Consider the following 144,179-nt stretch of genomic DNA (forward strand, 5'->3'; position numbering starts at 1 on the left):
CGTTGCAACATCTAGCTAAATACAGGACACTAGTTTCCTGGTCCGCAGGTAACTCAGGCACAAACACTGCTTTCAAGTCCTTGGCTGAGGCTCAAGTACCCATCCCTGGGCCACGTGCCCTAGAAAAACACAGCAACAGTTCTAGGACGGAGAGCCGTCTCACTCACACCCCACACCCTTTCCGAGGACAACCTGCAAGCCGCCCCAGCCCAGCTCAGCCGGGCGAGCCCACAACAGAACACTCCAGGCTTTGCTCCCGGAACTTCCCCCGCCCACTGCCCACGTGACACATCACCTTCCCGCTCCACCAATCAGCAGGCACCGCCGCCTAACCCGGGGCCTCCGACCCTCCTCTTTTGAAAACGGAGATACGCCTACTGCCACAGGCACCGCCCCCTTCCCGCCCTCAGGGCGCAGACCACGCCCACCCCGGCGCCCTCCCTTCCCGGCCTTCGCCCCGCCCCGCCTCCGGCCGCGCGCCCGCCCTGATCTCGCGAGATCTGACGTCCCCGCCGCGGCCTCCCGCCTCCCCTCCCGTCCTCCCGCCCCCTCCCCCATCTCTCCACTCTCCGCTCTCCTCCCTCCCTCCTCCCCCCTCCACCCTCTGGGCCGGATCTCGTCTCGCTGAGGCGGAGGAGGAGAAGGAGGAGGAGGAGGACGTTCGGCCTGCGCAGTGAGATGTTTGTCCGTCGCCGCCGCCGCCGCCATCGCGGAGGAGCGCGATAAAGAGAGCTGAGCCCCGCGCGAGGGGAAGCCCGCGGTGCCGCCTCGCCAGCGCAGCCCCCGGTCGAGCCCGAGCCGCCTCCCCCGCTGCCGCGGCCGCCTAGGGGCCGGCCCGCCGCCCAGCCCAGCCCGGGGGCCGCGCCGCCGCCCCCCGCCGAGCCCCGCGGCGGCCCTCCCGCCTTCAATGTGACACCGGCGCCTCGGAGTGCGAGCCGCAGCCGCCTTCGCCGCCGCCGCCGCCGGGGAGGGGCCGAGCACCATGTCGAATCTGAGCAAAGGCACGGGCAGCCGGAAGGACACCAAGATGCGGATCCGGGCCTTTCCGGTGAGTCGGTCTTCGGCGCCCGGGACCCGGGAGCCGCGGCCCGGAGCCGCACGCGAGGCCGGGGCTGAACTCCTCCAACAGGCCGCAGCCGGCCTCCCCTCCCCCACGGCCGCCGGTGGCGGGGCGCGAGCCTTCCCGGCAACGGGGCGGCGCGGGCCGGCGGGGCCACCTCCCGGGCCGTTCCCCGCGCCCGGGCCGCCCCGGGCCTCCTTCGCGCCCGCCTCTGTGTCGCGGCCCTGAGGGGATGCGCGCTGCCGCCGCCGCCGCACCCCTCGCGTGGGGCGTGTGTGTAACTTTTAGCGTGTGGTTTCCAGAAGGACCCAGCTTGGCTTTTTACGGTGGTGGGGAGGACAGCCTGCCTCAGCCCCCTCCTCAGTCAGGAGCGGTCTTGCCATCCGCCTGCCGCACTCACTGACAGAAATGCCCCGAGATGCCCAGCGGCAAAACACTACTAGCACGGGGCATAGTATTTATAGCATCTTTGATCCTGCAAGCCTCCCCAGCACTTTGCCCACTCGTGTTCGGAATCGTCCCTCCGCTTCTTGGAGGGTCAGCCAAAGAGCGAACTGGACTCTTACTTTTCCATTTCTTAGCCAAGGAGGTCCCCCAAGAATAGTCGCCGCTCAGACTAGTTCTACCTTGTACGTTTTTTAAGCGACAGCGAAGGTTTTCTCATCAGAAACTTTTTCTCTTGGCGTTAACGTTGAGTCATAGGCTTACGGTGTTTTGTGGATGGTGTTTTGGATGTCATGCCTCGATCAGATAGCCAATGTCAGGCAATTAAAATGTCCTGTTGAAACAGAGGAACAGGACATACTTGCTCATGTCGCTACAGAAACAGGTAGAAGTCAAATAGACAAACCTGCAGTGGAGCAGATTTTTAAAAGTAAAAGCCGGGAACGGTGTTGTTTTCCCCTTCTAATGCTCGGGAGCATTCTGTCGTGTGGGAGGGAAAGGGGGCTTTGTCATCACTTTTTAAACAGGCTTTTCCTGAAGTACCCTTTGTAGTGAGGAAAGGAAAGACCACAGTATTACTGTCCCGAGTTGAGTAACTTTGCCCTGGTGAACTTGAGGGCCTCTGAATTCTTCGTGTCAGAAAAGTATACAGCTGATGCAGACAGAGTTGTGAGTTTCTGAGGAACATATTGTCAGTGTCTAGGTACTTGCACTTACATATTTACTTATGTAAATAAACAGGCTCTATGTAAACGTACAGTATAGTCAAGAGACTGAAGTATTTTTTATATTAATTGCGTCATGAATGGTTTTTCTAAATAAATAAGACATTACACCAGAAAGTGAGAAATGCTGGGAAAACAGCACCAATAAAGTTAAATATTATGTTTTCCTTTGTAATTGGACAGTTAATGAGGTTTATGAATTTGAGTAATTTAATTTCCCTACTGAATCAACCATCCAAGTGATTGTCAAATCGGATCCCCTCCCCCCTTCTTAAGCAGAATTCAGAATTAGTTGATTTTTTTCTTCTTTTTTTTTTTTTAAATCAGTGACACTGGTATTCTAGGAAATGTTTGCTCTTGGTGCTGCTGTTTCCTGACGTGTTTGTTGTTTGGTAAAATGTGAAAGAGATTATATTTGGCCAGTAAATATTTTTCAGGTAACTTGTTCCTCTATCTGTCTTTGCAACTCTCTTGACCTCTAGATTTCTCTACTTGATGTGTTTTCCTCTCCCATCACTTCATTGGTCCAAGATACACTGAGTACTGTCTGCAGACACTATTCATTTCTACAGCTTTAGGGTCTTTCAGTAGATGTGGAAAGGCAAAGATCTGTGTTTTTTGGATTTTAGGGATTAGAAGCAGGAGAAAATTTTATCCCATTACCTGAGTAGTGTGTGACAGGCAAATGCATAGTACTGGAACTGAATTTTTTTTCTAGTTCATAAGTAAATAATTTTAGGTGGTTCCATTGAAAATAACCAGCCATTGTTGAGGATGGGTAATGCTCCCAAGATCTTTCATTGAGTTCTGGGAAGGGAGTCCTTAGACTGTCAGAATTCATTTCATTCAGATTAGTGGTCTTGTTTATAACTACAGCCCACATGGACTGCTAGTCAAAAGTTGTAAATAAGCCCTGTGTGGTGGTGTATACCTGTAATCCCAGCACTTGGGAGGCAGAGGCATACGAATCTCCCAGTTCTAAGGCCAGTCTGCTCTACAAATGGAATCTAGGACAGCCAAGGCTCATGGAGAAACCCTGTCTTGAAAAAAGCAAAACTAAAACAAGTTGTATATAAAAAGTATTTTACACACAAAAAATGCCATTTATGCCTGCACAGATGTGTATTCCTATAACTGGTGTATATTACACCATGTGGATGTGTAATTAGCTATAACTCAGGGTTAACCAAAAGTTTCAGTTGCTCATTTCAGGTTCTTTTACAAAATTGATGTGTAAAAGGAATGAAATAAGTGGTCTCACTGTACAGTAGTGGAAAGTTAACTTACAGAATATTTCATATGTAAGCAATAGTACTTTTGATATGGTTTTACCAAATAAATCAGGTTCTCTTATATTTTTAGTGGGTATTTTAAGTTTATTTTCACATTATTCAGCAGAGTAAAAGTTGTATTATACTAGCTTAATGCACAATTTAAGTTTTTTTCTGCTCACCCAGTTTAAGTAAACCCACGTTTATTTAAGATAATTCTGTATTTTTAGCTGTTGACAGAAAAAAAGTTTCAATTTTTACACTTTCATTTTTTATATAGACTACATTTTATTTTACATCTTTTTGTTGGTAAAATTTTTTTTTAAAGATTTTAAAATAAATACTGTGTGTGTCAATTTGTGCATGTCCCTGCAGAGAGAGGACAGAGGAGTCAGATACCCTGGAGCTGGAATTACAGGCCATGTGGGGTTTCCATTCCAATGCTGGGAACCAGAGTTTTGGTCCTTTGCAAGAGCTCTGAGCATGTTTAACCACTGAGCCCCTGTAGATAATATTTTTGTAAAAAATTGTTGACAAAATATCAGCTGGGGCTACAGAACTATTATTATTAAGAAGGAAGATTATGTATGGATTTGGGCTAATTAATTCCTCTGGAAGAGATTCTTTGTTACCATGTGTCTTAACTCCTGTGTTGTCAGTTGGGTTAGCTTTTCTCTGAAAACCATTCCTCTCTGTATTGTCTAGAATTTTGTTCACATGGGCTTTAACAGGCGTGGTTGGAATTGGAGGTGTGATTCTTGAATGAAAATGCTGTCCTTAGAAGATTTAGGGCACACTGTGAAAGTTACTTCTACAAAGTGACCTGTCTCGTAAAACTGCTACCATGGGTCCTGGATATAATTTGAGTTAATAGTTTACGAAGCTTGCTAAATCGTAACAGGGACAGCTCTGGATGTTACCTACTCCATGATTGTAGGTGAATTTCACCTATGTAACATGGTCAGAAACTGATGCCCACAGTGCGACTGCCAGTAATGTTAAGCTCATTTATGACATACATTAGAGTGTAAAGAGATAAGGACTTGGGTGTAGTTAATGTCTTTTTCTTTTCTTTTAGCTCAGTAGCATTTGCCAGATTTAAGGGACATCTTTGATCTTCACAATAGGTTTATTACCTAGAGCAGGCACTTTCTACAGAGAACTGAGCTAAATAACAGTTTTAATCACACAAAGGCAGGAGTTAACTGTAAATCATTCTTTGTTATTTTTTAAAGAGAAATTATGAAGGAATGCGTTTCAAAATGGCTGCTTAACTTAGTCTTACGCTTCCTACTTACTAGTTTTGGAACAGTGTTTATAGTTAGCAAGTAGTGCCTCCTTGTTTCAGATTTTTAGAGAAAATAAAAAGCGTAATATATTAATTTTCATCTTTAAAAAATAATTGTGTGCATATGAATGTTTGGCCTGCTTGTATGTTTGCATCCTGTGTGCGTGCGTGCGTGCGTGCGTGTGTGTGTGTGTGTGTGTGTGTGTGTGTACCTGTTGGCCTTGGAGGTCAGTAGAGAGCGTCATAGCCAATGGCACTGGAGTTGGAGACAGTTGCTAGCCACCATATGGCTTCAGGGAACTGAACCCTGAGTCCCCTGCAGTAGTAGCAAGTGCTCTTTACCATTGAGCCATCTCTCCAGCTTCTTTGTTTTTTAATTATATATGTGTATGCTTGTGCCCATAAGTACAGGTGCCCATCGAGGCGGGAAGAGGGTGTTGGATCCCCTGGAGTTGGAGTTATGGGAAGTTGAGAACTGATGACTTGGTTATTGGGAACCAAACTGGGATCTTCTGCAAGAGCCATACACCCTTGGTTTAGTCAGCTCTCCTGCTCTAGGTTACAGTGATGTTTTAGGTATAGCAGTTCAGAAGTCTCTGGAAAATTAGTACCCTTGCTGAATTTATGTATGTTTGTATGTGAGAAAGAAGATGGTGCTCTTATTTACTTGTGGAATATGTGTGTGGTGTAGGCATGTGTGGCTTTTTTGGTTTTGTTTTGTTTTTTGGTTTTGTTTTGGTATGTTTGAGGAGGCAGAGGACTTTGGATGTCTTTATCTGTCACTACCATATTCCCTTGTGATGTGTTCTCTCACTGAACTTGAAGATGGGCTGGCAGCCAGCAAGTCCCAGGGATCCTACTGTCTCCACCCTTCCATAGAGCTGAGGTTACAGGTATTCATTCACATAAGTATGCTCAGCTTTGCACTTGGGTGCTGGGATCTGAAATCAGATCCTTATGCAAGCATTCTTCTTCACTGAGCCACTGTCCAGCCACATGAATTTTAAAGCCTATTTGCACAGTATATGCTATAATGTGGAAATTTGGCCTTTCACGTATAGTACATTAATTACGAAGTTGAATCATTCATATACAATAGTCATTTGTTTGAAGATCATCCATTCATTAAATGTAGCTTAGTGGTAGTAGCTGGACAGAGTTATTGTGCCCAGTTCAGGAAGAGTATAGAATTATGACTAGAAATAATGTCACTTTTCTTTGTATTATAAGTATGGGGAACAATGTATTTTTTGTTACTCTCAGGCTTCTCAGAAACATCTTTGGTATTAAAATAAGTTAATAAAGTAATAAGTTATTGTTTGCCTGTTACAAAATAAGCCCAAAGTATTATTACTAAGAATCAGAGATAAAATATGATTTGTAATACTAGATGTATTATTTTTTGACAATTTAGTAGATTTTCTAATCATGAAAGTGATATATGCTAGTGATAGAAAACATGATAAATATCCAAGCTTACAACTTCAATAATTCTACCACTTGGAAATAAAAAAATACTAACATTTTGATATTTCTTTTTAATGTTTCATATCATGGTGTGTTTATATAGTTTAGTTGAGTTTTATTTTGTAAATTGCCTTTTTGTGGTTTGGTTTCTTTTTGTGGTAGTAGGGAGTTTGATCCCAGAGCCACACATATGGTAGGCAGGCACTGTTAACACTGGACTCTTACATCTACAAGTCTGTAGTCCTTTTCCTTAAAAAAAAAAAGTTTACTTTTATTATTATTTTATTATTTCATGTATATGTGTTTTGCTTGCATGTACACTTTTTAAAAATTTATGTGTGCTTGTTGCCCGAGGAAGTGGGTGCTGGGAATCGAATCCTGGGTCTTTCACAAGTGCCCTTAACCACTAAGGGTCCAGACTCCTGTATTCCTTTTTAATGATGGCTTCTACAGTACATATAGTTAGATTTTTGAAAATATTTTTAGTCACTGGTACCTTATAATTTCCCACATTAGCTTAATCATTTGCCTCCTGTAAGGTATTTTGATTTCTTCTAGGAAGTCTGTTTTCTCTGTTGTACAGAATGTAGCTTGGACTCTGAGTAATACTTGTATGATTCTAGATTTACTGAGCTAAATAGAGTTTAAATATCTTATATAATGGTTGTCCAACAATATAGAAATATAGCTGAGACTTGTTGAATGCTTTCCATGTACTGGGCAGTCTAAACTTATTTTTGAAGCTCTCTACCAGTGGTTCTCAACCTGTCTGTGGTGGTCACAGTGCCTTGGGGGGCGGTCACCTAAGACCATCTGCAAATCGGATAAGATTCGTAACAGCAAAACTACAGTTACAAAGTAGTAATTAAAATAATTTTATAGTTGGGGGTCACCACAACAAGAGGAACTGTTTAAAAGGATAGCAGCATTAGGAAGGCTGGGAACCACTGGTCTATACTACCTTACTGTTACCTGTTTTGTAGATGGGGACTTGGGAATTTAATTTGCTTGAGGTTTGTCTGTAAACATCAGAACCACGTTATTTATAATTGGTTCTGGGGGAATGTGACTAAGAAGTATATACCTCAAGGTTGTTTGACTTTGAGTCTTGGTCAGACACTTACATGGTTTTGTTTTTGTCTTTTGTTTTCCACTATTAGTAAGGATAACTGGGTAGATCCTGGGGAACTTTTAGCTTTTCAGTATTCATATGTGTTAGGTATGTGGCTAAAAAATAGACTGAGAAAATAGCAGTTACAAGTGTGGGCTTTTTACGGCCAGAGTTTGAACAGCAGGTCCACTTCTTTGTAATTTCACTGCCTCCTAAATTAGCTTCAATTTTCTCTAGAAAATGAGAATATTAAAAGGATATGCTTTACCAGCTTGTGAGAAAGTAAAACTCAGAATACACCTAGCACACTGTTAACTATAATTATGTCAGAGTCATGATTTTGCCAAAATTTATTAATACTGTGATTTGTTTTGGGTAGATTGAAATTAGTGATGTAACCTCCCTCCCTATTTTATTCAAGTTCTAGCTTAGCATTTTTGAAAGCCTGCAGAACCAATTTTTGAGCCACCTAATAGAGCAGTCTAAAAAAATACAGGGTTGGTACCTCTGGGGTTCTGTCCAGGAATGGCGCTTGTTCTTGGGCTGTGGCTTCAAGAGAGAATTTCCAGTCATTCTCACACAAGTATATAAACACTCATTTGCCATGTGTATACACCCTAACACATACATTAAAATAATCATCTAAAGCATTAAAGCTGTTAACTTGTGGGCCCTGATCCCTTGGGGGAATAGGAGTCGCATATCAGATATTTACATGACTACTTTCTGTTGTTTGTTTTAATTATTATTTCCCATCTCCCCCCCCCCCCTTTTTTTTTTGGTATCATTCCTCATTTAGATTGTGGGTTCTGCCCAGTGCTTATACCAGACAGCCTTTTGAATTACAGAGTACTTAGCACTCAGTATGCATGATTGATTAAATGAAAAACAGTAGGAATTGATTTCTTTAGGGCAAATGGTGGCTTGAAATGATTTGAGTCTGTAAGTGAAGTAGTAGATCATTGATGGTCTTGGGTCACTTTTCTTAGAAGGGTAATCTCCTTAGTGTCTAGAACAGAAATTACTTGAAAGTAAATAGTATGATGGGTTACCATGTTCAGCATTAGCTTAGATTCATCATTAGGAGTCGTAATCTTGAACCTGGTATTTTCTGTATCTTAGCTGAACTCCACACTACACCAGAGCAACTCTGCTGGGACACACTTGAATTTCCTCTCCCTTAGCCCGCTTCACTATGCAGTCTGATCCACTGCTTTTGTTGTATGTTAACAGACTATGCTCTCCTCAGGATTTTCTTGTTTTCTCACCATCTGAAACATGGCTTTGCTCTGAGGATATAGGCTTATCTTAAATTCAAGTTCCTATTTTTCTAACACTCTCGGGTCTAGAATGCTGTTTACTGCTACAGCCATCATCTTTTTTGTCTCAGACTTTTAAGAACTATTTTCTTTTCTGACCAACTTTTTACTCATGCACACTCAACTTTTGAGACTCTTTCACAGACATAAATTATCTCTAGTTCAAGTCTTTTATCCATTGCACATCAGAATATTTATTTGTTTAATTTAAAATGCTTTTGTACTCCTGAAGTATTAGTAAACCATCTTGGATGATGCCACCTATTTGCTTTCATTGCTCAAGTTTTCTAGGCTGTGTTGTACTAAAGAAAATTAAAAGATAGTGGACGCTAATTTAGCTAGACATTCGGTGACTTGAAGCCTGTGTGTGTACCATGCTGGTAAGCTCTTCACCTTTCCTGCTCAATATTCAAAACAAGTTTTAAATAATTTATTTATTTTTGGTTAATGTGCATTGGAGTTTGGTCTATTAAGAATTCTTTTACCTCCCCTCAAGAATCTAACAGTTGTTTCTCCACACACACACTAGAAAAACCTGTGTCAGGAGATGAAAGTTCTTCAGCAATCTCTGAATTTATGTTCTTGAACATGTCTGAGAAGAAATTGTTGTTGTTGTTTGGGTTTTTTGTTTCTTAAGACAGGATTTCTCTATGTAACAGCCCCAGCTGTCCTAGGCTCACTTTGTAGACCAGGCTGGCCTTGAACGCAGAGATCCGCTTGTGCCTGCCTCCCAAGGGCTGGGATTAAAGGCGTGTGTCACCATGGCCTGACAGAAACTTTATTTTTTTATTCTTCATTACCAATTTCATCTTGTTATCATAACCAAGATTCCTGATAGAATGGTCTATATGTCTTTATTTAGGAGGTTTTAGAGGAAACATCAAGTCTTTTTGTAGTGATTTTCATCAGTCTAGTTATAATAGTACACAACACAGAGGAGATACCATTCAGTACATGAAGTAATACAATCAATATCTTTAGTCATTTCTTCATATTTAATATGGCACAGCTAAGGACAGTTTTTTTCACAGAAAATTATTAGTAAATGAGATAGTATAGTATAAAAGTTAGTTTCTAATAAATAGTAGTGTAACTGGGAGATTTAAAAGAATTGCTAAAGCTAAAATTTTCATTTTAAAATGCTTACGTCTTTTCTGTAGGGTAGTCACATTCAGACACATTGCAGAGAACTAGAGGGGTTTGAAATAGAAGGGGCATTTTCAGAATTGTCCTCTGGTCATTTAGAGCTGGTTCCATATTGCCATTGATACAGGATTCTGTAATAGATTTCACTTAAAAAGGTTAGCCGTTGCCTTAATATCACTAATTACCAGCTTACTTGACAGTGCCCTAATTGCCTAACTGAGTAATAATAGGAAATTGAGAACTAGCCCTATAGTCTAAACTAGTGCATGGCTTATGTTTCTAAAGCCAACCAAAACTGAAGTAATTAAGTAAAACTTGTTGATTTGACTTGTCTACATTTAAGACTTGGACCTAGTTTGCTCTTTAACTGGGAAATGCTATGGCTGAGCAAGTAAACAAAAAATTCAAAGGGAGAATCGACCTTCTTTGGAAAACACAAGATTAACTTTTAATGAACCTTTAGCTTCTGATACTGATACATTCTCTCCAAGTAATAATAAACACTGTTTTCCTCTTTATGTTCAGTTACTTTTCCATCTCCAATAAAGATGAGTCACTTCATAAGATTAGTAAACAGCTAAATGTTGAACGCCTGCTTTATTCTGGATTTTGTTTTAAAATTTTTTTGACTGATCTCAAATCCTGAAAACAAGTTTTAGTTGAGATATTTTACTCCTGTTTTAAATCTAGTTGGAGTTCTGAGAGACCGACTAAAATATATGTAGTATTACCTGCACACATAGGAAAGAGTCGAGACAGGATTCATATCCAAGTGTTGGACTCAAAAAAACAGTGGTATTGTGATTTGTAGAAGTGTTGAGTCACGTTCATAGGTAGGTACCCTAGCATGGTGCATGCAGCCCATGGAGCACAGGTTGATCCTATGTGTGCTGTGTATACTAGATTACATACTTATGTTGTTACGGTTTTGTTTTTTTTTTCTTTAGAATCTGGAATAATGTACTTTTTTTTTTTTTTCATTAGAAACATATTGGAAAACTAATTCTAAGGTTGTTGAATTTATTGGCTGGTGAGAGATTCAGGAGCCCTGGAGCTTATACAGTATATATGGCACAGTACAGTGTATCTGAAGTATATACTTAGGAAAACTGGATTCCTTGAAGTTAATATGTCTAAGTACTTCTAAAAAAGATTTAGCGTATACTTAAGTAGTAATAAACAGTAAAATGAGCATAAAGCACAGGGATTGGAGTCAGTCAGTATTTCCCTTGGTATATGTAAGTGAAGCATGAAGTGTAGTTTTTAAATGAATTGAATTAGCCAGATGTAACTATATTCTCATTCTCTTCCCCCACCCTACTCACTTGTGTTTGTGGGTTCAAGCAAACAAGTGCATGTTTGTGTGCTTTCTTCTGCAGTCCTGAGGTCCAAGTTGGCTTCAGTCTTTTTTCCACTTAATATTTCTGAGACAGGCTGTCTTGGTTAGAGTTACTATTGCTGTGATGAAACACCATCACCAGAGCAATTTGTGGAGGAAAGGGTTTATTTGGTTTCCACTTTCATGTCACTGTTATCATCAACGGAAGTCAGGACAAGAGCTCAAACAGCAGAGCAGGAACCTGGAAGCCGGAGCTGATGTAGAAGCCATGGAAAGGTTGTTCCTCATGGCTTATTCACCCTGCTTTCTTACAGAACCCCAAACCAGTAGCCCAGGGATAGCACTACCCACAATGGGCTAGGCCTCCTCCATCAGTCACTAATTAATAAAATCCTCCACAGGATTGCCTACAGCCCAATCATACCTCTATCTTTGTCTTCCTAGCACTGGGGTTATAGGTATGCACCACCATGCACAGCCTTTTACATGGGTGCTGGGGATCCAGACTCATGGCCTCATGCATTTTCTGGACTGAGTTGTCTCCCCAGCTCCTAATTTTAAGAATCTAGGTAGGATTGTCTCAGTAACTAAAACAACATACCATAGACTGGACAACTTATAAAGAGCATATATTTATTTTTTCATACTTCTGGATGCTGGGAAGTCCATGATCACGGTTTTCATAAGTTTAGATGTTGCAGGCTGTTCATTGTTCCCAAGATGACACTTTGATGCCACATACTCCAGAGGAGAGGAATACTGTTTCCTCTTTTGGCAGAAGCAGAGGGCCAAGGTGGGTTACCTCTCTTCATTAAGCCTTTTTGGAAGGTTACCTAATTCTACTCATGAGGGGAACCACCCCTATAACTTACATCCTCTAAGCCTGGGTTCTTAGTATTGGTATATTCATAGAATTCAAAGCTTTGGAGCAGACACAGATACTCAAACCATAACAAGGACTTTAGGGAACATTGGTTATCAATTTTACAGATGAGAAAATTGAGGACTAGATAAGGTGATTTCACCCAGGAACTTGCACCTTAAACAACTACTAACACCTGGTTTTTAGTTCAAAGCTTGTTTCTGTGGGCCAGACTAAAATAAATGTGTAGCCATAGTAATTCATTGTTAACACTGACTGGACTTCTTAATTGAAAAATTCTCATTATGACGAGGCTTGATAATTTGAGCTGACATGATATAGTTGGAGGATACCTGGGGTTCCTTCATTGCTCTTAATAGTTTTGTGGTCTTTAAAGCTACCTAGTCTGTTTTCTCTTTTGTAAAATAAAGAGGTTTTTACTTTAGGGTTTACCTTAGGCACATTCTAGCTCTTTAAGAAATTACAGTGAAAGGGGTTTGCTTTATATGTAAATCTGGGAAGTAATGCCTGTGTGCTTTGGAATTTCTGAAACATTTTGTCTTACACTGCAGACATTATTTAACTTTTCAGAATTCAGTTTTTCTTAAAAATGGGATGCTGTATTCCACTGATGATGGCTCAGTTCTCATGAAACTGTGGAAGTTAGCTAAGTTCTGGCATGCTTTGTTTGTGAACTGACCATTTTAGGTAAGGTTAAGAAGATTCCACAGTGTATCTTTGTAATAAATGTATGTGTGGGGTCTTTAACCGTCATAACTTATTGGAATTAGTGCAGTCAAAGACCAAGCATTACATCACCATATTTGTATTTCCTCTCTCCCTTTGGCTTATGTATACTTGACTCTCCAATGTAGCTACAATTCGGTAATATCTTAGAGTTAGTAGAGGTTTTATTTGGAAAAGCTGTTTTATTTGTTTTTTAAAAAGTGATTTCAGCTAAAGGAAAAATGATAATGTCATTGTTATTAAAACAACTAATTTTAGATTATGGAAATAATAGATTTTAGTCATGCATTCAATGCATTTTTCTCTAAAAACTACTTTGAGATTGGTTTTTGCATCAACAATGAAAGCAGCACCATTGGTAAGATACTGACCAGCTTTGTGCTTCGGTAGGAAGAGAGTCTAGTCACATCTTACATCTCTACTTAGTTTACTTGTAGTCCCTAAACTATGAATAGCAGCAGCTATTTGTATAACATCTATATTGCATTAATATTATAAATAATACAGAAATGACTTAAAAGTATCTGGGAAGATAATGTACTTTTTCAAATTTTGGTATCCCCAGGGTTCTTGGAACCAGTTTTCAACAGATTCTAGGCATGAATATACTTGGCTCTTACTATGGACATACTGGATTATGAAATGTTTCTCATATATAAAATTCATTCAGGATATAATTGAAATAAATTATTAATATTTGTAAGTCAGATCTGTTAACCAAATGGGCTTCAATAGACTAATATGGAAACTTAATCTTCTGTTTTTGAAAAGTAAGTTCCAAATTTTCAACATGTCCAATGTAATGATACCTGAGCATCCTCATGTGTTGAAGATTGAAATACTGGGCATAATTGAACCTCCTGTGGATTTGAAATTTTTTATTACAGATGTAGCCGTCCTGTAAGATATTAGAGGCAAGTTGGGTATAAATAGGCTTATTATGTGCTTTGATGGAATTGTTTCATGCTGCTGTGCTTTATTGATAATCCTTTTTTCCCCCTTTCAGTCTTTTTTCTTCCTCATGTCATAGTTATTAAGGTGTTTTTGTTGTTTTAGTTTTTGCATGCCAGCACATTTTTATTTCTAAATGGACTCCGCTTAAAAGAATAAAGTATTTAAGCCAACGTCAGTCATTTTATACTCAAAGTCACTAAGCAACACTCTCTTGTTCAGTAAAGGAAGAATCAAATTTACATTTATTAAGCAAATGCTATATGTTCTGGGTGCTTTCATCAGTGTTCTCAATTGTTATTCTGTACACTATCTCCCATTTCTTCACCAAAAACAGATAAAGGAAAGCAGAGTTTGTAAATTTAGTAACTTATTTATTCAGTGTCTTTACTCTGTAGTTTGACTCAAAACTTGGATCTTTGGCTATGTTTTTGATTGTTAACATTATTTAAGTGGTCAATGCGGGGGGGGCGCTTGGGAGGGGTGCAAAGTGGTTATTGCTGATACCATGTCATTGGATCCTGTCATCAAGTAACATCCTTTATAAATATTAGCTAATGTCACCTACTTATGCCATGTGCATATATGCATGTATGTCATAGGACATACAATAACAGTGGAAGAGAGACTGCCCTATTAGTCTGAGGTGTTTAAAATCCGAGAGCTGCCTTAGTAATCAGTACATCTGTTGGAGCTGGTAACAATATAGATTCCTAAGAAAAATATACCAAGGAAGTCTCATTGAGAGTGAAGGTTATGATTAAACTCAAACATTTTTCTGTGATGTCTGTCTGTCTGTCTGCCTGCCTGCCTGCCTGCCTGCCTGCCTATCTATCTATCTATGTTAGTTGTGTCAATTATGAATTGCTTGGAATTTCAAACTTTCACCGTTTTTGCCCACCGACCTTATTCCAAAGTCTGGTAGAAGATTATTCACAAGAGATTGAAATGTTGTTCTCTATACATAGTGGATGCAAAGAATACAGTTCTTTTCATCTTAATTTTAACTTGTTTAATGATGTAGTTCTACCCAAGCTTTTAATAACTGCAGCACCTTCAAGATATTTAAGTATGTAATAGACATCCTTTCAAACTTAGGTCTTTGGAGGTTATGCCATTTGAAATAGTGTAGATGAACAGTTACAGCTTTCTAAAAGACAGTAGTTAGTTTTATTGATACTGCCTAATGAGGGAATTATAAACTAAAAATAATTATGTATCTTTTCTTTAAAGATTGTGATAGTTTTTTTCTTGTTGAAAAAATTTTTTATAGCTTGACCTCCTTGAGGCAAGACACTGAATGTATTTTTAATTGCATAGCAGACATTAAATTAAAGTGTGTGTATGTGTGTGATACATGTACTTCCCCCCCCCCACCCCCCAAAACACCTTGGTTCTCAAAACTCCTGAGTTATATGTAGTTACAACAAATTTAAGCATATAAGTGTTTTCAATGAGACTGCTAAAATTCTGCTAGGATAATTTAGATAGTTACAGTTTTGATTTTTGTTTTTTTTTTTTTTAAATGTGTATAGAATAGAACCTTGGGATTTTTTTTCCCTCATCCTATGTAAAGTTTAGCCTAAAAACCTATGATTAAAGTTGATGAAGTGAGTATTGAGTGAGAGATCAAAGCTTATTGGTAAAAAATATTTTGTCAGTATTGATGTGCTTAATGCCAGGAATAAATCGTGGAGGAATGTATATTGATAGCCTTTTGTATTTGTTTTGTTCTTAGACCTCTTTGCTTAGGGAAAGAAAGTTATAGCTTGTTGATCCTTTCCCAGATGGCTCAGTCAGTCCACTAGTTCATCCCAACTAACACTTAATAGTGAAAGCAGTGAGTAAGCAGATTTCTGGAGTCTTTTCTAGTGGGTAAGATCAATGAGTAAGCATGAAGATACTTCCTGACAAGAGATTTTAGAACCCATTGTTTTGTCCCTTACTATTCTTTATTTCCATTTGAAAAAGACACTTGAATATTTTAAAAATTTGATTGATTCCTGCAGAAAAAACATTTAATTTTTTCTGCTATCCTTCTGCCTAGGACTGGTTCACATTTTCAAAATGCAAAAGGTAAAATGACAGTCATTGGTTTACTACCACTGAAGTGACATTGGGGAAACACAAGTCCTTTAGGATTCCTGTGGTCAGATGGAAGAAGTGGAACAGAATAATAGTTGATTTTAGAGGTTGGTAGACCCTAAGTGTTAGGGAAGAGGTGTAGGCAAATGTTGAATTTTGGTGTGGCCAAGGGGGGGGGGGCGGAATCAGAAGAGTGTAGTACCGGCCTGGGTTCAGAATCATGTAAAGAGTCAGATTAAGAAAAGAGAGGATATAAAATAAAACAACAGGCTAGTCAATAGGTGGAAGAGGGTCTGTGACTGGATCTTGAAAGGATGCGTCTGTCCCCTTTGTGGTACTCCTTCTATCCCACCCTACCCTGTAGAAGAATAGGAAAGAATGCAAGATACAGTTTTTGCTCCTAGTTTATAAAGTGAAGTGGCTTATAATGCCGTGATTTAATAAAAGAATAATAGAGGAAGATATGGGCATGTGTATGCAATTGTCAGTTTACTTGGAATGTGCACATGGTTGGTTAGATCTGTTTCTGGAGCTGGCTGAGGATATTCAGCAGGTAGTTGAGTACAGAGGCTTAGGCTTTGGGGCAAAATCTGAGCTGGCACTCTGGATTTGGGAGCCACATAAGCCAATTATGTATTTTCTTTATGATTTTACTAAGGTAAAAAATACTCACAATCAAATGAGACAAAAATAAACCCAGATTGAAAATTCTGATTAAAAACTAGTTGCTTGCCTTCCAGAAAAGAAGTGCACGCAAGTTATATTTGCAAAATATATGCAGTTTAGGGAAACTTTAGACTTTTTTGCAACCAACCTAGAATCTGAACCGTATGTGTGGATAGTAGTTGTAGCCTTAATAAAGAATAAAGGTGCATAAGGGACCCATTGTAGAGAGTGAAAAGAGAGAGCCAAAGAGTAATGTGGATGAAAATTACTTAAATGACTAATGAGAGCTAAAAGTGCAAGTTGAGAAATAATGCTTTGGAAATAAAGCTGCTTAACACGGAGAGGCATTTTTAATAGTTATGCTCTTAAGGACTTTTGTTTCAGCGTTTACCTGTTTATATACAGAGAGTTTGAAAACTACTTTGTAATTTTTGTTTGAATACATGAGAATTCAGGAGATTCTACCAGTGAAGATTCCTTTGTTGTTCTGCGTGTGAGGGTTATACTGTGCCCAAGAATGAATCATGCTGAATTTTCTGACACTGTCAATTTACTTTTAATAACAGTCTTTGAGATAGATAATGCTATTTTAACCTATTTGAAAATGAAGAAATCAAGATCTAAAGGATTTAAATGATTTATCTAAGATCCTGTGGCTTAACAGGGAGAAAGCCATGGTAGAAATCAAGGCAACTCTGACAACAAAACCATTTTCTTTACTATTACAGCATATTGTGTTTGTTGATATAGTCAGTCAGTGACTCACAGTCTGATTTACTCTACCATGTGAAATGTAAGGTGAATCCAGTGCTTTGGATTTTGTAGTATTTGGTGATTTGGGGTAAACTTTGTAATTTCTTTGTGTTTATTTTTATTTGATTGTTAAATTTTTCTTAATCAATAAAAATAACATGTTTGTCCTCTGCCCCCAATCACTACTTTATTTATAAGGCATGGGCATAGAAAATTCTACTTATGATATTGGCTTATAAAACAACTCTTAAATATATAAATTTAAAAAATAGTTTGCTGTAATAGTGTGAGAGTGCTTCGGTGATATTAGAAATCTTTTTAGTACTTTGTGCTGTGTAGTGATGCCTTTGTGCTTTGTCTAGCTTATGTTGGATAGTAAAGAGCCTGAAAAGATCTTTTGACAGACATTTTGTGATATAGCTATTTTTGGAGTTAATAAGTTAAATATTTTTCTTTTTTTGAAATTGTTCTTTATATTCTCTTTGCTTACTATTTAATGTCATGAGATCTCTGTGTTATTACAGTGTTGACAGGCAGCAATAGACTAAAACCTAATTGTATATGACTAAAGTATTTGAAGCCATCATCTTCTGTATCTTTTTTTATTTGTATCTTTTTGTGTATGTGCTACACCTTTACATTTTACAGACATGATACTTTGTCAGTAAGGATATCTGATTTAAAAAGTAATCTAGGTACAGAGGTAGATTCCCTTAAAGTGTCTAGTAGCTCTCAGATGTGAGAGGGATTTGGCGGATGGAAGGAAGGCACTGTATTAGTGACTCTCATTTTGTAGTTTACTCTTACATGCTAGAATTGTTATACTGAGCTTGAGTTAACTGTTTAAGGATCCTTTGATTCAGTTGAGCTGCTATTTTACAGCTAGGGTAAGCAAAATAATTGGTTTCTATACATACTTTCTCACACTTTTTTGCATAAACATGACTTGGAAGGAATTCCAATAATTCAGTAACTCTTACCCAGTTATGCCAGAATGATGTTGACTGACTAGAAGGACCTCCTTGCTCAAGTATTAGCAGAAAGACCACTCAGTCAGCAGCTACAAATACCTAGTCTGTACCAAGTATTACTTAGGTGGCTAGTAACTTTTTTTTTCTACCTTCGTGAAGCTAACATTTAACTTAGAGACCCCAGAAAAGAAAAATAATAGGGGTAGATTTGGGGGTCAGTAGTGAGTGGAGCCTGCTATTGTAAATAGGATGGCCACTTAACATTTCTTTGTCAGTTGACAGATTTGAGAGATTCAGATATGTCTGAGGGAGAAACATTCCAGACAGAAAGGGTAGGAAGCACAAAACCTAAAATAAGTTTATTAATGTATTCCAAAGAATTCCACATTGGGAAGTGGGTGTGGACAAAGGGAGAAGATGAAGTGGAGTAAGATCAGATAAATCTCTGTGGAAGAACTTTGCAAGCATTTGACTGTAACTCCAGGGAAAAGAAAAAGTCATCTGAGGGTTGTGAATAGATAATGACATGATTTGATTTATGTTTTCAGGAGCTCACTTTCTGGAGGCAGGCCAAGAATTGTGTGTGATGTAGCTGTTAGAACTATTTGAGAGATGATAGTTTTACCATGACTGCATTAATAGAACTAATGTGAAGGGGATGTGCTCTGCTTGTGCTTTGAAGGTAGAGAACAAGATTTGTATTTTGGATTGGAATTGATGTTAGGGAATAGCTAAGGATGATGATAAGATGTTTGCCCTTAGCACCTGGAAGGAAGTAGTAGACATTTGTTCAGCTGGAAAAGACTGCAGGACAAGTGGAAAGTGGGGGAAAAGATGAGAACGAGAAGTGTCAGATGCTTAGGCATTCAGGTGGGGAATTTGAGTAGGCAGCTAGGAATATCATTAGTGTGCCAAAGACAGGGGCAGATGGGACATAGAACATTGGGGAGTAGCTTAAAGTTATAGAAATACATGAGGTCTCTAAAATGTGAACTAAGGATTAGAGATGGTGATTTAGAGCCAGAAGCAAACTGACAATATGAACCAGTGAAATGGGAAGAAAAATAGATGGCTATATAGCACTTAGAAAGCAAGTGAAGTTTTTGTTGTAAACAATAGATTTAGTAAGCTTTCAAAATACTGCTGAATTGGAGCTTTGACCATTATATTTATGAATGTAGAAGTTATTTGTGACTTTTTAGGAATTAGTTCAAGTGAAATAGGTGGATTAAAGATAAAATGGCAAAGTGAAACTTGGAGACAGTCAATGTAAAGGACTATTCCAACCCCCTGCACTTTAATTATTTAACTGTAAATGGAAAAAAGTTGTAATAAAAGGATTGTGAAGACTTGTTTTTAGGATGGAAAGCTATTAATTTTGGATGTAAATAGTAATGATTTGATAGAGAGGGAAAATCACTGATGGTGACAAAGGTGATTATCAAAAAAGATATTCTTCAGTAGGTGACTTGGCATGAAAGACTTCATTCTGCTTACATTTTATCTAGAATTGCAGGCTTTTTTTCTGTAGACCTGGGGTATGGGGCCTGACATCCTGTGTTTTTCTGATTCCTGTACTGTACTGTACTTGGAGTGTAAGAATTAACAGATAATATTGGCATATAGCCAAAAATGTTGGTGGATATGGTTAGTCAGGACAGTGTCTTCACAGTTTTTATTTCTCAAGTACCTTGATAGAAGGGTTAAGTGACTTGTAGATATATGAATCATTGTGAGTTTAGAGAGTTTTAGTATGCTTGTAGAGGAGGAGGTTTTAAAGAATTGAATAAGAATGTTTCTGTTAGCTCAAGCAACTTCTGATGTATCCCTGATTTTGCTAAAATAAAACAGTTAATATCCCTATAAATGATGCACGTTTGTAGTCATAGTCAAATTTTTATGATATGAACAAATATAGAAATATTTTCAACCTTTTTTCCCTTCTCTCTCTTGAATATTGCAGATGACCATGGATGAAAAATATGTAAACAGCATTTGGGACCTTCTGAAAAATGCAATTCAAGAAATCCAGCGTAAGAATAACAGTGGTCTTAGTTTTGAGGAGCTCTATAGAAATGCATATACAATGGTTTTGCATAAACATGGAGAAAAGCTCTACACTGGACTAAGAGAAGTTGTTACTGAACATCTCATAAATAAGGTATCCAATTTAAAGGACTGTTGCTAATACAATTTTAACTATGGAGAATTCTTACATTGTTGTATTTTTACCAGAACATTCTATTGAAGGCTACAGGAAGCCTCTATTTAACATGTCACTGTAGTGTAAGCCTGTAATTGGCTAAATCACAATTTATGATAGTTGAGATGAAGTTTGTGGTCTATGATGAATTGCTTCATAATTAATGAAGCAAACATTTAAGTGACTTACAAATGCTTATTTATTAAATGCTAATTATGGATAAATATTTTTCTTTAACCAGCCTTTTAAGCTTTCTCTTCTGTGTATTTGAAAACTATATTATTATTTTAAAGTATTCTCTTAAGATTTTTTACTAGTTAAAATAGACTACTCAGTTTAGTTAAGTTTTGTGGCAAATAAGAAATCTTTAAAGAATTTCATTTATGAAATATCCTTACTATAATGTCTTGCTTGTCAAAATGATTGCCAAATATAATATGACATACCATACATTCATTGATACTTTTTAGGTAATATTCATTTCCTGAATATTTTTTGGGGAAAAGTCAGAAATGTTTTACGAATAGTAAAATGATCTTATATTTTTAACCTATATATTTTGCTACATTTTTTTTGCAAATCATTCTATCACTAATTTTTATTTATTGTAATTGTTATTGAACAATTAGAGAAGATGGTTTACATTTCATTTACCTTAAATTATTTGGTTTCATTTCTCTTATGAATATGGAAGTTCTCTTATATATACAAAGAGGTACGAAGAAAATTGGACACTTTGATAATGATAGTGTAGTCCTATGCTACCATTGCATTCAGATTCACTGGTTGTTCTATATAGCAGTGATGTCTCTGGTGTAATTTTTTTTCTGATCTATGGTCCAATCCAGGATCACATACTAAGTTCCTCAGACTTCGTCTGTCTGCGCATTGGCAATTTTGAAGGTTGTAGGTCAGTTGATTTATAGATTGTCCCTCAGTTTTTGGTTTGTCTGATTGTTTCCTCATGACTAGTTTCAGGTTGTGCATTTTTGGCAGGAATAATACATAAGTGATGTTGTGTCCTCAGTGCATCACATCAGGAGGCACATGCTGTCAGTTTATTCCATTATTGGTGATGTTAACTTTGATCACTTGGTGTCCGCCAGATTTCTTCACTGTAAAGGTACCATTTTTCCCTTTGTAATTCCTAAGTAATCTGTTCAGTGATATTTTGATACTGTATGAATGTCCTATTCCTGTAGAAACTTCCATGTGGTGGTTTCAGCATTCATTGATGGTTCTTTGATGAGTCATCACTGTAGGGCTGCAAAATAGCAGCTTTCTGTTCCTGTCTGTCTTCTGGAATGTCTTTCTCTGGAAGGTGGAGTGGAGAGATTACATGAGCTAGGTAGTTTAGTATTTCATGACATTAAGAAAATTACATTCATTGTGCAGTCAACTTTTTGTTAAATACCCCTACTTGCTTGCTTTCCAATAAACGAAAAATGCAACAGATGCACAGATGTAGAGTATACTATCCCTTCCTGGGGTTGTTTTTACTGTCATGTGAGAGATGATACACTTTTAGTAATAATGTGAAACCCTGTGCATTAAGTGGCAAATGTAGGTGATAGTAGTTTACGGATTATATGGGGGGAAAATTACCCTGAGCTTTAAGATTTCATGAGAAAGGAAGAACTTAGTAACCAAATTTTTAAAGAAAAGATTAGGAGATGTATCTGAACACTGTGGGAGGCACTCGAGTATAGTAAATAGTATATAGTTTTTAAGAGAACAACTCTTAGGGGAAACGGGGATGTTGGAAAGTGTGATAATTATAGGATTATTTACTATTATATGGCAAAGAACATGGGAAAAAATTAAGGAAATCTGAATGCATCTCTAAGGAATTGAATCCAAAAGTGGAAGGATTTAAGAGGTACAAGTAGGTGACAGTATAGCAGTATTTGGAGATTACTAATATAAGAAAGAGATATTAGATGTAGAATTGGGAGAGTCTTTATTAGAACCCGAAGAAAGCCTTGAAAAACCTGAATAAAAATACTAGAAATGAGTGAATGGAAATAAGACAGGCAAAATTAGTTTGCTAGGAAAATTGTGGTACACCCAGTAGGAGTACAGTGAAACAGAAGAGAAAATAATTTGTAGCAAGTAAAGAGGGGCGGTTAGTTTTATTTTAGTTTTGTTTTCTGTTTGTTTTTGACAGTTTTTATCGTTGAAAAATACCTTAGGAGTCGTTTTACTTGTGAGTCATAAGATCTTAAATACAAGTACATATTTGTAGATACACTTGCAAACTCAGAAGTAGATGTGGATATTTGTATTTGGTAGTGTGTACTGAGCAGTAAGCATTATATTCAGAGAGTGAAATGACCAGAGTCAAGGGATGAGTGTTGAGCAGGAAATTTACAGGTAGTTGCTGTAAACAAGGAAGTTTCAAGAGGTTAGACTTTAAAGGAAAGAGAAGAGTGGAGTGTTTGCCTAAAGCTACTGAATAGTGGACGATTGGAATACTGGAGTCTTTGTATGTGGGATCAAGAATCATGGAGAGATCTAAGAAAGTTGTGTTCACATTTGTCAGGGAATAATGATGATAATACTGATCATAACTTTCTTTTGTTTTCACTATGTGTCAGACCTTCCCCTAGTGGGTGGGGCTTTCATGGTAGTTGAATATAAGAAGTCAATAATGTCTTTTGAAAACAAGAGAAGAGGGCTTGGAGAGATGGCTCAGGGGTTAAGAGCATTGGCTGTTTTTCCGAAGGACCTAGGTTCAGTTCCCAGCATTCACATGGCAACTTATAACTGTTTTTAACTCTAGTTCCAGGGGATCTCGTACCCCTCACACATATAAGCAGGAAGAATACCAATGTGCATAAAATTTAAAAATAAATAGATCACCTTTGCCAGACACACTGGCGTGTGCCTGTAATCCCAACACCTGGGGAGGCAGAGGCAAGTGCCTCTCTGTGAGTTCAAGGCCAGCCTGGTCTAAAAAGCAAGTCCAGGACAGCCAAGGCTACACAGAGAAACCCTGTCTCCAGAGGGAGAGTGGTTAGGGGAAGAGAAGAAAACATAAGAAAATACTTGATGTGGTACTTGTGGAGACTACACTAAAGAATTGGTGAAGGATTTTACAAGGAGTTGGTTAGAAGGTGTAATTTGGTAGTATTACTATTATTTTAAACAATGCCTTGTAACTTGAGCGTAGGTTCAGAAAAAAAATCTACAGTCATGTGTTGGTGAAAATTGGCTCACGGAAAAAGTAAGGAGATGAGAAGTGAGGTTAGTGTTTAAGTGAATAATATTTGGAATCTGAAATGTGATTTAAGTACATAATAAAATCATAAGAATAATTGTGCCATGAGAAGTGTTAAGAGATTTAGGTCTATGTGGTCCCATAACTGTGGTCTCAGCTTGGGTTGCCATCACAAATGTTAGAGCCCAGATGGCTTGAACAACAGTTCTTCACAGCTCTAGATGCTATAGAGTCCAAGACCAAGATGTGCATAGATTGGATTCTTGAGGAGAGCTGTTGGCCTGGTTTGAGCATAGCTTCTTCCTTGCTCTATCTTCATATGGCAGGGACAGACTATGAATCATGTACATGAGAGCCCTACCCTCAGTATGTTCTTAAAGAACACTCATTCAAGTTGATTATTCTAAAACTTAAAGTATACACAATGAATTCTGATTTTCTTGTGCATAATCTCTAATATGTCTCTAGCATCTGAAATGCCGTTTTTATTTCCCCCAACACATGTAACAAGCTGTTTTAAATGAGGAGGTGTACTGCTCTGCACATCTGTTTCAGATGAATTAGATTTGAATCTCTGCTAGTATCTGTGCTTTCTTTCAATTTTGTCTTTTCTATTTATATTCATTTTTATTCTTACGGGGAAAAAAGGTAATAGCTGCAAACAGTGTTACTATATGAACAGGCCACTACCAAGGAGAACTAAGAAACAAGTATACAGTAGCTCAGAACGCTTGTATCTGGATATAGGAAGTATCAGCTGCCTCAGTGGATAAGTTTTTCAGCAATGTTAAGTATGATATAATAGTGTATACAAGTATATTCTGCATGGAAACCAGAATCACCTACCATTGCATTGCATTTTCTTACTGCTTATAGTTACCTGAACTATCTATATAAGATAAATAGGAAGGTAGACAGACAGACAGAGCCATTGTCTAACCAAGAGCTATCTTTTTAGATTGAATATTTAAAAGGAAATTGAATTTGTACGTGGATGTACCTTTTAGTGCTTCAATTTTGAGATGAAAGTAATGAACACTTTGATATGTCTTTTGCTAGAGCAGTACAGATAATGAAGGTAGATGAAGAGTTGTTGTAGAGAAGACATAGGATAAAGTAGCTGATTTATTAATTTAAGTAATTTCCCAAAATTGAAAAAAGGTTCAAAAATCCAAGTGCTATTTCCTTTTAGGAAACCAAGGACCCCCTCCCCCCCCCAATTAGTGAAATACTTGAGAACACAAAGCAGAACATGGGTATGAGGTCTTTGTGTCTTCCCATAGGAAAAATACTGTCTGATTTTAGTAAGCATGTAAACTTCAGTTTTTCCACAGATTTGTTTTTTCACCTTTCAAAGAGAAGAAAGTATGGCTAAAAATATTCTTGATACTTTCTATATTTAAGGAGTTTTACATACTCGTTTGTGAGTGCCTTAGAAGTATCCTTATAGCTTATTGTTACAGAATTCAGTATACTGGGTATTTCTTCATTGCTAGGCTCTGAGTTGAGTGTTAGGAATATGTTAGTAAACAGAACATACCTGATCACTACTCATGGAGTAAGCATGGTTGGTTTAAAAAATACAGTAAAAGCACTATAGAGGAAAAATAATTAGAGGTAGGGCTAATTAGAAGAAGTGGTAATGTTTAACCTAGGACTTAAGATGAGCCGACCCTCAAAAGAAGAGAGGGTTGAAGAGCACTCTGGGCAAAGAGAATGCTTCACCATGTTTTTCTGTATAGAATCAGATGTGTTTTTATTTTTCTGCGCCTGTCTCTGTCACACTCCTTAGCTTTTCAGAAGCACAGAGCAGCAGTATACCATATATAGGTGAATGTTTATGGTGGGAGTCCGGTGAAACTTGATTTTAAATAGGCAGTAAGACATCTTTTACCAGTTTCCAGAGTAAAGATACTGTTGAAATCTGCTGTGAATGGAGACGTGTAAGAGGAATGGAAACAGTATAAGATGAAGTATAAGATGAAGAGTCAGTCAGAAGCCATCATGCCAGACTTGAAGCTGTGGCAGAATGGCTTGGTTCTTAATTATATGTATGGTAGAAAGCCAGTTGTGTGTGGTCTCAACAAGATGGTGACACGCTGTCGTATAGGTTATTAAAATCTTTCTTGTACTACTTTTTGGAGAATTAAGAGGGCTTAAGAGTAAAGACTAGGCAGAAGTAATACATAAGTTAATGATTTATACCAGTGATGGTAATAATATACAGCAGTATAATAAGAATTACAGAGTACAAAAGTTGTCCGATACATGGCATCTCACATGTATGGTGTGATCTGCTGATGGTTGGATGTAAGGAATTTAGAAATGTTGAAAGGTAACTTTGCTTTCTGTTTAGAAATAGTGACTATTTGCCTGGCCAGTTATTGATAGGGTAATTAAGGATGAAGCCAGCCTCCTATTTGGGATGCTAAATGTAACTGACACCTCTTTGGAAGCTGTCCTTCTGCTGAGCATCTGTTTAATAAGTAACTTGGATGTATCTGCAGTGGGAAAAGTACTAAGTAGAAATCAGAACTGCACTTATAAGCCTAATTCTGCTACTAGTAATCTTGAAAAAATTATGAGACTTTTTCTAAACTTTTATTGATTTCTAAAATGAAACTGAGGTTAGAATATATCCTTTTTAAATCTGAACTGTTTAGTTAAATAAGAATTGTATGATAAATCTAGGCTTCTGTTGTTGGTTTCTTTGGTTTGTTTTACTGACTTTTTCTTTAAAATTTTTGCCCTTTTAATATTTATGTATTTATTTATTGAGACAGTTTGACTATATAACTCTGGCTGTCTTGAAATTTGATGTGTAGAACAGACTGGCCTTATACTGGCAGAAATCACCTGCCTCAGCTTGACTTTTGCCTTTTCCTCTGAGTCCTGAGTTCTGGGATTAAAGGTATGCGTCATCATTTCAGGCTGTTTTCTCTGTTTTGAGATAGAGTCTGTCTGTATAACCCAGATTAGCCTCAGGCAGGCTCTATAAAAAGTAAAACCCCAGTTGTTCATTTTACCAATAAAGACTCAGGAGCTAGATGCTGGGTTGAAAGCCTAGTAACTCAGAGAGGCAGAGAAAGCACCTAGCTGACCTTCCTCCTCAGCTCACATCTCAGATGGAAAAGCCAAAAGCCCCTTCTCCTCCACACTGTCTTAATACCCTTCTCTCAAAGTCCCTCCTTACTACTTAATCCCTTCAGCTGGTTTCTTGCTTGTCCCCTGACCTAGGGTTAGCTTTATTTAGTTCTTGTCTACAGAAAGTTCTTGGATTAAAGGGGTTGTACCTAGTGCTGAGCCACTACACAGCTAGAAACAGATTTTTATAGTTCACAGTCTCAGGGTTCACAATGACATTAAATATCCTGCAACACTTCTGTGCTAGGCATGATCCACCACATTTTGTGATGCTTTCTACTCATAGCTAAACCATAAATATGTTTAGAGTAAATCCAAAAATAAACTAGTTTTGATGTGACTTTTTACTGTCTGTTTTTAATACATAACATGTTTCTTGAGTTTGGCTTATTATTAGGGCTAATACCCAATAGTATTAGTTGAGTAATGTAGTATTTTATGAATGAACCTATGAAAGCTTTGGATTGGCTATAGCTGAAGAAAAAAGCAACTTGACTTTTAAACTCTAGAAGCTTCTTACTGCTATATAGAGAGAGCATTTCAGGGGGTTTCAAAGCTCTTTATCCAAGCATCTTGTTTGTTGAATGCTATTTGAGTTTGAATGGAAAGAAGGGAGAATAAGAGAAGGTTCATTTTGTTCAGTTTTTCATCATTCAGAAAACTGCTCACTGGAGACCTAGTATATTCCAGGCCCTGGTCTAGGCAGTTGTGTCAATTAAGAAAAGCTCACAGCCTTTGTGTGCATTGAGGTTCACATGCTTTGATCTGCAGGTTATAATTCTGAGCTTACTTGTAAATGCTAGGGAAGTTGGGAAACTGGAGCCATAGTTAAAATTTTAGCTGACCTTTTTTTTGGAATTGACTGTAAATGCAAAGTCTTACTTTGCATTACTTAGAACAAATACTTTGCTTCTGTTTTTTGTTATCTGCCCTATTTGGTAGAAAATTGTGTCTGTGTAAACTAATTTCTCAATATCTTGAGTGTTCTCCCATAATTTAGGAGAGGGAAGGAGAAATAATGTATTAAATGCTGTGTATATAGATGAATTAGAGTATACTTATGTGAGAGTACTAGTTGTAGAAATGAAGTTGGTGATTTATTTATTTTTTTTTAATCTTCAAACTGTTTTGTAGGCCAGTTAGTTGATAAGACTTAACTTTTATATTATTTTTTTGAGTCTTCCTCTCATCTTAGGCAAAAATGAAAAGCAATGTAGAAGAGAGATTTTAATTGCATTAATACATAAAATACAATGATAGCAACTATTAAGACTACTAGTCAGGACAATGGGGAAAAGATTTCCATTAGCGTATCTGCAGATTCATGACCTCATTTTCATTAGCTTTAGTTCATATGCCCACAGATACCAAGTTTCTCCTGTTCTTTTCAGCCACCCTAAAATGAGACATGGTTGCCTTCCAAAAAGAAGCTTTAATGAGGTAATCAGAATTGATGGAGAAATTATTCTGTCTGGGGAATTTAAGATGAGATACAAAAAGGAGGTCAGTTTTGGACAACCACTAAAATATTATTAGTGGTATTAGTGGTTTATCATGTAAACAAAGACAAAACAGTTCTAATAGGAAAATACTACATGTAAAAGAAGTCAGTGGCTGGGGTAGAAAAGATCTTCCGAGTAACCTTTAGCAATGAGGATGGCAGCTAGGCTGGACTTGTAAAAGAGCTTTTTTAAAAAAAAACTTTGGGTCTTAAGTATTCCTGGAGGAAGCCATTAGTTTTAAATTTTTAAAAGAAGGAGACCACAGCTGAAGCTGACAGTGTAAAATGCTTAGTGTCAATCCCATTTCAGTGCTTCATTGCTTCTTACTTTAAGTTCTTGTGAAGTTCTAGACAGAGTTTCTATGTGTAGACTTAACTGTGCTAAACTCACCTTGTAGACTAGGTTGGGATCACAGATGTGAGCACTACACTTGGCTTTCTTGTGAAGTTTTTACAGCTGTATTACTAACTAAATGTTAGTAAAATTCGAGGAAAATCATGCATCAGAAAAAGAAAATTGTAGTGAACATAGTAGTGTTTTTTTTTTTTTAAGTTTTAGAGATGATATTTTTTTGTTCCTACTTTTAATAGTTTATGAAGAGTAATTAGAATATGGTTAGCCTGGCTAATAATGAGTTTATGACATTCAGGAAGTTAATTCTTGAAAAAGATACAAAATTTACAGTGGAAAATTTTATTCTTCTAGCCTTGATAGATGTTTAGTTTGAGATACACAAATCTAAAATATGTAAGTGAATAATGGCAACATCTAGCCACCAAATCAATGTTAATGTGTTATACATTAACTCTGCAAAGTATGAAAGTAATCATGTTAACATTTCTGGTTTAGAGGGAAGGATAGTAACTATGTGCTGACATTGGTCATAATAATGAATATGGTATGTAACTTACTTAAAGCATTTCTTGGGAGGAAAATGTGTGAAGTAATCGGGACCCTCCCTGACCGTGTATAGTTAATGTAAGACTCAACGTTTATAACTAGAAACAGATGCTGTTTTTATAGGTCATGTAAATGTGGGATGTCATATTTATTACACTGGAGCCCTCAGATGAAATGACTGTTATGTCTTAGAGTTTAAAAGCAGACTGTTATTTAAAAATCCTAGAAAAACCCCTTTAAAAAATGATACAAAAACAATAAAAACTGGGTAAAGGAAAATCTTACTAGTATAGCATCTCAGTCAGGCATGATAGGAAGACACAGATCTGATGAATCATAGACATACTTTATGTAAGAAAGAGGACAGTTGAGTGACTCCGTCAGAGACCTGCATAGAGTTGTCTGAAAATGATGATTTTGGTTATTTTGGTTTCTCAGTGAAGATTTAAATACCACAGATTCAGGAGGACAGTACATGCCCAGTTATACCTCCATTGTATTTTTAACATTCTTTGCATAATTAGCACATATTCTGCATGGTTCATGCCCTCATTTAAATTATGTTTATGTTTAATTATGTTTTCAATGAGCAATATGGAAGAAATTTGTCTATATCTGGACTAAATATTGTCTGGACTTTTGAGTCTTAAAGGAAGTCTTCAGTTTCGCTTCCACTTTGTTAAAATTGTTTTACCAAATGGCTTAGTTACAGTTTTGGTAAACTTTAGAATTATAAACTTAACATTTAGTTTTAGATCATGATTTCTGTTTTATCTAGGAAGTTGGTTAAAATTGATTCTTTGGGCCTTAAAATTTAAAAGGTGAGGGTTTTACTAATGGTTAAAATTGTGTGTGTTAGAGGTTGGAATACTATGGCAGAGTATTTCCTAGATCTAGAGTAGTGGCCTAGCATCATCCTTCTTGTCCATCTACAGGAACTTTTGGATGTAGAAACTTAAGAATAAAGAGTTGGGCATTCTGCCAGCTGTCCTATCAGGTCCTAGTCCTTCTCTTTGCCAGGTGTTTCATTGACTTAAGAACATGTATATTATAGCTTGAGCATAGTTTGTGGGTAAACAGGTTTTATTACTGAAAATAAAGATTTCCTTTAGACTCAACAATTCAACTTTAATCCTAGCTAAAGTTGAGTTCTCTCTCTTTTTTTTTTTTTTTTAAATATAAGAAAAGCTGTATTCACAGAAATAATTTGCAAACTTGGATTGCTATAGTATCAGTTAAATAGTTGAAGCTATTTAATAATTTCAACATTTTTACATTTAAGTTTTTTGGGTTTTTTGTTTGTTTTTGTTGCTTCTGCTGCTGTTTGGTTGGTTGGGTTTTGGATTTTTTTGGGGGGCATTGTTTGTTGTTTTGTTTGTTTGTTTTTCTTCACGACAGGGTTTTTCTGTGTAGCCCTGGCTGTCCTGGACTAATGTTGTAGTCCAGGATGGTCTCAAGAGCGATCTGCCTGCTTGGCATGTACCACCGTGCCTTAATTTTCTCATTTCAAAGATTTTTTAATGGAGTCCAGTTTCTCCTCCCCCCTCCCTCTCTCTCCCTCCCCTCCATCCTCTTTTAAGCCATATTTATAAGTCATGGGAGCAGTTGCTTAAAATTATCACATGATACATTTTCATTACAGTAAAGCCCTTTCCCATGATGCTTTGCAAATAAAACCAAGAACTGTTCTTTTAAAGCAAAGGTTAGTGTAGAGTGTTAATCAGTGGCTTAGCTATCAGGAGCCAGAATTGTGCAAATACTGTTACAGCAAAATAAAAACGGTGATGTTGAAGTGGTACAAAACCCAGAAAGGTTCTTTAAACCAGCGGCCTCCTGCACCTGGACTTTATCAGAAGTGCCTAGGTAATTATCTATTGTCTGCCTTTGGATTTGGGCGTCACCCTAAAATTTGTTAAATTATCCTTTGTTTTCCAGAGAAACTTTATATTTCTAGCAAAATTGAATGGAGGGTACATAAACTTCCCCTGGCTTTCACTGCCTCCCCTTTGACCAACATTCCTTATAGAGTGGTACATTTGTTTTGTTAACCTATACTGATGCTTCATTACCACCCAGAGCCCACAGCTTACATAAACCTTTAGTATGCGCTGATTCTGTAGCATTAAAGGTGTAATTTAGGGCATGTATGGAACCATTATACTCTGCCAAGGTTTTTGACTACCCTAAAAATCTGTGCTCTGCTACTCATCCTTTCCCCTGACAACTCACTATTTTGCTGATTTCTTAGTTTTGCCTTCCCCCAGAATATCATGTAATTATAATCACAAAGCATGTAGCCTGCTCAGATTGACTGCTTGAATGATACATTTAAGTCTTTTCTTCTTCACAGCCTGATTCCATATTTTCTTTTAGTCCTTAGTACTATTTCACTGTTCATGTGCCAGTCTGTCGAATTTCATATTGAATGGGAAGAGGTTTTTTGTTTGTTTGTTTTAAATAAAAACTGTTTATTTGCATTTCTGTGAACAGTGAATAAGAGGCTTCCTGTTAGACATATTTGTCAACATGTGGCTTTGACTGTTTTATTTTAGCCATCCTGATAGGCATGTAGAATCACCATATTGTCTTAATTTGCAGGTGCCTAGTGGAATGGTGCCAAACATTTTTTTTTTTTTTTTTTTTTTTTTTTTGGTATAGTTATTTGCTGTCAGTGTATCTTTAGTTAGGTACCTTTTATTGCCCATTTTAAAAATTATTTAGTACTTTGTTAAATTTTAAAAACTTTTTATATGCTTTGAAAAATAATAGTTTTTGTTTGTTTGTTTTTATTATTTTTATCAGATAGGTCTTTTTAGCCAGTGGTGGTCTTCTCATTCTCTTGATTGTAATCTATTGTTCAAAAGTTTTTAAGTGGTTTTAATTTTCTGCAGACTGGCTGATCTCTGTTCTGTGAGACTTTCTCATTCTTTTGCACCCAAGTACCACACACATTAGTTCTCCACTGCTTATTTTATCCTTCTCATCACAGTTGGTTTCATCTTACTCTTAACTTCTGACCCGTGGTTACTTCTTCCGTGTTTCTTCTTGTGTTGCTCTTCAAATGCCAACTCTTCACCTGGATGAATTTAATGTAAGTTTTCTCTCAGTACTTGGTGTATACAAGTCTCTTTATTCTAGAACTGCCTCTACAACAGGTCTGGTGAAAGAAAAAAAGTAATGGTGATGTTAATGGATGATATTAACGGTGTTATTACATAGGTACATGTTACTCTGCTAGTCTCAATTTTTGTGTTAATTTTAAAAACAGGTCACTTATTAACTTAATGTACATTTTAGCTTCTGTGTCAACTTACCTTCCTTTAAAAATGTGTTAATTTTTATTAAGGTTTTCTTCATTTTATTTTTACTGTTAGTTGTGTGTTTGGGTAAATATGTTCACTTTCGTTACTTAAGGGTAGAAAAATATGTAGAAAATTGTTAAAAGAATTTTCTCATACTATAATCTTGAATAAATAAGAATAGAAGAACAGCTTACAATTCTAGAAGTTTAGGATCGATAATGATTGGACAGCATGGCAGTAAACATGACAGCAGACACATGGCCGGAATACCCAAGAGCTCGTATCTCAGACCCAGACAGGAAGCTTTGAAAGAGCTCATTAGAAACAGCACATGGGGGCTGGAGTGAGGGCTCAGTGGTTAGGCGCACAGTCAGCTCTTCCAGAGGTCCTGAGTTCAATTCCCAGAAACCACATGGTGACTCACAACCATCTATAATGTGACCTAATGTACACTGTATACATAATAAATAAAATTTTTTTTAAAAAGGGAAAAAGAAACAGCACATGGCTTTGAATCCTCAAAGTCAATTCCAGCAACATACTCCTTCCAGCAGGGACACACTTCCTAATCTTACAGCTACCAACTAGGGACCATGTATTCAAACGGCCAAGCATTATGGAAGACATCTCAATCAAACCATCACACCGATAAACACTGTAAACATTACATACAATATTTGTTGAGGATTTTTTGTTTTTTGAGGGGTGGTGGGGAATTGGGTTTTTTGAGACAGAGTCCCTTTGTATAGCCTTAGCTGTCCTGGACTCGATTTGTAGACCAGGCTGGCCTTGAACTCACAGAGATCTGCTTGTCTTTGCCTCCTTGAATGCTAGGATTGCAGGCATGTGCCAACGCTCCCGGCTATGTTGAAATATTTTTAAGTGTATAAATCAGTACGTTTTACAGAACATCTTTCAAACATTAACTTCTAATTTGAGTGGTCAGTTTTTCATTCGTTCACCAAATGTGTTAGGTAGATTTAAGAATAATTTCCTGAATTGAAATGTATACTTACCCAGGCAGTGGTGGCATGTGCCTTCCCAGAACTTGGGAGGCAGAGGCAGGTGGATCTCTGGGTTCAAGACCAGAACTAGTTCCAGAAAGCCAGAGCTTTATAGACAGAGAAGCCTTGTCTATTAAAAAAAAAAAAGAAAAGAAAAGAAAGGGAGGGAAGAAATGAAAAAGAAAGAAATGCATTTCCAAGCTGGAATGATTTACTACAGCTTACATTTGATTTGATTTATAATAGTTAGGAAAGTTCACTTTAAATTTTTTAAGAATAGTTGGCTAGATGTTTTGGTATTTGCAATACATGACTTTGATGTATAGATGGTCTATAAAGTTCTTGTTGCTGTGTAACCCAAAGCTGTGCCTCCTCCCAGTGCTTGGGTCCTAGCTATTTACCACCACACCTGCCCTGCAGTGTCATGTTCTCATTTAATTACTGCTCAAAGCTTAGTGGTCTGATGAAGTATATGAGGCTTGATTAAGGCAGTTTCAGCTTGCCTGCCTTATTGATTGATTGATTGAGTGAGTGTTATCTACTTTGCATCTGACAAGCCCTTGAGCTACTTGTGTAGAATATATATATATGTGTATGTACACACACACACACACACACTCATTAATACTCAGTTTTACAATCATGTACATTTTATGTGACAGTACTTGATTAACATAGCTCTGTCAACTGACATGCATTTTTTCCTCTTTTGGTAAAGTCAGTGTACTCATGGAGCAATTCTAGGGCCTATACTTTAAGGTGCTCAATCTTGTAACAAAAGCTAAAATATGGGTTAATGATATAGGCTAGTAGTTTTCATATTATACATATATAACTACCTTTCTCCAGCATAAAAGAAAAAATGGGATAGCACTTGTTGTCAAGTCTGATCTGAGTTCGATCCCCAAAACTTAACATAGTGGATAGAGAGAACGAAATCCCATAGATTATTCTGTGACCTCCACATGAACAGAGTGTCATCCACACTCCTATATACACATATCTATGCGTGCACACATACAGTAAACAGATAAGTAAACAAATGTTAGACTCTTATTCCAATGTTAAAATATAAATTAGACATAGTTTTCTTGGTTTTAACTTAGCCTGTTGTACTTTGAGGGCATTCTGTTTGTTTAATCTTTGCTTGTACCCTCTTAATTGATCTACTGTGGAATGGCATTTTATTTACATGTATTTATCAATTCATTAATTGACGTGTTTTTGACATGTTTCAAAAATGAAGCATGACTTGAGATTCTCTCTCACCGCACAAGGTTTAACATGTTTGGTGTTACAAATCTGTTTAAGCTGGAGTTAATGAGAGTTGATTTGTCTGTAGAAGACTTGTTGGAATTAAATATTTGGAGAGGTTGGCAGTGTAGTGCTCATCTCTTACCCTCTTTGGTTAGTTCTACGTCTCCTGTAGCAACCAATCTTCATGTTTAGTTAGCTCTCTTATGTAAAATCTATATGTGCTTGCTGTCCAGCATATCTTCCCCTGTCCTTGAAGTCATCTGTAAGTTATGGGTAGCAAATATAGTGCAAATGTTCTGAAAAGGCTTTTGTGCTGTGGTGTTTGGGGAATGACAAAGAGCTGTGTATATTTTCAGTAGAACACAGGCTTTTTCTCCCAAATATTTTTGATGAATTATTGCTTGAGTCTGTGGATGTAGGGCACATAGATATGAAGGTCCAACTGTGTAATTTCAAAGAATTGTACAAACTTGGGATAGAGCTATGTTACGTCTTCATTCTGAAGCTATAAGCGTAGGAGAAAGTCTGTTTTCTGGGCAAATAATCTTTGCATTAGGCTGATAGCATAGCAGTAAACTTAACTAGAAAAGGTGGTAGCAACCTTCTAGATTAGGAAAGACTTCTAAAGTTGAGTGGTCTTTTATTAGGATTGGATTAAGAAGACATTTCAGATATGAGGGAACTTCATGAAAATGCTTAGCTGGTTGAAAGTGACTCGTAGCTGATATCATCTTCTATATACCAGACACTATTATTTGTAGAGGACTAGTGTAGAACACTAAAAAACATTCTGCCACTATGGAGAAATTAAGATTTTAGTGGAAGAAGCAATAAAACGATATGTAATGTCAGGTAGCAGTGAATAGTACAAAGAAAAACAAAGCAGAGGGTAAAGAAGTAAAGAGATAGAAATAAAATGTATATAGTGAGATAGAGAATTAGAGTATATTTATATAGAGGTAGAAATAGTGTATATATAGAGATTTTTGAAATAGTGTAGGTGGAAAAAGGGAGGGAAAAAGAGATAAGGGAAAACTGAGGGTAAAATATGAGTAGAAGAAAGTGAAGTGAAGCCATGTGATTTGAGTGAACAGGACCGTGGCAAACATGGTTGTTGCTGGAGGTTTACATTTATTTTTCGAGAATTACAGGCACTGTTCTCAGTACCTTAGTATTTGTCCTCATTTCAATCCTCCGAGGAGATACTATTTGATATGTGAGGAAGCAATTGTCCATAGGCAAAGTAACTAGTCACAGAGCTATCAATGACCTAGCATTCCATCTCAGTGACCTTCAGCTTCATACCTGGGAAAAAAGTACTAGGAAATTTCATGGGCATGGTATCCTTGGGCCAAGAACAAAGCCTTGTTCATTGTAAGGACTTGAGATTTTTATATTATGTTAAGCCACTGGGTGTTTTGGAATGCCAAGGAGGGTTGCTTTTGATTCTAGAACTCAAGATAGAAATCTGAATTACATGGGCACATTTGGTAGTCTGCTGTGTGTAGGTTATAGATTAACTTCTGCCTGGCCTATAACATTTCTTTGATTTATAGCTAAGGATTCTACTTGGTTACTTTATTGAACAAATATACATGCATGTATATGTATGACTGTTTATGTTCATAAATAAACTAATGAACTGTTCTGTTAATAGGTGCGAGAAGATGTACTAAATTCATTGAATAACAACTTTCTTCAAACACTAAATCAAGCTTGGAATGATCATCAAACAGCCATGGTGATGATTAGAGACATACTAATGTATATGGTAAGTAGAGTTTTTCTTGTTGTCTTTTCCTTTATAAGTCGAACATTTCAAAACAGTGACTTTCTGTCAATTTAGTTGGATGCTGGCTACATCTTTGTTGAAGGTAGTTTTGTTGTAGCTTGTTTTTGTTTTTAAGAATATTTTGCCTGCATGCTTTTATGTGCACCACGTGCTGCAGTGCCCATAGAGGTCAGAGGAAGACATTGTATCCCTAGGAACTGGAGTTACAGGTAGTTGTGAGCCACCATGTGGGCAGTGGGAATTGAATTGAGGTCCTCTTTAAGAGCATTTTGTGCATTTCTCCAGGCCCTGGTTGTTTTAGTAAAAATACTTCCTTTGTAAACTGTTGGCGCCAGATTTTATCTTCGTTTTGTGTATCTTAAGCCTCTACCTCCCTTCCAACAGCCCCAACCCTAGGTAGGAGAAAAAGAAGGTTAGAAGGGAAAGGAGATATAGGTCTCTTATGTACTTCCTGCTGGCTAGGGTCATTGGGTTCTTTGGGAAAATATCAATCTCAGTCATCAGGCTATCTAGCAGTTCAGCAATGGCAAACACAGGATGAACAAGCAGCCTTCTTCCTCCTGTGTTTATCTCCTCGAAGCCCTCGCCCCTTTTCTCTCTGGGCTCTCATTGAACTATCTCCATCTGGCAAAGACCACAATCCTCTTTGAGCCCAGGAAGCAGTTAATCAGCTGTGGATAAACTAAAGCAGTCCTATATCCCATTCTTGGGATTAAAACAAAAATATATTTACATAACATAAGTGAGTTGTTAAAGAACCCAAGACTTGCACTATAGTAAAGGCCACCATCAACCTGTGTAAATGAAGTTTTAATCCCTCAAACTTATATAATATTAGAGCAAAACATTGAAAAGGCATGACTTTAAAAATTGTTTTATTGGGCTGGAGAGATGCAATGTCTCAGTGATAAAACACTTGCCAAGCAAGCAAGAGGGCTGAGGATCCCCAGAACCCATACCAATGCTCAGTGGGTGCAGTGGCTCATCTGTATTTCCAGCTTTGAAAGGTGGAATTATGGGTCCACAGAGATATCAGTTGTACTGTGTGTATTGTCAAAATTCTGGGTTTGATTGAGAGACCCTGTCCCCAAAAGAATTGGACCTCCACAGGCATTCACATGTAGGAGCATGCATATGAAAAGGAGAGGACAACAGTGCTTTCTTAATATTTAGCACTTATGCTTCAAACCAAAAAGTATTAAACAGTCTTACTAAATACCTCTTCCTAAGGCAAAAGTAGTTAAATGACAGCGTGAGTTGAAAGCTAAATGTTCTAAGTTTATGAAACCTAACTGTAAATATTTTCAGAGACAAAAATGTCATATTCATATAATCAGTTTCTCGTGGTTGTATTCCTCATAGCTGCTATCCGTCTCTTTTCTAAATTCTTGCAGTGCTATCACAGTCAATCTTGCTTAAGGATATGGGCTTTATTGTCTATATAATCTGTTTCACTTGGTATTGCTGTCTTTCTTTCTTCCTTCCTTCCTTCCTTCCCTCCCTCCCTCCCTCCCTCCCTCCCTCCCTTCCTTCCTTCCTTCCTTCCTTCCTTCCTTCATCAGTCAAGGATAAAGATGTTAGCAAGCAAGACACTGTGGTACATGCCCCTAATCCCAGTACTCGGAAGGCAGAGGCAGGTGGATCTCTGGGGAGTTCGAATTCAGCGTAGTGTACAAAATGAGTCCAGGGCAGCCAAGGCTACATAGAGAAATCCTGTCTCCAAAAACAAAACGAGAAAAGGGATAAAAGATTTTTGAAAGATGGCTTAGGAAGCCTCTTGCTCTTTTTATTTTCTTTTTTGTTTTGTTTTGTTTTGTTTGAGACAGGGTTTCTCTTTGTAGCTCTAGCTGTTCTGGAACAAACTCTGTAGACCAGACTGGGCTCAAACTCAGAGATCCACCCAACTCTGCCTTCCAAGGAAGTGCTTGGATTAAAGGCATGGTCCCAGCCTGAAAATTTCCCATCATTTAAAAAATACTTGCAAGCTTATAGAATGAGTCTAAGATTTTCAATTTAATTTATTGTGTCACTGCAAAATTACTAAGTCTAATAATTTGTTGTCCACGTTTTTCTTCTTTGTTTAGGTGCATGAGTGTTTTTCCTGCATGTGTGTTTGTACACCATGTGCATGCACTGCATCTGGTAGCCAGAAAAGAGCATTGAATACCGTGGAACAGGAGTCATGGTTGTAAATCATCATGTGGGTGCTAAGAATCAAATCTAGGTCCTCTGACAAGCAGCCAGTGCTCTTGACCATTGAGCTGTCTCTCTTCAGTGCTTGTTATCAGTGTTGATGTTGGAGAATTGGGCATAGTGATTTTAGTTCAAGCCTTTACCCTCTTCAGCTTTATTTTCAGTTCTTTAGTTGTGTTCTGACAACAAAAGGTTGTCCTAGTTTTCTTCACTTACTAGAATAAAGTAACATTTGGAAAATATTTCAAAGTAAAACAAGTAGGCAGATTTTTTTGTTTGTCTGTTTTTGTTTTGTTTTGTTTTTGTTTTTTTCTGCTGAATGAATTCAGGCAAGCTTTTACCTCTGATTTTGTGAGGACTGCTTAGTGCCAAAAACGGTGAGGGAAACTCTACCTTATTTTTCAAGCATGAAGTCCAACAAAGTAATGCTTTCTGAGTATTGCTTTCTGTCAGGTTATGGGTTCACTCTGTGTTAACAACTTGAGGATAAGTGAGGTAGCTTGTGAAAACAAATGCCTGATGTTTAGGGGTTGGAGAGATGGCTCAGCGGTTAAGAGCAGTGTCTGCTTTTCCAGAGGTTCTGAGTTCAATTCCCCGCAACCGTATGGTGGCTCACAACCATTTATACCTGCTAATGCCCTTTTCTGGCCTGCAGGTGTACATGCAGACAGAGCACTCATGTCCATAACATAAGTAAAATCTTACAACAAAAAAATCCCTGATGTTCAAGTGTAAAGGAAGGTTGCCACTCTTGTCCTCTTTGTAGTTTTTAAGAGGACTGAGTCTTTAAATTCTGTACCAGCTGTCTAGTAGTTATAAAACCACTAGGAATCAGAATTTTATTAGCCATTGTCTCTAAATGAACTACTTTAAAACTTGTGTACTCATTTTTGGAATTGTTTCATTTGTTTTCAAAAACAGTGAACTCTCAAGACTTGTATACTGGCTCTACTTCTTACCTGACTAGGTCAAACAGTTTATTAATTCATGCCATATGTTGCTCATTTCTAAAATGAAAAAAAATTACTATTGGGTACTCTTGAGACTAAGATGAACCATTTATTATTGTAAAGCATGACCATAGTAATAAACTCAGTAAAAATTAACTAGTATTAATACTCCTTATCCCTTAATATTTTTGTTAGTCCATATGGTAGCACAGTGTTGAATAAATCCAGTGAACTATCTTAACCGTTTCATATACTCTACAGGAGGAAATCTCACACTAGATGGGTCAGTATCAGGATTTGTCCACTCACACAGACCTCTGGCAGCCCTTGACATTGCCTGGGTTTTAAATATCTTTTCTCTGGGTCCAGTGCTCTCCTGATTATTGCTCATCAATCTTGCGGTTGTGCCCCTTGGCTTTCCTCCTAGTAAGAGATCTTAATACTTTCCTCTCAGGTAGTACCTATGTTCGTTTGTTCGTTCGTTCATTCATTCATTCCTTGGTTCATCCTGTCCTTCCCTTCCCTCCCCGCTACTCCCTTCACCTGTGTTAATGCTAGAAGGCATCTCCTTCTGTTACAGGCCAGTTTTTGTTTTTGTTTTAACCTGTGTTAGGGAACCATATCCCCTACTACCTGGTCTATATCCTTAATGCTTGGGAGTTCTGATGTTTTTGTTTTTGTTTCTAATTGATCCTGTCAGGGTTAAGCATGTTCAAGCCATTCATGCTCAGGATAAAATTCAACTAGATTTTTCTGATGGACCACCATCTCCCAGGGCTCTTACCTGCCTCTCAGGTAAATGTCTCATTAACAAATATTGAAACTTGCTCGCTTTTTAAAAATATTCACTGTCTAAATGAGTTTCAGTTAAGCATCTACCTCAGTTTTTGTTCTGTTTTGTCCTTAATGGGATCATGGTGGAGAAGCTATACATCTGAATACAGAGAACACTGCTAGTCCTCCTCCTTGTACTTTTCAGCAGCAATTGGCACAGCTAGGTGCACTTTTAATATATTTGTCCCTGGTTACTGTAACAAAGCACTGTGTGCCTCCTACCTTCTGCCTCCTTCTTCTCAGCTACTCTTTCTCCTTACGTCCTCTTCTTCCTCCTCATAAGTCAAGAAATCCTTGGACATTTTGATTTTCCCTTTCCTACTTACCCTTATAATCCTTTGTAGCTGACACTGTCTGGTTGGTGGCATCCTTTATTGTCTGCAAGGCACCTCAAAATAGTCATTCTAATTGCTCATACAGAAACATGGCACTTATTATAATTCCTTCTCCCTGCATCTTCTTTTGTTAGAATCTGATTCTTATGTTCTTATCTATTGGTCAAGATCAGGCCTCTTCCTTTTCTTTCTTTCTTTCTTTTTTTTTTTTCTTGAAATTAGTGTAACTAGTCTTAAAAGAATATGTGTGTGTGTGCGTGTGTGTGTGTGTGTGTGTGTGTGTGTGTGTGTACACGTACTAGTTTTAAAGCATCCACTATACACTTCTCTGTTCTGTCTTACATATTTCTCCCAGAGGTATGTGTTTGTTGTTGGGGTTTTTTGTTTGTATTTCTTATAAAAATCATACCACTGGAATTCTCTTACCCTCTGTGAAAAGTTTTGAAAAATCTGTCCTTGTTAGGATTTAATATTTTGAAATTTCTTGTTATTGCTGGGATATAATTACTGGTGACCCCAGATTTGATCCCTGTTCTTGGAAGGCAGAGTCAAGAGGATCAGGGCTTGAAAGCCATTATCAGCTGTAGGCCTCAAGGAAAATGAACAGTTCTTACTAGTGGTCTCCATTGTGGTTTGCCGTATAGGTTAAAAGTGTGCTGTCACTGTACTCAGAACTCTTCTTTAGTAACATTCATAGCATCCCTTCACTTAACTGAAAATTGGAGCTTCTCTTTAGTATGAGAATTACTTGAATAGAAACAGTTGTACTCGTGTGACTTGTGGGTCTGAAAACTGAGTTCCTAAGTGGAGGCTGGGAGTAGGATGTTGACTAATGCAGTGTGGGAATTTTAGACAGACTATTGATTCATTCTGGTATGTCAGAGTGAGACAGTGAGGTTTCATGTTCTTACTTAATTTTAAGTGTATAAATTTAAACTTAGGAATTGTTTGTTTTCAATTTTTTCCATTTAATATTTGGAGCCATTGAAAGCAGACCTTCAGAAAAGGTGGGCTATTGTCCTAACTGTATTGTATGGTTCATCTGCTAGACTGAAGTAAGGACAGGAACAATGCCTATACAACCATTGTGTGTCATAACACCTAGCACAGCTGCTTGTGTAAACTAGACACATGCAATCAGTATATTATATGATCCTTTTGAATTGATTGCCTTTTCAAAATGCTTATTAAAATCTTATTTTAGATTTAGAAAGAATTATCTTCACATCCCATAAGCCAAAATGTTTTATGTCCTTCATCCTCCTGTTTCATACTACTTAAATGCATGCACTGTTATGTTTTTAATTAAAATATAACAAATGACATTTTAAAACAAAGAAAAATGTATTCATGCTGAAGAGAAATAATTTTTGAAGTTTTAATATATATTATTTTATATTTTTATTAGTTCTTTGAGAATTTTATTCCGCATGTTTTGATCATACTCATCCCTCTCTGCAACTCCTCTCAGATCTTCTTCTGCTTCCTTACCTACTTCATGTCCTCTCTCTGTAGCAAGTCCAGCCTGGGTGTGAGTAGTTGTTGATACACCAGGTGTTGCTGCCATTTGAAATGGCATGATTTTTCTTCTAGTAGCAGTCAAATGCCAGTAGCTCCTCAGTTAGGGATGGGACTTCATGCTTACAGCCGCTCCTACAGACTGGGATTTTGTGTAGTTTGAGTTTATTCAGGTCTTACGTGTACTATCACATTTGATGTGCATCTTTGCTGTATCTGGGAAACAGTTTCTTTCATTGGAAGTAATCCAACACCTCAGGCTCTTAAGATCTCTCTACCCTCCTCTTTCACAGAGATCCTTCAGCCTTTATGAGGAGATGTGAGATTTGCATTACCTATTTGGCTAGGGAAGACATTAGTTTCTAACTGCTTTATTTAAACTGACTTTATTAGTATTCATTTTTTCCTTGTTACTGGCTTTTTTTTTTTTTAAAGATTTATTCATTTTTGTGTTTTAGTTTGCCTGCATATATGTATGTGTATCTACCTATTGCCCTTACAGATCAGAAGAGGGAATCAGGGCACCTGTAACTGGAGTCAACCTTTGGTTGTGATCCATCATGTGGGTACTGGGACCCAAACACCAGTCTTCTTTTAGGAGCAAGTGCACTTAAGTACTGAGCTTTCTCTCCAGCCCCACATTTACTGTTGCCTTATATGTAGCTTTTAAGATACTTTGGGGGCCATTTGGGGGAAGTTCTATTTTCATTTTGGATTATTGAGAAAACTAATAATTGGGAACAGATTTGTAATTTCTTTGAGATAGAATCTCATATAGTCCTGGTTGGCCTCAAATTCACTGTTGATAGAAGATGACTGTGCCTTCATGCCTGTGGTAGTGAAGAGGGAACCTAAGGCTTTCATGCATTTTAGGCAGGTACTCTAACAACTGGGCTACATTCCTAGCCCTATTTGAATGTTTATAGAGTATATTTGACATACTAATAGACTGTATTTAATAGTTATTTGTGTAATTATTAACACCTGTCCCCCCCCCCCCCATCCTATGGAAGTAAATAACAAAGGAGAAGTTTTATAAGTGTTCTGTAGGCTGCCTTTAGCAACTAGAGTTAACATCAAAGGAATAGAAAAGAACCATTTCTGTATTTGCAGGGGTGGGGACTAGAGGCCTATACTACTATGCTTGTACAACATATGTTGTGTTTTCTTTCTTCCCTCTCTCAGTATTCTGAAATTTATCTTTATCTTCCTCTTATTAACAGTATACCATACCTATATATCAGAAGCACAGTAAGCACTTAGAAACTATGACCAGTATTCCCAACCAATACATTCTGTGTTGGTCTTTGAAACTGGGTGCACAGCAAAGTGTTAGTAGAATTTTCCAGATAACTTTGTCCTAATTCTCCAAGGAACAGAAGGGGTTTTGCTCACATGGATTGTGGGTTCCTTTCTCCAGGAGGCTGGGCTGAGAATTTGGTCACAGAGTTTTCTTCAGCCTTCTGTAGGCTAGCTGAAGAAGGCTCCGCCCTGAGAACCAGTCTGGAAGAAGGCTTTCTGGGCAGGGAGGGAGTGCTGGGCAGCCGTGCACAGCTGGGTTGAGATAATAAAAATCTGCGTCCCTTCCAGAGGGGAAAGGGAGCCTCTGGCTTGTGAAAGGACAGACCACACTTGATTAAAATAAGAACAGTCAAGAGTCAAAGAACTAGATTTTAATTCACTAAGCTTAATGATAAAAGAAAGACAAGGGCAGAGAGCTACGTGGGAGAAGTGGGGAGGGTGCTCCCAAACCTTTCAGCCTCTGGGTTTTTAAACTAAGTGTACTTAAATAGCAGGAGACAACCCCAGGACACTTGGGGGGAGGCGGGCCTTGTCTCCAGGGCACCTTTGATATGTTTTCTTCAAAGAACCAGCTTTTGGCACCTTTTGTGTGGGTTAGGGTCTGCAAAAGAACTGTCTTTTTAACACATTTGGATCTGCTCACCTATGTTCCAGCAGGAGGCTTACCAGAAGGGAGCATCTCCTCCCTGCAGACAAGGGCCCATAATGTATCACAGTAACCTTCTTTTACACTTCACCTGAACCTCACTAGAGTATTCCGAACTGGATTTTGTATATATTTTTTAAAATTTTATTTTCAACACATTTTAATAATTTTCTTATTTTCCCCAGATCCTACCCACCTAACTTCATGCTCTCTTGTTGATCTAGTGTTCTTTCTTGCTTAAAAGAAGAGTCAAGTCAAAACAAATGAACCAAAAAAACAAAACACAAAACCCAACATTTTGTGTTGACTAACTACTCCTGAGCATCGGGGAGTGTGGATGATTGACCCAAGTGACACTCAATTGTAGAAAACTGATTTTCCCTTTCCCAGAGGGTATCAATTGCAGATAGCTTTGTGTCTACTACCCTTCTCACTTCAGTGCTGGGATTCTGTTGGTTTGAACCTGTGTGCAGGGCTTGTGCTTAGAGCAAAAGTTTCTTGATGGAGCACATGGAATAAAGCTTTCCTTTGGGGTGGGGTGCTGCCAGTGTATGTGGGAAGTTTGAAGCAGTGAGAAAATGCTTAATGATGAATTAAGAGAATCTTAGCTTTAGTTCCTGCTTTGTCATTAATTTACTTATTTAACCCATTAGGTGAGCCTGTTTTTCCTTCTCTATTAAACAGATGTATTGTATAAGAGTTCTGGTGCTTTCTGGGAGTCAGAGAACTATCAGTGCATGGAATTCCTGGATCCTGTCCTAGAAATAGTCATATGTGTGTTCCTGTACTGCACAAGACTTGCTTTTATTTGCATGGCAGGGAGCATGAAGCCATCTGTAGAACCTGGAAAGGATATGTTGGTTAGATCATTAACATTTCAGGGTTCTTTCAGCTCCGAAGCTTTGAACTATTTTAATACTGAAAGTGAACAGCAAGATACAATATCTGGAGAATGGGGAAAAGGAAGGAAACAGGGAGAGTGGGTAGATTGGTATTAAGTGGATCACAATTTAGGTGCTTTAAAGTTAGCAGCGTTGTGTAACAACACATCTACTTAGTGATAAGTAGATAAGTAATAGTCCATAGTGTGAGCCAGGCACTATTTATCATTTAATTTAGTCTTCACAATATGTTTTTTCATTGTTTTTAAGTAGAGTACTAAAAGTGGTTAAGCAATAAAAATAAAATGCTTCCTGAGTGTATGACAGTAAATATCTCTTTACTACATAGCTCTTTCTTTTCAGTACTTTAAATACCCAGCTCACAAATTGAATATGATTGCCTCTGTTTTCTCAATAAAGAAATTTGAGGTGCAGTAATTAAGAATTGGGGTTAGAGAGATTGATTTGGCAAGACTATTCAGTTTCTATTTAACCAAAGTAGTGAGCTGATTTCCATATGTCTTTACCCCATGCCTGTGCTCTTCACCACTTGGCTGTCTCACTTTGGAGGTTGCATTATAGTCAGTAATAAAGATCATCTCTGTCTAGTAAAATTGGTGGTGAATGCAGAGTTTAACTAATATTCACCTTTGTGTTGTAACAACAGATTTCAGTAATGACTGGCTCTATTCTCCAGTTTCTTCATTCAATCAGTTTTTTGTTTTTTGGTTGGTTTTTCTTTTTATTTTTTTAATTTTTGAAATTGTTGTGTCCCATACCCAATTTGGTCATAATGACTAAATCTGTGAAATAATTGAAAATGGTTTTCTTGTTTATGTTGAAAGTGATAGTAAATCTTAGTCTGAAGAAGTCAGTTTCCAAGATTAGAATCAGAAGTTCTTAAAACCATCATGGGAGTACTTAGAAGCTCTGAAACCATGGTCACTCTGGCAGTTACACCATCCATCAGCAGATTATAAGCGTATGCCTATTAAATTTTTTTTGAAGAGTGGCAAGCTTTCATTATCAGCTTGACACAACCTAGAATCAACTAGGAAGAGTATCAGATAATTGCCTTAGCCTGTGGACATGTACATGGTGGATTGTTTTAGTAAGTTAATTGATAGGCAGATCCAGCCCGGGGGGTGGGGGTGGGGGGGGCGATACCATTTCAAACTAGTGGGTTTTGAACTTTGTAAGAATGGAAGAATTGCAGTCAATCGAATGAACATGCATGCATTTCTCCCTGGTCTCAGCTGTGGATGCTGTATGACTAGCTGTTTGGAATCCCTGACTTGACTTCCTCGTAGTGATGGACTGCAACCTGGAATTGGAAGCTGAATTGTAACTTGCTTCTTATAAGAGTATTTTATCACACCAGCAGGATGAAATTAGAGCATGTGTGTAACGTAAAAGGAAACAAGTGTTTTAGTCTTTTTTTTAATGTGGGTTGTCTCAGTATTTACTTTGAATAAAATTTCTTTGTCAGATTCATGAATTACAGTATATTGTCTTTCATTCTAGGCCTGCCCTCCTTCCTTCTTGATAAATCAACCTAGATTTGTTAGGTGGCGTATGGTGTGGATGCCCCCTTGGTCAGGTCTGTTGACCAGATCTCTGTCTTCCAGATTCTTGCTCCATTTTTTGACAGTTTGTTTGCCACTTGCTGAGAAATGGTCTTTTTCCTTTTAACTTAGTAGTTTGAGGTTCTAATAAAGAGGAAATATAAATTTAAGATTGTTTTCTTTTCCTGTTGAACTGTCTTTAATTTTTATGGAATTGCTTCTTGTTTCCAGTAATAAGTCTTACTTTGGGGTCTGTTTTTGAAACTGCTCTTAGCTTTCTTTGGTTAGTGCCTCTGAATGGCAAGCTTAACATTTTCAGGTTCCTATTTTAAAGTATATCATTTGGACCATGTTTAGCATGGTTCCTAACCTCATCTGTCTTGATTTCTTTCCTGTTGCTGTGGTAAAATACTCTGACAAAAGCAACATCAGGGAGGAAGTGAGGTCAAGGTGTACTTGCTGGGAAGTCAAAGTAGCAGCAGGAGCTTGAAGCAGCCACTCCCCAGCCTGGTGTGGGGGTGGGGAGCTGAATGGGGAATGAGAGAGTGCTGCTCAGTTTCCTTTCTTTGTTTATAAAGTCATCTGGGATCCTCAGTGAACTTAATACCCCACAGGCATGCCCAGAGGCCTATCTCCCAGTTGATTCTAGATTCTGTCATGTTGACCATTGGCAGTAATAACCACAGCCATAAGGCAATATTTGATTTTAATTTTAAATATTTAATATTCACTTATACTTTATAAGTATTGATACATTTAAATTTTTTCTTTGTTTCTTTGGGCCTTGGTTTAGGTTTTATTACCTGACCTATTAGCTAAAGATTTATATGTAGTCCCTTGTTACTTTTGTGGTTACTATAGCAGTTACAATGGACATTCGTGACAGTCTCAAGAGGTTTTGTATGTTTTTTTTTTAATTATCATTGTTTTTTGTTGATGTTTTGGGTTTTGGGGGGGGTTGTTTTGGTTTGGTTTTTTGTTGTGTATCCTTGGGCTATTCTGGATTTGCTGGCCTTGAATTCAGCAATCCCCCTGCCTCTGTCTCTCTTGAGTACTGGGATTACAGGCGTGCTTCACCCTGTCTGGCTTATTAGTGTTTTTATTTATTCATTTTACATCCCTATCAGAGCCTCCTTTCCTCTCATCTCAGTTCTACTCTCTTCCCTTTTCCCCCCTTTTATTCTTCCCAGAAAAAGGGAGTGCCACCATTACCAACCTGCCCCACCATATCAAGTCGCATCAGGACTTAGCACGTCATCTTCTACTGAGGCCAGACAAGGCAGAGGAAAGTAATACAAAAGCAGGCAACCTAATCCATATTAGAGACAGCCCCTACTCTTAATTGCTAGGGGACTTCCACGAAGACCAAGCTGCCCATCAGCTATGTATGTGCATGCTTTTTGGTTGGTGGTTCAGTCTCTGTGAGCTCCCATGGTCCTCCGTTAGTTGACTCTATCTTCTTGTGGAGTTCTGGTCCCTCTGTTCTTCCCCCAACTCTTCCACAAGACTACTCTCCAAGCTCATGTTTGGCTGTGGGTCTTTGCATCTGTTTCATTCCGCTGCTGGGTGGGGCCTCTCAGAGGAAAGTTATACTAGTCTCCTGTCTGGAAACATAGCAGAGTATTGTTTATAGTGTTGGGGGTTGGCGCTCTCCCGTGGGGTGGGTCTCATATTGGGCCAGTCATTGTTTGGCCCTTCCCTCAATTTCTGCTTCATTTTTATCCCTGCACACTTGGTCGAAGTTTTTGTGGGTGGGTTGCTGTCCCACTCCCTCCCCTGGAGGAAGGTCTGCCTGGGTGTAGAAGGTGGCCACTTCAGTCTCCATATCCCCCACTGCTAGGAGTCTTAGCTAGAGTCACCCCCATATCCTCCCAGGAGCCTCCCCTGGCACAGGTTTCCAGGTTGTTCCAGAAAATACAATCCTGAGTGAGGTAACCGAGAAAGACACACATAATATGTCCTCACTTAGAAGTGGATAGTCACCATGTAGTATAAGGGTAACCATGCTACAATCTATAGACCAAAAGAAGCTAAGTAACAAGGAGGGTCCTCAGAAGAGGAGATAAAATAGACATCTGAAGTGGATGGAGAGAGAACTGGGTGGGAAGGGGAATGGTGGTGGGGGATCACAGGGGTGGGAGATGGGAGGCCTGAAGTATTTGGGTTTTTGAAGCCACTTTCTGTGTTAGGTAAGGGTCTTAGAACACTGGATTTCTGGGTTGTGTGCTATCCTCCTCTTTGACCACCACCTCCTATCCCTGACCCCTGTTACAGTATTCAGACATTTGAGTCTGAGTTATTTGTAGTTTTGTGTTGCGGGAGAGCAGTGTGGATTGAATGCTAGTGTTGTATGTGAAAAACAGAAGGCAGAGGATGATACCTTCTGAAGAAAGTTTAATTTTGCTTTAGTAGGCTGACAAACTAGGAGAACATCATCTAGTGGAAACTCCTTTAAGGCATTACTAGTGTTGATATGTTTTTAGTTTCTTTTTTCTTGTCTATAATTCTCTACACAGTGGCTATAGCTCCTTTAACATCTCAGCTAAAAGCCTGAGGTATCCATATTACCATGCCTGACTCTTAGACTGCAAGCCTGCCAGTTAGCCTCTTGTGTTGTGTTCTGTTTGTTCTGTTGTGTCTTGAGATGTTTTATTTTAGTTTTGTTTTTTGTCTGTCGGTAACTGCCTAAGTCCCACTCTGGAAATCTGACCGGGGGCCAAAAGGATACAGACACAGTAGTAGAATGAGGTGGGATGGGCTGTGTGCTCTGATGGAGACCCACCAAACTCAGCACTTACATTTTATATATCTGAGTGAAGTCAGGTTTATAGTGCACAACTGAATGAAGAGGCAGGTGGTTTAGCTAATCTCATTTTGGTAGGAGGCCCTTGTAGGGGTGTAGTCTCAGGCTGCAGTCATCCTAGAGCAGAAAACTGTGGTTGATAGACACTCTTACATTCACATTTGAATCAGAAGAAGGCTTTGCTAGTCCGCATGCATCTGAAGTATTGGGGTCCTTGACATGGCTGTGCTCATGTCAGCAGTGCATACTCAAGTAACTAACTAATGAGTGACAGAGTTTGGTTGTGTTTCTTTCCTCTTCAGAACCTTTACCTGTTTGATAGCCAACCCTCATGTACTAAGGTGTAACATTGTGCCTAACTACACAGGAGATACTAAGCGACAGTAAGTGTATTAGTGCTAGTACAAACTGCTGTTCTAATTGTACTTGCCTCTCCTGGCCCCCATAAGCCCAAGTCCCAGTGATAATTTCAAACATTGGGGGATGGGGTGTTAGATTTTAAGATTATGGTAACACCATCCTCTAGAATTCTTCTTATAAAACTGAAACTCTTTACCCATTACCAACATCTCTCCCAGTCCCCAATTCTGCTCTTTGCATCTGTGAGTTTGACGGCTGTGGGTACTATATGTCAGTGGAGCAATACAGTATTTGTTCTTTTTCACTTAGCACATGCCCCTTCGTGTTATAGAATATACTTATGTTTCTTTTTTTTTTTTTTTTTTTTTTTTTTTGGTCTGATAGTACTCCCTTTATATATAAACCACATTTTGTTTCATCAATGGTCATTTTAATTGTGACTTTTGGAGCTTGTGGAATTGGAATGTGCATAACCTTTTCGAGATTCTGCTTTTTGTATTTTATGTGTGTACTAAGAAGTACAACTACTCAGTCATAGGCTGACTCTGGTTTTAGATTTTGACAAACTTTGATGCTATTTTCCACAGCTCCTACTCTGCAATATTGAGTTCAGTTCCCCTGCATTCTGTGCACTTACTGCTGTTGTTTTCTTGTTGTTCTTGTTTTGTTCTGTTCAGTTTTTATTTTATTTGGGTTTTGGGGTCAGAGTTTCTCTGTGTAGTCCTGACTGTCCTGACACTCTGTAGACCAGGCTGGCCTCAAACTCAGAGGTCTCTGCCTCCTGAGTTTTGGGAATTGGGTAATGGGCCATCACACCCAGCTTTGGTTTTCTATTTTAACAGTGGGCTTAATTTTACATTTGAAGGGGAAGTCATAGTCTGTTGTTGTTAATATTACAAATGGATGCCATTTCAGGTAGATGTTTACAGATATGAAAGTCATAGTTATTAAGTAGCAAAAATAGGACTGATTGAAAGAAATACTTTGTTTCTTGAATCAGGGTTTTTCTTTTCTTTTTTTCCTCCCCTTTTTTTTTCTTTTCTCTTCTTTTCTTTTCTTTCTTTTGCCTGGAAGTGTGTTTGTGCCCCCATTCATGCAGTGCCTGCCAAGGCCGGAAGAGAGCATCAGGTCCCCAGGACTGGCGTTACAGTTCATTATAAGCCATCATGTGGTTGCTGGGAATTGAACCTGGATCCTCTGCAAACACTGCGAGTGCTCTTAATCATTGAGCTATCTCTCCAGCTCATGAGTCAGTGCTCTTAACCACAGAATTGCGTCACATATCTTCTGAACTTAAATAGGTCTAATGGAAATTACTTCTTAGTGTTTTTTACCCCTCCTGTTCATATATTATATAAACTTTTACAGTGGGGAACAATACATTTTAGTATGATTTGGTACAGTTCTATATAGCTTCACAGAAATGTAGTTTTCATTTATCTTGTATTTTGATAGGCAATTTCTGAATGACAATTACAAGATTTTTTTTTTTAACTTTCAACAACTAGAATGTTATAACTGAAACTTTTCACAGCCTTGAGAAAGATTTTGAGCCCTCTTTACAGTGGTTGAAACCATGAATGAGCTTAAGGTGTCTAAGTCACCACACCTTGTTTTTCAGTAATATATCCTGTGCTTTTCTACTGAGTTTATCTGAATATAGTACTGTGTATTCCCACCTTAAGTATTTTACACCTTACCCCTGGTACCTTTTGCAAAAATGAAATCAAGGAGTTATATTGAGGAAGTACTGTTTATTTTGTAAACTATGAGCTAATTAGACTTTTTTTCTAATTCTGTAAAATGTTTTTGTGCTCTTGCTTTTTGTTGTTGTTTCTGACTTTATTCTGTGAAGCTTTTTTAAACCTCTATTTTATGGCTTAAAAGGAACCTTGTTTGAAAACATCTCTATTATTTTCTTGATAACAATATTGCCTTGTATTGAACCTGTTGAATGAGACAGGTTCAAACATTCTGACAGGCTAGCTATAAAGAGCTTAGTTTGGGGGCATTTTGTTGTTGGGGTGTGGGTGTATACCACAAGCCCCCAGCACTTGTTTAATCTTGAAAGCAAACATTATTCAAATGAACACTAGATAGAAATTCCAGAAGTTAAAATTTCCTCCTTTTGCACACTGATAACTCAGGAGCCTTTTCTGTAGCATGACTTTTAATACCATTTCTTCAGTAATAAAACCATTTGGCTCACTTACAGAGTTATTTCTTGACTCTATTTTAGTTAGCTTTCTTAGAAAACTGTACTTTTCCATAGTGGGTTTTGGCACTTCAAGACATGCTTTTGCATTCTGAGTTTGATCTTTTATAACCTATCAACAGTTGGGTCTTCTTGGTGCTTTTGAGCTATCAGTAGGAAAAGGATATATTTGCTAAAATGATTGAAGTTTTAATATCTGTGGCCTTGTAGAGCCAAGTAGCTCCTTAACCCTTCCCTGTTAGAGATAATAGAGACCACCTAGGCCTTAATTAGCTATTGGAGGAAGGAATTTGACCTGGAGATGACCTGGTTAAAGCTATATAGGTAGACTGTATCTCTCTACCCCAATTGCTATTTTTAAACAAGTAGTGCTTTCCTTAAAAATTGTTATCTAGTCTTTATAGTTATTAGCAAGGTCTGAAAAACTATTCTTATAGATACATTATAAATGATGTATTTACAAGTTGGTTTATGAAATGAACTATGAGTAAAGTCAGAAGCTGGATCTGGCTCCCTACCCAGGTCTATGAAAGGCCAAGCATGGGATGGTCCCCACATTTGATTGTCTCCTTTCCCCCAAGTACTGCTTCCCAAGCCTGGGACGGTTCCTGTCCACTATAGACTGCTTGGGCACGGAATAAGTCCTATGACAGAACTACAAATGTGGTTTATTTCTATGCTGATGAAAAGCATACTCCTTTTTTGAACGTTTAGATATTTTCAGGATATTTTATATTTAAAATGTCTGCATTTGGGATTTTTAAAGGGCAAGTTAAAAGCAGGTAATTTTATTTGCACTCTTTACAGTACATAGTTACTACTGTTAGACTTAAACATAGCTGCACTTTGTTCTAATCTCGATGTTAAAAGATTTAAAATTAGTCCTTGATGTGTTATCTGTCTTTGGGGGATGGTTTTTAAAGTTCTGGTTCCATTAAGATCAGTAAAGAGACTATACATTAACATGGAACCATCTGCAATTTAAATGGTTAGAGCTACATTATTAGTGTATTACATAAAATCAACAATGTAACGCCAGGTGTTGGTGGCGCACGCCTTTAATCCCAGCACTTGGGAGGCAGAGGCAGGCGGATCGCTGTGAGTTCAAGGCCAGTCTGGTCTACAAAGTGAGGCCAGGACAACCAAGGCTACACAAGAGAAACCCTATCTAGAAAAACAAAAACAAAACAAAAAACAACAAAAAAAATCAACAATGAAGTTAACAAAGGGAGATTACTACTGGAGTAAGTTGTGAAAATGCTCTTGTGTACCTACAGGCTGAATTCCTTCTCAGTGTTAATAAGCAGTAAGCAAAACACTCAGCAAATATTTCAGTGTATCTCATCACACTGTCTACTATTTTACTTGCAGATCTTGTGAGCTTGTTTAACATGTGCCTTTGATACATGAGTTAGTCAAATTACAGCCTTTCTCTTACTTGATGATAATTATCCATACATGTCAAGTATTTGCTATAAATGATGATTACTACTTTTATGTAGTTACTTAAGTTTCTGGGGTGTTCTTTATACTTTCATTGGCTTTCTGGTATGTCTCCTTATAATAATTGTTTACTGTTCATACGCTTATAATGTAGCTGAAAGAAAAGACTTCTTGCACTTACTGGTATTTTCCATTTTAACTGTATAGTAGACAAAAGTTCTTTAAAAAATTTTTTAAAGGCTTAATCTTATATAGCATGAGAAGTACTAGAAATTTCCAAAGTGCTTAAAAAAAAACTTTATTGTAGGTTGTAATTATTATATTATGTTTGCAACAATTTTGCTCAACATTATTTTGTTTTAATTGCAGGACCGTGTATATGTACAACAAAATAATGTAGAGAATGTCTACAATTTGGGATTAATAATTTTTCGAGATCAAGTTGTACGTTATGGGTGTATTAGGGATCATCTTCGGCAAACTTTATTGGATATGATTGCCAGAGAACGGAAAGGAGAAGTTGTAGACAGGTAATACCATTTATCCTTACTTTTGGTTTTGTTTTTTCATGTTTATATCATAAGAACTGATTGATGTTGTAATTTTATTAAAACAACAAAAACTTGTATGTTCAATATTTACTGAAATCTTCAAAGGATTTTACTGTTAAGGACTTTATCTTAAACTTCTTGATTTATTTTTAATAAATTAGCCTTCTGTTTTGGTTTTTTCTACTATCATTTGTTTCTTTTTGCTTTGTAATAACACTTTAGTCTTTTTTCCCCCCTTTAAGAGCTTTAAAAAAATTTTTCCCCTTACTTTGTGTATTTTGTTTTCTTTGTATTACTGGGAATTGAACCTAGGACCTCATCCTAGGCAAGTGTGCTGCCAATGCTGCAACTACAGTCAGCCTCATTGTGTTGTAGAAGCATGCCTCACTATGCTATGCAGACCAATGTTGAACTTCTCTGTCTCTCAGATAGCCTAAACTATAGGTATATATTATTGTGTCCTGGTAGGATTTTGTCTAACTTTGACTCTTCTTTTGTAGAAATACTGAATATGGCCTAAAATACCCCAGGACTACTTCCAAGTCCTATACTATCACTTTTCTTGACGTGCCAGTACCATTTTTGTGATGTTACTGCTAGAGTGGCTTGAAACATGTGGAATTCCTTCTCTCTTTGGTTGCAGAGGAGAATTGAGCTAATAAAGTTCTTACTGATTTAGCTTAGTGTTTAATCAGGATAGTCCAATAGCCATTTATTGAAAAATCCTGTATTGCTTTGATATTAGGTATAGGTTGTCCTCCTGCCTTACCTGTCTGTCTTTTCCTCTCCAGTCACACCCATTAAACTACCTCTGTATTTTTTAAATAAATAAAAACTTTTCTTACCTTAAACATACTTTCTTTAAAATTTTTATATGATAAGGTAAAAGTAGCTGTAGAGTCAGGATAGGATTTTTGATTAAAATTCCATATCCATATTTTTTGAATGAGTTTATTATGGAAAATGGTTGGTCGTTTTGATAAAAGCTAAACGTTATACAAGTATTTCCCAACTTTTGCATATTTTACATGTCCTTAATGTATTTGATTATAAATAATTAAATTTCTTTTGACAGAGGAGCAATAAGAAATGCTTGCCAGATGTTAATGATTTTAGGTCTTGAAGGAAGATCAGTCTATGAAGAAGATTTTGAGGCTCCCTTTTTGGAAATGTCTGCAGAATTTTTTCAGGTAATCAGTGACTATAGATTAATGCTCTTTCATGATGATCATAACATTATTCAATATAGTTAATTAATCTGAACATTGACCTGTTTTGATTAGAACCCATTGGAGAGGAGATGCTTCAAAAAATATTCACAGAATCTCTACTCTATGTTCTGATACACCAGTGAGGTGCTTATTAAAAATAATTGAAAATTTTGAACTTTAAAATTGTATGTTTAAAAACATGCTTAGGGCCAGGTGGTGGTGGCGCACGTCTGTAATTCCAGCACTTGGGAGGCAGAGGCAGGCTAATTGTTGTGAGTTTTAGGCCAGCCTGGTCTACAAAGCAAGTCCAGGATAGTCAAGTACACAGAGAAACCCTGTCTTGAAAAACCTAAATAAATAAATAAATATGCTTAGAAGTATCCGTAAGTCTTTATTGTATTTATCTGATTACTATAGATTCACAGGCAGTATCACCAATGGAATCTCTGCAAAGCTTTTAGCTATCAGCTATTAATACAATAAATATTGGCAATTTATGAGATTCCAGTGGCATTTTGCCTAACTTAAAGATTACTGATTAGGAAATTAAAAAGCTGAACTGAAACAAGGAAAATGCTTTTTTTTAATCCCATAGAGTTTCAAACCAGTTAAATCTAACAGTGATGTTACAGTAGAACAGATTAATGATGAACTGTGGTAACAACACTAAGTACTGACAAATGTAAGCATAGCTGGAAAATACTGATAGCGAGGCATCCTTCCTTAAACATTAACTGTGTTTTACAGAGCACATGTAGTGGTGCCTAACTATAATACTAAGTTTTTATGCTGATAATATATATGATTTTAAAAATAAATCAATATAAACATCAGTTAACTTAGAAGTTCAGTAATTCATTCATTAATGTGTATTAAAATAATTTACCAGTAAGCATAAAAAAGGTAGAATTGTTGTTTTCTTTCAAATTGGTTTATAGCCAGCCATTAGGAAGATCTTTATGCCCTCACTGGAGAGGCTGGGTCATGCTTTATGAGTTTTTTTGTTTTGTTTTGTTTTGTTGCTCTATGAGTTTATAATCTTGGAAACAATGTTTATGTTTTAAATAATGTTTCCGCTGGTTTTAGTGCTAATTTCTTTCATCTCCAAAATACACTACAGTTACATGCGTATTACAAGTATACTTAGAGATACACTTACAGTGTTCATTATGAATGGAGATGGCCTCACCAAGATTTGTGTTTAGTGTGTTGAAGTCTTTTCTTAGGAACTTGATTCTAAAGATGAAAACTACTTTTGCTAGGTAGAAAATGTTAACTTATTTTTTATATAACATATATTAACGTGTATTATGTAGTTCTTAAATGTATTAATGAATGCTGCTATTAGGTGGGTTAAAATCTATTGAGATGACACTAGTAACTCTGAAACCAGTAAGGCTAATGTTGAGCAGACAAGATTAGTAGTTATTTAAAAAATTTTTTTCTCAAACTGTGTGTATGTGTACTTTAAGCTTGGGAATGGGATGGTAAAAGAACTTCAGAAACAGTGGTGTATCAGCAAAGCTTATGACAGACACAATCTTTCTAGTTATAGCTTATAATAATAATGGAATAAGCTCGTCTCCTGACTTGGGTCAGATGCTTAAACTTGTATATTAGCAGATCTTTAAAACACTGCTTATAGATAATGTGCTAATTTAGTTTTGCATCAATAAATGCTTTAAAGATTAGACTAAATGAATCTCTGTAGTAAGAAACTATGTGAAATGTCTTTAGCTATTATACTACTTAGGTCGATTCATTGTAAAAGCTGTAGAAACCCTGTTAGAATAGAAACACATTTTAAATTAAGTTTTTAAAAAATTTTAATTGCAGATGGAAAGCCAGAAATTTTTAGCAGAAAACAGTGCTTCAGTATATATAAAGAAAGTAGAAGCTAGAATTAATGAGGAAATAGAACGGGTGATGCACTGCCTTGACAAATCCACAGAAGAGCCCATTGTGAAGGTGGTTGAGAGGGAGCTCATTTCCAAGCACATGAAGACTATTGTAGAAATGGAGAATTCTGGGCTAGTACATATGTTGAAAAATGGAAAGACAGAAGGTAAGTGTTATCAATTAAAAATAATTCTAACTTACGAATCTCATTTTTCAAAAAGCTATGTTTTATAGTAATAACTTACCCCGGTGAGCACTAGGGTTGGGTTAAAACTTTATATTATTCATGAAAATGTTACATATTTCTAGTGAATTCCGTGTTGAATTTGAGTACTCTTCTAGTCTCACATATATGTTCGTACAAGGTGGTGGGTGTGAGTGCATGTGTACATGTGTGTATGTTTGTGTTTCATATTAGAGTATTTAGAAAAACTAGTAGACAAGCAAAAAAAGTTAGCTTTTTTTGAGATAATACATTCAACTGTAGCAATTATTGTTAACTTTAATTTGTCATATTTGTCTTGAGGTTAGGAAAATGAATAGTGTTCTTTAAGAAATTCTTGGTCTCTGGTGCTTTGCTTTCAAGCTTTCCTTTTTTATGCCAATGATGCTCTTTTTTTTTTTTTTTTTAAATAGCCACCATTGTTTTCCTGCTTCCTTGATGAAATCCTTGCAGTATCCTAGCTGCCTGTTTGGATGAGCTAGATAAAGAATGAAAAAAAGTTTCCTTTTTTAAAAACAGAATTATCAAGAGACAAGACACAGAAGAGCGGGGCTAAAGAAATAATGGCAGGAAAAGACTCATCCTCTTAATCTCTAATGGGATCCTAGACTTTAGTTAAGAGTTTTAAATATGTGACAAGTTCTCAAAAAACTATATACAAGTTGTTTTTATTAATGAGAATGTATTCTCCTTGTTAAAGAAGAAGTGTCCTTGTAAATCTTTTTGAGAAAACAAAAGTCTCTGGTTTATTTGCCATGTCTTCTAAAGTACAGTAATCTTGGCTACTTGTCTAAGTTGGATGTTACCATTTTTTGTTTTGGTTTTTTCTTTCTTTGAGACAGGGTTTCTCTTCTAGTCCTGGCTGTCCTGGACTCGCTTTGTAGTTCAGGCTGGGCTCGAACCCACTGAGATCTGCCTGCCTCTACCTCCCAAGTGCTGAATATGCATGCCTGAATATGCATGCATATATATACATATACACATACATACATAAATACATGCTTGGACGTCAAGAGGCCAACTTATGGAAGTTGGTTCTCCTTCCATCATGCCATTATGTGAATCCTGGGAGTTGAACTCAGGTATTAGGCTCGGCAGCAGGTGCATTTACCCCTGAGCCATATCATAGGCTCCTAGCAAGCATTGCAGAGGGATAGGTAGCAGATATTTCAGACTTGTGTGCTACTTCGGTGAAAAAGTAGCCACTGACAGTGATACCAAAGGAAAGAGCTTGGCTTTTTAAATAAACTACATTATGGAAATTAAACTTTTAGGGGCCAGGGAATGGTTGAAATTGCTGGATATGCTTGAATGACAGCGATTCTGTAAGCTGTGTGGAGATTTGTGTTGTGAATATGTTAGGCATACCCATTATTATAGCATGTACTCTGAATAGCAGAATAGCTACTTACCATGCATGGTTTTGCTCTAGTTAGTTTTCAGTGTCCTTAGTAGGTAGCTACCTGCGATTCTAAATTTGATTTTTAAATTGCCTTTAACTTCCCTGCCCTTCCACTAGAAACTTAATTGAATAATGTGCTAATTATGGTAGGCCTTACTTATGAGCATTTGTTGTCAGACAGTATGATCATTATTAATTCTTACTAATCAGAAAGTGAAAGATAGTTAATTTAATATGAAGAGAAGATAAATATACATTGATCATTAGATACAGCAGTATATATTAATAAGTTCAAATGGTATATTATTGGCTTATTTTTAATTAAATATAGAGAAATAGTACATAATTTTTGAATGCCAAATAGTTTCCAATTACTTGTTCACATTTTCTACTATTCCATTTATTTAACTACAGTGAATCAAACAGAATAGTGAGATTATATTGTCTAGTATGCAACTTAAATGTACAAATAAGTAGAACTTAAAACATAGAAACAAAATAGTGGTAGAAACACTTTGCTATAGGTATTTGGCGTGCACAGCTTGCTGTAGTTTACAAATTGCTATTGTACTTGTAATGACTTTAATATGAGAAACTGATTATAATGCAATAAACACACGATATATATAGGTTACCCTGGAATGTATTTTAGATAAAAATTTGTGTTCATGTAAGTGAAACAAGTATTAGTGACTTATGTCGGCTAAGCTATTTATTTTTTAAAATAGACCAACATCAATTTTAGGCATTAATTTGCTCTTATAAAGTCCAAGATAGATAGATCATGGCTTGTCAAATCTGGCATGTTAGTTTAAAATTTAAAAGTGAGAATAATATGTCACAATATATATATTTTATTCATGAAGCTTTATTTGCACAGTCACGGTCAATCATTCATTCTTTCTCTTTATATGACCCATTAGCCTAAAATATTTATTGTCTGGTGCTGAATAGGAAACTGTTAGGTAACCTTGACCTAGAAACTGCTGTTGTAACACCATTTTCAAAAGTTACTGACAGTAAAATTTTTCTTATCACACATAAAGTTCTGACATTATAGTCTCCCAGTAAACAATTCTTGAGAGAAACACCAGGCAAATGGGAGAAAATTGCTACAGATATTCCTGTGGTGGTGTTGAAAATGGTATGAAAAATGAGCGAAGAGCAGAGTCTAAATTGAAACACTGTAGCATGGTGAACCCATTATTTAAACACAGTTACAGACAATGCCATTGGGAAATACTACTAGTTTCCCAGAATTGCTCAGGGTAAGAACTTTTTAAAGGGGGAGGGTTATATAGGCCGTAAATTTTATATAAAATTTACCATGAGATACAATGAAGTAGTAAATGTTATAATACATTTCATTTATTATGGTTGCCAATACAGCTGTAAGATTTTAATTGGTTTTAAATTTCTTCCTTGTTGTGACTTCTAGCTATACCTTTTAGCAATCAGTACGTAGTATCTGTAGTTTATATATTAGAGTAATAGGATAAATTATGTATAAGTTCAAATATTTGTCACTTGGGTAGCATTGTTTAATATACTGTTCCAATTCTGTCTCTTCTGTATAAGTTAAAATATGCTAGATACTTTATTTGCGCTTTCAACACATTTAGCTAAGCACTGTAGCTCAAATTGTTATAACTTTCAACTAACCCTCATTGTTAAATAGCCATGTGGACAGCAAATGGTGATAATTGATAATCTTTTTTAACATATTCATGTTTTTACCTTATCTTTAATGTAACCAATCTGTTTGATTTCTAATTCCAGACCTTGCTTGCATGTACAAATTATTTAGCCGTGTGCCAAATGGTTTGAAGACCATGTGTGAATGTATGAGTTCTTACTTGCGGGAACAAGGAAAAGCCCTTGTTTCTGAGGAAGGAGAAGGGAAGAATCCCGTTGACTATATCCAGGTAGATAATGCTTTACATTCATGATAAATATTTTGCAACTGCTGGGTTTTGTTGCTTTTTGGTAACCTATTGAAGATTTGTTTAATCTGAATAATAAAAGAGCTGTATTTTATGGTGTGTTAGTATTTAAATACAAGAAAAGCCAAGTTGTGTCTTAAATGCGTAAATCTCAAAATGTTCTGTTTTTAAGCAGTACTTTGACTAAATTATATTTTAAGAGTTGTTTTAATATGAATAATCTGTCTTTTGTGAGGTGTTTTTTGGGAGGTTGTTTGTTTGTTGGTTTTGTTTTTTTCCTTTGGCTACCCTGTTTGGTCCCAACAAGATGGTTAGGAGAAACAGGAGCAGGCTTTTTAGCTGTTTGTTTCACTAAAAAAGTGTTTGCATTTCATATATTTATGGGGGGCATAGTACATGCATACACATTTGCCATGTAGAAGTCAGAGGGCAGTCATTTCTCTCCTCCTATCATGTTGTGGGTCTCAGGACTCCAACAAGTATATTTACCTGCTGAGCTATCTCTCAGGCCTTGTTTGACTTTTTTCCTTTTCCTTTTTTTTTTTTTTTTTTTTTTTTTTTGATGTTGTTATACATATATGAAAAATAGAATCCTTACCATCCATCACTAACATTTGAGCTTATTCACAAACTGGAAAGTAATAGCCTGTAAAATTAACTCAACACATAATTACCAACAAAGGTAAGGTAAACATACATTGTAACTATTTTATTTACAAGAACATTTTTATAATGTTTCTTAAATTTGTTTTTATTTGTAAGGGCTTATTGGATCTGAAGAGTAGGTTTGATCGCTTCCTCCAAGAATCCTTCAATAATGACCGGCTCTTCAAACAGACTATTGCTGGGGACTTTGAGTATTTCCTAAACCTCAACTCCAGGTCTCCTGAATACCTCTCATTATTTATTGATGATAAGCTGAAAAAGGGAGTCAAAGGGGTGAGTCATAATGCATTTGAAAGTACATTAGATTCTACTTACTAATCTAAAATTTGGAAATAAATTTAAGAAATGTTAATGTCTTAGACATACTCAAAAGTTGTTAGACAGTTCACATACACGTTCTTGTATGATTGTCATTTTTTTTTTTTTTTTTAAATGCCCCCAAAAGAAAAAGCACAAAAATCACAGCGATTGAGTTTGTAGCTGAAAAGCAGTGTGAGGGATGACAAAAATGGAGAACTTGCCATCAGTTGTAGATTGTTCTGCTTTTATCTGGTTCTGATCATAGGATATCAAACAGGGCTTGGTTTTGAGGAATTTTAAAGGCATACTTAGAAGAACAGTTCTAAAATACTTCGAAAGTTCTACATACTGCATCTCAATTTTCAGTTTCATCTCTTGGGGCCTTAGGAGCTCACTTAGAACTATAGAAAATCCAGTTAAGCTATTTTGATCACATGCAGTCTTTTAGAATGTCATCTGAGAGACTTTGAGATGAAGAAGAGCACCAAAAGACTGCAGGTTATTTGAGGCAGCAGCTGAGTGTGAGAACAAAATCACTGACTGCAGAGAAGTCACATCAATTTAATCTCTCATTTCTAAAATAAAAAGCATAGTACAGTCTACTATGCTATTTTCTTCCCTGATTTAAGAGATAAGGTAAAGAAGTCTTCTTAGGCTTGGATTTAACAAACATTTACCTATTTGTTTGCCAATTTTGAATTTTTAATGAGCTTTAAATATCTCTATGGCTATGTAAATTTCTATAGAAAGTTTTACTATATTCTTTGTCAGTGAGAGTTCATCTGGCCTTGATCATCCCTTAGCCCAGTCCTGTAATAATGAATTTCCCATCTGAGTAGTAGCACTCCATTCTTAAATGTAATAGAGAGCATAGGAATGTGGGGAGTAGGCCATACTCTCAGACCACATTCATTCCCTTAACCAAGTAGTTTGGTTGTTTTCAAACTAGATTGTCTTGATTAATTTTTCAGCTAACAGAACAAGAAGTAGAAACGATATTGGATAAGGCAATGGTCCTTTTTAGGTTTATGCAAGAAAAAGATGTATTTGAACGCTATTATAAACAACACCTGGCAAGGAGACTGCTCACCAATAAAAGTGTTTCTGATGACTCTGAAAAAAATATGATCTCTAAATTAAAGGTAAGCTTTATTTAAGATGAATGTAATATGCCTAATTAATGTTGATTGTGTGTCTGAACACAACACCAACATAAAATTAGAAGTTGTTTCATTTCAAATGTTTACTTGCAAACTTATTAAAAATGGTCTGGTTTTAAGCAGGGTGCAACTGTTGCTTCCACTTGTTAAAGGTGCAGAACATCAAAGTTCTTTAGTACTGTTTCATAGACTAGTTTCTAAACTAACCTGTAACAGAATCACCTGAGATGTTTGTAAGAAATTTCAAAGTGGGCTGGAGAAATGGCTCAGTGGTTAAGAGCACTGTCTGCTCTTACAGAGGACCTGAGTTCAGTTCCCATCAACCACATGGTGGCTCACAACCATCTATAATGTGATCTGATGTCCTTTTCTGGCATGCAGGTATAAATGCAGATAAAGTACTCATATACATAAAATAAATCTTTGAAAAAAATTTTTAAAAAGGAAGAACTATTAGAGTTTCGGTCCCACTTACCCTGGAGTTATTGGGATCTCTGAAAGAGCCTGAAAATTATATTTTTAATAGCCAGAGGCTTATAGCAACCAGCGAGGGGCACCCAGAGGAGATAAGCAGGAAAGGCAATAACATGAATAACTTTGTTTCTATACTTTCTCATGGGAAAGTCCACTATTTATTTGTACATATTTGTCATCTTTCTCATAGACTGAGTGTGGATGTCAGTTCACATCGAAGCTGGAAGGAATGTTTAGGGATATGAGCATCTCAAACACAACTATGGATGAGTTCAGGCAACATCTACAGGCAACAGGGGTAAGAGGCTGCATTAATTTCTTTTTTTTTTTTTTTTAATTAGGTAATTCACTTCACCACCACAGTTCCCCTCCTTCCTCTTCCTTCCCCCTCTACCCCTCCACTCCTTCTCCCTTTCTCTTCAGAATAAGGAATATCCCATGGATATCAACCTGCCTTGCCACATCAAGTTGGGGTAAGACTAGGCACATCTTCTATTGAGGCAGCCCAGTAGGGGTAAAAGATTCCAAAGGGGCTCTCTGACAGCCCCTGCTCCCACTGTTAGGAGTCCCATATCAAGACCAAGGTACACAACTGTAACATGTGCAGAGGACTTAGGTCAGTCCAATGCAAGCTTCCTGGTTGGCTGTTCAGTCTCTGGGTTTTCTTGTGGTGTCCTTGACCCCTCTGGCTCCTACACTTCTTCCTCCACACTTCCACACGATTCTCCATCCTCCACTTAATGTTTGTCTGTGGGTCTCTGCACAGTTTCCGTCAGTTGCTGGGTGAGGCCTCTCTGATGATGCTTATGCTAGGCTCCTATCTGCAAGTATAGCAGAATGTTATTAACAGTGTCGGCATGGCCTCCCTCTTATTACTGCTTGACCACTCCCTCAACTTCTGTTCTGCCTTTGCCCCTGCACAGCTTCTAGGCAGGACAAATTGTAGGGTAAAGGTTTTGTGTCTGGGTCGACACCTCAGTTCACTGAAATGTGCAACATTTTTAAAGAGCTTCTCAGCCATTCCTCTGTCGAGAATTCTCTTGTTGAGATTTGTACCCCATTTTTTTATTGTTGAAGATCTTTTCCCATCACATAGGCTGCCATGTTGTCCTTTTGATGGTGCCTATGTAATTTCTTATCTCAAATATTGAATCTTTGCTTTTATATTTAAAATGTCTGTTCCTTCAGTTTCATTAGTGTCTTTGGCAGTTTCATATACTTTACGTCCACTCTTTTCATGCAGTCATAAGTAGCTGGAGCTGGACAGATGGCTCATTGCTTAAGAGCTTTTATTTCTTCCCAGCTCATGTTTTAGGCAGCTCACAACTGCCTATAACTCTACCTCCAAGGTCTCTGACATGGTTTCTGTGTCATGAGAGCAATTGCACTCATGTGCACAAAGTCATAGAGACACACAGATAAACATAGTTGAAACTTAAGAATTTAAAAAATATTGAAAACTGTTTATGCTGCAGACCTTAAACTTTAAATTTCCCAAGCCGTTCCCTGTATTGGAAAGTTGATGACACAGCAGAGTCAGCCAAGCAAAGTGTCAGCATCCTGACATCTTTGAATTCTGTTAAATGGTGTGCGTCTTCAAGCTGAAGACAATTCTTCTAAGTTTTTTGAAGGGTCTGTTGAAGTCTACTCAGCGTAGTGAGTCTTTGATCTACTTTCTGGAGTCATGCAACGAATACTTTGTTTAAAAAAAAAAATCTAACAATATCTGTGATTATTTATAGTACTATAATAAATTATAAGTTTTCATTTTGTCCTTTGTTTTTGTAAAAAGGACAGAAAGCCTAATGGTGAGTGTGACACTAACATTTTATTGAAGATGTCATCCATCATACAGATATGTTTATTGAAAACAGATCCTTAACACTGTGCCTACAGCTAATGTTAGCTGTCTAATATAAAAATGTGAAAAGCAGATAAAAATACGGTTTTTGTCTAAAATGATTGTATTCACATGTAAGAATTACTTTGTGTTCATTATTTTTAAGTTAATAGCTTAGGCAATAATTAATCACTTGAAAAACATTAAATAGATCCAATCATTAAGATTTGTTTTCATTAGATTCTAGACATGAAGATACCTACTTTGGTACAACTACTTTGATAATTGTAATAGAGCCTGTATGGGTAGGTAATGAATCTAGTCTTTTGTAGTTCATTTCTTTCTATTTGTATAGGTATCATTAGGTGGTGTTGATCTCACAGTCCGGGTTCTCACAACGGGATATTGGCCTACTCAGTCAGCCACACCAAAGTGCAACATCCCACCAGCACCAAGACATGCTTTTGAGATATTTAGAAGGTAACACCTAAATAAGGCTCTTTTTCTGAATACAAATAACCAAATTTGAATTATGTCTTCGCATTACTTCGATTCCTAATTGATGATAAATATATTGCACTTTAAACCTCATATTCAGGATATTTTGTGTTAGTAATTTTTAGCTTGTAAGAACAGATTGTATAAAACTTCAGAAGAGTGTCAGTGTCCTTTCTTTAGCAGTGGTGCATGTTAGTGTGGGTCACTGGCTTAGAATAGGCTGTGGGAAAAGTCTTATGAAGAGCTGGCTTGGTCACAGGAGAAATGATTTACTGTGTTGGTACCTAGTTAAGTTGGATTGGTCTTACATCAGCCACCCCATACCCTGCCCCCCCCACCCCCCCAATTTCTGTTTTGGTAAAAAGCAGGAACAGAACTTTTTGTTTTTTGTTTTTTGTTTTTTTCAAGACACAGTTTCTCTCTGTATCCTTGGCTGTCCTGGACTCACTATGTAGCCAGGCTGGCCTTGAACTCACAGAGATCCACCTGACTCTGCCTTCTGAGTGCTGGGATTACAGACAAGTTCTACCCCACCTGCCCAGGGCCCCCTTTATCTTTAATGTCTCTTATTAAATGCGTAGGTTGTATGGTTTCCTAAAATTTGGTTTGCTTTGCTACAGGTTCTACTTAGCCAAACATAGTGGTCGACAACTCACACTCCAGCATCATATGGGGTCTGCAGATCTCAATGCCACTTTTTATGGTCCAGTTAAAAAGGTAAATATTGACACTTTCAACATGCAGGGTAACTTAAAATTCATGTACAGTGCTGGTGTATGATTGGGGTTTTCTGAGTATAGATGTTACTCCCCATCTCATACGTTAGAAAGCTTGCTTTTATCTACTATGTCTATTCTTTATTTGCGAACTGCATTTGAAAATATCAAGAGCATGTCTTTAGAGAATAAAATAATAAATTATGTATTTTTTGAAATAAGATTAAGCCAGAGACCCCGTTGCTGAAAATAGTATAATGTAAGTTGATTGAAGGCAAACAAGGCAAAGCTGTGTGCCATTTTTCAAAATTTTGTCTTTTAGTTCTTATTTCTGGTAAACAAAACCTAAGAGATTATTACTTGATATACTAGACATGTGTATATACTCAAAGAATCATTTTAAAAAATGATGTACTCGTAATTTGTTTCTTTTTAGAAAAGTAATTTCTTAAAAAAAATTTTTTTTGAGGTCTAGAGTAATAATTTATTCTTATTACTTGGTTTGAATCAAGCCATGGTCATTTTCTTTAAAATTGAAAATTAATCAAAAAACTTAGGCAGCATAAAGGTCTTTTTGTTTGTTTGTTTGTTTGTTTTTGTTTTTTACAGCAAAAAAAAATTTTAATCTAGATTGTAACCTCAACTTGTTTCATGTGACAAATTGCTATGATACCAAAGCATTTTTAGTATTGCTAAACACATGTTAATTATTGCTGTTTTTATGCGTAATTAAGAAAGATGAGAAACTTTAATTTATTTACTTGAAAAATATTTGGCACTGTTGCCTATTTAAGTATATAATCACTTTCTTGGCTATTGAAGTGTTTACTGTATAGGGAAATGGGGATAATCCCTTATTAAAGAGGCAGATGTGTATGTGTGCATTACAATTTTATTGGGCAAGAAGAGATTATGGGATTTCTAAAAACGTGGCTAAAGTTGGTAGGAGGAGATAATGTCTTGTTTATTTTTTTAAAAATTCAATAGGAAGATGGATCTGAGGTTGGTGTTGGCGGTGCACAAGTAACTGGTTCTAATACACGGAAGCACATACTGCAAGTCTCCACTTTCCAGATGACTATATTAATGCTCTTTAATAATAGGGAGAAATACACATTTGAGGTATGGATTATAGTAATATACGCTTTGACCATTGCTGCATATTCAGCCGTACAACTTTGGAAACATTGTTCATTGACACTGTTGAGGTATAGCTTTTATATTATATAAGTAGAGCTAAGCTTTAAAAGTGGGGCACCTCTGAATCCATTGTCATATTTATGAATAGTACTTTGTATATTACTTTGTGTCTATCTGTAGTCAGTTCTATCCAATCACTCTTGGTACCAGGTAGCAAATGATTAATGTTTTATTTCTGTGGGTTGTTTTGCCTTTTAAGGAATTCTATGTAAATGTAATTATATGTGTTGTTTATGTTGAAGTTTAAGAATTGAGTGTTTTATTTTAAATTGGTCTTTGATATGTTATGTCAGTAGTTCTTTTTACTGCTGAGTAATATCTTAGTATGTGGATTTAATACATTTTCTTTTATTATTTCACTTGATGATGCACGTTTTTAGGTCAGTACCAGAATTGGTCTGTTATGAATAGAACCTTGGAACTGGAAAGATAACTCAGTCAGCATAGTCATTGTGTTACCTGAGTTTGATCACTTTAACCACTACCACTACCATGTTAAAACCAGATATGGTGGTATACACATATAGTCCAAGCACTAGGGAAATGCACACCAGATCACAAGTAGGAGGCAGAGAGCATTAATCTCTTGAAAACTCAAGCCTACCACTAGTGAAACCCCTCCTACAACAAGGCTTTTTAAAACTACTACATTTTTATTGGCTTCATATTTATTGTAAGCCAATATTTAGCTATCAATGACAGGAAGAAAAAAGTGTGAGTTTGAAATTAAGCAAGAAGATTAGATTCAACATCTGTTTATCTGTTTTAGTACTCACCATTATGCTTTTGTTTTCAGGCAAACATTCAGAGAATGCCATTTTTATATGATATGTTAAAAGAAAGCTGTTAAACTTAGATGTCTTAGTTCAGTGACTAAGTGAAGAAACTCCTTTATATTATATTTAACAAGTGGATTATACTTAATAATACTAATTTTAATGCACAAATTATATGGACTCATAACAATATTGATGAAGCAAGCATAAGGTGTATCTAAAGTATACATAAAGCTTTTTACAGAGGTGGAGTTGGGTTATCTTTTTTATAGATAAGATGGAATTACAGGCATGGTTCACCATATCAAGTTTTTCTTAAGTTCCATTAACCAGCTATTCTACAGAAATTAGAGGAGATACAATACTAGTCATTTTAAAGGAAGTTGACTTTATAAAGTCTTCTGAGTTCAGTAGGGTAGGTGTGTCAGCCACAAACCACATCCCAAAATGGTGTGACTTAAAACAACCACTAATAATTTGTTATCTCTTGGTTTCTCTGAGTTGAGTGCTTACCAGAGCTCATTGGGATACCTGTGGTTTAAAGGACCTTACAAGACCCTTTTGGCTTAAGGTTCTTGACAAGGTTGAATTTAGATGTCAGGTTGAGCTTGGAAAATCTAATGGTTTGACTGGACTTGAGGGGTGCACTTTCAAGGTGTGTTGCATGGTGGGCTGATTGGTTTGGGCTGTTGGTGAAAGTCTGTAGTTTGTAGTTCTTTCTATGTAGGCCTTTCTACTTGACCTTTTGGTCACCATTACACCCTAGTGCCTCACTTGTCCTAGAGTGAGCACTCCTAGAGCTCCAAGAAGAAACTCTTGTAGAGTCTTGGCTAATCACATATTGTCCCTCCCTTACTTGTTTGGTCACCCAGTCAGTCTGGGCTGGTGAGATGGCATGGAGTGCAAAAGTCCAAGCCTGTTGACCTAAGTTTGATCCTTGGGAACCACATGGTAGGTATTAAGAACCAGCTCCTACAGGTCAGATGAGGCACATTCCTGCATATGCACAGAGATCAAATAAATAAATAATTGTAATAAAAATATTTAAAAGCAACACTACCAAAATGGTTATGAGCTGTCTTTAAAACTGAAAACAGAGATGATTTTGGAGTATCATATTTAGTCCATAGTAACAAAGTTGCTGAGGTTTTTTGTTGTTTTTTTTTTTTCTTTTTTCATGTGTTTTTGAATAAAGTTTACTATGATCTAAAATAGTTAGAAGAAGCATAGGATAGTAATTTATATACTTAATTTTAATAACTTTGGTTTGTAAAGCAACATGAGTAATAATTCCTATATTGTGCTTTTTTAAAGTTCTGAGTCTCAAGTATGAGAACTAATTTGGACCTTAATGTCAGATATAATTGAAGTGGAGAAAACCACTAAACATTCCATCAGGTGTGGTGATATTCGCCGTTAATCCCAGCACAAAAGAGGAAGAGGCAAGGCAGATCTCTGAGTTCAAGGACAGCCAAGGTTACGGAGAGAAACCTTGTGTATATGGGGGTGAATTCCATCTGAAATTGATAGCAATCATTGGTGTTACTACGTGTAATGCTCTAATAGTTATAGGGAAATACTTAAACATATTCATAGGGAAATAGATGTATAATCTTAGTAACATACTTGTTGACTAATAATAAAATAATTAAAAGGGATATAGATGATTAAACGATACAGCACAAAGTACAGTTGAAACCTTTATATAGAATTCAGACAGCTAATAGACATATAGTTCTTGAAATAAAGCTGTATGTGGCACAGCTGCGTTACCAAAACTGAAAAGAGAAAGATACGTTACAGATGGATGTTGTGTGTATGCTGAAAGGATGATGCGCAAGTGTCTGAGTAATACTTCCTTGGAACACAAAGAAGGATCTGCTTGAGGAAAATGAGTTAAAAGACAGTTAAAATGTCTTGGAGGAAAATAAGCACTTTTTAGCTGCTAGACACCATTTGAAGGCAAAAAGCAGTTGTTGATCTCTACAGATACACTGAAAGTATTTGGGGATGATGCCTACATTTGCTAGCACAGTTGCTCTAAGGTTCTTGGGTTATTGTAAATATCAGCAAAGAATTAACCAATGTGTACACTTACAGACATTATGTCATTATGAGCTTGGTTGATCACTCAGAAAGTATTCTCAAAATAATTGTGTTGAACATCAGACTTTGTGTAAAAAAGATTTTCATAGGAGGCGACATGAAGAGAATTACCTTACCAGGGATCACAACCTCACTTATAATCATTGTGGCAGGAAACAGAGGATTTATATCAATAAACTAAAAGCAACAATTACGGAAGGTTCCAGATGAGAGGACTCCATTAAATCACCTAGTAATTTGAAGAACTTTAAAACTTAAACTTTTTTTTTAATGAACATAGCTGATCCCAGAATTTATCTGGATGCAAAAGTACATAAGATTAAACAAAAATATTTTTTCTTTTCTCTTTTTCTTTTTCTTTTTTTAAATGATAGAGGCTGTCCTGGAACTCACTCTGTAGATAGAGCAAGATATCCTCGATTGTCCTGCCTCTGTCTCCCAACTGCTGGTATTATGATAAAGATCATAGATGACAAACTTGTTTGAATAAAACAGACTCCAGAAACAAATTGGTTTGTATCGTTAGACACTTGAGATATGGTGACTTTATCATTATAGTCAGTCTGGGTAATGTTTGGAAGTGTTAGAAAGCAGTAGGGGAACTTTAGTATCATATCACATCATATACAAAGGAAGAATCAAGCTAAGTGTATAAATTCAAAAGTTGATTTGTAAGTATAAAGACACCATCTAAGAATGTATTTTCCATTTTTTCAGTAAAATATGTTATTACTAACCATCTGCAGTCTAACAATTAGTTCCTGTTAATTCATAAAATATATGTCATGTCTACAGTAGTAGTATGTATTAATTATGTGAAGCAAAGATATGTGTAAAATAGCATTTCACAAAATTCTGACTTTTACCTAATTCATGTTTTCATAGATATATATGAATTAAGTCATCTGAGTGTATAGTTCTCTTAGTTATCCCACTGACATGAGAACAATGAGTTAAAAATTACAGTTCTTCCCCCAGGTGTTTTTATATTTTTCACAGTATAACATACATAACACAGTATTCATACATAACATACACAGCAGTTATCAACTAGATGTCTTACTGATTTTGTATTTAATGTTAATTTCTAGTAGTCAAATCCTATTATGATCCCAAAGGCAATGAATATGGTCAATCCAAATTCTAATGTTTCTTTTCATAATGAAAGCTTAAACAAAGTGTGCTATAAGTAAACTTGGGAAGGAATACAGTAAATATTCCTGAGACTGATTCTTGTAGTAGTTTATTTTACCTGAATGCCTTCAAATTCCTAGTGATGCTTGCAGATGGCATTTTTAGAGAACGCATTATGTATTTCTTGAAGCCAAAATGCCCTTGCCTATAACAATTTATAATTTGTTCAAATAATGAGATTTTAGTAGCAAGTCATAGTAGTCAGGAGATAATTAATTCTTTAATAGAATTGCCTTTCTGTAGCTATTCGTGATCGATTTATTTGCTGATTAACTAATGTACTTTTAATCTTTGGGGGAGAAATCTAATTATGTCAAATCTAATGAAATTTTTCAGGAAATTCAACAAGAAACAGATATCCCTGAAAGAGAACTTGTTAGAGCCCTCCAGTCCCTCGCCTGTGGTAAACCAACACAGCGGGTCCTCACAAAAGAACCGAAGTCAAAGGAGATAGAAAGTGGCCACATATTTACAGTTAATGATCAGTTCACATCCAAACTACACAGAGTCAAGATTCAAACAGGTACCTGGAATTAAGTTTTCCTCTTAAAAATGATGTATATTTTATATAGAAAAAAATCTACTCATCTGATGGATGTCTTATTTTTTAAAAGTAATTGTTTCATTGTTAACAAAAATAATGCTTTGTAAAAGTATGTTTGTACTTGGCCCTAAGACAAGAAACAGGGTGAATGGATACCTGAGCATGAAAAATGCCGCTGAACCCAAATGCAAATGAAATACAACCCTAAAGACTTGTTAGCACTGATGGGGCAATTCTTTTTTTTTTTTTTTTTTTCAAAGCTTGAGTTGATCAAACTACAGAAAGTTTGATCTTTGGATATTTTCTAAGTTTTGGAATTATAAAACCGGTATTACCTTTAATTTAACAGTTTTTAAGAAAGCCTTTTATGTTGATAGTGAAAAATACTGCTCAGTATATATAGTCAGTGTAAGGTTTTTATTTTCTGTGTTTGTAAATGGCAAAAGCCTACCTCTTTTTTTCCCCAATGTTTAGAATTAAAGCATTCTACTACCTAGTTTTAAGGTTAATATTAGTCCAGACAGACATACTTCAGCACTTACATCTCCTTAAAGTAAGATGTTTTCCTATATCATTATAATTTTAGTATCACACTTGATAAAAATAATTTCATATATACTACCTATGTTTGTATATTCTCAATTGTCTTTAAGGTTCCTTTTCTGTCTTAGCTTTTGGAACTAGGATTCTTTGAGGGTTTCCACATTTTACCACTTATATTTTATTTCTCTTAATCATACTTTTTTCCTTTGTGTAGATTATTATTATTTGCTTTTACTTTTCCTCTTAGCAAATAATACTGAATGTAGTTTTCTCTTATATGTCTTTGTGTGTGTGTCTGAATGAGAAAGATGGAGATATGATTAGAATGGATGAATGAATAGATCCTTAGAAACATAGGTAGATACATAGGTATATATGGTAAGATACTAGGGCTATAATCCAGGGTCTCACCCTGTCCCCAGCAGAAAGCAGTATTCTTAACCAAGAAACTTTGCTTACAGTTGTAGTAGCTAAATGGTTGTGTATATCAGAATAACCTCTTAAATTACAAATCTGCTATCTCATGTCTATGTATAAATCAGCCATATGTTTCTTTGAGATTTTCTGGGTTTTGCTATATCAGTTACAGCATAGTTGTCCATTAAGTCTTTATTTTTCCCCTTTCTGGTTAGTTTGAACACTATAAAAAAGACAAAGGCTGGAATACAGTGTGAATGTAATGAGATTATGAAAAGAATTTTGTTAGGTAATAGAATTTAAGGAGGTAATTGGCAAGTCCTACAGAGGAGTATTTTATTGCTATAGAATCCCTTTACTGATACCTCAGTAATGCTTTTTAATTGTTTAACTGATAGAATCTTGACTATAGCTGCTCTTCCCTCTCTTACAGTGCCTTATGAGTTAGAGACATCAGATACTTGCCTAACTGAACTAAAACTTGAAGCCGTGCTGGAAAACTAGGAGTTGAGGTCTGAAAGCAATTTGCAAATTGTGTACTACTAATTTTAACACTGGAGAGGTCCACTACCATTTTTCTCCCAAAATAGGAATTATGCTAGTCTATGAATAATTGGCTTTCAGCCAGGCTTGTGTGCTGTACAATTTTAATCTCAGAAATCATGAGGCCAAAGCAGGTGAATCTCTTGTGAGTTTGAGGATATCCTCGTCTAAATAACTTCTAATTGAGGTGAACATGAATGTTTGCTTGTTGTGTGTTTACTTGTATGCATACTCTAATTGAGATGGATTTTTCTGAATTATATTATGTTTTATTATAAACCAGATTTTTAATTGCATTTCTGATAAATGCCCTTATTTCTGTTTTAGTTGCAGCCAAACAAGGTGAATCTGACCCAGAAAGGAAAGAAACAAGACAGAAAGTAGATGATGACAGAAAACACGAGATAGAAGCTGCTATAGTGCGAATAATGAAGTCTAGGAAGAAGATGCAGCACAATGTTTTAGTAGCAGAGGTAAGGGCACTGCAACGTCATTATATTGTCACACAACACTGCTCACCAAGAGCAAGATACTGTGCATAAAACATACCTTTATAAACAGATAGCCTTTATTTCTGAGCATTAATGATGGTTACCATTTTTTGAGAGCTTCTTTTTACAAGTTAGGAAACATGAAGTACCATTAGCATAGTTGGGTAACAAAGCCTCAGGTTATTCCTAATGATGGGAAATGAGAAGGATGAGTTCAGCTTCCTGGGTTTCTGGCTTGAGTGATAGATAGAGGAGAGGTTGGGCCCCTTAACTACAAAATGAGCAAGAATAGTGTGCTTCTGTGGCCCATATCTTAACTAACAATGGCACAGTTGACTTTATTGTACACTGGCATATGTGGTGCCAGACATTCATTGGGGCATTGAAAGTCAGCTAAAAAGTTAGAAGCGTTGAATTGAGAACTCAAATCATTTGGGGATATAGTCGCAACTGAGTTCATACTAAATTGCTCAGGAGTAGAATGGGAAATAAAAGAAAAAAGGGGGGAAACTACAAAAAAGAGCCCCCCACAGTACTATATTCAAGCACTGAGAATACCTAATGACACTGAGAAGCCCTTGAACACTTGTTTAAAAAGGGTTCTTTCTGAACCAGCTGTGCTACTGTCACCAGTCTTAGAAGTTCTCAGTTCACCCAAACCTACTGAATCAGAAATTCTAGGGTCAACAATCTGGCCTTTAACAGGCTCTGAAGCTTGGTGGAGGTGACATACACATTTAATCCCAGCACTTGGGAGGCAGAGGTAGTTGGATCTCTGAGTTCAAGGCCAGCCTGGTCTATAGAGTGAGTTCCCGGACCGAGAAAGGCTACACAGACAAACCCTGTCTCAAAAAAAAAAAAAAAGCTCTACAAAGGTTATTATGTATCGTGTGTTCAAATTTGATGCCTTTCCAAAGGAAACTAAGCATAGTGAGTAGTAAGTACTTCTAAAAACTGTAAAGCTTGGAAGAATGACTGTATCAACAATCATTAGTTAACTTTGCCATCCATTTTCACTGGCCTGATAAGAGTAGATAGTTGATGGAGCACCTGGGAAGGAGGTGGAGGTGGAATCCACCAAGAGTAGTTTGTACTTTGAGACAGTGCGTCCTGGGAACAATCAGAAGTGTTCTATAGGACTAAGTGATGGAATTTGGGTTTTACTTGTAAATGGGAGATTATTGATGTTTATACTATGAGGAAGAGGTGCTAGGTAGATAGGACAAGAGGGTAGTGAAGTCTGGGAAAGAAAGGAATGTTAGTGGCCAGTCGTAGAAATAATAGGTACTAACTGAATGTGTCCTTTCCTGAGAACACAGTAGGGCTCACAGTCTGTGCTGACCAAGAAGTGATGAAAGTAGAAACACACAGTGTAAGGTGGGAAGATGAGGAATATCAAAGTGAAATAAATGAGATGGCTTCTTGTTTCTGTGTAAAACAAGGTAGCGGTTCTACAGCATCACGCTTGGAAAACACATGGAAAGCCCATCATCAGAATCAGTGATTCTATCTGCAGTAGTGAATTTTAATTCATAAATTTGTATTCGGGTTCCCTAGAGGTTATCAACCTTTATAAAAGGCCAGTTTTAACCTGAGGACACCTGTAGCACATACAAGTATAGCTAGATACAAGTGATTTTATAAAAAACAAGTATTATGTGGTATTTGAACTTGGAGAACAGTTTGACAATTCCTAGTTTATACTGATAGTGATTTCATCAAATGGTACTTACTTATAAAATAGGACCAAAGAATCCAGAGTTGAAGATGCTTTTGAGAGTTGAAGTGATCTTGAATGCGGTTTAGACCCTGTAAGGCAAGAATATAAATCTAAAGTTAAGGATTGACAAATTCAAGTGGGTGGTAGCAAGATTTTTTGTTGTTGTTGTTCTAATGAGTAGGTTTATTAAGTACACTGTGATATGCAGAGAGGCTGCAGTTGAAAAAGAAGAACTGTCAAGAGCAAGGTTTTTGATAGTAGAATGACAATTGTGGAAGGATGATAGGTTGTAGTTGCATAGTTGAGTGGCCAAAGAATTTCCAACAATTAGTTGTTGGAAAATAGCCTTGATCAACAAGAAAATCTGACTTGTGGGTGGATGATAGAGTCAGAGTGGGTTATTGAAATTAGCTTTGAGGTTCTGTTACTAATTGATAATACCAACTAGTTAATTTTATTATAAAATGAAACAGCCCACATTACAGTTAAAAGCATTAGGAGAGAGAGAGAGTGTGTGTGTGTGTGTGTAGAAGTATATTGTGATTGGTAGTAGTAGACAGGCTGCTACAGTTAATTTATTGCTGGTAGCATCGTGCTTAAGATACGACTCCAGCTGCAACAAAGAATGACCAGTAGTTGCTCATAGTATTGAGTGCCATTGCTGCGAGGCATTTTATCTATTAACTCATCTCTTGAGATCCTAGAGCTGTACTGAGGTGAATCGGAATTTGAACCCAGTCAATCTGGATCCAGAGCTTGTGCTCATAAACCACACTGTGCTACCCAGTAATATCATTACCATGGTTAAACTATATGCTGGTATATGTTCAGAGTAGTGAAATATAACTAATCTTCTTTAGCATCTACATTTTGGCACATGGAAGTGTGTTCTAACCATCTGTAACATTTTCAAGTAAAATTTTTATGTTTTCTTGTACTCTTTATTTTTTAGTTGTTTTATCTGTCTTTTATGTTGAGGCATGGTAGTCCTCCTGCCTCAAATTTCCTAGTGCTGAGATTATAGTTATTAGTCACTCTGCCTGGTTCATCTGTATTTTTATATTAGTTATACAATCACTAAAATGTGTTCTTCTTAGCTTTAAAATGGCATGTCAGCTCTAGTAAAAGAGGGATTTTTGTGTGTTTATGGGGAAGTGTTTTAGTTAAAATTAGACTACCTTCTCTTTTTAGGTAACTCAGCAATTGAAGGCTCGATTCTTACCAAGTCCAGTTGTTATTAAGAAACGTATTGAAGGACTTATTGAGAGAGAATATTTGGCACGAACACCTGAGGATCGCAAAGTATACACATACGTAGCATAAAATGCATTCAAAATTTTGATTTATTCTTGGACTGTACTCTTCGCATGGACTGGGAAGTTCTTTTCAATCATTACTATTAAGACGACCATCTCTTCTGTTAAATTGCAGTACATGTTATAGACCACTCAGATCAAGCCTCTACTCCCTCTGAGAGTTTTGAACATCAGTTGATTGAGCTTCAGGCTTTCCAACGTTATCCCTGTAGAGATCATCTTTACAGTTCCTCGGGAAAATGTGAATGTGCCGCGTTTTGTTTTCAATATTGTATGAAAACAGGAAAAAAAATAAAACAAATTTAGAAAACACAGCTCATTAAAATAAAATTGTTGGATTTCATTTCCCCAGGTCTTCAGTGTTGATGTAAATGTGTTTCTGTAGTGTTGCTTATTAGCACTTTGCGCATTGTGTAAGTTGGGTAGCAAAAATGGCAAAAGAAATGCAAAATTCCCAGTATCTTGCTATGCTTGTGACATTTCCTTAGCTGGTATTGTTTAAAGGTTTGATAAATATACAAAGACCCAGGTATACAATTGGCGCATGCTTTTCCTACCACTTGCACTTACTAGTCTTAACAGCCTTATGACCAAGGACCTTTGTTTGGACATCAGTACATACCCTGAGTTGTTCCTGCCCCTCCCCCAACCCCCATTGTAATCTGAAGTTCTCCAATTTAAGTTCTAAGATGATTAGGTTTTGCTCTTGGTTATTTCTAGAGAAAGAAAATATTTTAGTATGTATAAATTGTACAATAATTTTTGCTGTTGTACTTACTGCTAATAGTGGATTGTATAGGGTGGTGTTTTTATTTCATTTATTGTAGACAAAATAAATGAATTTAGTATTCACGTATACACTAATTCAAGTATGTCAGAGCACAAAGGTGGCAGCTGGTTATATTTAATTCAGTCTCTTTGAAAAGCACATACATTCTACCCTTTGTTTATAAATATCATAGCCCCCATTCCACACACACAGTTTAAATATATATTTTGGTGAAGCTGTGGTACACACCATTAATTGTCTGTTTCAAAATGCAATCTAAAGATGCAATAAATAGATTACCTTGATAGTTTGAAGGAAGTCTTCAGTTCTTGCAGCTGTGATTTGGAAAGTGATGAAGCAATATTTTTCAAACGTGATGAGTCTTGGATATTAGCTGTCCATTGTCTTCTGAAGAGTTTTCATGTTTTCAAAGATATGCTTTGTGCTGAAGATTTTTTTGTCTGTCACTCTGTGCTTCCAACTATCACTGAAGTTGTTTTCTACCTGACTGATCTGCCAAGGATTACAGTTTGCTTTAACTTGAGAGTATTTTTATCTATTTTATTTAATTTTGTTCCACTTTTTTCTCTTACAAGATGATGTTTTAGATATGTAATTGGGGAAAACCACTATAGATTTGTCAGAAAAATGAAATGTTACTGAGTTCAAGTAACCAACTCTCCATTGAATATCAATACTGTTGATACACTTATTAGAATGTATGTCTCAGAAGATGGTTTCTGTTTAAATTTATGAAGTTACAATTAACTGAATTCTAATATGGATTAAAAACTCCACATAAATATTTTCCCCATGCGTCTTGGATTATAATTTTCCTTTTAGACTTGCAAATATGCTTTTATTGCACTTAAATTTGCTTTTGTGCACTGTATGATTTTAAGTCTTATGATCTTAGTCGCTATGTTTTCCACTTTTACATGAGATGGAAGGCGTGACCAGTATGGACAGGTTCTCAGCACACTTTGCTGTTCTTGCACAGGTACAATGAATACTGAAAGTTGCTTTTGGGTATAGTTGGAATTTTCACTAAGGAAGCTGCGTTTTAACACTTTGGAAGTAAGGATAACTCAGGTTGGCGGCAATAAGGAAAGCTCTGAAAGCTTTAGTTACTGAAGTCAGACATTTAAGACAAAATGAAGCTGTAGCTCAAACCTTTAAATCTCGGTCTATATTATCTTCAGTGTAGCTATAAAGATCAGGTCTAGTGTATATTTAGGAACATAAAGATTAGAGATTTGTGCCGGTAAATGCTTCTGAGTTAAAGTAGACTTGCTGGGCAATGCTGGCTCTGCTACCTTACAAAATTTATGTAATAACATTTTGCTATTTCTCCTCAGCAGTTGGTCACTGACATTTTTATCCACGTTTAAGGCTTTAATTTGAAAGAATATGATGAGAATTTTTTTTTTTTTTGTAACTTGAATTTTAGGGAAGATGGATAATTTTTCCAGCTACAAAAATGTCATTAAGTAGCAATTCTTTGCTATCATTTTTCTTAGGACAGCATTTATTTTTAAATTGTCATTTAAGTATTGAAAATTTATTCCAATTAGGAAATGGCCTCACAAAATAAATGGTTGTGATTCCAAGGCTTCTTTATGTCAGTGAATTTAAACAGAATTGAAGGAGTGCATGTGTGGGGCATTGTAAGTACAGGGCAAGAAGGCACCATTTGGAGCTCTGGAAAATACTAATATGCCCCTGCAGTGAGAATCTTGAGAACAGTGAAGCTTGTTGACTTTTGTTTTTTGGGTTTGGTTTTGTTTGCTTGTTTTTTTGTATCCTAATCAGACAGAAAGGCTTAGGTAAGAACCAGTGCTCTTACAGATAATGTGTGCATTTCCAGAACCTAGTGCCCTGACTCACACCATAAGCTTCTGAATACTTAGTTTCTCTATCTGGGTCTTAATTTTGGATATTCACTTTGAACATATAATACAAGATATTTTCCCTTACCTGTCTACTGTCTTTTTGAGAGTAGCCTAATTTTTCATTTTACATGTTTTACACACCATAAGGTTCTGTCAGTCTTAGAAGGAAAGCTTCTGTGTATGCTATTTATAACATGTGTTAGACTATATGGTACTTTTTTATTCAGTAAGTTCTTGATGTTGTAGTAATACAAATGAAAAATCTAAATGAAATTGTAAATTATTTCTAGTCCCAAGAGCAGAAAGTCAAGTCACCCAGGTGTTTACAATGTGCAGACACTTCTGAGCTCTTCCTGTGGTTTATTTAGTTGTCATATCCTCTGACATAACCATTAGACCAGTGTTGTTCAAGGTACAAGCTAGGATTTGGGCCTTGGTTTGATTCTAAGCTAGGACTCTGGAGCTTGTCTATGTTGCAAATGGATATGGTTTTCCACTTAAATCTGTCCTTGTGTACTTACTTTGCATGAAGCAGTGGATTCAATGTGAAAATGTATCTCAGTATGGAATTCTGCATGGTTTTTTCGGCCCATATTTGCTGATACCAACATTAGGCAAGAAGCAAGGATGGTGATGGCTGCTATTTTGGAACATGTCCATTTAAAGGAGAATATACTCCAAAATTCTTAGTGTGAGGCTCACAAGGTAAGTGGTTATTATTAAAATCTATTTTTAAAAGTTCTTTTTTAATTGCATGATTATCCATTCCAACTCAGTTTTCCAGGAGGTATAGACACAAAATACGTGAGTTTAATAGTGAGTGGTCATGAAGATAGCTCTTGGGCAAACTTGAACAGAATCTCATATAATACCCTTAGAGATAGATAGCTCTTGGGCAAACTTGAACAGAATCTCATATAATACCCTTAGAGATCTGTAAACATAAGTTTATTCCATCTTTGATATTTGGTTCTAATTTGATCCTGAGTGGGCCTCACTGAAATGCCTGGAAGTATATGAGAAGCTCCAAGTAGTGTGTGCTGTATTTCTAGTTAATGAAGTCAAAGTTCAACATTCTAATAAAGTACAGCTCATAGAGCATAAAACTTCAATGTGCACGGTTCTTGCAGTGTGAAAAATTAACATGCTGGGTCTCCAGAGTCTTTTTCTATTGTGGTTCCTGAACGAGTGCCTTAGCAGGATCTGGTGTGGTGGATGTGGCACTCATAAGTACTGGATGTGCTTTACCATCAGCAGGTGTCTACAACTCTTAGGATTTCTGAGCTTCCTAAGCTAAAATCTACAATGAAACCCAAGCATCATGAAATAAAAATATGCACAAGACACTTCACTCTGAAAAACTTAAGGCAGCACCTTACAGTATCAACCCAGGAGCTTTATTTGGTGCATTTAACACAACCAGTAATTGCAAAATCCAGACATCATCTTGGCTCTGTGAGATGTGCACTCGAGTATTTGGTCAATATGAAGGTAGGATGTATTACCTTTTAAAAATTGCAAAAATTTATATGTCAAATGGTTTTAAGTTGATGGGTAAATGTTGAAACATTTTTATATCATTTATACCCTAATGACCCACTTAGGTTGATTTGATTTCAGTGAAAAATTATCTTCAAAGGTAGGTTTTCCCTCCTTCCTGGGATGGGATGTAAATTACTACAATTAATATGCATAGTGCACAATTTTGTGCAAAAGAAGTGTGCCAGCTATGTGATAATGTAAATTTATTAGAGCAAAAGATATATGCACAAACTTGTTGCTACTTAGATCATTGAAGCTTCTAGGACCCATTTTCTTTCACTGGTTTAAACTTAAGGGGAAAATCTGCAAAAATCTCAGTTGTTTGAGCAGTACCAGAATTTGGACACCTCTCATCCTAAAGCCTGTGTTCTTAATGACTGTTAAATGCACCTTCTCCAGGAACCAGTGCTTGGCACAGAGTAGGCAATAGTTTGCAAATTGAATTTGAATCTTATTTCTTGGCATATATTTTGGTGAAAGTTTGTGTTGGCTTCTTAATGTTCTTGATGTTGAAACAGCATGCACAAAAAATTATAATGGCATATTAGTGTATATGGTATGTATATAGTCTTTGCTATTGTTTGCAAAAAGAACTTAATGTCACATATCAATCAGTGCCTGTGGAGTTAATATTTTCTCTGTGTTGCCTAGATGATGAAATAACTACTAGCTTGATGTTTTACAGGTGGAATTGTAGATGAAACAAGACCGAGAAATTTAGCTTAAGAGCATGACGTAGAGTGAGATAAAACAACTTGACTGTTCCAATGCAGCTCTAGCAAGAGGCATAGCCTGTGTATAACAAAACATGAAGACGTGATTATGATGTCTAAATGTAGGAGGTAAGGGAGAGGCTGGGAAAGATCTTGATTTGATTCCATTTCAGAAGTTCCTCTTATAAGGTTGTCTGTCCACAAACGTTTTGCAACATTCCTAGGAAAGGTATTCCTTAAACAAAAGTTTGTATTATTAGAAGGTGTCTAAATTGATTTTACTTGAGTCCATTAAAGGAACGGACCATTTTCAAGGGTGTGGTTTGTTGTCATCAAGCTTATAGAAGAGTGTCCGAGACTAAAAGTTCAAGAAGGATAGTAGCCAGGCCTTTGTTGATGTTTACGCTAATTTCACACCAGAATGTAAGAGAAGCTTGGGGGGGGGGCGGCTGTCCCCTGTGAAGATTATGGTTTTATAGGTGCTAGGTGAAGCTTTGGGGACAACTGTGTATGGGAACTGTTGTGTATGTTATTTGTGTTACACTAACTTCCAGTTTCATTAATTAGCTAAAAATATTCATGGGATAAGTTGTGAGATCTTTTAATCTTGTACTTACTAGACTTAAGCTGCTTAAAACAGCATGTTTCTCAAGTTAAACGATTTTATAACAAAATAGGCTCGTGGTCACAGGTCACATTCATCACAGCAAAGCCATTCTTAGTCTTCATTGGGAGAGGGTAGCGTGAGTCATGGCGCCTCCACAGAAGAAATATAACCTGTGGTCTCTGGTAGGTCTTGTCTTTAAGAAAACTAGCTTAGAAACCCAGCATTCGAAGTTCAGTGCCTTCCCCAAGTCCAAGTTTAGGCAGCAATGTTACATTACTAAAAAGCAAGTGCCTATTGAATGGGTTTAGAATTTGTCCCACTAGAACCATGGGTTATGAAGTGACTTAGTCTGGGTAACAGAAATTGGAATTTGTATAGCCAACTTTGCAGAATAAGACCATAAGTATAATCATTGACCTGGTAATTGGCAATTCTGTTTTTAGCCTTTGATTTGAAGATTGTCTACATAATCTAACATTAAGATAACTTCCAGAAGAATGTCATACTCAATTCCCTGTTGTAAATTTTTGGTTATTTTTTAGTAATGAGCATTCATAGACTTATCCAGTAAGAAGTTAAGGTATGTTTGCTCCCTCATTGGATTGGCACAAATACTGCATAATCTAAGTACATAAAACCTACAAGCCCTTAAAATCCAGACCAATTTTCAAGGTTAATGAATCAGACTCCCCCTACCTGTAATACCACATTTAGGCCTCTAGTGTTGCCCTCTTGAGATGTATCTGCCCATCATAGACGTCTCAATAGTGAGTGCTGTTCTCAGTTTACATGAGTGCACAGCCTGGTGTTGACTTCTCTCCATGACTATTCTCCAGCCTCTGGATCCAGTGGCAGTCTGGGGTAGCCGGTGGCACTGCAACTCTTGTGGGAGGTTATTTTCCATATCTGGCCTCTTCTAAAAGATTGAAGTTTTGGTTTACTAAGGAGCAGCTGATGGCATACTCTCACTCAAACAGCTCTTAGTATGGCACCTGCTGGTTAGTTTTCAGTAACTGTTCACTTCTTGCCCATTAAGGACAGCAAGTCTTTTATTAAGCACTAAATAGTTTGGGTGCCCCCACTTGTATAGTTAGTAACTCTCTACCTGAGCTTAAGCTCCCATTAGCTATGCTTTATCATGCTCTGATCAGCTGAACTTATCACTTAGAAATTATAAACCTGATTAAGATATCTTTCCATTTTATGCTAGTGTAACTTCCTAAAATATAAAGTCCCATTTTCCCTGTTTTTTGCAGTCATTATAACCAAAACATGAGATATTAAAATAGCTACAACCAGCACTTGGGAGGCAGAGGCAGCCAGATCGCTATAGTTCAAGGCCAGCCTGGTCTACAAAGTGAGTCCAGGATAGACAAGGCTAACACAGAGAGACCTTGTCTGAAAACAAACAAACAACAAAAAAAAAAAGCTACAAAGCTGGGCCTGGAGAGATGACTCAGGTTCTAAGGGCACTGACTGCAAGAAATAAAAAGCTACAAAACAGTTACACTGAGTCCAATTTTATGTCTGCTTTTGCACATGTATGTCTGTATTTGGATACATGGGTCTGTGTGAGCTTATTTGTATATGCATGATCAGAAACTACATTCTAAAGGTTAGTAGGTAACTGATGAGGAAAGGATTTTTTTTCTTACTACATACAGTTCATTAGCTATCAGACAATAATAAAAGGCCCTGTTTTTTTGTTTTTTTGTTTTTTTTTTAACTTGGCTAAGAATCTACTATAGAATACCAACAAATTTTACCAAGCAAAAAGTATGCAAAACATATAAACCCACATATCTGGAACCTCACAGTAAATTTGTTCACTAAGAAAGTTATGTAAGGTAATCAACCATTGTTAATCATATCATCAAACTTTATGTTGTAGATAACTCCTTTTGCTTAAAAATGTTCTACAAATGCAAGAATATAGGAAGATAAGTACATCTGTACAAAAAATGTTCCATTTATCAATTGAATCCAAAGATTGATATGATTTATATTCCTTTCATAATTTCCAATAACCAGTTTTAGGCAACTATATAACAAATTTTTAAATTGTCTTAGATTAAATTCTAACTCTTTAAAGTTCAGTCTAGATTTACGGGGACTCTTAAGGAGGGAAGCAAAAGAAAACCATAGAATGCAGGTGCCTCTCACCAAGTTCTAGTTCATTCATTCTTTGTCCAAGACAGTGCATACAGCCAGCAGGTGGTGTGAACTCTCATTCATAACTCGGCTGTTGTAAAGTAAACATCCCTGATCTGTTAGTTGATTTGTGTGTTATACATAGCCTAAGTTTAAAGGATATGAATGTAGTGAAATACATAAAACCCATTTAATACTACTTGTCAAGCACTTTCTGTGTTAGATAGGAATTTAGGTACTGGCAAAAGCCATGAACAAGAAGAACATACTGTGTGACAAACGTGCTGAATTTTATGGACATGCTGTGATGACAAATTAACTCAGAGGGGTGAGCAGTTAAAGTTGTCACTCTAGACAAGAGTAGGTCTTAATGAAAAGGTGATGTTTTGAGATGGGCCTTGAGTCAGTCATGTCAATAAGGAAAAGTTCAGAAGACAGGCCAACAGCATCTGGAGAGGACTAGGCAAGGCATCCCAAGTACAGAATACAAGAGGTGGGTGGGGAGCAGGACTCCAAAATAACAGGGCTGTGAAGTCCACTGGGAGGGAGGGCTACAGAGTTTACTCCAGTGCAAGGGATATAAGCGGAGTGCAACATTGTGCTTGCTGGGGTATGGCTGTTGTCACTTCAGCTGAAAGCTGAAGAGTGCTGGGACCAGGTTAAGAAGAGCTCATAGTGAAGTGTCACTTAAAAGCTTTTGTTGTAAGAGGTAATAAAAAGTTTGCCATTATCTTTAGGGGGAGATGTTGTTAAGTAGGTTTTGTTTGTTTTGTTTGCACTTATTTTCATTATTCAGTTACATCCCAGTCACAGCCCCCCTTCACCTCCCAGCCCTCCCCTCCCGTTGGTACCAACCTGCCCTGGCACATCAAGTCACACCAGGACTAGGTACAACCTCTCCCACTGAGGCTAGACAGGGCAGCCCACCTAGGAGAAAGGGATCCAAAGCAGGCAACAGAGTCAGACAGCTCTTGCTCCAGTTGTTAGGGGACCCATATGATGACCAAGCTACATATGAGGGGGTAGGGGGAGTGCCTAGGTCTAGCCCATGTATACTCTGGTTAGTGGTTCAGTCTCTGTGAGCCCCCATGGGCCTAGGTTAGATGACTGTAGATAGTTCTTGTGGTGTCCTTGACCCCACCAGCTCCCTCAATCTCTATCTCTCTCTCTCACACACACGACTCCGTAAGCTCTGCCTACTTTTCTTTTTGAAGTAGTTTTAGATGCACAGGAAAATTGATCATTTTGAGAAAAGAGAATCAAGGGGTCAGTATGGACCCTTACTGTTTCTGTGGCCAAGAGACCCTTGAAAACTGTCCTGTGCACCTGGAGCATAGGGAAAGGAAGTGGCTGCAAGTGCAGCTGTACAAATCATGACTATGGCTGTCATTTAATGCCAAGTGCTAGAAGAAGCTTTGAAGGCCTTGCACGTCCATGATGCATTCCCTTTCTCCAAATGCACTGGCCTCTTGGGTTCTTGAGGATTGTCACTTGCCTGCTGACCTGACACTCAGCTTTGTCAGTGCAAGGCACTGATGAGGCACCACAGGGAAGCAAGGGCTATTTCTAGTGAAGTTCCAGCTCTTCTGGCTCACAGATTGGCTTTCAGTCAGCTCTTCCAGCACTAGATGCCAGCAAAGTATAGTTTTTTTCTAGCTGTGGGTTTTTAGTTTGGTTTGGTTTTTATTTTCTTTTAAAGATTTATTTATTTCTGTCTGCACCATGTGTTTGTAATGCCACCAGAGGCCAGGAGTCAGATACCCTGGAACTAGAGTTAACTAGTTGTTGTTAGCCACAATGTAGTTCCTGGGAGCTGAATCCAGGTCCTTCAGCAGCCAGTGCTCTTAATTTCTGTGTCATCTCTCCAACCCTTCCTACCGTTATCTTATGTCCTTAATGTGGTTCAGCACCTTTCCTGATACCACCAGTGTAGGCCTGCACCCCCGCCAAACTATACTGCCCCACCCACTTCTCGGCATACCTCACACTTGCACATGTGTGTGTGTGTGTGTGTGCGCGCGCGCGCGCGTATGCGCGTGTGCCTGCACTTGCCCAATAAATTAGCAGGATGTAGTGTCTCTAGCACCTGATTCCAGTAATATCTTCAGAGATATGCCAACCCCTACCACTGGCCCAAAACCTGGAACTGTGTTCACCAAGGTCTTACCTTGGACAGTGTGATAGTAAAATAGGTATGGCCCCAATAGACTCCTGTCTTCGAAAACTTGGCCCTTAAGGAGTGGCACAATTAGGAAGTATGGCCTTTCAAAAGAAGTGTGTCACTGTGGAGATGAGCTTTGAGGTCTCATATGCTCAAGCTCTCAAGCTACACCTAGTGTGACACATAGTCTCCTATTGCCTCTGAATCAAGATGTAAAACTCTCAGCTCTTCTGCCTACATGCTTCCATGCTCCCCACAGCGATGAAAGTAGACTAAGCCTCTCAAACTGTAAGCCAGACTCAACATCCTTCATAATACTTGCTCTGGTCATGGTGTCTCTTCACAGCATAAAATCCAGACTAAGAGACTCCATATGTTAAATCATTTAAATAGTAATTCTCCATGTTAAACTTGCTGTGGATAATTTACTATTTGAATCTGTCTCCTATTATACCCAGACTGATAAGGGAAATGAGAATAGAGAGAAGGGAAGGCCTCTGAAATTGGTAAGTTGGAAAGATCAACCAACTTGCAACCAAAAGCAACGCTGCTTTCCAAGTTTCCAGGGACAAACCTCTCCCTATGTGTAGGACTAGGCAAGTTGGTTTGGAATATCACTAGTTAAATCATTTGTAAACGTTAGGGTTTTGTGTGGTTTTAAAATCACTAGAAGCATCAGTTATTGTAAATAGAAAACACATAAGATATCAGGAAGTCTCCTGGTGTGTTTGTATGACTTTAGCGTATTACTATTGTTCTAAGAACCAGGAAGTTAAGCAAGTAAGATAAGAAAGAGTTTGTCATCCCAAAGCACCCATTATGGATGGGAAATGAGCAGTGAACATGGTAAGAAGTACATAAAAGTAAGTTTTCTGAAGGACTTGTGCAATGGCATGAAGAGTGGCAGGAATAGATTAGCATGGCATCCATGTTTAGGAAGTCCTTTTGGAGGAGGTAGCATATAGGTTGAGATTTAAATGTGGACAGAGGTATTAAAAACAAAAACAAAACCTTTGAGCAAAAAGCATCTTTGCTAGACTATATGGCAATCAAAGGAGAGGCTCTGTAGAGTCAGTTGGAAAAGATAAAAGACAACTGAAGCATAGAATGGTGGCCAGAAGATAAATGTAAGACAGGAGGAATGATGGGGCTAGAGAGGGTGAGCTCTGTTGCCTTAGACAGAAAGCTGGACCATTACTCTGGGCTCTAACTCTCTCATGAGAAGTTCCTTTTATACTTAAAGATTATCTCACTAGCCAGGCAGAGGTGGCACATATTTTTAATCCTGGCACTTGGGAGGCAGAGGCAGGCAGATCTCTGAGTTTGAGGCCTACAGAGCAACTTCTGGGACAGCCAGGGTACACAGAGAAACCCCTGTCATTAAAAAATAAAAGTTATCTCACTGCTATTCCCCTTTATTCGCCTGTTTTACTTCTGGTTATGTGTGTTCCTCTTGTTTCCAGCTAAGCTGAAGCATCTTAAGGGAGGTAGTTCCTTTAGAAAGCATGTGTGCCCACAGAATATATCCACCTTACCGCGTTTGTTTTCTCTGGAAATCCCTATGCTGAAGCCTGGTCTCCAAGGTGCTTGCAATGCTGAGGTATTTGAAAAGGGTTAAGTCGTGAGGACAGAACCTGTAAGGACACAGCAAGAAATGTCCTGTATGAAATATCCTGAGAGTTCTCTCAAGGTCCTACACCTGCCTGCACCTTTATCTTTTCTTCCTACCTTTTAGAACCTCAACAAATTTCTGTTGTTTAAGTTTCCCAGTTGGTGGCATTTTGTCATAGTAACTGGAACAAACTAAGACATACTCTAATCATAAAGAAAAGAACTAGAAAGTCTTAAGGGCACCACTTCTAAATGCAGCCTCCTGGCTACTAAGTCTGAATTGCTTCCTATGTCGAACGCAGATCTCCTAGGTATCCCCGAGGCACTGGGTGAACTAGACTGCTTCCCTCATTTTCAATATGACCCATGGTGAAAGTTACTGTCCCATGGACTGTCTTTGCCTTGTACATTTGGTGGAACGAGGGAAGAATTCATACTTTTTTTCTTCACTGGTTTTTCCACAGTCTCTAACCTCCTTTGCCTCAGTTTCTTCCTACAGCTGTGTAGCATCTTCACCTCCATCTCCCTCTCCTGACCCGTCTTTCTTCCTGACTTTTACTGTTCCTGTGTCCTCTTTGAAGAGACCCGAAGATAATGTCAGCCCTAAGTAGGTAAATCAGGATACTCTTCTTTAAGATTGTTTAAGTCACACTGCTGCTCTGGGGATTGGCATATAAACATCTTGAGGAAGCTACTATGTTGTGTACTACACCAAGTAAGTAATTATTTTTACTTTTGTGAGAAACATTAAAATAAGGTCAAGCTTTATTTTTGTTTGTTTCAAATGGGAACCTAAGGGATTTAACAGTTTCTGCTTATTAATGTGTTGATTAGCATAACTTCAAAGACAATATATATTCTTTCCTTCACATTGATTTGTTTCTTCCAGTTGCTTTATAACATACATTATGACTTAGTAAAAGACTAGCCATGGCTCAGATGATAATGATGCTTGCCACCATGTCTGATGATCTGAGTTTAGTCACCAAAACCTATACAGTCAGAACCAGTTCACACAAATGCTTTGGCCTTTGTTCACAGGTGAACATAAACACACACACACACACACACACACACACACACACACACACACACACACATGTAATATGAAAATATTAAGGCTACTCTTTACTGTTGTTGTACAAGTCATTTAAAAAGGGCTACCTAAAAGTATTTGATCACTAGAAAATGAATGTCAAGTTAATGGCTATAGAAGTGGTTCTAGGGGTCAAATGACCCTTTCATAAGGATCACATATCAGATATTTACATTATGATTCATAATAGTAGCAAAATTACAGTTATGAAATAGCAACCAAATAATTTTATAGTTGATGTTATTACAACATGAGGAGCTGTACTAAAGGTCACAGCATTAGAAAGGTTGGAAGCCACTGGTCTAGAGTGTAAGTTTATAGCTTAATTATTTTTGTGCTGATGAAATGTATGTGACAACTGATTATCCTTGCATTTGAAACGCCAAAAGCAATGAGAGGAATTAAGGTAGATTAAGATTGGTTTAGCAGAAGCTGTCAAGAATCCCCTACGTAAATGAAGGTGATTATACAACCATCTTACAGAATACATCAACTCTGAACTAAGGCCACAAAGGGGCTACAGTGACAGCAAAGGAAAAACAATGAATTAAACAAAGGGAGCCAGGCATGACGGCACATACCTTTAATCCCAGCACTCAAGAGAGAAGTAGGTGGATCTCTGTGGAGTTTAAAGCTAGACTGTTCTACGAAGTGAGACTTTTCTAAATCCCCATCCTCCAAAAAGCCTAGTGAGGTGGCTCCATAGATAAATGATGTTTGCAGCCATCCTATCACCAGGACGCACCTGGGTGAAGGGGAGGTCAGATGCCCATAAGTTGTCTTCCAACATACACACACACATATACAAAAAAAAAAAAAAAAATTATTTGTACACAGAATAGATCTACAAACTGAGAGATACAAGTCCTATTAAAAGCCCATTGTTTTACCTGAGATGAGTTAGGACATTTTAACAAGAAAAGGGAACATAGTGCATTCAGTTCAGTGATTTATGGGGAAACTGCGAAGGTCCAGCTATTGGAAAGCTTACACTAGTTAGCATAGTGATAAAATTTGAAAAAGCACATCAATGTCCAGAGCAGGACCATAGTTGAACAGGGAGTTGCCTGGCCTAATTTCTACAGAAATATTCATGTGAAATAGTCATTTCCCTCTTTTACTGTAGGCCTTCATGACAGTAACTCCTACTAGTTTTCTATCACTGTGACAAAATCCCCAAGAAAAAACAGCATGAAAGAAGAAAGGTCTACTTTTACTCACTGTTTCAGTTGTTTCAACCCATGTCTCCATGGACCTCTGGGTACCATTGAGGAGTATATGGCAGAGCAGGTTGCTTACCAATGATGACAAATTACCAAAGGATGAGGGAACAACAAAATCCTGCCCTACTCCTTTCAACTAGATCCTACTACCCAAATATTGCTGCTTCCCAGTAACCCATCAAACTATGAACCTGTCAATGGATTAATGCACTGGTGAGTTGAGAACCCTCATGATTCAGTCATTTCCCAACGTCCCTCCTTCTTGCTCCTATGGGGGGGGGGTTGACAGGTACATAGTGTCCTGTATCCATTGCAGTGTTGTACAGAACAGCTTCACTGCCTTGCAAATCCCTTCCTTGTACTCCTGTGTTCCATTCCTCCCCTGTCCAAAGAACTGCTTATCCTCTTACTACCTCTATTGTCATACCAGGCAGCTGGTGGTTCCTCAAACTGGCTCCTGCCACTTAGTAAGATGCATTTTAAAGCTCTCCATGTCTTCATGAGTGGATAGCTCACTCCTTTGTCATTAAATAGTGCTGTACTCCCCAGTAAGGAGCTATTGGCTTTATTCATCAATCAAGTGAGACCTCAGTGTTTTCCCAGTTTGGCAGTTGTGGACAAAGCTGCTGTGTTAGTGTGCAGGGTTTGTATGGACATAGGTTTTCAGCTTTTTGGTTAAATGCCCAGGATCGTATGGTAAGAATACCTTCAATTTCAAGACACTGCTGAACTGTCTCCCATGGTGATTGAAAGCACTGAGTGAGAGAATTTGCTATGTCTTGGGTTCTGCTTTTGTTATCATCAATTCATTTTTTTCCCTAAAAGACATATCTTGGTTTTTAATGTGAACTTTCCTAATCACATACAATGTGGGACAATTTTTTGTGTGCTTATTTGTCATTTACATATCTTTAGTAAGTCAGGTGTTCAGTCAAAAGTTCATTTTGTTCATTTTAAAATTGGGTTAGTGCTAGAGAGATGGCTTGGCTAGTAAAAGTATTTGCCACTATTGTTGCAAAAACACAACCTTTACCTAAAAGGTGCTAAGAGATGGTTGTTTCTAGAGCCAAGTATTAGTGGCCATGGCACAGGAACACAAATTTTGGTTACCTAAGATTCTGTGTCCCAAGATTGCAGAAGTTTTGTAAAATTTTTGTCATAACAAACAAAACACTTTTCAATGACCTTGGTGGAAACATTAGATATGCAGCTTCCAGAAGCTCAGGGAAACCCCAGCGATAGGCCTCAGATGCTATCAGAATGCAGTCTTGGCCCTTTCTTTGGTGGAAGCTAGGGAATTCTTGGTACATTTCGAAGGATTTACCTGATAGTCGCAAAGATGTTAGGGCATATACAGAGGAGGGAAATAAGTGGCTATGAAGAGCACAAAAGAGTAAGCCAAGATAATTTGGCTCTAGACTTGAAACATTCCAACTTTTGGATAGTTTTTGAAGTCTTAATCAGTTAATCAGCCTTGCAAAAGGCTTGCTGTAAGGTTATGTTCTTTCCAGGAACCATGGTTAACAACACAAGCCTGAAAGCATAAGTTCATTGCATGCCTGGAGTCCGCAGCAGAGAAAGACAACTCTTGAACGTTGTCTCTTCCCTCTCTCCCTCCCCGCCCCCACATACACATACACACAAATAAAATACATTTAAATATAGTATTGTTTTCCTTTTGTTGAGTTTTAAGATTTCTTCAGCTATTTTATATAATCCATTATCAGATGCATGAGGCTTACCTTTTTTGTTTGTTTTTGTTTTTTGATACAGGGTTTCTCTGTGTAGCCTTGGCTGTCCTGGACTCACTTTGTAGACCAAGCAGGCCTTGAACTCACAGAGATCTTCCTGCCTCTGTCTCCCTGAGTGCTGGGATTACCAGCAAGGCTTACCTTTGTATTCTTTTAGCACTGAGTTTTAAATATTAGCAAAGTTCAGCTTTCATTTCCTTCATGGAATGTGTTTCTGTGTTCAATCAAAAAGCTCATCACCAAGTCCCAAGATCAGAGAGGTTTCCTTCTAAGTAATTTTCCAAAGACTATAGATTTTTAAATTTAAATTTAGGTGCATAACCCACTTGAGCTCATATCTGTAAAAGGTGCAAATTTCTTTGTTTTCTCTTCTTTCCTTTGGTCTACCTGCTTGCTTGCTTCCCATGTAAATGTTTCTGTTAAAGCTCCAGTTGTTGGAAAGTCTGTCTTTCTCTGTTGAATTTCCTTTTCTCTTCCTGTTCACTATATTTGACTGAGTATATTTCTCCACTGTATTTTGCTCCATTGACTTGTTTGTCCATTCTCTGTCATCTTCACTGTGAGAAGTTTATAACAAGTTTTGAAGCAGGGCATCAGGCTTGTAACTTAATTAAACATGAGAAGTGTTATTTAGATGGACTTCCCTCCTGAAATTATTTTTTTCCTACATAGTGAATATCATCTTGGTGGTACATTTCGTGATTAAAGTAGGGAGCCCAGAGGATCTCTGTCTCTCTAACCTGTGCTTGTTTGCATGAAATTTATTATTATGCATGGTGCAATAAGCCCAAGTCCATCTCACTCCTGTTAATTGTCAAGTGGCTGTGATGACTAAAAATGTGGAGTTGGGCTAGGAGGAGCTAGAGGAGGGAAAACACTGATCAGAATATATTATATGAAAAAATATTTCCAATTAAAAATATAAGTATGCATATAATTATTTTTTAAATGTAGCCTAAGGACCTGCTGTGTGGGCTCCCTCTCTCACCTGCCCTTTCAGCCATGTATATCAGCTAACATGGAAAGAGGCCAGTCTCACAGTTCTGCAAAATGAAAACTATATTCCAATTCCAACTGCTGCTCATGAGTATCTACTTGAGTGAGACAAATGCTGCTGACATATTTGCCACCAGTTATTTTGTAGAGGACAGATCGGCTCTAGGTAACTTCACTGCAGCCTTCATAGGAAGCCTACCTACCACAGACCACTGCCATCTCAGAAAGGAGAAGACATATTTCCTGACCGGGCATAAAATGTAAGCTGGGGCTGCTGCAGTCTAACCAGGATGGACACTGCAAAGCCCACGTCTCTTGCAATACAATTACACCCCACCATCCTAAGTGGGGGTGGGGACAGATAAGAATCCCCTGGGCAGGAGCAGCCGAGTAAAAACAATGAGAAACTAAACAGTCAGCAAATGGCCCCAGGACAGAATTAACACAGAAAGCAAGGAACAATGGACCAGTATTTAAAAACTGTTTCTGACTCACTGATTCAGGGATATTGGAACAATAAACCAATATTGTCAGGAAAAAGGCTCTGACCATAAAAATAAAGACTCTTTGAAAATTAAAAAAAAAAAAAGACAAAATAGTCTCAATTCAATTCAATAGAGACCCTGAATGGAATGTATATTCCCAAAAATGAAATAATGGTTTGAAGAGTCCAAACAACAGAGGAGTTGTAGGGAAAATGGAGACCCAGAGAAGAGAAAGAACTTCAAGTTCCTGAAATAGAAACACCAGGAAACCAGCAGTAGAACTCACCAAGCTTAAGAATGAATGAACTCTAGCTCCAAACACCTCACACATGCTTAGTAGGGACGCTTAAAACTTGAAACAAAGTACAAGGTCTTCACATGAAGCAACACGCTGAGAGTTGCTTACAGGGGAAGGAGACTCCAGATACTGGGTGTGGTGTCAGGCAGCGCTGAGGAATTTCAGACATCTCAGAATTTCATACCATAAAAATGTAAAGGTCCTTGGTGAGGGAAAAAAAAAAAACCATACAATGCTCTGAAAAGAATTCTGAAGTCTTCCAGCCTAACGTGTGAATCTAAATTTCAATTTGAAAAACTTGGGCATGAACTCTTGATGACAAAGGACAATGACGGTCATATCCTGCCCAGAAGGACTAAATCAGAGTGCAGCATGTTACAGATTCGTAACCAAGAAGCTTTCTACTCAGTAAGCCTTGGAGCACTTTTACACTTTACTCCCACTGGTTTTATGTCATTTGGTGAGAAGCCATCATTTACGCACTACTGGGCCTAACTTGGTGTCCTGTTGGCAGGCTGTGGGTTGATGCACCTCTGTCCCTTGTTCTGCCCACTGTGCTATTGGAACAGAGGGCTAGACAGACTGTGATCCTCAGACACTCATTTGGGTCTAAAAGAAATGCTTTGGCCTCAAGTTGGACCTTGGGTGCCACTGGCTGGACACTGTTAAACTGTGGCAGTCCCATGATCCTCTGCGTGTGCTGCAGATACCTGCTTCTGGATCTTGGAAGAGAGAACCCAGGAGTTTGTTTTTCTAGACTCTACCCAGTCCTAGTTGCCCCTCTCTGTTCCTCAGTTTCACTGAAGCTTGCTGGAGGTCACACTTTTCAGGTTACAGTCTTGACTTTACCTGCTCCTTGCCAGTCCAGTGCTGTCCAGTGTCCTCACTGTCTTCTCGGCTTTGAACAGGATGAGACTACAGTCCTAGTCGTGTCACTACCTTACCAGTGTCTCCTTGGTTAAGCCAGGGTGGGTTAAACATCAGGCTCCTTCCATGCCTATGTAGGAACAGAGTGCACGGCTACACTTTATCACAGGATTCTGTCACCCAGGCAAGGGTCAAGAGGAGTAACAACACCACCTCTGTGTCTTTCTCGTACCCCACCTCCTTCTTGCTCTTCACTGGACCACAAAGGGCAGGCATGCTTTTTATGTCCTGCCTCTGCTTAGTTCCCTCTGCCCCTCTGGAGCCAAGACCTCCTGGATAATCTCTCCTAGCAAGCAGAATAATTTGTGTATGAATTCTAGAAGAATCTCTGCAACCTTCTAGGCCAAGCATTTGGTATATCAAACAGAAGCAAAGGAATTTGGACATTTGCCTTCAACTAACTTTCATGGATATTTGTCTGTTGTCTTACTGCAAAATCAGACTCAAATGTCAGAAACTGAAAAACTCTTTGTTCCTTGTTACATTTCATTTCTACAAAGGAATCTTAATACTTCACATTTCCTGGCTTTTCCTCTTGGTGAGGTGAACTCATATATGAGGAAAGGCAGAAGAAAAAAGTGTACACATTTATAAAATACTGTTTCATGCCACTGAAAATTTACAGTAGATTTAAAAATGATTTTTAAGGTAGTTATGAGGTGGACAGAAGGATAAAACTTTTAACATAAGATTGATATAAAAATAAATATTTTAGTAAAATGCTCACAGCTCTGCGTTGGGGTAGGCAGAAGCAAAGGGACACATTAACAAGCAAAAGGGTAACAAGAATTACAAAGATTACACAAATTCTGCAAAGAAAGATGCCGTTGCTCTTCTAAAAACACAGAACAGGCAGAAAGTAGAACTGAAGAGGTTCTTTAGAATTCTCTAGCAGCTGGGCATGGTGGCACACGCCTTTAACTCCAGCACTCGGGAGGCAGAGGCAAGTGGATCTCTGTGAGTCCGAGGCCAGCCTGGTCTACAAAGCAAGTCCAGGACAGCTAAGGCTACACAGAGAAACCCTGTCTCGAAAAACCAAACCAAACAAACAAAAAAGAATTCTCTAGCAATAGTGTTATTAGCTGTTAAAAGCTAGAAATGGCCAGAAATAGTCAGTGAAGGAATTGCTGGAGTAAATGCCTTTACTTTTAAGTAGGAAACAGACTAAACACTCAATTTAAGCCTGGAATAAAGTAACCACTAAATGAATCAAAAGAAAGGAAATGATATAATATAAAATTAGCAATTAATGGATAAAGAAATGAGGGACTATGCTAAGGTTTTGCTTTTGGAGAAGGCTAAATCCATGAGAGAAGCGTTTTAGCAAAGCCTTCAAGCTCACCTGTGAGAATGATTGAAATGCTGCATTCAGCCTAGCAGGTACGTGCTCTCACCTCTCTTCACCTGAAATTGCACAAACAGAAGACCAGTAAAGGAGTTCCCATTTTCTTTCTGTAGATTCTTCCACTACAAAGCAAGCAGACGGGAGCTGTGACTACAGTTAGCATCTGCTCTGCACATCATGGTGTCTTTCTTACCATGCTTGCACTGGATAAAATCAGGTAGCAATTGGACTTACTCTATAGGACCTTCCCATCTCTTGGGTACTAGACATATCAGGAGCCTATGGATATGGAAGAAAAGGTTAGGCTGTGAGCCAGGGGATGTACAGGCACTCAATTTGAAAAGCATCCCAGGACCTATTAAATGCTTCTCCTTCGTCTTCCATGGCCCTAGAGTTACTTTCAACTCTGGAGTAAGGAAAATGGCCCAGAACAAGTTGGGAACAAACCATTTTGCTGGGAGCGGAGAGGGTGTAAATAGAAGTTGACACACTAAAGCTTGCAGTCTGTTCCCAAATTGAGCTCCCTCCCAGAATCCAGGCAGACAGTGGCCACCCTCTAGCAGGCTGAGAGGAATGGATTTTCTTCATGATGAAAGACAACGTTGACATCAGGAGCACGCTAAAGCCATAACCTGAGCAGAGCTTCTCAAAAGAAAGGTCACGATCAGGGTCACATTAAGAGCTTCCAATCTGCTACTTGGCTCCCTATTTTTACACATAAATATGAGTATCGACCTACATAATGTACAGAAAAGAATTTTAAAAAATATTACCTGGGAGCAGAATAACACTGCAAGTGTAACACGTGTGTCATAGAACAATGTTTGTCTTCAAGAAGGCTGAAACAAGGAAAGTTTTAAGGATAAAATGAAGATTGCCTAAGCTATTTGCACACAGTACTTTCTGGCTATCAGGATCAATTAATTCCAAGAGTCGAATCTGTCCATTTTTAAACAGTAGCGCCAACCCTAGTCCTTTTACATTTGGAGGCAGGATTTTGCTGAACTGCCCATTCTGGCTTCAAACTCTCAATTCTTCCGCTTCAGCCTTCTAAGGAGCTGATATCACAGGCCCGTGCCACCACACAGCAGGAATTACTTTTCTGTAAGGTTGTGGTGGCTTTTGTGCAAGGCTCTGGTTCTGGCAAAGTCTTTTGTGACAGGTGCTGTTCTTAGGCAACCCCATGCAATGCCTCTTCCTTTAAAGTCTTCTGGCATTATTACTACTTTTAGTTAGAGTTGACATAAGTAACTATTTGATCCTGACAACTTTCATATGAGAGACCAAGACATTGATTGCTCTGATTTAAACATTTGACTTTTGCTCTAAAAATAATAGATAAAAGCTGGGAGGTGGAAGTGAATGCCTTTAATCCTAGCACTTGAGAGGTAGAGGCAAGTGGATCTCTGGGAGTTCGAGGCCAGTCTGGTCTACAGCATAAGTTCCAGGACAGCTAAAGCTGTTAAACAGAGAAGCCCTGTCTCGAAACCAAACAAACTAACTTACTGTTGTCCTTTGATCTCCACCTGCATGTCATAGTACACACATAAGTAAATAAATGTAGTTTTAAAAAAATCTAAAGAAAATATAGGGGTTGAGGATTTACTCAGTGGTAGAGCGCTTCCCTAGCAAGCACAAGGCCCTGGGTTCAGTCCCCAGCTCTGGAAAAAAGAGAAAAAGAAAAATATATAGTACAAATGAAGCAACAAGACACACTAAAAATAAAACAAAACATAGCGCAACAGCCCCTTCCCCAAAGCACTGGAAAGTAAAGATGTACTTTTAGAATTCAAAATACTATCATAGAAATGAAAGACAGCAAAATAATTGGAGGATAAAAAAGATAAAGTGTGCTAGAAAGCAAGAAAAAAACCAAAAACAACTGGTCTAAAATGTTGGAAGTCTACATTAATTCCAAAGAAAACTGGGAGGGAGGCATAAGATAAGGGGAAAGCTGACATAAAAGAAATTCTTATTCTTCCTTTTCCTCTCCTCCTCCTTTTCTTCCTTCTCCTCTTCCTCCCCTTCCCCTTCTTTAGGTTAGGACAGAATGATGTGGGATCTGAGGTGGAATGGACCTACTCACTGCTAAGAATGGGTCCAATACAGCATTATCATGATGAAACAAAATTTCAGAGCATTAGGAGAATTTCAGAGCACAGAGTAGGATGGAGATGTGCTTAAGCTGTAGAGAATGAGGGTGGAAATTCTGACACTTAACAAAATGGACTCCGGGAGCCATGATAAGCCAGCTTCTTTTACTCTCTTCAGGAGACAATAGCAAAAAGCAGAAAATTATTTACTCAGTGTGTGACCACATTGGGAAAAGAAACAGAGATGCAGTGATACCCAATACCCAAGTCATCTTCAGGGTCCTGGAATGAGGCTTATGTTTATGCAGAGGGCCAGAGGTATGTGTTGCTAAGCCTAGCCCAGCATCCCCAGTCAGGGGATGGTCACTTGATGTCCATCACCCAGTATTGTCTGGACTCGAGTATTTTCTACAAGATGGTCTGACAAGTTGTAAACTTCTTTCAGGAAGACAAATTCTACCTTGGATTGGCCTAGTCTTCAGTCTTTTTCCTTTTCCATCATAAAACTCCTAGAGAATCCCAATTTCTTGGGGGTGCATTGTTTCAATAGTCTGGTAGCCAAAGGGAGAGTCAAAGTGTCTCTGGAATGTTCTCATTCTCTCCAGGCATGCCAGTTACAAAGAGTCACCAAGCTAAATAGCAGTTAGACATTATACAGGTCCTAGAAAAAAATTTTTGACAAGTGTAAATCATTAGTGCTGGTGGGAGACTAAGTAAATGTTCTTAGATAATTATAGTAATTTTAGGTATAACTTGGGATTTTTTTTAAATCTTGGTAAAATATTCAACAATACCTCTGTCTTTTGCTGTTTTGTTTTTTTTTTAAATGTGGTCTACTCTTATGCTATTATTTAGATAAAAATATCATTTCAGGGGGCTAGAGAGATGGCTCTAGGTTAAGAGCACTGCCTGCTCTTCCAGAGGCCCTGAGTTCAATTCCCAGCAACCACATGGTGGCTCACAACCATTTATAATGAGATCTGGAACTCTCTTCTGAGGTGCAGGTGTTCATGTAAGCAGAACACTATATCCATAATAATAAATATTTTTTAAAATATTATATCAGGATTGAGTTTTGATGTTACTCAACTATATGTTTGTATGTGTGTATGTATGTGTATATATGTGTATGTAAACTACAATGTGTGTGTGAATATGTATAATCTCTAACATAGAGAGAAAAGCTTGGGTATAATGGCTCACAAATCTTAGCACTTGGGAGATCAAGACTGAAGGATTTCCATAAGTCTGAGACTGGCCTGGCCTTCATAATATTAGGTTATCAGGGCTGCATAGTGAGACTCTGTTTCAAAATAAAACAAAATAAGAATAAAAATGAACAACCACAGGCACAACAGAAGTAGAAAAATATAATTATCACAGCACTTGCTTTTGTAGTAGAGAATTCTGCTGCATATCACCCCAAATAATACAGGGAACACCAAAAGCAATTTTTGCTTAAAATACAGAGATAATACATTTATTCACTTGAAGAAGACCACTGGGTCTTGTCAGTACATACCAATCCTTACTTGAATAAAACAGCCTTCCATAGCATTGATGAGTTTTTGATACACATTGCAAAGACAGATGTCATCCTTAAAAGAACACTGATTATTAATTTACAGCCCAGCTCTGGGTGTGGCCTTGTCACAGCATAACTTTTCTGTGTGCAACTGAGGTGTGGAATTTGGATCAGCATGACTGGCCCCATTAAACATTCACTCTGGGTTTCACCTGTATATGCTTTGCCAACTTAACAAAACAAAACAAAACACAATTGTCTGAGCCATTGGCAAAGACAACTTTATCCAGTTCTGCTGGGTGACAACACAACCTACTGTCATGTACAGGGCTGTCTGGTACATTTACATAACCTGTCTGGCCTCTGGAGGCATTGAAGTCTCACTCCAGAAATTTCCATAAATAAGCACTTGAAGAATCCACCAGGGGTCAGCACACCAAGTCTGAGCACCCCAGCAATCTTATGAATTGAAAGCGGGTACTGTCTGTGACATGGACATGGTTACCTGCTTTCCATCACATTGCCCTAACTGGCCACCTTGCCTGGACTCAGTGAACAAAGAGGAGCAAAGTCCTGATGTGCTGGAGTGGTTTGGTGGGGAGAGAGGTCTCCCCTTTTCTGAGGACAAGGGGAAGGGGAATAGGTGGAGAAGAGGGAAGGGGCTATGATTGAGATGTAAAGTGAATATATAAATTAAAAGTAAATTTTTAAATATCCAAATATTTTTTAAATTATAGTAGACATATAAGTAAAAGAGACATTTTTTTCCTTGTCTGTTTGACAATGCTTTGGTTATTCCTCTGAGGACTAGAGGCCCAATAGTCACTAACTCTGATTTCAATACTGAATGACTCCACTGGTTCTCCTATCAATTAAATTATGAACCCCCATCAAAGACATGCTATTAAAAAAGCGAACTGTGAAGAGACAATCTGTTTAAAAACAAAACAAATGGCTTTGTGGGCCAGACATTGACCAGAAATGCTCTATTAAATGCAGTGTCCAAAAAAGACCTATGTTGACATTATCAAAGAATATTACTCATTAGGAAGAGAAGTGAGACAGAACACAAAACCATGAACAGAAGCTAATAAAATATAAGTGAACATTTATTAGCTAACTGCCAGCTCTAAAACAGCAGCAAACAAAACAAAAGAAAAAACCCTCGAAGTTTGTTTTGTTCTGCTTCAGTAAGTTCAAAGCTGACTCTAGATGTGGGTTAACTGAAGCAACAATGTGGACGGTGCTTAGGGTGTGCTGAGGGTTCTTTTGCTGTTGTTCAAGAAAGAAAAAGTTAGTACACATTTTGGATTCATTGGAATGTATGGTCTAAAATGTGTGTTAAATAGGTAAAGATAAGTAGTCCAAAAATGAAGCATCACCTCTAGGGTCAGTAACAGAAAGGGAAAACCCTAGGTTTTACAATTTGGTGGCCTATAGGAGAGGAGAAAGAGATGGTCAACAGAAAGTCAAAACAAGGGAGAGAGTCATTGTAAATTAACCAGTAACCCGTGCTCTGAGATATCATTAGATCACTATAAAAGAAAAAAAAAAAGAGAGAGAGAGAGAGACTATAAGATCAGAAATTTGGTTTTAAATCTTGGCATGGTGATGTAGTGCATTCAGCTTAGAACTACAGATGTTATAACGTGTGTGATTTACAAATGACATTTGTCTTTCATGGTTCTAGAGGCTGGGGAGTCTGAGGGTTAGGCACCAGCAGAGTGATATCTGGTAGGATTTCTATTTCTGACTCACAGATGAAGTCTTCTGGCTGTGCCTCAGGTGATGGATGAAGATGGGTTGTCTCTATAAGGACAAGAATTGTAGCTTTGGGAACCTTTTACCTTCTTAACACTGTCACATTGTATTGGAGACAACACATAAGGAAAATATGACATTCAGACCACAGCAAATAGTTTTCTTGTGCAAGATACACATACTATTAAGCCACCAAGATAAATTGAAACAGAGGATTAAATATTAAATAATAATCCTAAAATGCTATACTGACAATGTAAATTTCAAACAAATTTAACTTATGGAAAAACATGCATTTCAAAAATAAATAAATAAATAAAGGGGACATGTAGTACTTTCACAAGAATATGCATCTAAAAAGTATTTTAGGTCCGGCTCTTAAAAGATCATTTATCTATTTCAAACCATTTCACGGAGAAAAAGAAGAAGTTACTAGCTAATTCTGTAAAGCTAACATAACCTTAATACTCAGATGGGAGACAGTATAGGAAAAGAAAGTCTTAGGCAAATTACGTAGATGATTTAGATGCAAATATAGTAACTAAAATACTAGCAAATAGAACTCAGCAGAATGTATTTCAGGAGGCCGCCTGAAGGTTTTAATGCCTTGTTGGACCTGGCTTCACAGTCACATGTGCCTGTTTTTTTCTTGTCCACACACACTAGCTCTGTTTCTGACTTGCATATGGCTGTAAAAAGCAAGAGCTACCTTTTAGACACTAAGCGCTCACATATTTCATTGGCTTTTCTAAAAATTACTACTTCAAATTTTTGAGACAGGTCTCATGTAGCCCAAAATAGCCTGGGCAAAGTAGTTAAGATTCCTGCCTCCACTACCTGAGGGCTGGGATTATAGGAGTATGCCACTATGCTCAGTGTATCCAGGGCTTCCTGTAAGCAAGGCAAGCACTCTACCAACTGAGTTACATCCCAGTCCCTAAGTTCTTAACATAATCAAGATAACCATTTTACTTTGAGATAACTATAGAGTCACAAAAGAAAATACTATATATATATATATATATATATATAAAATGTATAACAGACCTGTGGTTATCTCTTAAATTATATATGCAATATATTATTTGTAATATATACAATTATATAGTATCATACATATAACATACAATTATAATATATATCATATACAGGATGTATTATATATATGATATGTTATATGATTATATATAATATATTATATAATATATCACATATATAATTTAAGAGATAATCACAGGTCCATTTACTCAGTTTCTGATGGTAAACATCAAATTAAATAGAGAGAAACTCATATAAATTCCACTAAAATCAGGGACTAGACAAGGTTGCCCACTCTCTCCATATCTCTTCAATATAGTATTTGAAGTTCTAGCTAGAGCAATAAGAGAGTAAAGGGAGATCAAGGGGATCCACATTGGAAAGGAAGAAGTCAAAGTATTGCTATTCACAGATCATATGACAGTATATATAAGTGGCCCCCAAAATTCCACCAGAGAACTCCTACAGCTGATAAATGCCTTCAACAAAGTGGCCAGACACAAGATTTAAAAAAAAAAAATCAGTAGCACTACTGTATACAAATGACAAATGGACTGAGAAAGAAATTAGGGAAACTACACCCTTCACAATAGCCACAAATAATATAAAGAATCTTGGGATAACTCTAAGCCAGCAAGTGAAAAACTTATGTGGAAAAAAAAAAACCTTCAAGTCTCTGAAGAAAGAAATTGAAGAAGATATCAAAAGATGGAAAGATCTCCCATGCTTGAGGATTGGGAGGATCAACATAGTAAAAGTGGCCATCTTGCAAAAAAGCAATCCACAGATTCAATACAATCCCTATCAAAATACCTATACAATTCTCTACACACTTGGAAGATCAATTCTTAGCTTCATATGGAAAAACAATAGACTCAGAATAGCTAAAACAATCCTGAACAATAAAAGATCTTCCAAAAGAATCTCCATCCTGGACCTCCAGCCATACTATAGAACAACAGTAATAAAAATGGCATAGTTCCAGCATAGAAACAGACTGGTGGATTAATGGAATCAAATTTAAGGCCCAGCAATAAACCAACACACCTATGGATACTTGATTTTTGACAAAGAAGCCAAAACCATACAGTGGAAAAAAAGATAGTATTTTCAACAAATGGTATGGGTCTAACTGGAAAATGTAGAAAAATGCAAATATATACATATTTACCACCCTTCACAAAACTAATTCCAAGTGGATTAAAGATCTCAGCATAAAAGCTGACACACTAACTCTGTTAGAAGAAAAAGTAGGGAAGAGCCTTCAACTCATTGGCATAGGAGACAACTTCCTGAATAGAACACCAATATCTCAGGCTCTAAGATCAACAATTAATAAGTGAGACCTCATGAAACTGAAAAGCTTCTTTTGTCAACAAAACAAAGCAACAGCCTACAGACTGGGAAAAGAGCTTCACCAATCCTACATCTGACAAAGGGCTATTATCCAAATTTATAGAGAACTCAAGAAATTAAACACCACCAAACCAAATAATCCAATTAAAAAATGGTATACAGATCAGAGAATTCTCAATGGAAATATCAAATGGCTGACAAACACTTGAAAAATGCTCAATGTCCTTAGTCATCAGGGAAATGCAAATCAAAATGACTCTGAGATTTCATCTTTCACCCATCAGAATGGTTAAGATCAAAAACTCAAGTGACAGAGCATGCTAGCAAGGATGTGGAGAAAGAAGAACACACCTCCATTGTTGCTGGAGTGCAAACTTGTACAACCACTTTGGAAATCAAGCTAGTGCTTTTTCAGAAATTTGAGAATAGTGCTACCTCAAGACCCAGCTAAACCAGGGCCATACCACTCCTGGGCACATACCCGAAAGATGTTCCACCATACAAGGACATTTGCTCAACTATTTTCATAGCTTTATCTATAATGTCCAGAATCTAGAAACAACCTAGATGTCCCTTAACCAAAGAATGGTTGAAGAAACTGTGGTACATTTACACTATGGAATATTACTCTGCTATTTTTTTTTTTAACTCTGCTATTAAAAACAAGGAAATCTTGAAATTTGCAGGCAAATGGGTGGAATTAGAAAAGATCACCCTGAGTGAGGTAACCCAGACTCAGAAAGACACACATGGTATATACTCACTTATAAGTGGATATTAGCCCAACATAGATGTTCTCTGACAGACTCTACCTAACGGGGACAGATTCTGGGACTCACAGCAGACTCTGGATGGAACACTGAGAGTGGTATGGAAGAGTGAGGGGATAGAAGGACCTGGAAGGTTCAGGTGCCACACAGGGAGACCACCAAGGCCAGAGGATCTGGACCCAGTGGGGCCTGTACTAACTGATGCACCAACCAAGGACAATTCATGCAGAGAACCTCGACTCCCATTCAGATGTAGCCAATGGACAGCTCATTCTCCATATGGAGGGGATTGGCAGGGAGTGGGGGGAGAGGAGCAAGACTGCCTCTAACATGAGCTGTGGTACCCGTGATTTGATCACTTCCCCTTGGTATGCTGGCCTTGTGAGCACACAAAGGAAGGGGATGCAGATTATCCTGCTGAGACCTGATAGGCTGTGGTCAGAAGGTGGGGGAGGAGGGCCCCCTGTCAGAGGTCTAGAGGAGATGAAAAGGGAGGGAGGGTGGGAACGGGAAGATATGATATTGAGGGGATAACAATTGGGATGTAACGTGAATAAATTATAAATAAAAATTTTTTGAAAATGTATTTCATCTTAAAAAACAATATATATGATATATGATATGTTTTATCATACAATTATCTCATTATAACTATATAATATATATTATACAATATATCACATATATAATTTAAGAGATAGTTGGGCTGGAGAGGTGGCTCGGAAGTTAAGAGCACTGACTACCCTTCCAGAGGTCCTGAGTTCAATTCCCAGCAACCACATGATGGCTCACAACCATCTATAATGTGATCTAATGCCCTCTTCTGGCCTGCAGGTGTAAATGCAGACAGAGCACTGTATTCATAATAATAAATAAATAAAAATATTTTTTAAAAAAGAGATAGTCACTGGTCCATTTACCCAGTTTGTTCCTTTGGTAGCATACTACTAACCTATATAGCACAATATTATAACTAGGATCTTGCTATTGACACTGCTATAAACAGAAATGCTCTAACACCCATAAGGTGCCTTCCTAATCAAAATTTTTAAAGGACAATTTTTTAAAATCCTGTTTTACCATGGAATCCTTTGACTTGAATGACACTATTGATTCCCCAGGTACACGACAGAAAGTGTTGGTTTGAGTCTTCCCTTGAAGGGAGTATTAAAAAAAAAAAAAAAAAAAAAGGTTCACAGTCATTTATAAGGCCAACACTTATAAACCCATCTTCACCTGGAACTTGGCAAGCGTTAGATGGGTAACCCGATGCGTGATTTGTTTCTGGAGGCCACACAGAGGTCCTATCACAAGTGGCCTGGCTGGGTGGAGGGCTCCTATTTTTGGAAGGCAGATCATCCAGGGTTAGACACAGCTTCCCAACCAGGGCTGGAAGATGCCTTCTGTGGGCTTCTGATCCGTGTGGGCGGTAAGTCTCTTTCAGTTTCAAAATGCCACAGTTCCTCATTCCTTTCGTGCCTTTGGGTTCTGTGACCGCCCCCTCCCCAGCATAGCACAGCCCATGCTCCCAACCCCCTTCCCTTGCATGTCCAAAATGTATGGGCACTCTGAGAGAACAAGCTGGGTGGTCCTCCACATGCCAGCTCTCTAAGACAATTAATCACCCCCACTAAGTCCGTCCAGGCTGGCTTTTATATGTTGAAGCTTATCCTCATGAAACAAGCGACTAATAAAAGCAGTTGTCTTCAGTTCGGTGCACAGTTGCCTGGAGATCCTATCACATGAATGCGAACCACAGGGCTCTGGCTGAGCCTGCCAACCCCTCCAGAGATGACCTTGGAAATGAGAAAGATAGAGCTACTTGGGTCAGATCTATAAGAGAGCTCTGGAAAGGACTGAAAACCTCAGCCCCTAAGATCTTATAGATACATATTTGGTGTCAGCATCCATCACTCCATCCACAGCTGGGGAAACCACTTTTGTGGTCCCTTGCCCTGGCTAGGTGCAATCTTCTGGCCAGATTCCCTGGGGAAGGATGGGAGTTAGAGAGAATCGGGACCTATCTAACCCAACAGGACCACACTGGAGGGCGGTCCACCCAGCCGTGAGTCTCTGCAGTGGGCGTGCCAGCATGCAAGCAGCAGTGACCTCGCAGGTTATTGGTGTTGGAGAGGAAGGGAAAAACAGAAAAAGATTATCAAGGAGAAAGGAAGAGAAAGGAATTCTTAAATGTTCCTTTCTGATTTTTTTTTTTTTTTTTAGAGGACAGAGCTGCAACCAACTGCAGAATGGCTCAACCGGAAGAGTTTGGAGCTCAAAGGGCAGCAGAACACTGGGCCTTGTGTCTCTGAGGTGACTCTTAGGCTACTTCTGGCTTTAGTGAGAGTAATGGAATCCATCTGTCCACGGTTCTCTGAAGGGTGGAATAGACAATGCACATGTGTGCAATCTGAGCCTTCTGAACGTTTCTTGTTTGGGGGAGCAAAGAGTCACAGGCTATTCTAGAGCAGAAAGGTCTCAAACAAAGCTGCATTGCATAATAAATGGCAGAGAAGACTCATGCTTTCAGAAAAGAGTATGGCTGGGCAGTGGTGGTGGTGCACGCCTTTGATCCCAGGACTCAGGAGGCAGAGGCAAGTGGATTGCTGTGAATTTGAGGCCAGCCTGGTCTACAAAAGAAGTCCAGGACAGCCAAGGCTACACAGAGAAACCCTGCCTCAAAAACCAAAAAAAAAAACAAAAAAAGAGTGTGAAAGCCAGGCATGGTGGTGCACTCCTTTAATCCTAGCACTCAGGAGACAGCATAAAGTCCAAAAAGAGAAAAGGGACTTAAACTGCCTAGGGGGAGTGCTAGTGTAAGATAAGGGGAGGGCAAAGGAAAAACATGCTGACCCCAACTTGACCTCAAGACCAGGGCCAGGAAACAAATCCCCACCAAACCCTGAGCATGAACAAACCACCTGAACAGGAAAACCCACCAATCCCTGAGCTCAGCGATTGGAATCCCACCAGTCTTCACACCCCGGAAATCTCCACCCTGGAAAGCTCTGCCCCCCAAGAAATCCAATATAAACCCTGCTTTCTGCTCAGTTCCCTGCTGCTTCACGCCCAAGAAGAGGCAGCGGCCACCCTCCTAGGCTTTCCTGCCCAATAGATCTCTCTGTGTGAAGTTTGTTGAATAGTGTGACTTTGTGGTATTCTTTGGCTCTAGACTGCCAGGATATCTTTCCCTTCAGAGCTATAACACTTTCTCCAGAGCAGAGCTGTAACTTTTGCTGGGGTGTGGGGGGGGGGGGAAGGAAATAAATAAATAAATATACATACACATACATACATACATACCATACCCCCCGCCCCCCCCCCACCCCACTCCCACCCCATTCCCACCCCACCCCCACCCCAACAAAGCAGAACAGTCACATTTGCATCACTAACCCTTTTCCCTGCAGCAGCAGGAGCACAGCTGTCACATTTCTATGGGGGAAGAGCCTTGCCCTTCAGAGCTGCAACATTTAACACCTAGTGTCTTTCTTTGCACCATCTCTGAGAGAAAGTCTTCAGAGTGACTCCTTCTCTCAAGGTCCCATCAGGGCTTGGATGGGCAGATTCCCCACAGTCCTTGGTCCTGTTCTAAGGGGAACGCAGACCTAACATATGTGGTGCCCACAGGTGGAACAGGGCTTTGCAGCCTCAATAGGTTACTGAGGTATTGGGACACAGTGACCAGTGTGGCAGAGATGATTCTCAGAGGGAACCAGACAGTTGAGCAGCCCCTCATCACCAGAGAGACAGAAAAATGGCAGCAGCCACTTGCAACACATTTGGGATCTGCTGGTGGGGCTGAGAATGGGCACAGCGGCTTGCCTGGTACCATAGGACTGGCGTGGGCAGGACTTCATGGTAAGCCTCCTAATGCCAGCTTTGCCTGAATAATTGGGCCTTCGTCTCCTTCCCTTCCCTGTGTTCCTGACTCCTTGGTACAACCCCCTTGGGCTTTGAAACTTCCTCAGTTTCCTGAAATCCATCTTGTCTGAGCTGAAGGTGCCTCTTGCCATCTTCCAGGACACAAAGTGGTCACCCTACACAGAACAGAGAAGGACAGAAACTAAGCTTTTGGATCTTGGCCAGCACAGCCTGACTCCTCCTCCCACACTGGACCTAAAAGACCCACCAACTGTTCAACATCTTGGTGCATACCTAGTAGCTGCCAGCCCAGACCCAGTGGAGTTGGCTCCTTTGGATGAATTTTCAAAAGCCATTCTGGACTCTCTCTGCATAGTTGTGGAACTCACTACATAGATCAGGCTGGCCCCAAATTTACTGACATCTATCTGCCTTTGCCTCTCAGTGGCTGGCATTAAAGGCATGTACTACCATGCTTGGCTTTCTTTCTTTCTTTCTTTCTTTCTTTCTTTCTTTCTTTCTCTTCTCTTTTTCTTTCTTTTCTTTCTTTCTTCTTTCTTTCTCTTTTTTTCTTTCTTTCTTCCTTCCTTCCTTCTTCCTCTTTTCTCTTTCCTTTCTCTTTCTTTTCTTTTTCTTCTTTTCTTTCTTCTTTCTTTTCTGTCTCTTTTTTTCTTTCTCTTTCTTTTTTTCTTTCTTTCTCTTTCTTTCTTTCTCTTTCTTTCTTTCTCTTTCTTTCTTTCTCTTTCTTCCTTCCTTCCTTCCTTCCTTCCTTTTTTCTTCTTTTTCTTTTCTTGGCATAGCTTGACATTTTCTTAATTCTAATGTGCTGTATCTAAGAATAATAAAGGTGAGTCTGATGATACAGGCCTTTAACTCCAGCTATTCCTGAGGCCAAGGCAAGATAATATCAAATTCAAGGCCAGTCTGGGCAATTCAGAAAGGCTCAGCCTCACAAAGTACAGAGGGCTGAGGACACAGCTCATTTGCTAGCGTGCTTGCCTAGCATGCTTTAGGTTCAATCCCAATCATATTGAAGTGGGGGTGGGGGGTGGGAAGTGCTCACAAACTATGGTTATAATTCAGTAGTGAAGCATATAATGAATTAAGGCAAATGAATGTGGGCGGGCACTTCCATAGGATTGTTCACAGGGCTCCTTGTAAAGATTTAAAGTCTCTTTGGATGGCTGATAGTTTCCAGTTTGTTGTGTCATTCTCAAGAACAGCGTCTGTCCTTCCCCAGTTGCAAAGGTGCTATTGAGAGTGTGGGGGGTAGGTGGGGGAGGAAATGAAAAAATGGAACCTGTGTTTCCTATCTCTGGAATCCTTAAATGATGAACAGAAATGAGAGAAAAGAAGAATAAATTAAACAGTAAGTTAATATTGCTCTCACTCTGTTCTCAGGAACCTCAGGATGGGATTTACACGACAAAGGTTGAATTTACATCATAAAAGAGTCTTTTAGGCATTTTGTAACTAAATCCTCTTAGGCAAAGGCCTGCAAAGCATTGCCTGGCCTCACTGAACACTATTTATTTGGGTTTCTAATTCTACCGGAGACGAGAGTGAACATTGGTACAATAGGTGATGGATACCATCGGAATACAGCTCAAAAGACTTGGTAGTAGGAATGTGTGGGAGTAGGGCCCAGCTGCATGCATGAAGCCTTGGCCCAAGTGAGAGTGAAGGGATGACCTGCATATCTCGATGACCTGCCTAGTGATGGTGCAGAGGTGGGAAATAGAAAACCCCAGTCATTAATCCAAAGAAGGTGGCCCGCTTAGTTACTCCGAGGAGGTCAGCCTGGAAAAGGGTTTGGCTACTACAAATAGGCCTTAAAGCTCCCCTCAGGAATTTTAGTGTGACGCAAGGGTTGAAAGGAGAGAACAATGACAAGCTTCAGGAGAAATTCAGGGAGCTGCCTATAGCTGTTCAAGAATTCCCAGCGTGGGACGCCAGTAGGTCAGTGGTTCTGCTCTGAGCTGCTTCACAGTGTGCAGATCAGTGGTTTCAACTGTGCCTTACCCTTAGTGACTCCAGTATACAAGGCAGTTCCTCTCAAAAGCTGTACTCTACATGAGATGCTTTCGTACTGTATAAAATAGTGGTTCCTAGCCGGGCGTGGTGGCGCATGCCTTTAATCCCAGCACTTGGGAGGCAGAGGCAGGTGGATCACCATGAGTTCGAGGCCAGCCTGGTCTACAAAGTGAGTCCTGGACAGCTAAGGCTACACAGAGAAATCCTGTCTTGAAAAACCAAACAACAACAAAACCCCAAGAAAAAAAACCAACCAATCAAACAAACAAAAAACACCAAAAAACAAAACAAAACAACCAGTGGTTCCTTGGGCTGTGCACCTTGGTGGACACATAATACCATCTAGCCTGTGCTACCTGCAGGACATTGGTGGACACATAATACCATCTAGCCTGTGCTACCTGCAGGATATTGGCTGATAGACAGCTGCACTATCATTTATCAGCGTGGACTGGCATTATAGGAGCACATGGGCATATTAAAACCCCTATCTAGAAAACCAGGCCATGAACTTATCTAACACACCAGACTGAGGAGAGGGTGCAATGCCCTCCCCTGGACACCGTGAGCCTAATGAGTTGATGGTAATGGTTCCCACCAGCCTGTAATCTGGCCACCCAGGGTGTGACTCAAAATACGGCACAGAATTTAGGACTCCCTCAGGGCTTCAACTCGGCTCAGTTCCCAATAGTGCTGTGACCTATTTGAATCGCCACTCATCTACATTCTGTTAGCTCATCTGGTGTGGGCCACTCATTTATCTGCCTAGATCTAGTCTGAGCCTTCACCTCCAAGGTCTCCAGGATCCCATACTTGGTTCTCCGCAGCACTCCACAGCAGTCCCTCCAGCAGATTTCCAGCAGGGTTCATTATTTGATGTCAGCAGAGATCCTTTTAGCATTCCTATCACCTCCAACTTCTGCATCTTTATTAGGCCTCTTTGAAACTCCTTTCACTCTATTGTGGTACCACTTAGCCATTCCTAACCTCTGTGTGTGTGCGCGCGCGTGTGTGTATGTGTGTGTGTTTACTGTGTGGTGTGTAATGTAGGAGTTAATGTTAGCAGTCAGCATTGGAATAAAAAAAAAAAAAAACCTTGTGATTTCCTTTACCACCTATCAAGGGAAAGCAGGACCTTTTGTGAAATTGCTGCCAGGGAAACTAGTGTAGCTTGTGACTTCATTGTCATTTGATACATTCTAACACTATGGAAAGACACAAATGTGTCCTCTATGTTTATGACACAGCATGCTCATGATAGTTCCACTTTGAGAACCTTTGTTAAGGAGAATGAACGTATGTCTTGTTTGCAGAAACAAGCAACTACCATCTGTCCAGCACAAACTATGAGGTAATAAATGGCTTATTTATGCAAATAAAATATTACCATCTATGAACACATGGATGTATCAGAACTGTGTCATAAGAACAGGCCTGGGAACTTATCAAATATACCAGAACAATTGTTACTGGAACCTTACTCTGGCCTCCCCCTTCAGCTCCCCAGTATTTGTAGTCTCTATCAAAAGTATTCTGAGAAACTGGTGGCGCCTGTAATCCCAGCACTTGGAGAGGCAGAGGCAGGCAGATTTCTGTGAGTTGGAGGCTAGCCTGGTCTACAAAGTAAGTCTAGAACAGCCAAGGCTTCACGGAGAAACTTTGTCTAAAGAAAAACAAAACAAATCCAAACAATGCCTCCCCCCCGCCAAAAAAAGTATTCAGATAAGACACAGAGAGTGTAGGGTAGAAGATGGATGTTTTACTTCAGAGTAAAGGGGGTACACTCAAGGCAGGAAAGTGGACAGTAGTAGGGTCCATAGCAGAGAGAAACATTCTCATGGGGAAAGAAGGCAATAGCCCGAGAGACCATTGTGTCAATCTACATAGGAAAAGGCAGCTTCCTGAGGGGTATTTTCTTGTCCACTTCACCTATCTGTCCACTTGGACTAATTCTTAAAGGGATGGCTAATAGTATGTCTTTGAGGGGACAAAGTGTCTTTGTTCCTTACCAGAAAAGCCCCAACTATATAGTAATCTTGTTATCTTTGGGGAAGTTTAGAATGTCATCACTAGAGCAGTGATGCAATCTGTCTTTTGACAAGTATGTAAAGTCTTGCAGTTTGAGGTGCTAGTTTTACAAGCTGCACATACGGAAAAATCTATCCTCAATAATGTTCAAGCGTCCTATTAGCTGACTAGCTACCTAGCAACCCCCACTCAAAAGTTGAAACTCTAAAACATTTAAGGAATGGCACTTAGTTACTTTCCTATTGCTATAAGGAGATGCCATGTCCAAGGTAACTTATAGGAGAAAGAGTTTATTTGGGGCTCAGTTCCAGATGATGAGTCCATGACTATCATGATAGTGAGCCAGGTGGTAAGCTCTCACAGTAGCTGAGAACTTAAATCTTGAAACAACAACCACAAAGCAGAGGGAGAGCTAACTAGGAAGGTCATGGGCTTTTGAAACTTGAAAGCTCATCATCCCCAGTGACACACCTCCTTCAACAAGGCCACATTCCTTAATCCTTCCCAAATGGTTCCACTGCCTCGGGACCAAGCATTCAATTATATGAGCCTTGGGGAGGGAGCATTCTTATCAACCCACCACAGATATTGAATAGATCTGACTACTTAAAGCTAAAATAAAATATAAAAGGATTTAAAGTCTTCACATGTGTTGACTTTTAGGCGTTGGGAAAATCAAGAGAATCATGAGCGACTGAATTAGATTGCTACATGATGATATCAGGGTTGATAGCAAATTAAAAAAACAAAAACAAAAACCCAGCATCTAAGTACCCAAAGACCAAAGACCGCTATGAAGATTCTAATAGGCACATACTACTTCTGCCCTGAAAATCTGAAAATCCACAGCTCAAAGTGCACTTATGAGGTGCTTGCAATGATATCAGTAAGTTCAAAGTGCCCTGTTTAGAGCCTACAGTATCATATTGGAACCCACAATGGACCTCCATTGGGTTGGTGTCCTGCATTGAGTTCAAGTTATACTTGTATGGAGTACCAGGTGTATGTACTATGATGCTCAGAGCTCCTGGAGCTCTAAGGCCCCTGGGTGTTGACCATAGCCCACCTAAACAGAGTTTATAGTGCACCCACTGAGAGATCATACTGCATATGTATAGAGTTCTCAGCGCACCTTTCATAACTACTCCACACACAGTGTGGAGGTCATATACACCTGCATAGAGCTATAGTGCCCTGTATAGTCCTCACAGTAAACCTATATTGTGCCCATACTGCCATGTTCTAGGCTCAGAGTGGTCTGTTTAAAGCTGATGTGGCATCTTCATTGTGCTAATAATGCCCTGTTTTGAACTTCCACCTCACTCACACAGAGATCATAGCATATCTGCATAGAGATCAGAATGCCATGGCCACAGCTTATGGTGCCCTGAGTATATATCCTTGAACACTGTGTTGAGCTTACAGAGCACTGTATAATTCATAATGCCCTTTATGTAGCCCATAGTGCACCTCTATGTGGCTCATACTGCTCACAACCAGAGGCTATAATGATATCTATTAAAGCAGTTTTGATGGTTTAAAAAACTCAATTATGATATGTAAATATGCTTTTGTTTTAATCCCACATGTATGGGGCTGCTTTAGTTTGTTTGTCCACAGCTGTTAGCTATGATTGTCTCGTGCTCTGGCAGGGACGTGATCTTTGCCAGCTGCAGATAGTTTGATTCTGAGGACTCTGACAAGAAATAAATTCCAGAGCCCAGGGAAGGATTGAGGGCTCTGAGAAAGGAGGCGGCGGCTGCTCCTCCCCCTGCTGCATCTGGCTGCTGTTGATGCACTTTAACTAGAAGTCGGAGATCTCCTGAAATGAAGATTGGACATGCCCCAAGGAACCCAACTACCCTAACCAGCAGGAACTAGTAAAGAGACCTTCACCCCTTCTCCCCACTAACCTTCTTTCTTTCTTACCTAGTGTTGAGGGGCTGGAAGGTATTAGGGTGGATAAGGGAGAAAGGTAGTAGAAGTATAAGAACCCCAATAAAATAGATTAAAAATATGCACTGCAACCTATGAACTTCACAGTACCCTCTACAGAGCCCAAGTTCCCTGCACAGAGCTCACATTGCACATGTCAGAGTTCACTGGCCATGGATAGAGCTCACAGTACATGTGGGAACTTGTACCACAGTGGTATATGATCATGATATGGCAGGGTAACTACAGAGCTCCCAGTCTCCTCTGTACATCTCATAGAGCAGTTGTAACAACAGCTCACAGTAGCCTCAGAGGTCTCATACTGCACTCATAGCCATCTCATAGTGTCCTTTAGAGAGGTCATAAAGCCATTTATGGAACTCATAATGCTGTGTATATTGGCTTCAGTGACCTGTTTAGAGCTTGTATTGCCTTGCTTATATCCCACAGTACGCTGTGTAGGCTTCATAACATTCTTTATGAAGATCATAGTCCACCTAAGTAGAGAACATCATAGTGCAAATTTATTGAGTCCATGATGTCCTCTATGGTGCTCATGTAGCATATTTTGTAGCAATCATAGTTCCCACTGCGCATTCATTATGCTTCTCTGTGTGATGTCATGGTCCTGTATAGCATACATGATGACCTACATGCAACTCCTAATGGATACTATATAAGCTATTATTTGCTATACATAATTAACTTTGACTGTTCTAGAGGCTATATAATGCTCTGCATAAGCTCCATGCTAGACTATATTGAGCTCACGTTGCCCTTCATAGAGCTTATGGTACATCGATAGACTGACAACACATTTGCCTAAAGTAGATAATTCCATTTCTGCACCTAATACTTGACCATTTATAGCTGATTGTGCATTAGAATGAATGATATAATTCCCTATATGGAAACTGTGGTACCACCAATTCATCTTGTATTATCCTTTTGTTTAGATGCATTGTGGTCTGAGTAGTGTATGTATTTTCTGCATTTGTATACATCTCATAACAGAAATTATAGCTGTCATCCTATAGATGTCATCAGGTTATAGATAAAATGACAGGGCCTGGTATCTTAGAAGTGTACATAGAATAGATTTCTTGAAGCACTGACTGCATTAATAATCACTGAAAGTACTTATAATCCCCCAGATTCAGCTCGCAGTTCCCTCTATAGGAACCATATTACAATTCATAGACATCATAGCCCCTTATATAATCCTACGCTGCCTATATTGATCGCTGTCGCTCTGTACACAGCACACAGCTGCTGAATGGAACACCTAGTGTTTTTAGTCAAGCTCTCAGTGCACCTGTGCAGAAAAATAAGCATAAAGAATAACCCAACCCTTACTGAATGTATAGACCCAGAAGCCCCTCTCTCATCTCAGTAGCTCACAGATCCTGCCTGCTGCACCACATTTCCTGCTCAAACTTCTTTTACTCTCATTAGCACACAGCTGCTTGCAGACTGCTATGGCTCGGATTGTCTGCCGTCTGGGTTCTAACCCAGAAAGCATAACTATTTTCTCCTTTCCATCTATCCAACACTGGCTAAAATCCCATGCCTGCTTGCTCTGATGCTTTGGGAATTCTCATTCCCTCTGAAGATGACCCCTCCTTGCTCCAGGAGGCTGCATGTAGATTTTTTTTTTCCAGACGCTACCTGCCTTTTTGACTCTAACTCAAACGTCCACTTTCTCCCAGCAGCTTTCTTTAGCTTGCCTCCTCTGTTGTTTTCACTCTCGAACTCCAATAAAAATTTCCTTGAGTTTTTCTTTTTAAGTCCATCTTCAAATTTTGGTAACTATGAGACTAGGAGTCTATAAAAGAGACCCTTTATCATCTGGTGCACTCTTTGCTGTAAACACTCTCATGAGCATACTCCAAAATTATGTTTTACCAAATCTCCCAGGATCCTGTGGCCTAGTGAGGACAACACACAATAACTCTAAGACATGGATTTTTTTTTTTTCATCGAAAGATGTTAGAGCAGTAATTGGCCTCATTCCTTCACACAGAGACCCAGCAGCATTCACAGAGCCCATAAGGGAATCTCAGCTGGAATATAAAGCAAGGATCCTTTTTTCTTCCTTTGTGGTGATGTGGGGGTCTGTTCTACTCCTGGCACTGGAACTAAATTCTTCACTGCCTCTCCCCTCCACTGAATTCTCTCCTTCCTGAATATGGGATTGTCACTGATGTCAACTGTCACTGTGTGTCCCATTTTCACCTCTTCAGAAAAACCGGCCTCACCTGGTCTAAAGTATGCACCATGGAGTCAAGGTAAGAACTCTTTCCCTCACACGTGGGAGTCACTCTGAAAATAATACTTGAACTGATGGAGCTGGGCTGGGAGGTGAAGTTCAGGGGTAAGGGTGCTGGCATAGCATGCTCAAGGCCCTGAGTTTACCCCCAAGGACCACAAAATAAATGACAACAAAACAACTGGCATGAGAAGGCAATTACAACAGTAACCCCTCTGTGAAGGTCCATTGCACATTACATGGCAGGCTACACTACACTAAAACAATAAGACTACACAAAGACAAACAAACAAGAAACAAAACAAAAAATCCCACTTTCATTTATTTATTGTTTTTTTTCCAACATAATATTTTTATTGGTTATTTGGGAGTTTCACATCAGGCACCCTGATCACACTCACTTCTCAGTACTCCAAGCTCCATCACCCCTATGTTGCTCCTCCCCATCAAAAAGAATAATAAGGAGGAGGAGGAGGATGAAGAGGAGGAGGAGGTCCAATTTGTGTTGCCCATATACACACTGGGCCATGGCCAGACTCCCAATAGTCAGCCTCTTAAAGGAAACCGAATCCTTCCCCACCCCTACCCACACCAGAGACCATCAACTGTGGAGAGCTATGATAAGATTCAGCATCCTTATCATCATTTTTAAGAGTTCACGTCAATGTTTTTCTATGTAGGTGGCTACTTTGTTGGGCTGGGAGGTTGTCACAGAAGCCTTCTATGTCTCTCTTTTCCAACTGAGTCTGCAGTCATCGATATCACTGTAAAAAATAACTCTCTTGCCCTTTACAGTAAAGGGGAACATGCATCATGGACTTCCACATGGTTTCTGGCATCAGCACAGTCCAGGGACACCAACCATCATAGCCCTCAACTGCCGCACAGACCATGGGCATCAGCACGGTCTCTAGGGCAACACAGACCATGGATGCCAATATGGTCCCCAGTGTTAACCTAGCCCATGGGCATCAGCATGGCTTAAGGCAGCAGCACAGACCACTGGACATCCACACAGCCCTCAGACACCAACCAGATACCTAGACACAGCAGGACCACAGACCCCAAGATGGTCTCAGGAGGCAGCACAGGCCATTCACATCAGGGTGACTACCTCAGCAGCACAGCCCACAGACATCACCATGGCTTCAGGGGACTGCACAGACCACGGATATCTGCACAGCTTTCAGTGGTAACAATAACCACTAACATCCACATGGCCTCCAGTGGCAGCCCAGATCACAGACTTCCATGAGCCTTGGACTTTAACACAGGCTGGGGCAGGGGGCCACAGATAACACCATGGCCTCCAGGGGCAGCACGGACTGGACCGGACCATGGAGGTCTTATGAGGTTCAGTCTAGAAAATGAACCGTTCTTCATCTTGGACATCCTGTTCTGCTCAGAACCAGGGTGATTGTGAAGCTGGACAGTATGTTTGGGGACTGAGTCTATACAAGCTCCAGGCTGTGGCACATCACCCTGTTGCCTCTATTCAGCAATGACATAGTCTCTGTACCATCACAGCCTTCTCTCACACCTGTCACAGCGTGAAGTCTCTAGTTCTGCTTTTCTCCACCATGCACTTGTCACTCTGTACCACCATTTTCCCCACCACTCCATCGCATATTCATTGCTTCAAGATTTCTGAAACACCATAAATATTGGACTGTTACCGAGACTGGTCTCGGTTATCCCGCTGTTGCCCAGAGTCAGGGTGACTTTTTGACTAAACAGTGTGTGTGTGTGTGTGTGTGTGTGTGTAGTGGGGTATGGGGTGGGGTGTGTGTGTGTGTGTGTGTGTGTGTGTGTTGGGGGGCAGGTCCTGTGCGAGCTACTGACTGCTGCCCACCTCCCAACCCTCTTTGTCTACAACCCTGATGCTTTCAAGGCTTGATCTTTGTCCCTGTAGCCTGTGGGCCGTGTCATTGCCAGGAGGAGCTCTCCATCTCCCATCAAGGATAAACAGCATGGGCTTCAGTTACAGCGGCTCCATGCTGGGGCCAGTAGGCCTACAGATAGCCCTATTCAGTAATGACCTGTTTCTGCAGAAGCTCCAGGCCACTGCTAATCCCCACGGCTCATAACGGACAGCCTTTGTTTTTACCTTAGGCTTCTTTACATATGGTTGGTGACTGTCTTCCGAGTGCAAACAAACATGGACATCTCTTATAGTAGAGACCTGAGAGGGAGGGCTCAGGATCGTCTTGCATATATATAATATCTGATACAAGTGACTCTGTCCTAGGGTGATGGAGTAGTGAGGTTGGTTTTTTTGTTTTGTTTTGTTTTGTTTTTTTGTTTTTGTTTTTCAAGACAGGGTTTCTCTGTTATCTTGGCTGTCCTGGACTCGCTCTACAGACCAAGGCTGGCCTTGAACTCACAGCGATCTGCCTGCCTCTGCCTCCCGAATGCTGGGATTAAAGGCGTGAGCTACCACGCCCAGGTAGTAGTGAGTATTTTCAGTGCTGTGACAGAATGCCAGGCAGAAACAAATGCGGTCTCTCCACCATGGCATCAAGGCCGTAGTGGTAGGAACAGCTCTGTCTATGGAAGCAGGAGAGAGAGGTGGTGTCTGGTTCACATGGCAACAGACAAGCAGCAGCTCAGGTCAGTACCAGGTTGTATTTATCCTACAAAGGTCTTTCTGACCTACTTCTACTAGCCAGGCTCCGTATTTAAAATAGCACTACTAGTTGGGGACTGACTATTTAAGATATGAGCTTGCCTGGGTACAATGGGGCACTCCCTGTAATTCTAGCTCTTGGGAGGTAGAGGCAGAAAGATCCTGAGTTTAAGGCCAGCCTTCATTACATAGAGTCTAGGATGGTATTGAACCTCTATCTCAAAAAAGCAAACAAAGACATAATCCCATGGAAGATACTTCAGAGTCAGATCACAACAGGTGGTTACAGGCCAGAGAAACACAAAACACAGAGATGTGAGACTGAAAGCCCAAGGAAAGGCTAGTGGACCAAAACCGGAATGCGTATGGCTCCATGTGACTGAATTCCCTGTCTGTACTCACTTGAGTGTTTCTTGCTGAGTGTTTTCTTTCCTTTATGCCTGGATTGACTTAATGAGCTTGCCATGAAGAATGCTTCATGGACTCATGACTTCCCTGTTTTTGTGGGACACAGACCATAGACTGAAGAGTCCCCTGCAAAGCTGGCTTCACCAGAATGCACAGCAGTGTTTGCTCCTGAACCTTCTGGAAAAGTAAGCATTTAGCTTCAGGCATTTCAGCTTGTTAGGTGTATCATACAACATTTTAATTTTTTCGCCCATGCAACTATGCCACAGGAAGATAATTGAGAAATACCCATACACTCTGTGTTAGCTTTACGAATATTATTTTTCCAAGGTAGCTGTGGTAGAACCAAGTGCCTTAGCCCGATACAGAGCCTGGAAATACCCTATTGGGTAGTTTTAGAACATCTTTCCTCTTTCCTGATGAAACTGATAAATCGTTTTTCAAAGAACGCTGCATACTTAAGAGAGTTTCTTATAAACTTAAAATCCTTTTAGTGAGAGGATGGGAAACTATTTTGTTTATTAATATTCCAGAGAATTTTTTTTTCCGTGTGATGTTCTAAAAAAGGAAGTAGGTGATTATTGTGGGTTAGGTCTGTATTCGCTGGCCTCCCTGTACTTCCTAAGAGGAAGGCCCTGGACAATGGGGTCATGAACTGTTAGCTCACCATGATTATAAGTGGGTGTGTCCAAGACACATCCCTTTTTGAGCTTCCACTCCACTTAAGCAGACCATCTCTCATACACCCCACCCCCCAAATCAAGCTTTCAATAGACTCACAAAGAGAAGGCTCACACACTTAACTAAAAAGGCAGTTCTAGGACTGGGTGATGTTTGCATTTGGTTGGATAAAGTTTAACTTTGCAGAAGATGATTAGCCACTTTTATTTTAAAAATAAGGTAATTATTGACATGGATTTTTCTAGTCATGTATGAGGTGCAGAAGAAAGGCAGGACATGCATGTTCCAACTTCAGCACATACTTGGGAAAGGTGGACTGACTAGTAATCATCAATACTTGTCAAAGTTTAGATTCTTTCTGCAGCTAACAGACACCTTGTGGCATGGCTGCTATATGGCATTAGGATCCACAGCGGACTGAGGTTTCCCCTGTGTTGGCTTCTCACATTGTTTACTTACTGCTTTTCCAAGCCTGGAATGCTCCAAGTGTTAGAGAGCTTCAGAAAAACAAACAAAAAACCAAAAGACAAAACAAAACAAAATCATAGAGCTCTACGATCCTTCCCTTCTAGAGACAGACATCTTGGGGTTATAGTCATGTACCCAGTGCAGTAATGTGAGTGTGACCATGGCGAGATCTGTAGACATTAGGGAAGGTTGTTGGAAGAAGGGTTACTGAGTTCCTCAGGCTCAAAGTGGAGGTGGGGGTTGGTCAGACAAGGGCATCAAAGAGGGGGTAATGAGTGAACATCTGGAGGGATGCAGCTTGCTTGTTGGGGAAGGTGCAAACAGATGCTTGAAGTTTGAGGCCAGCTCTCTTCCTTGCCTGAGTGAAAGTCAGCTATCAAATGTGTCAGGTGTGTGTGTGTGTGTGTGTGTGTGTGTGTGTGTGTGTGTCAGGGCCTTGGATGTCCAGCCAGGAACTTAGATGTACTCCACAGAGCTCTGGAGAGTTTAAGCATCTGTAATACGTGTGGTGAATGTTGTGGTAGGTGAGGAAGAGGCAGAAGAAGACTGAGGTAGAATTTCAGAGATGGATAAGGTAGAGAGTGGGCAAAAGCTAGGCAGTTGTGTGCACCATATAGATGAACTCCTGAAGTTTTGGGTGTTTCCATTTCCCCATCTTACCACACTGACAGGAGCATGAGCCATCTTTTAACACTGTCAGGGTGCTTTGATAATTTAATGATATATGAGAAGCATTTACAACAGTGTTTGGCCCATCATGAAAAGAGCCTTGTAACTAGAAACCGACCACATAAACAAATATGAACTCTAAGAGTGTGTTCCTATGGCCCAGTAGAGAAAGGTTTATGGAACACGCCAGTGTCAAGGTGTGTAGAGGTCACCAGATAGGGAGTCATGCTTGTTCTTATTTGATGGCCATCAGCATATCCTTTTAAAGGCCCTTGTAGATCCCAGAGGAAACAAGGCACCCGTGTTAGTTACTTGTGTCCTTGCTGTGACAAAAAACAACTTAAGGAGGAAGGGTTGGCTTTGGCTCACAGTTTGAGGGCACAGCCAGTCAAACGAGGAAGCGTGAAAGCAGCTGTCTATATTTACCAACAACCAGAAACCTCATAGAGACAAATGCTGGCATTCAGCTTGCCTTCTCCTTTTCATTCAATCCAGGATCCCAGCCCCAAGAGTGGTACCACCCAAATTTCTCATCTCTGTGATCCCTCATAGACATCAGGAGGCTTGTTTCCATAGTGATTCTAAATCCCATCAAATTGAAAATCAGTATTAACTATGCCAGGACCCCAGCCTTACCATCCATGGAGGAGGCTCTACTCCAAATACAGCCACACTGGGCATTAGGGCTTCGGAGTGTGAACTGTGGTGGGTGGGGAGACAGACATGCAGTCCACAGTGCCCATCAAACTGGCTTGAATGCTGGACCCCATCAAGCATGGTAGGTGTTGAGTCTGGTCCTTAGACTCATTATTTCCATAAGCCTGTTTTCTGCCTTTGAATGTCAGTGCTGATTAGCTTCATGTAGTGTGTACCTTGGCTGTCTTCTGAGCACCTCATTAAGACAGAGTCTAATTGCTTCCCAGAGAACCCCCAAGCCTATGTCTCCTGCTGCATTTCAGAGCTATTCTCGTATCTACTTTATATCAGTCTGAAATAGGTTTGAGTCAGGCCCTTGCTGGGCTCCTCCCAGGAAATGCCCTGCAAAGGTACAAGATGGGCCTGACTCTACAGTGGTCTTGTGTCACAAATGACCTGTAAGCATGAATACCCAAAACCAACACTGTCCTATGTCTCCTGGATTTTTTTTTTCTTCATTGTTCTTGGGAAAAGATTTGGAATTAAGCTCTGATTTTTTTTTTTTTTTTTTTTTAAGATTTTGGTGGGAAAGAAAAATAGAGAAGTAATTTAGTTGAAATTTTCCCACCTGCAAAAAGTGATATCTTTGAACAGATGCCTGCATTGTAGCTGTTCCCATGGTGCCTCAGGAATTGGGAGCACAATTGAAAGAGATGAAAATAAACAGTGCCAAAGACCTAGAAAGTCTAGTATGTGGCTTGAAAACAGGATTTGAAACCTTGTGAATTCTACCTTCACAGCTGTGTGTCCTGTCAAATCTGCCACCTGGATAAGTACCCTTGAAAGCTATCACTGACATTTAAGAAAAAAAGTTTAAACTGGAGGAGAGAATACTTGGATTCCAAGGGGCTGACAAGTTTTCTAGAAGGTAGCCATTTTTATACTTAATGAGTTGAGTCCCGTGATGAGTCAGAAGTGAGTACAGTTGATGCTTCCATTTCCTTTATTTTTCTTTTCTGTCTTTCTTTCCTTATTCTTTTCTTTTAATGTTTCTTAAGTAGGTAGGCTACATTAACTTTGAACTCACTATGTAGCCAAGGCTGGACTTGAACTCCTGATCCTGCTGCTTTCATCTCTTAAGCGCTGGATTACAGGCATGTGCTACCATGCTCAGTTTACTTGTTGCTGGGAATTGAACCCAGCCCAGGGTTTTGTGCACTCCTACTGAACCTTGTTTCCAGCCATGACCTAGCCATCTGTGTCTTGGTTGTTTAACTTAACATTTCTGCTAGCTGAACATAGGGCAGACTCAGTCTGATTATGATGAATAATCTGATATGATGATAACCTGAATAACTTGATTATGATAATATAGCAGATTAACAACAGGTGAACAGTGTGTATTTTGTGTGTGATGGTTTGTGTTTATGGTGTGTACAGACAGTAAATGCATGATGTGTGTATGTGTTACGTGAATTTACAATGTGTGGGGTATGGGTGTGTAATGTGTGGGTGAGGTATGTGAGTATATAGTGTGTGGATGTGTATAGTATGTATATATGGTATGTGTTTAGTGTGAATGAATACAGTCTGCAGAATATGTGCGTTTGTTGTAAAGTTTGCATGTAGTATGTGTATACTGTGCAATTGTGTTGTTCTTTTAATGTAAAGTATGCATATAGTCCCTGTGTATTTTGCGACTGTGTTATTTGCTATGAGTTATGTATATGTATATAGGTTTGGTGTATATGGTGGGAATATGTGTGATATGTATGTACTGTGTGATTGTGTATGACATATATGCTTGTGTGAGTATATGTATACCCTGGATATGTGTTTGGTGTCAGTGTATGTATGATATAAATGGTTAGTGTGGCTATATTGTGTAGTATGTATATGCTGCATGCATACATATGTTTGTGTGGTACAGGTGTTTAGTGTGAGTATGATGTGTACATGCATGTGTGTGTGTGTGTGTGTGTGTGTGTGTGTGTGTGTGTGCAGATGTGGAGTGCTATCACAGCACTGCATAGCTAGTAGATCAGGCAACCCTGTGTATCTTCATAGGTTGGAAGTTTCCTCTTAGTTCTGAGAGCCTCTGCCTGACTGATAAAGCATCTTGTATCTCTGCATGAAGCTTGGCACAGTGAGCCTGCCTTCAGCCGCAGCAGTTGCTCGAGAGCTTGAACTGCTCACAGCGATGGCATCAAGGTGCTGTCAGGCGTGCCTTTGAAGACATGCTTGGGTGTTCACTAGTTACCAAGCAGGTGGACTATGATTTCTAAAAATTTTCACTTTTTTTCTAAGCATGTTTGCTGGTACTGTGACTATACTCTGTGTAGGAATTTTTGTCTAAGTGTCTTTAAATCCAGAGATAAAGAGAATGGCAGGAAGCAAGCCCTTTCAGTGAGAATGTGGTGCTAATGAGGGCACGGTCCCCCAAGACAAGAGCAGCAACTCCATCAATGACAGATAGACCATGCTCCTCTGTGCTCGCTGTGACCAGCTAACCCACACCGAAGGCTCTTTGTTGTGAGAGCAAGTGGGTTAAAGGAAGATGTATCTCTAAAGCAGCTGCATCAGAATCGGCCAACAAAATATCATCCATGTGATGGCTAATGATAGACTGAGGAAGTACCCTCCAATGCTATCTCTTTATTGGACCACTACTGTGCAGAGTAGGTTCTGAGAAAGCAAACCTTTCCCTATCCTGATGTAAAGGTACTGTGAAAAAACAATCTTTGAAGTGAATTATTATTATAGGCCATGACCTAGGTAACAAAGAAGGTAAAGGAATTCCAGGCCGTAAAGGACCCATTGGTTGAATTACTCTATTTACTGCTCTTAAATCTGTTACCACCCTCCATTTTCCTGATTTCTTTTTTACAACAAACACAGGAATTCCATGGGCTGGTAGACTCTTCTATATGGTGAGCCTCCAGCTGCTCTTGTCCCATTTGTTGAAGTGCCTGCAAAATTTCTTTTGTCATGGGCCACGGCTCTTGCCACACAGGTCTGTTTGATATCCATTTAGGGGCAAGGCCCCAGCAGTGGCCCTTTTTATAAATTTGGAAACTCAAGGCCTGTGAAGTTCTGTGTGTTGGGCCATGGGCACAGCTTGGGACTATTCTTGATTACACATGTCAATACCTTCCCCAGAAGCATCTACCATTTCACCATTGTTTGTCTCTGTGATTTGCAGGACTATTAATTTGAGTACCCCATTGTTGTAAAAGATCCCTTCCCCACAAATGTATGGGTATGTCAGCCACATAGGGCCTCAGCTTCCCTGTTTGCCCTTCTGGTCCCACACACTTAATTCACCATACAGTTTGTCTTATCTGCTATAATTTACCAACTCCTATAAATTGTGTATTAACCTTCTGAAGTGGCCAAGCAGGATTCCAAAATTTTGAAAAGGAATGTGACATTGCTCCTGTATCCACCAAATCTATTTCAACACCATTTATTGTACCATTAAATTAATTCTGTGATCATTAACCCATTGTTTGCCAGAACACACATCTTCCAGTACTCCCAAATGCACCTGTTCTTTCTACTGGAGCACTTTGCCTCGATGTAAGGAAACAGCAACAGCTGAGCAGTTCTATCCCCTACATTAATTAGCATCTCCTTCCTTACATATGCCATGATTTTAATTTCTTCCTTACAATCCCCATCTATAATACTGGGATGCACAATAAAGCCTTAAGAAGTTAATCCACTTCTTCCCAAGATTATTCCCATTGTCCCTGAAGGTAAAAGATCATAAACACCAGTGGTTATTTTGTAATATTCAACCTATGGGGATAGTGTAAGAGACTTATCTGAGGCCAGATCCAAAGATGTGCTGCCTCTTTAGATCGGGTTTGTTTTCTTAAGTCAGCATAACGCCCTACACCAAGCAATTGATCTTTAACCACATTTATCCCCCGCCTTGTTATATTTTGTTGTTCTATTCTCCACCATGATAATCACTGTAACTGTTGAGTAGCTACTAACACAGCTGACACCAATCCCTTCCACTAACACAGCTGACACCAATCCCTTCCAATCTTGGGGCATAAGTCTATGCTGCGTGGTCTAGTTATTTAACATTTGTTTAACAAAAGATAAATGCATTCCATACTGTAAAATAGCCTCTTTAAAATGCTTTACATCTACCATATCTACTGGACGCCATGCCATCTCACCACAAGCCTCACCACCATCATTAGCAGGGACATGTTGCACAGACTGGAAAAGCGTCTGTGACGCCCTAGAGAATTCCTCTATCGGAGCACTCGTCTTCAAAGCCCTTTTGGCCTGTCTGCTTTCCTGGTCCTCTAGAACCTTTACAGCCTCTCTGGTTTCCCATTTTTCTCTGCCCCCTTCCTCATGCTGGTGCTCTGAACACCTGGTGTGTGGAGCAGGGTGGGGCGGCAGTTGTGGGAAACACTGGCTCTCAGTTACCAGGTGCTTACCCTTTACCAACAGTGATTTTTGCTTTCCAAATGCTTCAACCTCTACCCACATATTCTCTAGCTGTACAGCCGACTCTGCAATCCTTTCCAGAATGATAGAATTTACTGACCCTTCCTATTTTTATATCTTATCAGTCTTTTTTCCAATCTTTTAAAAAATGTAATACAGTAAAAAGACAAAGAAAAAACAGAAAATTCCCTTGAGGTATAAAGCAGGAAAGAACTTTGCAACAGCAGCTGCGATTTTGCCGACATCCTGAAACAGAATCTCTCTATCTTCAAAACCTGTATCTTCCTCAACAACATTAGAAGTTACCCATTATGCCTAAAGCATGTTGGATGCCACCTGTCACCTTGATACTTACACCTCATAAAGACCCAACAAAGAAAGAGAATTTCAGACCAATTTCTCTTTTGAACATTGATGCAAAAATACTCAATAAAATACTCTCAAACCGAATACAAGAACATATCAAAGATATCATTCGCCATAACCAAGTAAGCCTCATTCCAGGCATGCAGAGGTGGTCCAATATACAGAAGTCCATCAATGCAATCCACCATATAAACAAAGTGAAAGAAAAAACCCACGTGATCATCTCCTTAGATGCCAAAAAAAAGCATTTGACAAAATCCAACACACTTTCATGTTTAAAGTGTTGGAGAGATCAGGAATACAAGGCATGTACCTAAACATAATAAAGACTATATACAGCAAGCCAATAGCCAACATCAAATTAAATGGCTTTGACCTTTGTGAAACCTACTTTATTTGGGGTTCTTTAATGCTTATACCTCCCTTCCAACCCACCTACCCTAGATAGGGGAGAAAAGAGGTTAATGGGAACAGGAGAAGCAGACCTTTTTGGACTCAGTTCCTGGGAGCGATTCCCCTGACGTAGTCAGCAGGATTTCAGCAGACCAGCAATTCCACCAAAGTTGCTGCAGGAACCTGGAACAGCAGCCAGAACCCGGAGCTGTTCTCTGGAGCAGTTCTCTCTAGGAGTGTCTCAAAGTGAAGTGATGAACAGCCAAACAATACCAAGACCACAAAAGCACCCGCCTCCTGTTTTGGGCTCATATATACATCTCCTCTCAGATTCTGGACTAAGATGTGTTTCAGCTGGCAAAAACCAAGCCCCCACAGGAGGTGGTCCGTCTTCTAGTGGATAAACATCACCTGTTCTCTCACAAGTCTGTTTCCCATCCCACACTTGGGATCAAAACAGAAACACGTTTACATCCATTACATATCCCACACTTAGGATCAAAACAAAAACATGTGTACATCCACCACAGGGAGAAGATCCCCGAACTTACCTCCTCCTGGCTCCCATCCTGGTGGCAGGTTGTCATGACAACCTTGCATTGTGGGGGCTTTAAGTTCACAGAGAACTGAAAATAAGCCTAGTTTATTCTTCTAGTTTATTAGAAGAGTTTGCCCCTGGCTTTTACTCTCTGCTTCTTCCCTCATCATGTTTGTCATTACTGATCACAACACATTCCAGAGCCACAAACCCTCAAACAGCCAAATGAAGGAGGGATGAAGACTGTTATTTTTTTTTCTTTTCCTTTCTTTCTTTTTTGGTGTGTGTGGTGTGTGCATGCATGATGCATGTGTGGAGCCTAAAAAGCAACCTTGTGTGCCATTACTCATGGACTGTCTAGGTTTTCTTAAAATCTTGAGACAGGATCTCTCACTGACCTGGAACTGGCCAAGTAAGCTAGACTGTTTGCCAGTGTGCCTAGGGGATTCACTTGTCTCTGCCTCCCCAGCATGGGTTTTTGTCATCTAGGCGCTAGTGGCTATACCCAGGTCTTTAGCAAAGCAAGTGTTTTCCTGACTGAAACATCTCCCTAGCCACTGTTAGAGACATTTTATAATTTGATAGCAATACTATACGATTAAACATTTATCAAATTAGTCATCTTTTTTTTTTTTAAAGATGCATTTATTTTGTTCTCCTTTGAGCACTGATTTGGCCTCTCTAAAAAATAAGGACATCATCCCTACTTAATTAGAAGACCATTGTCATCTTAGCAAAATGAGTAGGAACTCCTTGGAAGTCTTTTTTTTTCTTTCTTTCAGATTACCCCATTGTCCCTTAAGTGTCACTTACAGTTGGCCTATCTGAGGCAGGAGCCAGTCACGGTCCTCCATCTGGTTGTTCTGTCTCCAGCCTCTTAATCTAGAACAGCTTTCTTCCCATCCTTCCACCTCCTTGAGCTGATGAAGTGCTCTAGCTGGCTGCTTTGTAACACTGGGCCTTGTTTTATTATGTATTTGCCCAGAATGCAGTGACGATGGACACAAGAGTTCTGTCATCTCAATAACATTTGGCATCTTTATTCTCTGATTGATAATTTCTATCTGGGCTTTATTAAAAAAAAAAAAAACTCAACCCCAAGAGCAAAGAAAACAAAGACCTTGACCTTGGGCTGGGGGTGGAACTCAGTTGAGAGGGTCTCCATGCATGCGGCTCTATAAACCTATAAACTAGGTGTCGTGGCACATGTTGTTTCAAGACCATGTTTAGCTCCATGGTGAACTTAAGGCTCACCTAGGCAATGTGAGACAAACTAAGAAAGCCGTGACCTTGACTTGAGTATGACTGGACATGCAGGAGTATATGAGAGAGCCCCTGTGGGCTGACTTTTTGAAGGTATACAGCTCCTATCAGCTTTTGAAAATGTCCTTTTTGTAAGTGACTATGCCAAGTGGAAAGACAATTGTGAGATTCCCTCCTACTTACTTATATCTGACCCTTTTTATTCTTTGCTTGTATAGAAATGAAACTTACAGAATGGCTGTCTGTGCAAGTATTCTAGGACCTTTGTCTTGATGTCATAGATTGAGTGTTTATTCACATGGAAAGGAAACTGCTATTAAAACTTGAATTTCTCATGGACTATTGAGAGAATGCCACCTGCTAATTAACTGGCATTGGCTAGGTGTCATTTCTTTGAACCACAGTGCTTCCATGAGACTGTAACCCAGTTCCCACTGACTCCAGGTCACCCACCTACCTTCGTAGCTTTGTGTTCCCAACCCCGAACCAGAAGCCTGGATAAGGTCCCATCCAGCTGATGAGCTCAGTCACTTGTCATAGCACCAGTATGCTGTCTTTCCCCTTTCCCATTACCAAGCTCTGCCAACAAGACTCTTACCGTGCTGTGTCCTGGGAGCCTTTGGATTGGCTAGGCAGCCATGAGTAAAGAAGCCTCTCTCCTTAATCGTCAGGCATGACTTTGCTAAGCAGGTTATTTCATGTCTGGGTTTATATGCTTCACGTTTCCCACATATGGAAATGATTTACTTTCCTATGTAAGGCCTAAATATATTCATTTATGTTAAAGTAAAATGTGTGCTGGTATAAGGTTGCTTAGTTTTGTTTGGCTTCAAGAAAAATGATATATGGGGCAAGGAGATATGGCAGCACGGAAAGAAAGTAGGAATTCAACACACACGTGTTGCCTGCACTAAAAATAGAAGTGCAGGCTTATAATCTCAGCTCTCAGGTGTAAAAGGCTGTAGGCTCAAGAATTCAATACACAGTGAGTTAAAGGCCATCCAGGGATATGTGAGATCCCATCTGAAAAAAGAAAATCAACCAATGAATGAATAAATAAAAGAACTGCACTGTCTTTCCTGGGCCTAGTGTCAGGAACATGTTGACCCATTTTTGCTCTAACACCACAGTGGCACAGGAGAAAGCTGTGTGGTGGCCGATCTGGGGGCCAGGCAGCACCTTGATCTTGTACACGACACAGTAGGGATTCCAACCCAGGTTTTCTTTTTTATCAACCACCTTCCTGGTGTTCCAACTCAACTTTTCAATTTGCATATTTGAGCAATATTATTATTGTTTATATTAACACTGGGGCACTTGTGAGCCGTCTCTACTTTTCAGGTGTGCCATCCTATAGAACTGAATAGACACATTCAGAAAGCTTTAGAAATAGATGAATATTTAAAGAAAGACTCGGCATGCCAGGCCGCCACAGAAACCACAGCTTCAAGTCGTGTCTTATAAAAACTTCATTTATGAAACTCAATAGAGCAAGATTCCTGCTTGTGCATTTTGAAATGGAGCGGTGTGAATGTGGAGGGTTAGTTCTCCTTTCTTCATTCTATTTTTGCTGTGCGGTTGGCACAGCCCTGGCCTTTTGAAGCAGCTGGGATATAAATATAAAATAGGGATGGAGGCCTATTAGTGGGGAACAGCTGGCTAAGCACAGGGAGGCTCTGGGCTCCGCAGGGCCAACCAACTAGCCCAGGCATGCTGGTTTCGGTCTGATTGACTCTCTGGCTTTCTGCTGAGCAGGCTTTAATGATTTAAAGGTTGGCAGAGCAAGCCTGGCCTCTTGTCATGCACCCATCCATCTCTATTTGTAACCTACACAGTAATTAAAGCCAGACTTTTTGTTGGAACCTCATTTTTGGCGGCATTTGAAGTGTGGTATTATACTATCCGCCTATTTCTAGACTATTTTTAAAGGTGCACATCATATGCTAGTAAAATGCTTAACATTTTTTTTCATGGTTCAAAGTTTGTTAGCATCACACTAACCAATATAGGTGTGTTGGTTTGTGAATTTGAGCACTTACATCAGAAAGACACTTGCCTAAAAGCAAGGCCTGCTCTCTGCATTTACAATTCCTTTGGTAAATTCTAGAAGAACATTTGTTTGGTATGCTTTTTTTTTGTTTTGTTTTTGTTTTGTTTTTGAGGAGCTACTTCTTACATTTCTTATGAGAAAAGTTCTTGTTGTTGGTGGTGGTGTGTGTGTGAGTGTGTGTGATACTTAGTTATAACTCAAACTTGACAAGTAGCATTTAAAAAAATCAGAGGATTAGAACCCCTCATCTGTAAGTATGAAGCACAAGCGTCTCTGGATATATTCAGCTGATTGTACGCTGTAACACACACTTATGAAGTGCCTGCCAGACTGTGCGCTGGTGGTGGCTTATGGTTGTGATCTTGCCCCTCCCCCACCCCACCTCAGAAGTGATGGCTATTTCCTTCAGTTCCATGAACCCCCTCACCCCACCCCATCTCTTTGTAGGATATATGTATGCATTTCTATAACATTGCTTAAATAGTGTTTTGACCTCCAATATGCAGATTCCATAGGACTAACATCTCAATGCTTGCATTTTCCCCATCTGTTCCTCAGTTTCCTCATTTGTAAAGTGGGGATAATGAGAGATCCACATCAGAAGCTTGTTACAAGGATTGGCTAATGTGAGTCGGTGTTTAAAGCAGTTCTTATCTTCTGGCTAGTAATTGTCCAGATTTGCTGGAACATTCTGAGTCATGTAATTTTCCCAGAGGCTTGTTCGCCAAAAACCTTCCCATCACACCCCAGCCAACTGTGCACTTCATGTAGAGTTTCTCATCTTCTGGGTGTGGTAGCACATTCCTTTAATCCCAGCACTTGGGGAGCAGAGGGCCTCGGTGTCTTGTGCTCCTCTCCAAAGCTCTCATCTACTGAGATACCCATCAGACTATACCAGGTATGTTCTACTGTTACACTAAAACGCAATGACCAAGGCATCTTCTAGACAGAAGGGTTTATTCTGGGCTTATGGTTCCAGAGGGCTAGAATCCATGACGGCCAGTAGCCAGCAGATGGCAGACGATGTGGCAGCTATAGGCGGAAGCTGAGAACTGGGGCCAATGTCTCAAACCACAAACAGGAAGCAGAGAAAACACACTCAAAATGGTTTGAGTTCTTTGAAATATCAAAGCCTGCCCCCAGGGACATAGTTCCTCCAGCAAGGCTATATGCACCTTCTAATCCTCCCCCAAACAGTCAGCAACTGGGGACCAAGTATTGAAGTGCTTCAGACTTATGGGGGACATGTCAATTAAGCTACTGCACTAAATCTAGTGTCTTGTATTTATCACAAGTGCCCCCATCTCTACATATACATATACATACACATATACATATACATGTAGAAAGAGAGAGGGGTGGGGTCTCACTATGTAGCTCTGCTGTCATGGAACTTGCTAGGTAGCTCTCAGAGATCTACCTGCCTCTGTCTCCTGAGTGCTAGGATTAGAGGCATGCGCCACCACACCTGGCTGCTACTTTATATTTAATTGTGTGATTGATTAATATTTGTCTCTCCCATCACAATATAAGCTCTTGAGACAATGGCAGTTTCTTTTTTAATCAATTTATCACAATATTCCCATTATCAAGTTCCATTGTTAAATTATGTTGTGCATACTTAAAGGGAATGTGTTGAAAGAATAGCTTAGATGATCAATTTATGTTCATGTGTTGCTTGAATCAATCCATGTATCACTTATCACTTAGTTACAAGAGTCATATATTATATTTGCAATAAATACCAAGAATGCAGAGATACATAAATGTAGAAGGAATCTCTTGTGTCTGTATGGAAGCATCACCTGTCGATAAAAAGCTAATGGCCTATAGCTGAGGCAGGAAATAAGAGGTGAGACATCCAGCAGGCACAGAGAATTCTGAGATAGAGCCAGACACAGGAGATCTTTCCAAGAAGATATGAAAGAGGACAGATACATGGCACCTGAGCAGAGGCAACCAGCCACATGGCAGAACTTAGAATAAATAGGTTATTAAGTTATGAGCTAATCAGGGAGGAAAGTCTACATGTACAGCCTATGTATTTGTAAATATATTTGGAGTCTGAGTCATTATTATGGGACTTTGGGGCTGTGAGGAAACTCCCTCCAGAATATAAATAAGTGAACCTGCTCCTGTATCCCCATCTCACCTCCCAGAGAGATCTACTATTTATACAAATTTGGATTATACCCTGACAGACACACATACACATGCATGTATGTAGTTTCTGCCAGAAACCTGAATTGTTTTATATACATATATATTAACACTGTACTAGAATTATATTTCTAGGTCTACAGACAGTAGACATAAGCCATTAATGATTACAAAATACTGTACAAAGGTCCAAGAGAACAGTATGAGCACCCGTGGGCTCCCCATTCAGCTCAGTAATTTTAATATGATATCACAGTCTACACAATCCATCTTGAAGTTGGTGTTTACCATTTTTATAGTTCTACACTGTTTACAATGCCTTATGCATCCACTCCACTAAGGACTTATATCTCCTTTACTTTTAAGTACTGAAATTCTTATCTATAATCATTAAAACATCTTGGCATATTTCTCAGATTCATACCAATGATAGAATTTTGTGTTGTCGTTTCTGCAACTATTCCCTCAACATTTGATTTGTGAGAGTCATTAAAAAAAAGAAATGGAGTGTGAAGAAATGCTGGGGAGGGGGCAGAAATAATTCATTGGGAATAGGAGGAAGAAGGGAAGGACAACCAAGACTTAGGATCTGTCAAAAAGCCTCATAGAAACTCTGTAATTGGACACAGGGTTGTGGAACGGATCTGACACAGAACCTGGGATGCTCTCAACTTTGTCAAAAAAGCCTCTTTTGGGCTGGAAAGATTGCTCAGTGGTTAAGGGCACTCAACGTCTGCTCCTCCACAGGTTCTGAGTTCAATTTCCAGCAACCACAAGGTGGCTCACAGCCATCTATAATGAGATCTGGTGCCCTCTTCTGGCCTACAGGCCTAATGCAGGCAGAACATTGTATACATAATAAATAAATAAATCTTTTTCTAAAAAAGCCTCTTTTTTTCTTCCTGTGGTGAATTGCATGCAATGCAGAGGTGCATAACTAGTCAAAGTGTCGGCAAGGACAAACTGCATGCTCAGACCCAAGTGGGATATCATTATCACCCCCGCCCCCAAAGCCCTCCAAGGCTCAGGGACCATGATGAAAGAATAGGCAGAGAGAATCTTAGAGCTGGAAGATGGAGAGCAGTGCTATGAAGTGCTGTGTTCTGGCTCTTATGCTCATTAATTAACATCAGCTGTAGTTACCTGCATAAGACTAAACCAATCAAGATTCTAGCACAGATCAGGAATGATACATGAAACCCCACTGCTAGCTGAGGAGTTGATTTGGCATCAGTTTGGCAGTTGATGGCTGGGAGGGAGAGGGAGTTGTTTTACTTCAGAGGTACAGCCACTCGTGTGAGAGAGAGAGATAGAGAGAGATAGAGAGAGAGAGAGAGAGAGAGAGACAGATAGACAGACAGAGACAGAGAGAGACAGACAGAGAGAGACAGACAGAGAGACAAAGACACAGAAAGACAGAGACATAGAGAAACACACATACATACACACATACACACACACACACACACACACACAGAGAGACAGAGAGAGAGAGAGAGAGAGAGAGAGAGAGAGAGAGAGAGAGAGAGAGAAAGAGAGAGAGAAACAGCCAAAGGCATCTGGCATCTGGGTGAGTCTAGAGGAGAGAAAAAAAGCAGCAGACTGGACATGGCACAGGCTAGGAAAGTGCGAATAGCAGAGACTACCAAGAGAAAGAACAGTAGAGACTAACAAGAAAGAAAACAGTAGAAATTATCAAGAGAGAACATAGGAGGGGCAAGGGGGAGAACCTTGCTGTTATGGAGAGCGCTAATGGGTATCTGGGAAGAAGAAAGCTTGTGAACTGCAACAGCATGGGAGATGCTGTAGTGCAGGAGAAGTGGGCAGGGCCAGGATGCTAGTTTGGGCTTTGAGATGCATAACAAGTGTTGCGTAGGGACTGAGGGAGTCTGGAGGCAAGCACGGGCTTTGAGGTGCTGGTGGGCACCACTTATGCCAATATACAGCCATAAGTCCCTTCTTCTAGAGGCCAGGGAAATGCCTCCTTTGGCTAATGGGAACCCATTTCACAGGTTCCTGAGGAATGCTGGGTGTTTTCTAAAGCACCAGACATGCTTAAGCTGAGCCTAGACTCAATTTTGGAGCAAGTCAATGGACCTGCCCTTTTGTGGAGGAAATGGGAGTACCCTTTGGACCTGACACTAGTAAATAACTTCATACCTGTGCACATGCCAGTGTCTGTAAAGACACTCTGTGGATTATAAATAGAAAAGAAAGCAAAAGGGGTCCAGAGAGTGTGATAAAAAGAGGGATGAATGTGATAAAGGTTACAATGTGCATGTATTACACTGTCAAAGAATAAATGAAAAATAAAATGAGTAGCTCCATTTCACTCATTTCCTTCAACATAGTCTTTTGTGAGGGCATCTGCAACCTGCACCAGTTCCTCTATTGCTGCGTGGTCTGTCTTCTCTCACTCCTCCTTTTGTGGCCATCAGTGCAGTTACAAACAGCTTCGATCTTGCCTTCTTTTGTGCACAGATTGTATAAAGATTCTCCCTAGAAATCCTCTTCAGGAGGTCAAAGGTTGGGAGATGCTCATTTTCAGCCTTACTCCATACTGGCAATTTCTGCATTCTTTGATTTTTTTTATGCTTGCCTTCATAGTCACGCATGATAAACATAACTTGTTTCATAGTCTTCCATGAAAAATCATTACACCAATTTTCTCACCTATTCCCCACTGTACTTAAATAGATTTTATGTGGAGTTAGCACAGACTTCGAGTTAACACTAGAAGGCTCCAAGGCTTCTGGGTTATTTGAACTCATTAGATACTCTCCCCTGAGTCAGTCCAATTTTTTACCACTGTTGCTTTTCTCATCCACGGATGATGAAACCAGCCCGAGGGATTTGAAATTGCAGAGGCAGGTGGGAGGGTCCAGGCCTCTGGCTCACAAGCTTGTAGCTGAGAACTACAACTGGCTGGGGCATGGAAAGTGACGTCACCAGCAGCAGAGCACAACAAAGGGCCAGGAGGAAACACATCGTCTTTGTTCGCACCTGTGAAAACTAGGCATCAACTCACCGCTTCTCCTGAACTGCATGGTCCAGGAAAGTGGGAAACAGATGGCAGTTTACTAGGAACCCGATAGCATTGTTTGGGGCTGAGCAGGAAGTAGTCCTTGGGGTGCTGGGAGGGAGGCTTTCAGTACAGAGCCAAGAGCTGAGAGAAGGTGCTTATACTACAGCCCTGAACGGGTGGCTATGTCCTGTCTCCGTTGGATTTGTGCAGCTCTTCCTGCCAGGGTTCCCGAGAAGCCAGGAGCTGTGAGCCACAGGCATGCTTGCGTGCATGCGTGCGTGCGTGCATGCGTGCGTGTTAGGGAAGAACACTTTAGAGGGGTGTAGAGCACTGGGCATGATCAAATCTAAAATTAATCGCTACACCTATATCTCTTTTTCCTTTTTAATGTGTCCTGAAAGCACGACACATACCTGAGTAGCCACAGCTGCCGAGTAGTTTCCCTCAGATGTGGTTGACAAGCATGGCCCCAAATGCAGAAATCCAGGCTTTGTCAGCAGACAGCTGTGTGGTGCCAAGAAGCCCTTAGCCACCCTACCCCTTCCCTGGGGCGGGGTCTCACCTTCTAGGAGGTGCCATCAATCCTGCATCCACGACAGAGCGTTGCCATGCCCACACCACGGGTACAGTTAGAGGCTACTAGCAGGACACAAAGGTGTGAGGGCTGTGATCCCTCCCCAGCACCTTTCCTCCAGATTCTCCCTCCCGGAGTTCCAGTGCAGAATCAAAGGTGCAGACTTAAACTCTTCCCAGGCACAAAGAAAGGAGAGATTTGCATGAGTCTGAGGTCTGCTGGGAGACAGCTGCTGCTTTTGATTTGCCTAGCTGAGAAGGAGGAATGACTCAAAAATGTGAGTGTCTAAGTGAAAACGTCTACCAGCCAAAGCCATGTCCTGGGACCTTATGACCAAAGACCCAAGCACCATCCAGTTAGGATGGTACCTCCCATTCCCTAATTGTCACTAGGTGCCACATACATGTCTCTTGACCCTGAAATGGAATGTGCTCATGGCCTATCTTTTTCGCTCTTCTGTCCCTATGAGATATTCTCTCTCTCGGTGATCACATCCAGTCCTACAGAGATCAGTGTTTATTCAGTACACATTCCCTGGCTTGCTGCTCCATTCTGGAGTCAGAGTGGACATCTCTACTCTGAGTCCTGCAGACACCTTCTCCTCAGGCCTGGTAGGCCCTATTCTGTATTAGTCCATATTTGGGACTGACAGCCTCACCCAGACACCCATGGGCACCACCTTGGGAAAACTGAGTGGATAATACCCCACCAGCTCACAAGCCTGTTTACTGGGCTTCCAGACGGTAGGTGTAGATAGCATATACCTGTAACCTCAGCACTTGGAAGGCAGAGTCAGGAGGACTGTGGGTCTGAGGGCACTCTCGTCTACCTAGTACGATCCTGTCTCCACAGCCCTCCTGCCCAAGACAACCTTTCTACGGTTCTGTTTATGGTAGAATAAAGCCCAAGTTGCCCTTGTAAGGTCCATGGCTTCCTTCCAGGCATAGTGAGGGACCTGCACTTCTAGTCGGCCACAGCTCTTTCCACAGGCTCCTTTCCCCTCAGTCCAAACCCAATCTCCCCACCTGTCTGTCTTATCAAGACTTAAGTAGCATCTTTCCTCCCCCAGACCTCACAGCAGCTTCTCCCATGGATCTCCCAGACAACTTGCAATGCCCTTGATCCTGACACCAGAGGCTTAAGTTACTTCTCCAAAGTGGGACCTAGGTGACTGTGCCCTCTACTCTAGGGGAGGAGCCAGTCTTTTGGGGGGGGGGGAAGCATATCTGATAGGTTAAAGATGGAAAGAAACATTCTCAAAGTTCTCCTGAGTGTGGGAGTGGGAACTTTAGGGTTTTCAGGTGTCACACTATACTTATGAGACTTAAAGAAGGGACAACTCTGGAAGGTCTCCTGGATCAGAACACATTTTCTTAAGTAGCTGATCTCTTGTTATTTCCTGTCACCGTGCTTCTGCCTTGCTGTAAAGAGTGGACCAGCTAGCTGTTGTTCAGGACCGGGCTATCTGACAGGAACCTGGACATGGCTTCCAAGTTTAGGTAAAATGAGGCAGAGAGCGCAGCCAGTCAAAACGGATGATGCTTTCATCTGTGCTCCCCACAGGAATGTTGTGACAAAACCGAAGCTCACCATGGGCCGTAACTAAGAGGCGGCCATGAGCGGAGACAGCAACCAGGGGAGTCAGGATGCCACATTGCTCCGGGAGAGGAAACTGCAATAACAGTCAGTCAGGGTGCTGACTGACCTGTCTCCTGCTCCTGACTGCAATTGCTTGGCACTTCAGCTGCCAACGGATTAATGAGATCTTTTACATAAAAACTCAGATGACAGCTCCAAGAGGGGAAGAGTGAAAAGCTAAGCAACCTGCTCCCACAAAATCCCAAACCAAACCCCAAAACCACCTTCTAACATCTGTGTTAGACAAAGTGCTGCGGGTTGATGAGCTAATCATTTTGACTCAAGGGTAGGGTTTTTCTCTTCAAACATCTAGAGTTATTTAGGCTATTTTAAGAATTTCAAAAGCTCTTTCAAAAACCAGAGTTTGGTCTAAAGTGACTCAGAAGAGACAGCTCCCTAAGAGGAAGGTTGTGGGAGAGGAAAGGGTCTTACACTGAGGAAAGAGAATTACTGCTTTCAAATGTCAGCATGTGACATGAATTCGGAGGGGGCTTTCTTTTTAAATTCGAGAGTGGTAGTTCTTTTAAAACTCCCTAACGATTCCCAGACAGTTAAAGCAAAATGAATCTGATTACTAAGTTATATGTGGAAATTTAAAAACAATCTGCATGCTACAAATTGTGTTTCTATAATTTTCTAATACAGAAATCTTAGGATTATAAAATTCAATTGGTTAAAATTGTGGGTAGATCTGAACAGAGGTGATTCCTTTCCATGGACTGAAGCTCTGACTTTAAATTTGGTTATTCTACTATTACCAAGTGGGCCGATCCATAACCTGCCGCCTTAGCTTCCCTGTAGTCAAACAAACAAACAATCAAAAAACCAAACAAAAACAAAAAACAAAACAACAACCAAAAATAAAAAGAAAAATCAAAACAAACAAACAAACAAGAAAACCAAGCAGAAATTAGATTAGAAAAGGAAAGCGGATTAACTGACAGTTTGGCCCAATCAGGGATAGAAAGAATTTATTTCTTCTCCCATTTTCCTGTGAGAGTTTTACAACTTATAGATGCAACCAGATCTGTAGACTCAGACTTACTGCTCCTTTTCAGGATTCTTCCACTGTTCCAGTCTTATTACGGAGGGGCTAAGTGTCTCCTTTTAGAATGAGACTGCCTAGCCCATTATCAGAACACAGGATCATAGCTGTCACACTATGGAAGGAGCCCATGTATATAAGATACAAAGTTGAAGGAAGTTACCAATAAACATTGGTTTTGACTAATTAGAAAGTCACAACCTACTGTGACTCACTGTAGCATTAACAACTTCCTTTTAGACATTCACATTTAGAAAACGGTGCACATCCAGACCCAGTGGCGGCAGAATTATCAGAATAGCATTTTTTTGTTTGTTTGCTTGCTGTTTGTGGGGTAGGGGTTTGCTATATTGCCTAGACTTGTCTCTATGTAGCCCAACTGGCCTTGAACTCACAGTGATCCCCCTGTCTCAGCCTCCTGAATCCTGAGATTATAAACACTTGCTAGCATGCCTGACTACTGAAGGATTTGGGAACTAACTAGGAGATCGTGTCAATGGTGTGATATTCTATTGAGGATTCAACAACCTGTATCCACAGGTATGTCAATTGGAAGTTGCTTTTCCTCACCTGAAGAAAAAGGAAATTGTGGCTGGCCTTCCTGACCCTAGAAGTGGCATCGAATGTGGGCCCTTCTGATCCTGGGTTCACATCTTCCCTCAGCCACTTCGCTGTGAGTTTGGGCAAGTTACTTGATTTTTTTTCTCTGTCTCTATGCCTCAATTCCTTGTCAGCATTGGGAATAATTACTCTCTTCTTTGTAGGTTTATAGGCTGATTAAATCAATTCATATAAAGTTTCAGTACAGTTTATCAATAGGAAGACACAATTATTACTGCCAGAGGAAGGCTCACTGTCTACAAAATTTACAAGAATCAAAGGTAGCTTAGTTTCTTAATGTCTTTTTAGTGCATGCAGACTCTTAGTTCGGCCAGGCAAACAGTTTTCAATGAGGCTAACACTACGTAGACAAATTATCTCCTCTTTGTGACCTAGAATAAAATGGTCGAAAAATGAAATAAAAGAGATGGTGGTGGAAGGCTCTGGCAAGCTGACAAGACTGGGGAGTTGTTTTAAAGGCGCCATTCTATTCAGGTGGCCTGGCAGGCCACGGTAAACATCAGGATATTTAAGTAGGAAGTCAGAGCCCATTGTGGTCCACCCAATGGACGTCTCTTCAGTGTAACAGAGCTACAGATCGCTATCAGCACAACAGAGCCGCCTCCTGTTCCTTTCGGCCTGGTCATTTCCTCTACTGAGTTGAATGTAAGAACCACCCACTGGAGTGGTTCTCAGCATTATAGGTTTTTAGGTCAAACAGAAACCCTGGGGAGTGCCTGAAAAAAACCAAGCAAATACTTCCATCTGCCCAGACCGGATGACATGGAGCAACTGCTCTCGTGTGTAACAGAGTCCACACTTGAGTGACATTCCCTGCTGGAGCATTGGAGGAAGCTTGGAGCATGTATGATCTGGTGAAGAGCTTGGTTCAGAAGTTGCTGAAGTTTTTCTAGAGGCTGAGGCCTCCGTGGGAGGCCTTGGTTCTTCTTAGAAGGCTGAACGGTGGGCTCTGCCGGGGAAGGGTGTGTGTGGCTTAGTTACCATCTTCCGGTAGGCCTGCCATGGATGAGACACAGGAGCCTCTAGCCTTGACTGTGCATCTTCTTGCGGACACTGGGAATGGCTCGCTTTTGCAGCAGGCTCTGGACCAACTCCTGGATTGTATCTGCCCAGAGGTGCGTCTCTTTCTGGTGTCTGAACGGGCCAGACCAGTGAATTACTATGAAAAATACCACCCCCGGAGGGTCCGCTTCCCAGGGATGTCTGTTTTGCTCTTCCTTCAGGAAAGCCTGGGACAGGAACGGCTGTTTCGAGTCCTGGACTTCCTTCAGCATTCACCCTGGCAGGGTTTCCCTACCCAGTATGCACAGGGGAGGCCTTGTCCTTATCTCCCTGCCAATCAGGAATTCTACAGCCTGCACAACCAGATGCCAGTGTGGGGCATGAGGCCTGTGCATTGTGGCACTGATGTCCTCAGGCTGACGCTGTACTGCAGTTTTGATAGCTACGAAGATGCCATCCGACTCTATGAGATGCTCCTACAGAGAGACGCCACCATGCAAAAGAGTAACTTCTGTTTCTTCGTCCTCTATGCCACCGAGGGCTTCAGCCTCCAGCTCTCTCTGAAGCAGCTGCCCCTGGGAATGCCAGTGGACCCCAAAGAGTCTTCTGTGCTTCAGTTTAGGGTTCAAGAGATCGGCCAGCTGGTACCTCTTCTACCCAATCCGTGTGTTCCCATCAGTAGCACCAGGTGGCAGACTCAGGACTATGATGGCAACAAGATTCTGCTGCAGGTATTTCATTTCTTGCGTTATCTGGGTGTACCCAAGGTTAACCAGAGTTGGTAGGGTCACAGCCTGGGCCCTAGAAGCTCAAACAAGCTAGACTTGGCCATCCATCCTCAGTAGGCCAATTAAAAAGATGAGTAATAGTAAAAGATAGAGAAAGGAGATTTATTCAAAGTGGCTACTTTGGGAGAAGAACAAATGAAGAAGCTCAGCGGCCCCTCCCCTGACATGAAGTCTAGGTTTAAATAGACAGCAAGAAGTATGCCTATTTAATTAAGCAGTCCTGGTGTGGGTGTGGCCCCAGCCAATGTCCACCCATCATCGTCTCAGCTCCAGCCTCCCCAGCAGGACAGCCTGGCAAGCCGACAACACTGTGTGAAATCTCTTTCTGAGAGTCAGGCTCCCCCCTCCTAGGGCTCATGTCAAGGCTCCAGATTTTCCCTCTCTGTAGCTTGAGATTCCTGAGGAAATTCGAGTTTCTTGGAATCCACTAGGCCATTAGTCTGATAGCCAGAGGGGGGGCACAAGTTTTTTCTTTAAAATAGCCTCATTCCTCTTGGAACAGTCATTCAAGCACATGGAACCAGGGGTGGCGGTGGGGGCGGGGATGTTAGCTACAGTTAACAGTCACAGACTTCAAATTATACAGGCTCCTCATGTGACAGGTAAGCAAGAACTGATTTGTGTGAACTCGTAGCTGAAAAGCCTGAGACTCAGACAATACTCCTTTCCCAGAATGCCCTTCCCCATGCCTGTCACCCACCCATATACAGCCTGCCCACTCTGGTTCAGCAGTTATCATTACTGGAAACTTTGAAGCCTTTTGCCAGAGTCGCAGCATGTTCCTGTGGTAATGGAGGCCTCCTCTGTGGTTCTTAGTCTTGTAATAAAAGATTTTAAGGGCAGACTCAAATGGAAACTCAAAGAGAGTAGGAAAAGAAGAAGGACAAGAGGAAGAGGAAGAGAGGAGGAAGCAGCAGCAGCTCAGGGAAGGCAAGCTGTAAATCTCAGAGGAGGGAGGTAGAGGAGAGAAAGAGAAAAGCCATGCTGTTTAAGTGTGCATGGAGGAAAAGGCATGTGGCAAGGAGAGAGCCTTAGAGAAGGGATAATGCCCAAAGTGTTATGGAAAGCACACTGAGAGGAAGGATGGAAAGAAGAATAGGAAACGTCACACGTATAGAGTAGCGTGAGTCCCCACAGGTTGCTGATCAGGGCTATGGCAACAGTGTCACGAGGTCTTTCCGTAGACCTAAGGAAGAGCAAGCCGCAAT

The 144,179-nt window shown here is 39.3% G+C and overlaps 2 protein-coding genes across 5 annotated transcripts in view; both read left to right on the plus strand.

Moving 5' to 3' along the window:
- Positions 1 to 885: 885 nt before the first annotated feature.
- On the plus strand, positions 886 to 77,650 carry Cul3 (cullin 3). Of its 4 annotated transcripts, XM_051154001.1 has the most exons (17): positions 886 to 1,048; positions 20,169 to 20,366; positions 21,436 to 21,531; positions 36,395 to 36,508; positions 53,944 to 54,104; positions 55,201 to 55,315; positions 57,173 to 57,401; positions 60,640 to 60,785; positions 61,566 to 61,742; positions 62,741 to 62,911; positions 63,594 to 63,701; positions 65,599 to 65,723; positions 66,362 to 66,458; positions 67,445 to 67,579; positions 72,070 to 72,256; positions 74,108 to 74,253; positions 77,183 to 77,650. In XM_051154001.1, the coding sequence occupies exons 1-17, from the start codon at positions 983 to 985 to the stop codon at positions 77,312 to 77,314; spliced, it is 2,403 nt and encodes an 800-aa protein (XP_051009958.1). In that variant the 5' UTR covers positions 886 to 982; the 3' UTR covers positions 77,315 to 77,650. The 4 variants fall into 4 exon arrangements, with proteins under 4 accessions (XP_051009958.1, XP_051009959.1, XP_051009961.1 ...); XM_051154002.1 differs by lacking the exon at positions 21,436 to 21,531 and having other exon boundaries at positions 887 to 1,048; XM_051154004.1 differs by lacking the exon at positions 21,436 to 21,531 and having other exon boundaries at positions 889 to 1,048; positions 20,169 to 20,238.
- A 64,180-nt stretch (positions 77,651 to 141,830) lies between these two features.
- Fam124b (family with sequence similarity 124 member B) overlaps positions 141,831 to 144,179 on the plus strand; it is a 16,391-nt gene continuing 14,042 nt past the window's right edge. Inside the window, exon 1 of the mRNA XM_051154005.1 lies at positions 141,831 to 142,914. Coding sequence (XP_051009962.1) covers positions 142,183 to 142,914 — 732 coding nt within the window. The 5' untranslated portion in view covers positions 141,831 to 142,182. The remainder of the gene's footprint in view (positions 142,915 to 144,179) is intronic.

This window comes from Acomys russatus, chromosome 12 (assembly GCF_903995435.1).
Source record: "Acomys russatus chromosome 12, mAcoRus1.1, whole genome shotgun sequence".
Lineage (NCBI taxonomy): Eukaryota > Metazoa > Chordata > Mammalia > Rodentia > Muridae > Acomys > Acomys russatus.

Excerpts from the sequence above, each read along its gene's own strand:
- Cul3 (XM_051154001.1), top strand. The coding sequence starts at position 983 with ATGTCGAATCTGAGCAAAGGCACGGGCAGCCGGAAGGACACCAAGATG. Across the intron at positions 21,532-36,394 it reads CAGATTTCTTCACTGTAAAG|GTGCGAGAAGATGTACTAAA; the intron begins GTACCATTTTTC and ends TTCTGTTAATAG. Across the intron at positions 67,580-72,069 it reads GGGAGAAATACACATTTGAG|GAAATTCAACAAGAAACAGA; the intron begins GTATGGATTATA and ends GAAATTTTTCAG.